General features: G+C 36.1%; 10 protein-coding genes and 1 pseudogene across 12 annotated transcripts; 8 read left to right on the top strand and 3 right to left on the bottom strand.

Moving 5' to 3' along the window:
• Nucleotides 1-1,278: 1,278 nt before the first annotated feature.
• On the top strand, nucleotides 1,279-1,987 carry LOC137745773 (small ribosomal subunit protein eS17w-like). Its single transcript, XM_068485784.1, has one exon. The coding sequence runs from the start codon at nucleotides 1,373-1,375 to the stop codon at nucleotides 1,790-1,792; it is 420 nt and encodes a 139-aa protein (XP_068341885.1). The 5' UTR covers nucleotides 1,279-1,372; the 3' UTR covers nucleotides 1,793-1,987.
• Nucleotides 1,988-6,168: 4,181 nt separating this feature from the next.
• On the top strand, nucleotides 6,169-10,522 carry LOC137744558 (uncharacterized). The gene is made up of 3 exons (XM_068484343.1): nucleotides 6,169-6,240; nucleotides 6,761-6,856; nucleotides 10,182-10,522. The coding sequence occupies exons 1-3, from the start codon at nucleotides 6,169-6,171 to the stop codon at nucleotides 10,347-10,349; spliced, it is 336 nt and encodes a 111-aa protein (XP_068340444.1). The 3' UTR covers nucleotides 10,350-10,522.
• A 20,358-nt stretch (nucleotides 10,523-30,880) lies between these two features.
• Nucleotides 30,881-32,276, top strand: LOC137746327 (protein GL2-INTERACTING REPRESSOR 1-like). The gene is made up of 2 exons (XM_068486412.1): nucleotides 30,881-31,247; nucleotides 31,442-32,276. Exon 2 carries the CDS (start codon nucleotides 31,450-31,452, stop codon nucleotides 31,783-31,785), a length of 336 nt encoding a protein of 111 aa, XP_068342513.1. The 5' UTR covers nucleotides 30,881-31,247; nucleotides 31,442-31,449; the 3' UTR covers nucleotides 31,786-32,276.
• An 11,003-nt stretch (nucleotides 32,277-43,279) lies between these two features.
• Nucleotides 43,280-51,092, bottom strand: LOC137745048 (DNA mismatch repair protein MLH1). Of its 2 annotated transcripts, none has more exons than XM_068484904.1 (16): nucleotides 50,804-51,092; nucleotides 50,543-50,715; nucleotides 50,313-50,385; nucleotides 49,933-50,067; nucleotides 49,610-49,820; nucleotides 49,217-49,365; nucleotides 49,004-49,102; nucleotides 48,798-48,867; nucleotides 48,530-48,668; nucleotides 47,825-47,919; nucleotides 47,626-47,734; nucleotides 46,140-46,302; nucleotides 45,483-45,644; nucleotides 44,940-45,108; nucleotides 43,988-44,154; nucleotides 43,280-43,869 (listed from the first exon to the last, which is right to left on the bottom strand). In XM_068484904.1, the coding sequence occupies exons 1-16, from the start codon at nucleotides 51,038-51,040 to the stop codon at nucleotides 43,825-43,827; spliced, it is 2,196 nt and encodes a 731-aa protein (XP_068341005.1). In that variant the 5' UTR covers nucleotides 51,041-51,092; the 3' UTR covers nucleotides 43,280-43,824. The 2 variants fall into 2 exon arrangements, with proteins under 2 accessions (XP_068341005.1, XP_068341006.1); XM_068484905.1 differs by having other exon boundaries at nucleotides 48,530-48,665.
• Nucleotides 51,093-54,716: 3,624 nt separating this feature from the next.
• Nucleotides 54,717-57,242, top strand: LOC137744557 (putative pentatricopeptide repeat-containing protein At1g31840). Its single transcript, XM_068484342.1, has one exon. The coding sequence runs from the start codon at nucleotides 54,717-54,719 to the stop codon at nucleotides 57,240-57,242; it is 2,526 nt and encodes an 841-aa protein (XP_068340443.1).
• A 136-nt stretch (nucleotides 57,243-57,378) lies between these two features.
• On the bottom strand, nucleotides 57,379-61,593 carry LOC137744556 (G-type lectin S-receptor-like serine/threonine-protein kinase At2g19130; annotated as a pseudogene).
• A 12,521-nt stretch (nucleotides 61,594-74,114) lies between these two features.
• LOC137744986 (uncharacterized) lies at nucleotides 74,115-83,332 on the bottom strand. Of its 2 annotated transcripts, XM_068484824.1 has the most exons (12): nucleotides 78,312-78,633; nucleotides 78,111-78,213; nucleotides 77,922-77,997; nucleotides 77,608-77,704; nucleotides 77,365-77,467; nucleotides 77,115-77,248; nucleotides 76,509-76,686; nucleotides 75,910-76,064; nucleotides 75,497-75,706; nucleotides 74,823-75,170; nucleotides 74,572-74,698; nucleotides 74,115-74,478 (listed from the first exon to the last, which is right to left on the bottom strand). In XM_068484824.1, exons 1-12 carry the CDS (start codon nucleotides 78,453-78,455, stop codon nucleotides 74,327-74,329), a joined length of 1,827 nt encoding a protein of 608 aa, XP_068340925.1. In that variant the 5' UTR covers nucleotides 78,456-78,633; the 3' UTR covers nucleotides 74,115-74,326. The 2 variants fall into 2 exon arrangements, with proteins under 2 accessions (XP_068340925.1, XP_068340926.1); XM_068484825.1 differs by lacking the exons at nucleotides 77,365-77,467; nucleotides 77,608-77,704; nucleotides 77,922-77,997; nucleotides 78,111-78,213; nucleotides 78,312-78,633 and adding an exon at nucleotides 83,137-83,332.
• Nucleotides 79,036-82,167, top strand: LOC137744985 (uncharacterized). Its single transcript, XM_068484823.1, has 2 exons — nucleotides 79,036-79,191; nucleotides 79,804-82,167. The coding sequence occupies exon 2, from the start codon at nucleotides 79,819-79,821 to the stop codon at nucleotides 81,841-81,843; it is 2,025 nt and encodes a 674-aa protein (XP_068340924.1). The 5' UTR covers nucleotides 79,036-79,191; nucleotides 79,804-79,818; the 3' UTR covers nucleotides 81,844-82,167.
• A 1,389-nt stretch (nucleotides 83,333-84,721) lies between the features above and the next one.
• Nucleotides 84,722-87,427, top strand: LOC137744984 (ubiquitin-conjugating enzyme E2 variant 1D). Its single transcript, XM_068484821.1, has 4 exons — nucleotides 84,722-84,969; nucleotides 85,593-85,732; nucleotides 86,333-86,458; nucleotides 87,013-87,427. Exons 1-4 carry the CDS (start codon nucleotides 84,936-84,938, stop codon nucleotides 87,151-87,153), a joined length of 441 nt encoding a protein of 146 aa, XP_068340922.1. The 5' UTR covers nucleotides 84,722-84,935; the 3' UTR covers nucleotides 87,154-87,427.
• Nucleotides 87,428-92,714: 5,287 nt separating this feature from the next.
• LOC137745084 (probable CCR4-associated factor 1 homolog 11) lies at nucleotides 92,715-93,872 on the top strand. The gene has a single exon (XM_068484958.1). The coding sequence runs from the start codon at nucleotides 92,926-92,928 to the stop codon at nucleotides 93,772-93,774; it is 849 nt and encodes a 282-aa protein (XP_068341059.1). The 5' UTR covers nucleotides 92,715-92,925; the 3' UTR covers nucleotides 93,775-93,872.
• Nucleotides 93,873-101,934: 8,062 nt separating this feature from the next.
• On the top strand, nucleotides 101,935-103,315 carry LOC137746267 (transcription repressor OFP13-like). The gene has a single exon (XM_068486341.1). It carries the CDS (start codon nucleotides 102,073-102,075, stop codon nucleotides 103,018-103,020), a length of 948 nt encoding a protein of 315 aa, XP_068342442.1. The 5' UTR covers nucleotides 101,935-102,072; the 3' UTR covers nucleotides 103,021-103,315.
• The last annotated feature ends 17,126 nt before the right edge of the window (nucleotides 103,316-120,441 follow it).

Below are 120,441 nucleotides of genomic sequence, written 5' to 3'. Positions count from 1 at the left end.
TATATGGAGTCATTTCGCTGAGTTTTTTCGACATGGTTCTCTCTAGCGCCCTAATATAGTGTACTTGTTATATGTGTCGATTACAAGTTCTTGAGCTCTACTTTTAGCTCAGTTTCAAGAACACCCAACATGGTTTTTCATTCAAGTATTCAAGAACTCAAAAACAAATTTAAGAAATGTGAATATATTGTAAATATGCACTACGTTTTCTCTTTTGGGACTGGTAAATATCTGCTTTATTTGTAATGAATTTTTACTTTTTCACTCGTGGTAATGAATTTTTTACTTTTAGTTTATTATTTTCTTGAAAATCAAGTAATGAAACAGCATTTTGACACATGCTTTATTATCTCTTTGTAGATAAGTAGCATTTGGTCTTTTATGCAATTAGTTTCGCTGCATGGATATTGAGATAAAGTTTCAGGAGGCGTACGTGGTGCAATTGAAATCGCTTCTACAACTTATTATCACAGGCATACCTGTCCCTATAAATATAACCAAACATCCATAGCTTTTAAAATTTTAATTAAACTACTTTCTACAATTTTTGTGAAACATTCTTTGAACTGTCCTCTTTCTAAATTAAAAAAATAATATCCAAAACTCCTAAATTTAGCCTTCTTTATACGAAAATTATTATTATTATTATTAATCCAAACAAAGAAAGATAATTATTAATTTATTAATCAATGATATGTACCAAAAGTTTAAATTAAGCGTACCAAAAACTGAAACCAACGTACTAAAAATTAAAACTAAACATACCAAACACTAAAATTAAACATTTCAAAAAATTATATGAGCAAAAATGAACATAAACGTACCAATCCATAAATGAATTAAACCAACACGTGAAAACCCATTATAAACATATTAGTAATATATACAAAATAACTCTCTTATTAAAATGTGTACATAATAATTTTAAAAAATATAAACATCCACCATTTTTGTTATTTTGAAGATACGATTATATTTTTTACCAAAAAAAAAAAGATATGATTATATTTTATTTTTAGAAAAAGAAAATATTTTGTAGGGTAAAATATAAAAAGTACGTAATCGGATAAATATTTTGAAAGAAAAACCATGACTATCTCTTAAAAAAAAAAAGTATACAACTTCTAAAATTCTTTAAAAAAATTAGCACAAAATTACAATAGTAATTTCGAAAATTATAATTAATTAGTTTTAATTTGCAAGGCCCAATTTCTTATTGGCCCAATCAATTCTCTGACAAGGCCACACTGATTTCCCATAAATACCTAAAACCCTACTTCTCACTTCCCTTACCCTCTTCTCGCCTCTCTCACACGCAGACGCACATACCAGCGGCCGTCGCCTCCCATCTCCTCCACGCAAATCCACCACCATGGGTCGCGTCCGCACAAAAACAGTGAAAAAATCCTCCCGCCAGGTCATCGAGCGCTACTACTCGCGCATGACCCTGGACTTCCACACCAACAAGAAGATCCTCGAGGAAGTCGCCATCATCCCCTCCAAGCGCCTCCGCAACAAGATTGCCGGATTCTCCACCCACCTGATGAAGCGGATCCAGAAGGGCCCGGTCCGCGGCATCTCCCTGAAGCTGCAGGAGGAGGAGCGCGAGCGCCGCATGGACTTCGTCCCTGAGGAGTCCGCTATCAAGATCGACGAGATCTCCGTCGACAAGGAAACCATCGACATGCTCTCTGCTCTGGGCATGGCCGACATGCCCGGCGTCAAGCGGGTCGACCCGGAAGCACAGTCTCAGAATCTGGGGTTCGTGCGTGGTGGACCCAGGAGGTACTGAAACGGGTTTAGAGAATGATCGGGTTTTGATGCTATACTACATTTGGTTTTTGGATTAGGAAGAAGTTAGCTTATTGTTAAATTTCTATGTGTTTAATTTTATTGAGGAAGCAATGCGGATGACGTCTTTTGTTATGGGATTATGTTATATTTGCATTGAGAATCGAAAGCGTTGCAGTTGATTTCGTTTGTTGAATTAATTGTTTTGGTGTTTATTGTTGTTGATTCTGATGGACACCGATAATCTGGTTTTAGTGTGCTAATTTCTCGATTTGTTCGTGTTCTTTCGGGGTTTTAGCTTTCGGAATTTATGGGCGTGTTTAGGTCTAATTGTTTTGGTCGAAATGGTTAGGTCTAATTTTCTGGTTTTGGTATTCATTTGTGATTAGTTTGATCTTTGAAACAATGCTATGGCTTTGTTTCTCATCTGTTAGAATTTGGAACCCTTGTGATGTTAAATTTTGATGCTTATTTGTCGGGGTTTCACGCGTTAGCGTTTCATCTGACTCTAATCTTATGATTAGCATGTAAGCTGTAGTGATGCCTTGAGTTTACTTTCTAAAATGGTTGGTATAATCAGTCCTCACTATCAGTACCATTGTTAGATGTGTGGTTTTGTCATGTCTATTTCCTTCCACACCGGCACTGGTTTTGCTTTCTTCTTTCCGTAAGTACTTAAGCAGTACTGTCTTTGGTTTTTACCATTTCTTACTTGGTAACTGGATCGTTATACTGTCTAAATATTGTTGAATTAAGTGTTGCGGATTGATTGCACCTCGTATGGTTTGCGTGATTGTGGACGTTTGCGTTACCCCTGCCTCTGCAACGGTTTCCATTGCTTTGCTGGCAATAAACTTAGCAGTTCTTGGAGTTTTGAGTGCCGACGATACCCCTGGTTGTCGAATCAGAGGTCAAGGTTACCTTGCCTTGTAAGCTATGTTTGATGTCATTTGCATAGTGATTATATTGGGATTACTCAATTCCATCCGTTGAACATACAGAGACTTGGCTTCAAAAGGTTATTAGGAAGACGCGGTTTTAATGAGCCGTGTTCATCGACTTGTTGGAATTTGTAATGATTTTGTTGGGAATGAGATTGAATGCTAACTGCTGCGTAATCAAAAGGAGCCGTGTTCATCGACTTGTTGGAACTTGTAAGTTGTAACTCCTCCACCGGCAAAAGGAGCCGCCAATATTACAGGGGCTAAATGAAATATACAGTGAAATTGCCTTCATGAATGCTCCCTCTTCAATCTAGAAGCGTTTTTGGACGTGTTTCGGAGATGCAAACTACAACCATATAATTCTGTATGATACAGGTGAAAGTAAAAACTTGTTTGGTAGAATTATTTTTAAAAACTGAACTCAAGACTAACTAAAAAAATATAGTATATCCTCTATAAACATAAAAAATGAGTTTTTAAACTTAAATTCATTTATTTTTTCTCTCATTCCTCCTGTCTCACTCCAAACCTTTCTCTCTCCTCTCTTTCTTTTACCTTTTTTGTTTCTCCTCCAATTCGCTTTCTTCATTCTCTCAGTTTTTTTTCTTACTCATCTTCCTTTCTATCTTGTGCGATCCTCTCTCTTCTTTCTCTTTCCTTCAATCATTTCTTATTTTCTTTCCTCCTCTCTCCTCTTTCTCCCTCTCCTGCAACCCCCCCCCTCCTTTTTTTTTAGATATCTTTGTCTAGTTTAAGTTGTGAGATTTAAAATTTTTAAATCACAAATCAATCATGTTTTTAAGTCTTAAAGAAAATTGTTTTTAAGAAATGTTTTGAGAAATGTTAAAAATTTTCAAATAGGATACCAAACAGGCCGATGAACTTGGAATATCATCCTTGCCTTTTAATGTTTTTTTATTTCATTTTATACAATTTTGAAGTTCAAAATTTGAGATGTAATCTAATTTCGTGTTCTTATTTCAAACACACATGTTTTGTGGATTTACATTAAAAAATTTCTAACATATAATTTATGAGTAAGTACTCGTGAGATTATGTTACGACAATTTCGTACTCAATTTTGAAGTGAGAAAATCACACCTTTTCAATTGATTCGGAGGAAAAAGTTAAGAGGAACTACACACAAGTATGAAAAGGTCATTCTCAATACGTAAAGACCTATGATTTGGAAGTCATATGATGAAATCATGAAAGTGAAGGTCATTACACAAAATACACCCCTTCTTTCCATATATAGTTTTTGAAAAAAAAAAAAAAAAAATTTGAATGCAAAAATCATCAAGATTTATTATTCCGTTTCCAAGTTTTTTACTCAACCTCTTTTGGTACTTGTCGTTTAAGAACTATTTTGTGTCGGTAGTGGGAATCAATCAAATCATATATCTAGTCGTTGGTGATGGTGGTGGTCGCCAACAATAGAATATTCCGTCACCATTCCATCATCAAAAGAGAAAATTCTGTCACTAAATAAAATATTACGTTGGTATCTAAGAAGATGCTATTGAAAATATTTCGATCCAGATTAAAAAATGTGTCGCTTGTTGGGTCGGTCGAGTCAGATCGGTTTGAATCGTAAGTTCCATGCTTTTCTCTTTCACTGACTTTTTTAAGTTTTATTAGTAGTTTCTTGGATTGGGTTACTGGGGTTCCCGTTTCTTGCTTCTTAGGTCGTGTTTGGTTGGTGAGAAAATGTAGGAATAGAAAATTAACCCCAAAGTTTCTTCCTTTTTCCCCTTTCATAGATTGTGTTTTAGTACTTGTTACTACAAACGAATAAAAGCTGAAATTTTTGGTATTCCCGATTCCCAAACCGAAATTCAAGATCTATCCTAAACCAAATTTTCGGAAATCCCAATTTTTAGAAATCCCGAAATATTTTTGGGCTTTTGGGCTTTTGGACAGTGCAGAATAGCAGCAAAGCGCCACCTACTAGAGGACCCAATCAAAGAAAACAGGAACTGACATAACATACAGGAGGAGCCAATCAAAGAAAATAATTGTTCTGAAATGCAATATGCCACATGAAATGCAACTTTGTAAGGATTGTGAAAGCAGCAAAACGCCACCTACTAGAGGAATGACAACTTCATTGTACTAGTGTAGTCTTCTTCCATCCCCAACATAATCGACCCATAGACTTCAAATTTTAAACGTTCGTAGACAAGCAACCACTTATAACTCAAGAGGCTTAAATAGAGAAGGTTCACAAGGACCAATAAGTACAAACCATACAGTATTTGACAACTCTGCCAACATCTTGTACAACATTCTGAAAGTTCAGGTCACTCTTTTCCAGTCTAGACCGTTGGCATCACAAATGTGGGAGACAAACAATTCTAATCCATATGCCTATGTCAATGTTTCCTGATTACTTTATCCCACGCAAACAGTTCTAATCCATAAGTTCCTGATTACTTTATCCCAAGCCATGAACAAAATATATTACGACTAGGTTAAAAGAATAGACATCTAACTTAAGTTAAAAGAACAATTGTGAACAATTTCTTCATTGCCAACTAATCATGGGGTTTCAAGCATTTGGTAAATAAAACTCATCTGAGAAATTTACCTGTTGGTAAATAAAACTCTAGCACAGAAGCTGCAGAAGCAAAGCAAAAGAAGGACCTTCACCAATCTGCTAAAACCCAAGAACAATTAGATCAATTAAATAGAATTTGTGAAACCAAACAAACCCTAATCTAGATTTCGTAAATTAAATTTCACAAACCCTAAATTAATTCCCATATTTATTTACCTGTGTCTGAATCTGAGAGAGAGAATTGCGAGAGAGTCACAATAGAGAGAATTGCGAGAGAGATACCGGTGGTGGCTATGGCTGTGTCGTGAAAGAAGGGTCCATCGTTGGAGAGAGACAGCGGTGGATGATCCGTGTGGTGGTGGGCTGGTGACTGGCTGGCCGGTGTTGGATTTGAGACAGATAGGAGGAGGAGAGGGCTCTCTCAGTGGATGAGGTGTTGAGCTGAGAGACTGAGGAAAAATGAAATCGAAAGTTGAAACGACACTCAAGTCCTCGATGGGGAGAAAGCCTAACAAGGAATGCACGACATAGATTAATTTAAAACAATCCAACAATTCATATTAACTCTAACTATAATTAAAAAAATAATATATATTATTATCTCTGTGTGTGTGTGTATATATATATATATATATATATATACAGGCCCCTTAAAGGAAGAGATCCTCATTTTTTTTTAAATGGGGACACCTTCTTGACCGTTAGATTTGGCTTTAATAAAATTATGTGGTTGAGATTAAATCACAGGCCACAGATCCTCAACCACAGAATTTCATTAAAGCTAAATCTAACGTTCAAGAGGGTGTCTCTATGTTTTTTGAAAAATGGGAATCCCTTCCCTTAAGGGCTTTCTATATATATATATCAATTAAAATGATATATTTGGTTCGGTATGGGAATACCGAAATATTGGGAAGACATCCTGATTCTCATACCGAAATTTCGGTATTTTTTCGGGATAGCATACTGAAAATTTTGGGAAAATCGATTTGGGATCGGTATTTTTTCGGTTTGGTTCGGAATTTTTTTCACCCCTAAGTATTAAGATGTTTAGGAAAATAAGGTTTTTTTTATCCTTTATAATTATTTTGCCATTTTCATGCTCCCATGGAAGATATTAGAAAAAATCCATCTTTAAATCCAGAAATACTTGTTAATATATAAATTTAAATCTTTACAAACTCATGTATGAAGCATGGTAACATGAAATAATTGTAAAAGGATAAATAAAGATAAAGTTTCTTGCTAATGGTCATTGGTGTCCAACCGAACTATAAAATGAGAACATGCTGTCAAAATTAATTACTTGTTACTCTTTTTTGTGAATTGTGAGTTGCCTCTCATTATAAAATATTTGATGTGCTAGTTTGGGAAATGTATAACAGGTATCGGTGAGCGCTGCTTGACAATGTCCAGACCATGGTTGTTGGTTTGTCTGCTCCTGTTAATTGTGTTTACGTCACAGTTCGAATGGAAGCAATATGGGAATGATGATCCAAGTCCGAGTACCTCCAAGAAACACAAGTCCATATCAGAAAGGGAAGAAACTGTGAAAGAAAAAGTTTGGCAGCCACGTTAGCAGTAAGAGGATTACGTCTGTATTATGTCCTAATTAAATTTTAGGGTAAAGTACAAAAAACTATCTTAACTATTTAGGTCACGACAGTTTCATACCTCATCTTTTAAAATTGACAATGTCATATTACATCTTACGAATTTGTGACAATGTCATACCTCCGTCAAATTTTTTGTTAGTTTTTTTGTTAAGTGCTGATGTGGCAAGAGACTGGTTTGTTCAAGTGACACAAGTTTGGCAGCCACATTAGCATTAAGAGGACCTCATATTTGTCATGTTATTACTTAACTGTTAGCTTAACAGATTTTTTAACATATATATGAAAATGAAATAAAATAATTGTAAATGTATGAGTTAAAATGTTTTTAAAATAAGGAAAAATAATGAAAATGATTTGAAAACTTTGAGTTTTAACGATAAAGACAAAATAAAGGGTAAAGTGAATAATACCATGATTGACTTTTTAGTGTAAAAATATGATTTTTTTTGTTAAAGTAAACATTATCGGAAACTTTTCGTTAAAATTCTCTTTAAAATATTATATGAAGTTGCAATGAACTGAAACTTGAAAAAATAAAATGTAATTTATTCCTTTCTTTTATATACAGTCGTTATTTCAATCAGACACCATACAATTTTTGAAGTGCAAAAATCATTAAGATTTCTTATTCCATTTCCAGTTTTTACTCAACTCATTTTGGTACGTGTCCTTTAAGAACTATTTTGTGTCGGTAGTGGGAATCAATCAAATCATATATCTAAATAACATTTAACCTTTTTTTAATATCAAAGAATAATATGGAAAACTGACAATGAGGATGAGGAATAAATAAATAAAGTTATGGGGAGTTAACTGTGAGAATTGGATCTTTGAGATGCTAAAGTGAAAGATTTTACAAACTTGAGGGACGGAATTGCAGAAAACGGAGCCTGTAAAGTTAAACACAACTGAAGTGAAAGGAAAACCAACTTAAAGAACAGAGAGAGGTTTAGTGAACGAATTAATACTCAGAACCTCAAGGACCCAACCGAATAATCCACACTTTATTAGAGCAAAAGCCGAAAGTCATAAGCCCAAAAGCAAAAGCCATCCGGGTTTTCTTCAAAACTTCAAGCAGTTCAACAGCAACTGAGATATGCCCTTCTTCTTTTGCAGCTCAGATCTGTAAGTTCCATGCTTTTCTCTTTCACTGATTTTTTTTAAGCTTTATTAGTAGTTTCTTGGATTGTGGTATGGGGTTCCCGTTTCTTGCTTCTTAGGTCATGTTTGGTTGGTGAGAAAATGTAGGAACAGAAAATTAACCCCAAAGTTTCTTCCTTTTGTTTTTTCCCTTTCATAGATTGTGTTTTAGTACTTGTTATTGCTAACCAAAAAAAAAAAACAAAAAAAAATTGCTGAAGCATTAAGATATATAGGAAAGGAAGGTTTTTTTTTTCTTTATAATTATTTTGCTATTTTCATGCTCCCATGGAAAAAAACTAGAAAAAAGCTATCTTTGAATCCAGAATTATTAGTGTAATATAGAAATTTAAACTTTACAAACTCATTCATGAAGCATGATAATAATATAGAAATTTAAATCTTTACAAACTCAGTCATGAAGCATGTTCCATGAAATAATTGTAAAAGGATAAATAAAGATAAAGTTTCTTGCTAATGGTTATCGGTGTCCAACCGAACTATAAATTGAGAACATACTGTCAAAATTAATAACTTCTCACTCTTTTTTATGAATTGTGAATTTGGTAAATGTATAACAGATTTCGGTGAGCGCTGCTTCTGAGTTTGTGACAATGTCCAGACCATGGGTGTTGGTTTGTCTGCTCCTGTTAATTGTGTTTACGTCACAGTTCGAATGGAAGCAATATGGGAATGATGATCCAAGTCCAAGTACCTCCAAGAAACAGAAGTATATATCTGAAAGGGAAGAAACTGTGAAAGAAAAAGTGAGTTCTTATATATATGACTTCTTTTCTTTGCCTTACATAACCCTTTTGTGTATTTTTGAGTTGGAAATCTACGGTTCTTTACTTTCACAAGTGTTAGTTTGATAGAAGTATACATGTCCTTTTCATTTTAACATTAGGCAATTTAAGAAATTTCAGTAACCAATAGGCTGTTATGGTCTTCGAATTCGGAAATTTATGTCATGCGTTAAATTTGAATGTAGACTTAAGTTTTCAACATACCTGAGTTTAGGATCTTTTTGGTTGCTTCAGTTGGGACTTAGGTTCTAACTTCTCATAGCAGTTAATTATAACAAACTCACATCTTCAGTGCCCAGAGTAAGTGTTTTACAACACATGAAAGATCTAGATACAAATGCTTGAATAGATGTTGCGGCCCCTAATAATTTGCTTCTTCTGTTAATGGCTTCTAAATCCGTATTGTTTGCACACTTCCCAAGGGCATCGCAATAAAGTCATCGTGCACTCTGCCATAGTGGACAAAAATAAGGGAGTGAAGCTGACCTTTTTGAGTGCTAATGACAATTTTTTTTTTTTTAAATGACTGATCTTTGATTTCCCTGGGTTGGCCTTTAAATTTTTCTGAGAGAATGAAATATGCAGGATTATGTAGCTTTCGAAATTATAAAAGTATCTTCAACTGTCCTTCCTAATTTAATTGTTTTGGCCTTCTTTCTTTTACCTAGTTTTCTGCTATGGAGAATGCTTTTCCAATTGGCACAAGTTTTTCTGTATGGTTAAACTGCATTTTCGGAATAAGAAAATCCTCTTGCTTATGCCTAGCTCACATCTTACCAATTCAGAGATAGGGAGAGAAGAGGGGAGGGAGAATTCACCCAGTCCAATGACTGGACTTTGAAAATGCAGATAATCCTCCGTGTTCGTAAATATATTCATGAAAGGGAAAATACAATAAATCCTCTTGCTGATGCTTAGCATTTTTAGTTTAATGATTTGGTTTCCCTTTCATGGAATATATAAACACAGAAAAAGGTAGGAAGAACTTTGTGAGAGAGAATTCACCTAGTGTTTGTAAACTAACGGTGCTAAAGGCCATGTAATCAAAGCATTTATGTAATCCCAATACAAGTTATTGGATAAGGGCCTCTGAATCTTGTTGCATTAAGTACTTCAAAGGAAAGTTCACCTTGGATATTCTTAAACTTGTTTTTTGGCGTACGCAGTTTACTACTTACGATTTATGTTACAATGCATTATTTAGCTACTTGCTTCTAACATACCTGTGGTCGCATAATGGCCTGATTCTATGGATTGTGGTAGACTGCAACTTCAACCTGGTAGACAAGTCCATTAACTTCATTGAATATCAACTTTACTGCAGATTATCCTTTCCCAAGAGAAAAGTATACAGAAACTTAATGAGCTTGTGCGGAGTCTTCGAGAACAATTGCTACAATGTAGAGGTGAAAATGAGATTGTCAATGGCATTTCAGCCCCTTTGACTGAACTTCTTTCTGAGCTTGAAAGGCATCCACTTTTGGAGGATTAGTCATGGATTATACATGTTAAACATCAATATGTTTGTATCTGTAGGTAGGAAAATCCAAATTCTTTTTTATTGCTTAGCTTCATGTGAAATTACATCCGTTTAGTTGCAAAGTGCAATATCAAAACTGTTATCTTCTGCCAATAGTTGTGGATATATAAGGTTCATATGCTTTACTTTTTTGCCTTACTCGTCAATGTACAAATCTGCAGTAGTTGGTGATAGTGAATTGATTTTGATTTGATGTCTTGGTAAAATGCGAGTCAATAGTATGGCCTTGTTTGTATCTCTGTGATATTCTGGGTAGATGCTTTAGTAGATTGAAATGAAACACAGGGGATTATGTAGAAAAATTGTTAGAAGCAGAATACCGGGATTGTTTATTGTTCACCCCCTTTAGTGATTCCTGGTAAACGATCAGTTCTCATTCAGCTTACCAAACTTAAACATGAACAAACATCTTGGCTGGAGTCCTGGGCTACAAATCTTGTCTTATAAACTACTAAGTTTCTGCACTGAGTCTTGGAGTCGCTAACGGGGTTGTCATTGAGGAGATCCAGATAGTATTATCGTGCTGAACCTTTTTATTAGTTGTGCTGTTGCTAAGCAGTAAGTATCAAGAACACTATTTATTAGCTTTTGTCCTTTTGTATTCCAATCAATTTTGTCCTCTCAATATTAATCTGTTAAGACAGAAAAAATGAAAAAAATTCTGTGTTCATAAGTGTACTCACTACTTAGTGGAAGAGTGTGAAGTGGGTGTAGGTTTATTCCTTGCAGCCATCATCTTATGTTTAAAGTCGAAATTATGTTGTGAAGAAACCTTTGTCGAGGTTCATTTTTGGATTTAATATTTAGATGAACTTAATTATGATGAAATGCCTGCCATTTCAATTTATTTGCAAAGAAACAGTTAAAAAAGGACTGCGTTTTAAATTTTTAGTACCATTTTCTGGAACCACCATTACTGTATTCTTAGTAGCCTTTCTTACCTACCTTTGTTTTTCCCTCTCCTTCACATTTCTATGATCATCGTCCATGATGTAGTTTGTACTGGTGAGAAGATTTAAGGCTGAAGATTTACTTCTCTCTCTGTCTCTCAAATTAATTCCTCGTCCTGTAATATGTAGTAGTTACTGTGAAAATGGTCCCAATTTGATAAAAAGTTTAACATAAGACCTTCTCCGCTGCTGATTCAAAGTTTATATTTTTGTATTTTTGAGAAGAGGGCAAGGCCTTTTACATTGTTCCAATCAGTCCACTGTTACCCCCTGTAACTTATGAGGGTGATACGGAAACAGTCTATTTTGAGCATCATATCTAGTTAAGTTGGCACATTCATCTTTAGATTTCTCGGAAAGATTAAACAGGAGTGCCATTTCACGCAAAATTCGTCTGTTGCCAGCATGTTATGGATTTATAAGGTTCATATATTCTACTTTTTGTCGTTTGCTGTTTTGTGTTTCTGGTTGTCATTCCGGGAGATCCCAATGGCAAGTGTTCATACGTGTGTGAAGTTGGTGCAGGACTATTCCTTGCAGCTCTTGTCTCAAGTGTTCATATGGAGGTACGTTTTGATTTGAACTTGATCACAATGTCTGACGCTTCAATTTATGATTTTGGTGGATAGGCTTTTAATTGTGACAATAACTGTTTAGTACTATTTCTGGAAACACCATTACTGTGTGGCGAGTTTTAACTGTTTAGTACTATTTCTGGAAACAGCATTATTGGATTTTCAGTAGCCATTCTTATCTACCTTTTTCTTTCATCTCTTTCACGTCTACGATTATACCAGATGCACTGCTGTATTCTTTTCCCTTCCTACTGTTGTAGTTTTTACGTATGAGAAGATTCATGGCTAGCGATTTAATTCTCTTTCCATCTCTCCGATTTGTTTCCTCAACCTATCTTATTTCCCAATTTCTCACAAGTTGGCATTGAAACTTTAACATGGGCCTTCTCTGCTGCTGATTCAGAGTTTGTAGTTTTTGTATTTTGGATGGGAGGGGCAACCCCTTTACATTATACCAATCCGTTTCCCGCATCATATCCATAGTTACTGCATTCATCATAGTGAGAAGTTCCACCTCCATATCAAAGTCAACTTTTGGCAGAGGTAGAGAAATCAAGTCAGGTTAAGTATTAGGGTTTAAGAAAATGAACGAACATAGCATGAATTTTAACTGTATTGAACCGATTTACAACCCTAATCCTCCACAGCAATCATGGGCAGGTGAGAACTTGGGTTCTAGTTAAGGTCAAGGGGCCTCTTGGATGTTGCTGATACGTATCAGAAGTCAGAACCTGCATTCATAGTTAGGGGCCTTGCAAATCAATATGCATCTTTAGATTGCAGGCCAAGTTGCAGTCTCCATTGTTATTACTACAGTTGTTTATTCTGCCAGAAAAATAAAACATTAATGTAGATAAATTTATGAACTCCTAATTCAAGGAAAGAGGAAGTAAATAAGATTTCCTTAATATAAAGAGGTTAGGGTGGTCATTGCCAAGGTGGTGGTGTAGGGGGAACAACGGTGATGAGGTGGTGGTGGTGGTGGTGGTTTGTTGGATAAAGAGTATAAGAGTGTAAAACACGAGATGGTAAGAAAATTCATTCTTCAAAGTAAGGATAGAACGAGAACTGAAAATGTTCATTAAATGCTCTGTTTCGTTTTTAATGAAAGCAGCTTTGAAAAGCAAATTAGAGGTTGCTTTTAAAGAGTGTTGTATTCTCACAAGGCTACTGCTTTTAAAATATACATAATGCTTTTGATTTGATTTTAAACACTTTTTACTGTTTTAACTTTGAAATAAAATATTTTTTACTGAAAAAAGAAAAGAAAAGAAAACAATACCGAACAAGGCTTATGCTTTTTGAATACCTAGATAAACTATTTTTAGTTCCTTGCATGGATCTAAATTTTGTAACTTCAGCAAAATAATAGACATTGCAAGTTTTAGGCCAATCATATCCAGGCTGATTTCCCTTTCGTGGTAGCTGAAGACACTCGAAACAGAGACCCACGACCTCCTTGATTCTGAAAATATTTGAAGCAGTCCTGACTAATGTCACACAGAAATAAGTAAATTTTCTCTCAGCTTGTCTCCATTATAATTCATAGGGAGGCTGTTTTCATATTTATGTCTTGCACATCATCCATAAATGGGAATCTCACCCACCCATTGGAGAAAATCTGCCGTTCTAGTAATGTTGTATACGATTATATGTCTATATCTCTTATCATGTAACTAGACACATAATTATGTACATCTGTACACCCAATAAGCACCAATTTTTATAGATAAAAATTGACAAATTTCATTGATAAGAACAACAACAATACAAGGAGGCAACAACAACCCACTAACTACAACATTCTTCTAAAAATAAGTCTAAGATGAAGTCCGAAGGTTCTTCAAACCAGGTACAACATACCAAAACGAAGAGCCTAGTGAGCCAGGCAATGAGCAATTTCGTTAGCCTGACAACACACATGGGTGGAAGAAGCTCCAGTGGTCCCAGATAGCAATGTTTTCAACTCCTCCACAAATTGTCTCACAAAAGCTCTACCATGAAAACACTTGGTCATATCGCCAGTTAATGTGGTATACAACTATATGTCTATTTGTCTTATCACATAACTGTACGCATAATTATAACAACTGATGACGCCCAAGAAACTTTCTCAGTTGATTGAAATTCGAAAAAACATTGTATTTATGAATCCACACAACAAAACAACTACATCAAAAGTATCTTGAGCAAAAGAAAGGAAAAAACAATGCATGTGCAGTTCTTTAACAAACCATAAGTGATAAGCCTCAATCAAACTCAAATGGAGTTCTCAAGAAAAGTTGCATATGTTGGTTGCCATGCATGCATTTGCTTGATTACATATGGTTGGAGCAGAAGTAATCATGGCCATTAATCTGTAGGGCGTAGTCTTCGATCTTTATCACGCACTAATGGAGGCACATTTAATGGCTCCTCTAATTTTTCATTCCATGTGCTGCTTAATTTAAAGAGAAACCAAATAAGGACATTTCAATTCGAGCCCTAAGTAACAAACCAGCTTGATGGCTTTATGATTAAACCACATTAGGAAGAACTGAGGCACCAAATTATTAATCCAACCCTACCCACCTGAATGTTTGGTTTACAAACTTTTTTTTAATAGTATCTACACTAAGTGGGAGTGGGTGGGCTTAGTCTCACAATGAACTAGCAATAATGTGGTTCAAATCCATCTTTGGTGAGAATCGAACCTAGCTAAGACCTCTATCTTACAAGTGAAGATGAATACCATGAGACCGCATAATACTAATTGGCACAAACTTATTTAAAAACTTGCCTAAACCCTAAGCCTAAAACATGAGAAATTTTTGTGTACTAGCAACACGGTTACGTTATGTATTGCTATTACTCCACGTGTTATGAATGGCTTTGACGACCAATTGAAGACAAAAAATTCATATGTAGTTTATAAACTAGGGATTTGGATCCTCTCCTGAGCTAATGGAGAGGATCCTCTTGACCCATCATCATGGACCGTTAGATTTTTATCCAACGGCCACAAACAGGGGATCCTTTTAAAGTTATAATAATCGTAGCCGTTGAATAAAAATCCAACAGTCTATGATGATGGGTCAGGAGGATCCTCTCCATTAGCTCAGGAGAGGATTCAAATCCATAAACTAGTATGGCCTCGAAAAACTTATCATAGTGTAATGAGTAGTAGAAATATTTTGTGCTGAACAAAAATTGGATCCAGAGGTAACTGTGCTTTTTCCTTTTCGCATAAATTACTGGGGTTGGACCTGGGAGAGCAAGAGTCCACTAATGATTTCGTGGTTTTATTTTTATCAATTTTTGTAGAAGTAATATTTTATTTTCCATATCTAAATTGTAGCAGAGAGGAGAATCGAGAGCAAAAGTATAGCAGAATGTAAGCTTTATTAAAGCTGCAAACTTGTTTTTCACGTGTTTAAAGTCTTGGGATCACAAGAGGTTAGGATCAACTATACTTGTAAGCTATTAGGGAATGTATGTAGACAGATAATGTAGCTAAAGAAGTCCTGATGTGAATAGGTTTGTGTATTATGATATGGATACTATAATTTTACAGTGATAAGGATCAGTTTGAGCACCCATCATCTCCAGTATAAATGGGGTCCCTGCTCTCACATTTTTTACGAAATACAGAAGGATCCTCGGGGCCCATCGATGGAGTAGTGCATACAGTGAGTGTTGAAAGTGGACGAATCCTATTTCCTTGCTGCAATGGCTTCTTCAGATTAGTAGTTAATTGGTATCGTGAACTATTTGGTTTCCGCATAATATACTCTTACACAGGAAACACTTCCACTCTGGCTAATGTGCATGAGGTGGCTGTTAATAATCAAGATTACCCCTCTTCATACCTTAATATCATGATCGAAATCATAAATTCTTTCATAAAAACAAGGGTTGAGTAAACAGTGAATACAAGGGTTGAGTAAACAGTGAATACAAGAAAACTCTTTTGTTCATGTCACGTGAAACAATTTATCCTTGTCCACAAAGCAAACTCTTTTGTTTATTATCAACCCGATAAAAGTTGGTCTTATATAAATCTCAATCCCATCTTTGTAACAGATATGATTGGTTGGTCTTATATAAATTCCAATCCCATCATTATGATATATGTGATTGTGGTCGTATTAGTAAATGTGGAACATGTAACATTAATTAGTTTTTTTTGTTATTTTACTCAAAACGGCCTAAAACATTTAAATTTAATCACATAAAGGGAATTGCTTCGCTCATCCTCAAATAGTTTGTGTCTTGACATTTTTAGGATGAACTTCCTCATGATTCTTTACAAACGACGCAATGTCCTGGCATAAAAGAATAGTATGAGTTGTCGCAATCCCAAAACCCTAGACTCTAAACCCTCGCACACTTGCATGCGCATGGGCAATTTTTCACCATTCTTGTATGCATGTGGAGTCCAAATGTAATAGCGGTCAAAAACACCAACGCACATGGCCATAATAAAATTCCATAACATTCAGTGAACTGTGGTTGCAATATCTGAAAGGATAAATATTGAAATGATCCTTCTTTTAAAAAAATTTTGAGCAAAACTTACTGATGGGGTTGCTTTAAAATTCACATTTAATTTATGCCTCTATATTTCGTTGTACAAGAAAATAGAAATGAATGGCTTCTTGAATGGTTCTAAGGCAAGTTTAAATCTTATGTACTCATTTTGTATGTAGCTTCTTTGTGGCCTCTACCATTGATTGACACATGTTAAGTTTATGACAATAAAATTAAGGAGGTTTAAGTTTATGACAACAAAATTAAGAAAGGTAAAGTCTATTAACATATATCAATCAATGATAAGGGCCATAAAAGATTTGATATCTTTTAAGGCAGAGGAAAATTGAATGTGATCATAAATAAGGTGCACTTGAACGGAGTTTGGTTTGCAGGGAAGCAATATAATGAATGTTCATGGAGCTTGAATATATGCTTTCTCCTCGATGTGTTGGGTCTGGAAGAAAGTAATCTGAGAGCCCTTTCTCTTTACCCAGATTTAGAGGCTAATCATCTAAACGTAGGTATGCCACTAAATGCTTTGGCATGCATTTTAATGAGGTGGGAGGTTGAGAGAATTCAATTCAAGTTTCATGAATAGAGTATCAAAATTTATAGCATGCAACTGTTAGGATTTGTATATCATTTATATATGACAATGAATTGTGTACCAAGTTGAACAGTATTTGATATGTGTACCAAGTGGAACAGTATTTGATATGTGTACCAAGTAGAACAGTGTGCTTTGATTTATATCTTTATCAGGATCGAACTTCTTCATTCGAATAGTAGAATATCGGCCACGCCACATCGTAAATTTAGGTTTTTCCCTATGTATTACTAAAAATACAGACTCGTTTTCGTTTTACAAACGATATCGATGCAGGGATGACTTTACTCTATGCAATAAGTGATGAGATGATGGAGTTTTAGAGAATTTCCAATTAGAGTAGATTCACGAGTCTATCAAGAAGGTTGTATCAGAATTTCACCATTTAATTCCAAGGCATTTGATTGTGGCGATAGGTTAAAGGACTAGCGGGCAGTGCTAGCAGATTGATCTGTTGGTCTTAGTTGTGACTTTTGAGCATCAAGATGGCATTTTCTGGAGTTGGGTACAAAGTTGTAGAGGACGTTCCAATCTTTAAAACAAGACCTTTTGGACCATATTTCGTGTTGATTTGGTCTTGAAAACGTGGAGGGTTTCTAACTGATTGCCTAGTTAGATTAGGATTGTAATTTTAAGCTATTCATTAGTTATTTTGTTTCCTAGTTTTCTAGAAGATCTTGTTTAGATAGGATTAGGAATAAGGTGCTGTTTATGAGCACCAGCCGGCCAACTATAAGTATTAGAAATAACCATAAATATAAATACAGATCGTTCTCGTATCTTTTAAAAAATTAAAACATATAACAAACAATTACCACTAAACAAAAAAATTAAAACATCTAACAAACAATTACCACTAAACAAAAAGCTAGCTTTGGTATTGTTATTGTGTCTTTTGCACAGAGTCTATAGGCATTTACATTTTGGTGTGGCTTCAAGAAGGGAGTATGGTTTTTTTCTTGGTTGAATCCATAGGGGGGGGGGGGTTATGTCAAACACTAGTTGTCTATATGTTTATGGTGACACTGTAGGTTAATAAGATTTATAGTTTTATAGATTGAAAGATCACTTTATAGTTGTATAGATACACACACACACACACACACACACACACACACACACACACACACACATAGAGACAGAGATATATCTATACATACACAAACACACACACACACACACACACACACACACACACATAGAGACAGAGATATATCTACACACACACACACACACACACACACACACACACACACACACACACATATATAGATATAGATACATGGCTTGACTGACGCAATGTTGCTTCAGGATTAATTGAATTATTACGACTTTCTTTTCACTTCTATTTGCTATAAAATTTGATAAGAGATACGCATTTATTCCTATGTTGTTTTGAAGGGCCAAGGGCCACTTTGATGATGAGTGATCCATGGAAGATGGATCCCACGTATATTTTTCAATAATAAAAAATTTATAATATTCAGAAGTTCTTTTGTTGGAACTTATAAAGTGGTTGGTTGGTTAACTTGGTTGCTTCAAAGAAGGATAAACTTGTGGATTACGGGCATGTGATTCTGTGATCTCACCTCTCTCGTCAATCTGAGCTATAAATTTGAAGTCAATGAGAATTTGCTTAGAATATGATGGGTGATCGTGAAACTATAATAGAAAAATATCCCCAGGTCCAACATTGACTTTGTAAATTAGGATTAGATTATTATTTGGCCTCAAAAAACCACACACTACATAACTTGTCTCAAACTTTCTAAAACCAGAACAGAAGCTTCTTTTGGCCCTTTATCGGGACACCATTGTAAACTACATGGTTACTATTCAATTTCTCCAGAAGTTATATGGGATGCAATGCATTTTTCACGGGAATAAAATATGGCTCCGACTTGTAAATAATAGTATCCTGCTACAGAGTTTGCAGTTAAGTTGGTTAAAAACATTTACAATACATGCATATTGCATGAAATACTATTATTTACAGTTTAAGACATCAATTTCAACATATTTTGCATGGAATACTATTCAAACATTATTATTTTTTGATATATTGGGGGTCCTCTAAGGGTTCATGTACATTTCACCGAAATAAAAACAGACGACTGAAATCCTGTAGAAAGATCCACAATCGTAGGGTCAACTCTAATTAGTTGAACTTGAAAGTTCAAATAAACGTGCATCATGCCAAAGAAAATAAAGCGTTCATCATGCATGGAAGATATTTTCTTCATTCACGTTGTTCTCCATCAGTCCAATCAATTTGGGCAAAGAAAACTATAAACTTCTTTGCATAGAGGAATATGTAAAATGAACGTAAGCAACTTATACAAATATGTTTGTGCAAGGAATCTAGGTTTAGAACCAATTATCCTATCAACATACACCAGCCAAAGCATGTGTCCATTTTTTTTTTCCCTAAAAAGCTCAGTACTTTTGCCTCCATGTTCTATAAAACTCATGAAGTATGAACCCTAGTTCGGAAAAAATGACGAGAATAATCTTGAAAAATGTATGCATTCTTCCTTCGTAGCAGTATTTATATATGTATATCCGAAACAGGTAGGTATATATATATGTCCTTTTTTTCGATACTCTACATTAAACTATACTAAGGGGAAGGAAAGTTTCATCCTCAAAACGCAATGGGTTAAAGAAGAATGTCCTAATCACCAAGCAATCTATCACTTGCAAGTATATGCCTTTTTAGATCAAGAGAATCCCAAATATTCAATTCATACCCATCATATTCTCAAGTATATAAATACGTAGTTATCCGTGAATGCCTTAGAAAACTAGACTAATGAAGAAACACAACCTAGTTGTGGCCTTTGGTGGTTCTCATTGAAGTCCCTACTTAATAACCATTAACTGAATGCAGCTTACTATTTACTCCACAACCGAATGGCCAATTCTTCAAAATAAAATATTTGGGTAAATTACAAAAAACTATCTCAACTATTAGACCAACCACAGTTTTATACCTCATCTTTAAAACATTTCAATGTCATACCTTATCTTACGAATTTCTTGCAATTATACCTCTGTTACTTTGTCTGTCAATTCCTCCATTAAATGCTGACTTGGCTTATGATGGGTCCCACTCCCTTCGTATATGGACTTCCACATTGGTTTCTGAAACGCGTGGATCATCTAAAAGGATGACATGTGTATATTACAATAAAAAATTAAAAATTGAAAAAAAAAATTGCCTTGTAAATCGTGCAATTCAAATTGAAGCCTAAAGCCCCAACCATGCAATTTCATTTCAATTTCGCTCCAATTCCCAAATCAAAGAAGAACCCTAACCCTAATTTCGTATCACCTACCCCAATCGCGATCAATAGTTCGTTCAGAGAACCCTAAGTTTGTCTCGTCATCGCCTACCTTCCCCTTGTTCATTTTGTTGAAAACCCTAAGTTTCACTGGTTTTCGAAGGATTTAATAGTATTTAAAAGGATTCGAAATGGGGTGGAATGTGAACACGGATCTTGAGGAAACGAAGCCTACCTATTGTAAGTTCAAATTTCAGTTTGTTTTGTGCTTTGTTGCTTCCCTTTTTTATTCCTGTTCTTTTGGGTTTGTTGATTCCAAAATCTTTGTTGGCGATGGGTGTGTTTTGTTAATTGTTTATTCGAAATGCTTACTAATATGTTGGAGAATGAGGGTCCTTTGGGTGTTTTGTTTATTGATGTCGAGAAAAAGGTAGTTTGTTTACTGTGCTTTGGATAATTGTTTAATAAAAAATTTGGTGCTTGTTCTAATTTGGGTTCAGCTTTTTCCTTGTGGTGCGCTTTTTCTTTTGCTTTGTTTGCATTTGGGGTGGGTTGTGGTCCTAGGGTTTGTTGGTTGCACTAACTAGGGTTTTAACTACGTTTTTTTTTGTTTTTTTTTTCTTTTCAGGTTATCCAAACCTATTGTCCATTCGTTTACATCATGGTGGGGAGCTTGGTAATGAATACTACTATTGGGGGGGGGGGGAAGTTGCATATATAGATGATTGTGACAAAGACTTAATGTCACTCCATGTGATAGATGATATGGTGGAAGCTCTAGGATATAGTGAGATGTTCATGAACTGCTATTACAAGATTCCTAACATGGACATTTGTAATGGTTTGAAACACATTCAGAGTGATGCCAATGTACAGAAGATGTGCAACTTTGTTCCAAAGGCTGGAGTGTTAGACATGTACATTGAAGAATTGTCTGCAGAAGAAGCCGTCGCCAAGGAACAATAGTTTATAGAGTTTATGGAGTGCACCGGTCCAAGCATATTGGTTATTAAGGAATTAAGTGATGAAGAAGGAGATTTTAGGGTAATAACTTGTAAACCAAGAAAGAGAAAGGGGTTGATAGCTATCGAAGGACCCCAGGATAATAATAGGGTATTTGTTGAAGAAGAGGTGGTTGTTATGTGCTTGAATGATGGTTTACACCAAGAAGAGGTGGCTAGTACAAGTGTGGCTGAGGTGGCTAGTACAAGTGTGACTGAGGTGGGTGCTACATGTGTGAATTAGGTTGAAGATGTACAAGTTACTCGAGAATGAGGTTTAGAAGATGTACAAGTTGCTGAACAAGGTGGTCTAGAAGATGTACAAGTTCTTCAAGAAGGTGTACAAGTTGGTGAAGAAGATGTAGGAAATGTACATGTTGAAGATTACAATGAAGAAGGTGATGGGAAAGACGGTGATACCTTTTTTGATGTACCCGTCGATTTTGAAGGAGACAATGAAGAAAGTGATGAAGAAGATGCTGAAGAAGGCAATGACTTTGTAGATAGTGAATATGGTAGTAATGAAGATAACCCAAAATTTTTCCAAGTTTGATGGGATTCAGCAAGCAGATGAGGTGCAATATAAGCAAAGAAAATGAAGGAAATCTAAGAAAAGAAAAAACAAGGCAAACTAAGGAGAGCATTGAAGGAGAAGAACAACAACTAAATGAAAGAGAAGGTGGGCAAAGTAATAGAAGACAAGAAGAGGTTGAAGAAGCTGGAAATGAGGTGAATCTGGTTCATGAACCAGATTTCAATTCTGATGATCTGGAAAGTGTACACTCTGAAGATAAGGAAGGAGGCAAAAAATAGAGCATTATCCAGAGTTTAATGAGAAAACGGACATGAAGAATCCACAACTTACTCTAGGGCTTATTTTCAGAGACAGTGTGCAATTCAAGAGAGTTGTCATCATGTACTCCTTAGTGAAATGATATATGGAAATTCATTTTCCTAGGAATGAGAAGTTGAAGAATACTGCAAAGTGTACAAAGGCTGCCTTTGGATGTGTGATGCTGGCAAGATGCATGGATCAAACATCCAAATCAAGACAATCTTTGATCACCATACCTGTGGAATGACTTGGAAAAATAAGAACATGACTTCTCCTTTACTTATAGATTTGTACTTGGATCGGATAAAGCTCAATCCCACATGGCCTATGAATTCTTTTTTAGCCACTATGGAATCTGAGTGGAATCATGGGTGTACAAGGATGAAGGCTTATAGGGCATTAGATAGGGTTTTGAAGATTATTGAAGGGAAACATGCAGAGCAATATACAAAACTGTGGGATTTTGCTAAGGAATTAAGGAGGACTAACCTTGGAATAACTTTGAAGTTGAAATTGGATCGGCAAAGGTTTCAAAGGATATATGTTTGCTTGGGGGCATGCAAAAAAGGTTTTAAGGCATGATGTAGACCTTTGATAGGTTTAGATTGGTGCCACTTAAAGGTTTTACATAGAGGGCAGTTGCTATGTGTTGGGGGCATTGATCCAAATGATGAGACATGGGTTATTGCTTATGCAGTGGTGGAAATGGAAAATAAGGCAGCTTGGATTTGGTTTTTAGAACTCTTAGTTGATGATGTGAGTATTGCAAACCAAAATGGGTGGACATTTATCAGTGACAAGAAAAATGGGCTAATTCCAGCATTTCAAAAGGTTCTCCCCAAATGCCACCACAAATTCTGTGTAAGGCATTTGTACACAAACTATAGGAATTTGTTCAAGGGGAAAACTTTGAAGGATGCTCTATGGGTAGTTGCCAAAACAACAACAGTTCCACACTTCAAAAAGGCAATGAAGGATGTGAAGAAGCTAGATGAGAAAGCCTATAATTGGCTAGTGAAGAAGCCTACAACTCAATGGAGTAAGTCACACTTTGAAACCTATCAAAAGTGTGACATGTTTGCTAAATAATTTGTGTGAATCCTTCAATGCAGTCATACTAGTGTCAAGGCAAAAGCCTATTGTGACTATGCTGCAAATGATTCACACTATGTTGATGAAGAGAATTCAAATGAGGTGAGGTATAATGATGAAGCAAGTAGGAGAATCCTGCCCTAAGATTAAGAAGAAGTTGGAGGAAGCAAACTCTTAAGTGGCAGGTGCATTGCACAATGGTCAGGATGAACCAAATTTCAAGTGGATGCTGGAGGTGGGAACAATATATTGTGGACTTGGTTAAGAAGACATGCTCTTGTAGGAAGTATGGCTTGATGAAAATGACGCACCTGACCCTGATATACTCCAAATACCAGGGTATGCACATGCTAACCGACACCCGAAGGTGATGAAGCCATATTAGGATGCATGAGAATTAAAACAAATAATCAACATAAATAAAACTTGTAAATTTAATTATAATGAATGTGCAATTGTTGAATGTGTTCAGAGCATACAACTAATCTAAGACACTAAAAAGGAATATTATAAAATTGAATGAACAAAGGGATGGGTCCTATACCGAGAGGACTCGAAAATGCCAATGTGGAAGTGCCTTGACGCGGAGATTGTACACCTTGATTCTATGTCCTGAGGGGGCACAAAACAAAACATGAGTGGACCAAGTGTGTGTGTGTATATATATATATATATAATACTAAAACAGTTATTCATCAACTTACTAACCCTCAAAGTTTATGAAAACTCAATAGCATAATATGTAATAGGTTTTCCGAAAACCCTAGCATGCCATAAAACTTCATAAAACATATATCATATATAGTGTGCTTAGTGGTGGTACCATAATCGCCCAAAGGTAGTATCATTCACCCGTAGGCCCTACATCACATGACCGAAGCCATATAATGATTTCATTCTCCCGTAGGCAGGACTAAATCTTTAATTCGCCCAAAGGCAGCATCACTCGCCTGTAGGAAAATCGTATGAATAACCATTAAATAAGCACATAAAAACATGAACATAATATTTCCATAATATATGTATATATCTCAATGGAGCTCAATAGCTCAAACATCATATCATAAATCATATTCATAATGTATAATCATAAATCCTTCAAAGAATGTAACTCTGATAAAGCATGATATTTCATAAATCATGAATCCAATTTTCTCATAAATGTTTCATAAAACGTATCCATAAAATCATGTTTTTCATGTATGCATTTCTAATAGTAAAATCATGCAATTTGGAAGGGGTCCACTCACCTTACATTGTTGGTGAAGAGCCGTGCAAACAAGTGTGGACAGAAACGCCACTAACAAACGCACCTAAGCACATAAAGGGTCCAATTAATAAAACTCTACCATAATGATTGAATTTCAGAAAATGGACGTCATAAATGAATTCAGGACTAAACTATGGCGCGATTTCAATTTGGTCCTCAAACTAAATTATCAGATTGTGTCGGCACTTAAAGAGGAGGAGAAGAAAACCAGTGAATTTCAAATGACTTCTTGCCTACAGTTATTTCCAAATCTATTTCAAATTCCTCCAATCTAATGTTTTTAGTTTGTGTAACAAAAGTCAAATTCAATTCATTTCTTTCAATTCCTCCATTCGAATGTGATTCGTTCTTATCATTAGTTCTGCCACTTTTGTAACAATATAGACCGTAGTTTAAGTGGCACCACCTACTCTATCTCAATTTCTTAATGTTTGATCGATTATATTTGGATTGCTACTTTGAGTCTTATTTGAAAGTAGTGGATTTCCTATGTGGTAGGATATTTTCTCTTCAATTCACTATATTTTGGATTCAAACGCGCCTGATCCTTTTGTTCTTATGTAAATTAAAATAGTAATACTGACCATATTACAAAAAAAAAACTTTAATCTTATTTATTTAATTTTAAGGACTAACTGCATTTGCCCCTTAAGTATGGTGTGACATTTGAAATGGATCATAAAATTTCAATTTTCTCATATTATACCATTAAAATTGTTTAAGTATATGCATTTGAGCTATAATGTTTTGTTCTTCATTAAATTGATGATTTGGAGAGTTTGGGACCCATTTACGATCTTATTGCCAAGCACTTGGAAATAAAAAACTCATAATGGAGCTTCTGCTTCTACTAATTTGATGTTTTGTTTCTCAACGCGACAAACCAATTTCACAATTTGGTCCAACTAATTAGTGTGAATGGGTCCACACATTACATGTCATCAATTTAATGGTAGATTAGATGTTCAAACGGAAAAAAGCACAAGTTGATACAAGTTCAAAACGTTATGTTACAATGTAAGAAAATTAAAACGTCATAACTCAATATTAGAGGGTGTAAAATGTAATTAAATCCTATTTGTGACTTATGAGCACTCAAAAAGTTATATTGTGCTCCAATTTTACGAAAATACAAGTGAAAACTTGTACAGAGAGGAGGGCATGATGATAATTTTAGGATATCAATAACCATACTTGATTAATAATTAAGAAACTTTTTCATGCTACGTCCCACGTTAGAACGATGGTTAGTTTTTGGAGTAATGATGCCAAGTAATGTATGAAAAAAGTACATAAATGAAGTAAAAAAAAAGATCTTTTTTATCGAGCTTTCCAAAGATACAACAAGCTGGATCATGCCCTTCAATAGGAGAAATTTTTAGTTGTGAGTGGTGAGAACTTTTAGGGTGGTACATCATGTGTTTTTATGTAAGTGGTGAGAACTTTTATTTTTTAAGTTATTGATTTTTTAACACACATATTCCATCATTTATATAACGACACGTGATCTACCACCCCTTGTGACAGTCACACTTAAATCTCTCCCTCAATAGTCTTCAAATTCGTGGCAGTTGACTCAGGCAAGAAGCAACATTAATTTTCTCCGTCCAAAGATCAAAAAAAAAAAAAAAAAAAAACGTGCGTTTTACACAAAGAAAAATGCTAAAGAGACGTGAATTTTTTGTCATCTCATCTTTTTTTAATAATATTTTATAATATTAATACGAGAATTAACATTAAATTGTGAGGTGACAATGAGTTCTTAAAGAGTTGCATTTAAAAAAAAAAAATCTCTTTAATATTTCCCTTACACGAATATACTTTAACTTCAGAAGAAAAAAAAAAAAAAAATTCGCATAGTCATGCTTATCAACAAATTAATTATTTCATGCTCATCTATTCAACTTTGAGAGAAAAGCTCATCAAGAATATGACGTAGAAGCCAGTTATGTTTCACTTTCACCAAACCATTTCTCACGGTTCACTTTTTTTCTTTTTTTTCGTCAAACCATTTCTTTTCTTACAAATTACAACACCGTATTGGATTTCATAATATCATGAATGCTCAATAAGAATTCATAAGAGAAACTTAATGTTTGTTTCAAATCATTATGACTAATTGCTCTATACCACATAATACTCGACTTTTTTTTATAAAAAAAAAAATTATAAATTGAAGATAGAAGATTACAAAACTGAAGATGACATGCACGGAATATAAGTAAAGAATTCAGTGACCAATTTCAACATAAAATATTTGGAGAGAATAAAACACAACCTACGATAAATAAAATCATATAAAATATAAATCAACCATTAATAAGAAAAATTGCTACCGATACAGATCAACTACAAATTGACATAACATGACATATATATCTATAAGCGAGAACACTTGAGAACTCACATTCACCTATAGTGAGAACATGAAACTCACCTATGGCGAGAAAATTACATAACTCATTTAACGACAAACTACAAAATACAGACAACTCATACTTATGTGTACTTACACTTGAATTTGAGAACTTGAAGTTTCATAATGAGAAAAATTAAACTTTCACAAATATGATTTTTTTTTTTTTTTTTTAAATCTCCCTTCCAACCTTTTTTTTTTTTTTCAGTAAAATGAATTTTTCATATTCATAAATACTGGCCCTTTTTTGCTTTATCCTTCTATGCAAGCAATTTACAATCAAAACGAAAAATTAGTATGTAAAGTTAAGAGAATGATGTAATTTGATTTAAGATGGGACACCATAATGCACCCCACGTATTAAATATTGCATCCAAAATGAGTCATTGACCATGCTAAACCCAATTAATATATGAACTGGAAAATTACATACTATCCCTCTCGGCATAATCATTGAAGAAAGAGAAACTTTATTTGGACTCAACTATCCTATCTCTACACCCAACTAAAAAATTTTCTCTACTAAACTTTCAAGTTTGCCCTTAAGAATAAGAAAATAAACATTGGTGTTTTTATCTCTACACCCAATAACTCAAAAAAAATGACACACGTCTCCACTCCTTCATTATTTCCTGCGAAACAAGCCCAAATGACAACAAAATATTCTCGTGAGTTCATCAACAACTAAGCTTGCTAAAAACCCTTGTTGCATGAAACCCTTAGCACCCTCATTTATAATTTTAGTAGAGAAAACTTCTTACCAATTCGTTGGACATGAAACAAATTCCTACAATATGAGAAAAAAGCTTCCATGTCAGTGTCTATTAGAAGAGATAGGAACAAGGGTTTCTAGCAAGCTAACTTGTTAGTTTTAATAATTTATGCAAGTAGCCAACTCCCAAATAATGGTTCAAACAAGCAAACATATCAGCCGAAAACCTACGCTAAAATTATAAATGAGGGCTGATAAGGGTTTCCAGTAAGTTGACTCGTTGATGAACTCGAGAGAAAATTTTGCTGTTATTTGGGTGGGTTTTGCCGGAAATAAATGAAAGAGTGTACTAGTGTGCCAGTTTTGGAGTTATGTGGTGCATAGATAAAAACACCGATGTTTATTTTCTTTTCTTTTCTTATTCTTATTTATTTAAGGGTAAATTTGGAAGTTTGGTAGATAAAACTTGTTAGTTGGGTGTAGAGATAAGATAACTGGGTCCAAATAAAAATTCCCTTGAAGAAATAACAAAAAAAAAAAAAATCAAAAAGTAATATACATATATATTTGTTTTTGCATTTTTGGACATAAAAATCATAAAGTAATATACATATGTATTTGTTTTTGTATTTTTGGACATATGATAATATAATTATATATATATATATATATATTAAATTCATCTAAATACGGAAAGAAAATTCAAACTTTGGATGCAGAAAATGAAGCACACTGGTTTATTAAACTTAGCTAAACTTATGACTACAATATACATATTTGTTTGAGCAGGATATATGATTGTGTATATATGTGTATTTATATTTAGATACACACATACTATAATGTAAGCAATAGTTTAACAAGTTTTCCTTATCTTATTTAAATTGAAATTCAAAGTTTTTTTTATTTTTTTATTTTTTTTTCAGGTCATGGACAATGAATTAGATTCCCTATTTTGTAGGGAGCACCTAACTTTAGAAAGTCAAATTATGTCCATTGCTAAGCTTCAACACTCAGTTAAAACTTAAAAAAGAAACCCCAACAGTTTCCTTTCTCTTTCGAAAATCAATAAAAGATGGTGTATAGACACGAGAAACACTGTGTCAAATTTATTAGTATTAGATTTGATAACAACATAATTTTCTCTGAAAGGTATTGTTAGCCAACCAAAGGGACACGCCTGACAATGTATTATGTAAATCACTAGCTAAGCTAATTGGGATCTTTCAATTTAGACATGTACTGTAATGTAGTTTCAATTTATTTTATTTCTCTAAAAAGAAGAAGAAAAAGATAAACCTAGCTCATTGTTCCAACTAACTTTACTAAGCGTAGATAAATTGAGCTATTGCAGTGGACTTTTAAGTTTGTTATTTGTTTCAAGGGTCAATGGTATTTACTGATCTACCAAATCAAGGGAATACAGGGCTTGTCAATTAATTTTCTGTATCATGAAATGTAATTTCCGGGTGTGAAGAATTAAAGGGCCCCGGGTGCTTGTTACTGTTTACTTAAATTTCATGATATGCCGTTGAGATATATTTTGACATGGGTAATAGTTAGGGAGATCATCTATTTAACCCAAATTTTATAAATCATATCACGTGGTTGTTGATTGATTAGATTATTACTTAAACGTTGATTCACGTACTTATTTTGTATAGGTGACACATCACATGATTTACAGATGTCGTCTAAAAAATTAGTCTACTTAACATTACTCTTTTTAAATTAGGATTTATTGCTGTTACACTTCAATTTTCCAAAAATCCATTTAATTCTCTTTGGTGTGGTGTGTGTTGCTTGTTTTTAATTATTGTATGTTTGAAAGTTTTTATTTAAATATTTGGGATGGAGAGAGGATGAGGGTTTAACCTTAAAGCCTTTGGGTTTTTTCTGTGCTGTATATATTTTTAGGAAAATTAATGAAAATAATTTAAAAATTTTGCATTTTAACCTAAAACCATCTAATAACTTTATCTAATAATAAGGACAAAAAGAAAAATAAAATAAAATATAAAAATGTGTGCCCAATGCACGTTAAGTTTCATAAACAGTGTAGTATCGTTAAATTTCATAAACAATGTAATAAGTTTTATAAACAGTGTAGTAAATTTCATAAATAATATAGGATCGTTAAGTTTTATAAACAGTGCAGTCAATTTCATAAACAGTATGTGCGACGACGCATGGGTCTCATGTGACAAATTTTTTTTTAATATTAAAATTATGTCTTTTTCATTAAAATTTAAGTTCTTTAGTCCTTTTTATTAAGAGTAATGATATTCTTACCATAATTTTATACCATATTTCTTTACCATCTTAGGTGGCAGATGAGTTGGACAAGCCACATCATTTAATTTCAATTTCAATTTTCTTATTAATTAAAACACTTCAATAAGAAAAATTGCAGAGTCTCTCTCTTGCGCTAATAACTTAACTGGGTATGAACCCTAATCCGACAGAAAAAATTGATTTTGACCCCTAATTCTCATGAAAGCTAATAGACATTATTTAATTAAATAATCAGATGAAATCCTTCTACTAAACCACAAAATAAAATTTGATAAGAAAACAAAAAAAATCACGAGCGAAGAAGCCATGGAGTAGCAGTGAGGATTGGAGAATGAGAGGGGAGATTGGGGCTACGGGGATCAACAAGAGTATGGAGATCAAGCTTGATCATAATCATGGAAATCAATGAAAAAATAGGTGTGAAGAAAAAAAGGGAAGGAAGAAGCATAATTGAAATGAAAGGAAGAAGGAGGCCCCTCGTATGCCAGAATCATCATTTAATTAACCATTTTATTAATTAATTATTAATTTTTTAAATAATTTTTAATTGAAATTAAATGCTGATTAATTTAAATGATATGACTGTACATATCAGATGACACCTAAGGTGGTATAAAAATATAGTAAGAATAGCATTACTCTTTTATTAAAGTTTAAAAAAATTTCATTAAAATTTAAGTCTTCTCATTAAAATAAACTTAATCCAAGTCTTTTTTCATGAAAGTTACCTTTTTTTTTTTTTTTTGGCCATATCTCCTCTCGTCTTCTCTCACTCGATATTAAACACCGACTAGCCTAAGCAATGACTGAATTGGCAATGCCTTCCTTTCCTTCTACTGCTGTGCTGCACTATTTGTAATTGCAATATTTACAGCAAATTTCCATTTCACGCATTCTTATTGGGATATTTTCCAACAATTAATACATTTCCTGTCCTCAATTTACACTCTTCTTCCACCCCAATACTTCAATGCAATTCGATTCGATTCAATTCAATTCAATTGCTCTCACTCTATCCCTCTCTAAACAATTTTCTCTCTCATCCTATACCCTCCACCTCTCCCCCATAATTTAATTAAGCATTAAAGCAAATCCATCTTCCTCTCCCTCCCCTTCTCTTTGTGCGTGTATATATAATGGTGTTTTGAGGTCCATACACCACCTCCCCAACGACCATGTTTTTGTTCCCTCATCTTTTCATGGTTTTTGCCTAACCCAAATTTCTCCCAACCCAAGACCAAGTTACCCAATATTCCCATCCTCCTCCTCCCTTTTCACAAGCCCTCTCGACAATCCCCAAGGTACAACGATCCTACATACTTTAATTTTCTGCCGTAATATTATATCACGCACCCCCCTTTTATCTTCACTTTTGTGTTCATATAGTTCATAGTTTCTTCAATTTCAATGTTTCCATGTTTTAATTTTGGCGGTGCTTAATTTTAGAGCTGAATTTCCTTTGTTTTTTCATTTTTTTTTTTTACGTTTTTTAAAGCCCAAGCCATGAGTAGACGGAACGGAGGCGGTCCGAAGCTTGACCTGAAGCTGAACCTGTCACCACCGAGGGCTAATCATCAGCCGGCGGAGTCACCACGAAGATCAGCGACTGTTTCACCTACGTCACCGCCGAGCTCATGCGTGTCATCGGAGCTGAATCAAGACGACAATTTTAGCCCGGAGACCACTTCCATGGTGCTAGTCGGGTGCCCTAGGTGCCTCATGTATGTGATGCTCTCGGAGGACGACCCCAAATGCCCTAAATGCAAGAGCACTGTTTTGCTAGACTTTCTTCATGACAACACCACCACCACACCAACCTCAAAGACAAGGAAGAGCTAAAAAAAAGCTAAAAGAGCTAAGAGCTAGAGTAGTCTATCCGTTTTTTTTTGGGTTTTTTTTTTCTTTCCAATTTTACTAGGACTTCATGTTAGGCTCTGTCTATTTCCAACCCTTTTTTTATCCTTCCTGGAGGCAGCGCTATTGGCGCTCCATTTAGCTACATTTTTCGTTATTTAAAAATAGCGGAAAATATTTGACCTAGACAAGGATCAATTCATCCTTAATTGGTTGGTTGAGCCTTGTTAACTAGGTATCTAAAAATGAGTGGAGCGCGAATATCACTACCTATGTTGTTTTATCTTTTTTATTGACCTTGCTAATCTTAGAAATTAGGTTATGGATGATGGGCAATTGGGCTTGCACTATGGGGTTTGGTAGGTGGGATGAAAGGTGTTTGTTTCTGCCTTTGCTAACCCTTTAGCAGAAAGTCAATGATGTAAAACGGTTAACTGTAACTGCCCAACATTTTCATCTGAGAAAAAAAAAAAGTTGGATCATATTTTGTTATTTTGCCATTGCCTCTACCTTATTTCTGTTTTCGCTTTTTGTTTAATGGCTTATAGTGTTATTACTATATCCAACCACAGATTGGCAGGACGTTGCATTGAGTTTTATCTGACGAATAAAAGATGCATGTGTAAAAGTAAAACCATAGCTCTCTGCAGTCACATGAAGTAAATTTTTCTGCTTGTTTTTTCTTTTTTTCCTGCTGAAGTGCTTGTACTACTTCCGAGCTTGAAGGCAACAAATTCTGGTTAAAACCTAAGGGAAGCAGATAAGGTACGACTTTTGGGCCCCATTGGGTCCATATATATACTTGCTGAAATTCTGTTCAAATTGCAACCTGGGACCTTAACCCAAATGTATGACTCATGATGTCATGTCCAAAACCGAAAACATAAAGTTTCCACGATAGCGGTAGATGACTTGTTTTGTTTCTGCATCCACAGTTAAAGTTCGACTCTCGTTTAAACCAATGATAAACTATCATAATTTTAGTGGCATAGAACTTGTTTTTACATCCATAATCGTTCAACTCTTGCTTTTCTGTTTCAAAACAACAATAAAATATAAGTATTTTAGTGGTAGAAGACTTGTTTCCGTATGTATTACCAATGTTTGACCCTCGCTCTTCTTCGAAACAATGTTAAGTTAATCAACTATAAGAACTACAGTGTTAAAGGCATTGTTTCCACACCCATAACTGAAGTTTGACTCTTACTCTCCTCTTTCAAAACAATGATAAAATATAAGAATTTTAGTGGCAGAAGACTTGTTTTTGGATCTATAACCAATATTTCACTCTCGCTCTTCTTCGAAACAACGTCATCAATTAACTTAATCAACTACAAGAACTATAGTGGTAAAGGCATTGTTTCTGCATACATAACCAATTTTCGACTCTCGCTCTTCTTCAAACAATAATGAACTATCAAAACTAGTATGAAGTAACATTGTATACCTTAAAATCCTAACAATCAAAATTTGGATAATATCCATAACTTGTTAGTTGGTTAACTTCTAATTATTACAAAATTTGAATAATATGATTAATATCCATGTTTAAAAAAATAATTATTATTCTAGTTATTAAAGTATATTTTTGAAAATAATAAACTTACTAACCACTCAATGTGGCCTTTTTATAATTTTTTTTTTTTTTTTTTGAATCCTATTGGAAGAAGCGCAATTTGGATGTTATGAAAATTTCACTGTTTTTATATAGATAAATAATACGGAAAAAATATTTAAATTGCCATTAAATTCTAAGAAAACTGACTTGGGTGATGACAAGAACGGGAGTATGGGTCATTTTTCGATATTAGGTGCAATTTAGAGCATCCATAACACACTTGACAATTTTACCAAATCATTCATATCTGTTTTCTAACAGATTTGTTATATATAGGTCCAAAGGATTTTAATTTAGGGATAATTATGTAAAGGCTTATTATATTAGCACCTCACAAATTGTTGAATAAACCCCACATATTTAATACACCCCATATTTGCTTTTTCAATTAAAAATTATCTTAATACATCCCACTTACTTCCCCATAATACCCTCAAACCCAACATTCTTAATATACACCTTACATTTTCTATATGCACCCCATATTTTCTATACACCCCACATTTCTCAAATCTTATCAAGCTTTTAATTTGAACAAATAATGCCGACTAAAATTTTGAAAAAAGATGCCGCCTGGGATTTAAAGAATATGTGGATTGTTTTCAATTCCACCATTAAAACCCATATCGTCTATTTTTAATATTTGGTGGTAATTTTAGGTGTTTAATTCTTCATGTAATCCATGTGATCCCTAAAAGATGAATACGAACATAGAAGCTTGAATATCACATCAAAAGCAAGATTAAATAATTATCGAGATCGTCAAAATCACTAAAACAATAAATAATATGAAGTCTTATCTCATGTGAAGCTTCCGAAACATCAATTTCGTGTTTTATTCGTCAAAAATAATTTTTCTCAACATGATTGTAGTTTCATTGGTTAGGGTTTTGTTCAACGATGGAGGGTCGGATGAGTTTTGATAGTTGAAGAAGATAAATAATACTTTAAAAGTGATTTGGGGTGTATATCTTGCCATTGCATAGTATGATAAATAAGTTATTTAATATTAAATTTTAATGTGTAGTGCATTCAACATTTTGTGGGATGCTAAATTAAAATGTAGGGTGGTTTGGGTAGTTCGAGCATTGAAAAATAAATATTATTAGATTGACAGACCATTAAATAACATAAATGCAAGAGTAATTGAGACAGTTGAGCATAAAGAGGAGTATTACGTCAGATAATAAATACAAATTTAATTCCACCTTCACTCGCTTCTCTTTGTTTATTTATTTTTTCTCTCTATTTTATTTTCTACCTTCTGAAATATTAAATTTTCTGTTTTGGTAAGTTGGTATACCAATTGTCTCTATCCTTCTTATCCATGTTCTCCCAATTTAATTCTGTTTAACTCTTTCTAACTTCTTGCTTCCAAATCGAACAGCTGAAATTTCAACTTATTTGTAAGGGAAAGATCTAATATACAATTTATATGAATAATGCACGATAACGTACTTGATGTTTGAGGTTAGGATTGTAAACAAGCCGAGCCACACCGAATATCATCGTGCTCAAGTTTGACTTGTTTAATTTTTTTTCGAGCTCGCTAAAAATAGATTTGAGCCTGATATTGAACTTGAACTGCTTCGAGCTATTTCTATGTTGGTTCGATTATGTAAAAAAATTTGAATTATCGTGATAGAGTTTATGCATAAGAGAGTTGCCTAACATATCAATTTATATATAATGGTATATAGTGACCACTATTCAATAATCATGATTCTATAATGTTTTGTAAAAAAAATAAGGCTTTAATGTTAAAATGGTCCATGTGTTATAGCCATATAGCTAATTTAGTTCTCGTGTTTTCGATTTGGCTAATGTGGTCCTCGTGTTTATCTCTGTTAGCCAATTAAGGACATTTCATTGAATCTATGTTAAAAATTTCATAAGAAAAATTATAAGAGATATAATTACCATTTTTCTTTACAAAAAAATGCAAATCAATGAGAAACAACACATATAAGAGATAAAACTTTCAATCTGAAAAAAGATTAAGGTTGTGATATAGAAAAGAGAGGGGGTAACGTTAGGGAGAGGTTGGCAAGCTGAGAGGAGAATAATTTTTCTTTTAATTTTTTATTTTAATTCATATTTAAATATTTCAAATTAAATAAATATTTTTATAAATAAATATATAGTAGTTTATAATTTTTTTTACAGAAATTAGATGAAAATGTCCTTAATTGGCTAACAAAAATAAACAAAAGGACCAAATTGGCCAAATTGAAAACACAAGGACGAAATTGACCCAATGACTAGGACCATTCTAATATTTAAGCCAAAAAATAATATCAAGATATAGTATTTTTCATACATCAATACAATTTATGGCAATATCTTACCTCTAAAAGTTCTGAAGCATATTAATGCACTTGGACTAGCTAGTGAACAATTTGACAAATAGTTTTTTGTTTAACTTTTGTATTTATTTTAGCAGCAACTTTATTTCCATTGAACCCCAAAAGAAATAAGAAAACCCTATTAAGCTATCTTTTCTATAGAAAAATAAATAAATTTAGTTAATTAGTTGGACTTGGATACTAAAACGCATTATACCAGAAATACAATAAAACAATTATTATTATCTATACAAAACAATAGTGAATAATTGAAGACATGTTTATTTTATTATTATTTACTAAAATTTATTATTTCTCAAGCTTGAATATCGAGCTGAGCTCAAGCCTTCCTTGACCTATCTCATAAAAAAAATTTGAGCTACTCACGAGCTTTATTGGCCGAACACACCAATGATCAAGCTTGACTTGTCTCTTAATCGAGCCAAACTAGACTTGGCTTGATTATTTGACGAGCCAAACACGAGCCGAACTTGATGCAAGCTCGAACTGTTTCGAGCCGATTTACAACTCTATTTGAGGCGAGTTCGATACTTAATTAATTATAACTAGCACATTATGTAGCATAACCAATCTCTCTTTCAATATAATATTCCTTTCTATTACCACATAATATCGTTGTAAAAAAAAAAATATTCCTACCTCCAAAAGTTCCCTTAACTTTTGACCTTAAACTACTACTAGCACTATGGCTAGTGATTTTCTTCTCAACTTTAAGTGAGATGTCCTAAGTTTGATTAGCATGACTAGTGAGGTTGATACCAGATTGTTACAATTAGCTCATTATGTGGCCTAGCCCAAATCCCTCAGGCCTTAATGTAAATATCGTTCTATGAAAGGGAAAAAAAAAAAAACTCTTGATCTATAAACTAACTAAGGGTCTTTCGGGATTGCTTTTAGAAGATTAAAAGTGTTTTCTGACAATTAATAGCACTTTTAGCTACATTTGACAAAAGAAATTTAAAACGCTTCTAAGTCGTAGAATCATTTTCTAGAGAGCACCCGATACACACACACACACACACACACACACACACATATATATATATATATATATGTGTATGTGTGTGTGTGTGTATGTGCACACGTGTGCGCACGCTTCTTCAAGAAATACTTTCAATTGCTTTTTCATGAACCACTTAAATTTTTACAAAAGTTTCTGCATGTTTATAATAAACACTTTCAAACACTTGTAGGAAAAGTTAGCAAGTTAAAAATTTGGCTTATTTTTATGTTAGGGTTGTTTTAATATTTTTATAATTGCATTCATATTTGGTATTAGGGTTCAATATTATTTTCCTATTTGTTCCATGATGAGGTATTTTATAAATGCATATAACTATGTAGGAATGAAGTCTTGATAAGAAGTAGACTTTTCATAATGTAGTTGTTTTTGCAATATGAATACAAATCAGCGTTTGTACTTAACTTTTTTGTCATTTGATTTGTTAACACTTATGATCAGTAGAAGTGCTTCCTACATAAGCAGCTTAATGGTATAGGATTTGTTTGGAAGTATTTTTAACATGACTGAAAGGGCTTTTAGAGAAAATATTTTTGGATTCCAAAAGCTTAAAATGCGACTTGCCAAAAGCACTACTTATGTGCTTCTTGTAGGAAGCTTCAAGAGGTTTTTTTTTTTTTTTTTTTTTTTTTTTTTTTCAGAATTCATTTGCATTTTTATTAAAAATTGATTTAAAAAACATTTTCACCAAAGCGCTTTTAATCATTTTAAAAGTACTTTCAAACGAGATAACATATTACTCGTAATTTCTTTTGCATTGTGGTATATATATGGTTTACAAACCACTGATAAGATTTATTATATATTCATTGACGGTCGAACCAACAATATAATATATTAGTTGTTAAATTATCAATATGCTATTCAAATCAACAATATCAACACAAAATTTTCAAGGCAAAAGAATACCCTTTTGATCATGTATTCTGCTCGATCATGTTGCAGAACCACAACAATCCATCTAAATTTGATGCAGATCAGCAATTGGTTATGATCTTATGGATTCAAATATCTCGATTGAGAAAAAAAAAATGTGGGACACAAAAACATGAAGGAAAGGGGTTCGTAGACCATAAACATGAGGTAGAGAGCTTAATTAAAATTAATGTGGATTATTTGACATACGTAAGGATCATCAACGTATGGTCAAGTGCTATTGTAAAAGTCAAACAAAGCAAAGAATATGTCTTTTTTTTTTTTTGAAGACTTATTTGATTTCTCTTTTTCTTCCTAATTGTAAGGTCTTAACTACATTTAATCTTAATTTTAATTTCGTTCATCATTATATATTGTTATGAAAATTTAGGTAAATTATATAATATATTTTGATATAAAAAAGTCATTTATTATTTTTTTGATATATCCATTGGGTACATACATTTAGGTACATCACTTCAAAAGAATACATTTTAATACATACATTTAAGTGTATCAAGTCATTATAATATATTTTGGAACAGACATTTAGGTACATAAATTCATTTTAATATATTTTTGGTACACTAAGGCCATCTTCAACCGAAGAGTCCAGAGGGCCGAAAATAGCCTGAAAACCGTCTCCAACCGAGGGCTAGGCCAGAGGACTGTGGAATCTCAGAGGGCCCCACGAAATCAGAGAGGGCTAGAGGGCTGGAGGGCTGGTTGCAAGCAGTCAGCCAGCCAGCCCAGGGCTGGCCAGAAATACTCGGAATTCTGTATGTTATAACCGACAATAATTTTTAAAAATAATTTTGAAACCAACGGCTAACTGACGTCAGCTAGCCATTGCTAGCTGGCACTAGTTATCGTTGGATTCAAATTTTTTTTTTTTTTTAGGGTTTTTTGGGCCTTTTTTTTTATTTTTTTAAATTTCTATTTTTTTTTTCCTATAAATACCTAAACCATTCCTTACAAAATTTTCACCATTCCTACCATTTCTTTCAAAAATCTATCCTTCAATTTTTTTAATAATTTTGAAATGGCCTCTTCTGCAATGAAAGGTAGGGCTTGGACTCAAAAAGAAGATGAAGCTCTTTGCAAGGCTCATAGATGGGTGTCGGAAGATAGTGTGAGGGGGAATTGTCAAACAAATGACGGTGTTTGGACTCGTGTGTTCAAAAAATACTTAGAGTTCTATGAAGGCACCACTCCAGTGAATATTCGAAACCACGAGAGTTGTTCTTCAAGATGGAAGAAACATCTTCAGCCAAATTTGAACAAATGGCATCAAGCATTGTTAGCAGCAGCAAGTAGACATGAAAGCGGCGCTAATTACTACGACGAAGTAAGTGTTTTCACAATTTATTTTAAATATTTAATTATATTACATTTAATTTCATAAATTAATTTCCTTTAATTTTTTTCTAGGTACGCCAAGCGGAGGAATTGTATATGGAGAGCAGCTCGAAACCCTTTCAGTTTCACAGTCGTTGGGAAATTTGTAAAGGGTGGATGTTATTTGAAGATCCATCAAAGAGAGCTCCTACGCTGGTGTTCGAAACTGCATCCTCAGCTATAGATATAGATGAAGATGGATCTCCAACCATTCAACAAAAAAGGGTAGAAAATTTGTCTTCGGGTGAAGGTTCCATACTTAGGGCTATGGGACGAAACAAGGTGCGAAGGTTGAAGGAAAAGGGCAAGGCAAATAATAATTACGCCGCTCAACATGAAGTGGCGGCCTCATTGCGATTATTGGCTGAGCAAAATGCCCTTGAGGCCGAAGAAATGAAGCGTAGGCATGAAGAACGGGCAAAACAAAAACAAGAAGAGATGAATGATAAGAATATGGAAAAGAACACTTTGAATTACACTCCAATGAGTAAGGCCTATTTTGATAGGAAAAAAGAAAAAAAAATTATGAGTCGATGGCAGTTGTTTACCTCTGACTATACTCCTACGATGGCGGATGATGAAGATGATGTTGATTATGGATATTAAATTTAAGTTGTTTTAGTTTTTAAATTTAAGTTAATGTTGTTTTCGAATTTAATTTGTAGTTTTTAAATTTAATTTGTCGTTTTTAAATTTTAGTTGTAATTTTTAAATTTAAGTTGTTGTTTTTAAATTTAAGTTGTTATAGTTTTTAAATTTAAATAATAAATTATGTTTGGCCATTTGGCCCTTGGTTGGAGACGGTTTTTTGTGGTAGGAATAAAACGAGCCCTCTGGCCCTCTGGTCCTCGGTTGGAGACGGAGGCAAATGTGGCCTTGTACTGTTCATTAAAATATTAATATCTTGGAGAATCTTAGAGGGTCAGAGGGATAAAACGAGCCATCTGGCCAGCCATCGGTTGGAGATGGCCTAATGAATTCAAATATGCTTCTTATGTGTCACTATTTTCTTTATTGAAGGTTTTCTCATTTTAGCTATATTTATAAGGATATAACTGAAGGAAGTTAAATAAAAGTAATACATCAAAATGTGTATATTAATAAATTCAAATATTTAAAGAGATTAATATTATACAGATTAAATATTAAAACAAACACAGAATATGGATTTGAATTGAAGCACACATCAAATGACTAAAATCAATATTATCTAACACCAGATTTTAATAAAATTTCAATGTTTTCAAGGAAAAATTATATATAGAGTATACTTTTAATACTTAATTTTATATTGAGACAACATTTTTTAAACATTTGAAGGAGAGATAAAAATTAATACATATAAAAGATGACATCATTTGTTTTTTTTTTCCTTCTAAAATTTAAGTTACAAAAATACCCTCTTATTGCAGCAACGGTGGAACTCCAGGGATGATTATATCCTACTACTTTTCCTTTTCACAATGAGGCAATTAAAAGAAATTGTAAGCAAAAGCAAAATTATCCCAAGGAACACACATGAGGACTGCTTTGTGATTGGTGGTCCTCATGGTGATGCAGGGCTTACGCAAGATGATGGGGAGCCCGCGATTTTAGACCTGGTGGTGCAAATATTTATATATAATTATAGTAACCTTAGTGGTTTAGTTAGTAAGAGAAAAGCATGGAGATTTAATGACAAAACCAGTCGCAAATCTTATTTTCTACTGAATCATTGAATATTATTATTATTTCTCAATGTCATACATAATACTATTCAACTGCATTCAGTGTTATGGAGGGGAAGAAAGCTAAAAGTCTAATGACACAATATGGTGGTGGTAGAAGTATTTTTGCTTGAAATAGAAATTAGATTTTCATCATCGGCTCGGCAAGTGGTGCCACCGCACAAGGTCCCCAAATCGGAAGGGCCCTTGAATTTTCAATTTTGCATGCATATACGTATATATAGTAGTATGTGTAGAATATTATAAACTTGAGTCTTAATGCAAGTGGTATTATCGCTTCTTTACATCGGCTTAGGCAATGGGTTTGGAACTCGTCTCCATCATTTTTTAAAGTTTATTTTTATTAAATGCATAAGCTTCCACAAAACGATATAAAAATTTCACACAATAACATGAAAATTTGAACCATGACCCTCTAAATAGTTAAGGAAAAACAATACGACACCTTTCCAGCTGTTGATTTGGTAAATTTGCTCTGGTGCGGGACTGTCCATACAGAATTGTACGATTAACAATGTATTCCTTGAACCTAAAACACACAGTGCATAAGGGTAAGTATGAGGTAAGAATTTTATTGCAATGGTGCAACAAAATAGTTCCCAAAAATTGGTTATCTTACTACCATTTGTAATTTTCCCTGAAAAAAAAAATCTTAGTTTTCTCAGTTTTAGTTTGCTCAATATAAATTAAAGTAAACCAATCATAATTTAATATTTTAGGGCTCCCAAATATGCATTTGACACATAAAAAAGGCACTTGAGATACATATTTATTTAGAAATATCTTTAAAATGATTGAGAATATTTTTGATCAAAGTGTTTTGCGTTCCAATAGCACTTGAAGCACATTTTGAAAGATGTCTCTTACAAGAAACAACTTCAAGTGCATTTTCAAAATTCACTTGCATTTAGCTACAAAGTCAAACTCCAGCAACCAATTCCTGTACTTTTCTTAATTTTTATTTTGTCGCCGAACAATACAAAATAGTTGTACAAAGTACGAAGATCAACGTTTACCTCCTCAACTAAAGTATTCAAAAGTCGATCGTGGCAGTATGATCTTAAAACAATAAAGGCAACAAGCTGTGCCGCGCTTTTTGGCAACGATGCGGAGTATAAGAAAACACTGAAGTCCTCAAATGCACTAGGATTTTCATTCCATCTTGCCCACTTCATCTTTTAAGAAAATATATATGTCCTCAAAATTTCTATTTTTCATCAAAATAAGCAGAGTTAGAAAGACTTGGAAATAGACTCTAAAAAAAAAGACATGGAGCACTTCGAGCTACTAGAAGACTTGGCGCAAAACCGAGCACAATTGCATTCAAGGATTCATACAGCCAACCTCACTTAATGGGATAAGGCTTTGTTGTTTCTTTGTATCAAAAAAAGCAAGCCAACCTTTCAAAATAATTTGACCAAAAAAAAAAAAAAAGACCTTTCAAAATAAGATTGGAAGAACTTGTTTACAATGAAATAAATTAAAGAATTGATTTCTGTAGGACAGCAATAGCTTCAAAGGCAGGGCTAGGCAACTGCAGGAGGACAGAGTTTTGTATGGTAAGCATCAAATCATCAATGCAATTTAATTTTTGGGCCAAATATTGAAGCACTTGCTGCGATCTCAACGAATGAAATAGAAATGTAAACCTAAAATTAGAAGGAGCAGTGCAACTGTGTGGACAAGAACTTGAACACACATAACTAATATGTATGCGAAGCAACAACGAAATTAGATCACAATTCTTCTGAATTTTCTGATGCTTATCCGATGGCCGAACTTGCTGCAGAAAGTCGCACGAAGAAAAAAGCAATAGACAGAGAGAAATGCAAATAGTTCGTTGTAGCATTCCTTGTTGGACTCTTTTGTTTTCGGTGGAGAAGGTAGGAAAAAATAATGTAGCTTTTTTGTTCATAAACCCTAACAAGAGTCTCGTATATGCATACAAAAAAATAAAAAAAATAAAAAATAAAAAAACTTGGTGTTTTTGTGTGTGTGTGTGGGGGGTTAGGATCGAGGACCACTCATTTTTTAACATATTTTAGTAGTGCTTAGTTTGTAACGTATTTTAACAATCCAAAATGTTTATTTTTCAAGTTTTCCTTCAAAGATCATTTCTACCATAAATCACCTAAATCCAAAATTATATAACCGTTGAATTAAATGATAGTTGTTTTAAGTGTGTTTTTTTTTGGGAGATAGGTATTCGTTAATTTTCTTCACTACAATAAATGTTTTAATGGTTATGAATTTGTCTAATTTTGTGCGAAGATGATCTATCAATGATTAATTGAAATATAAATGGTTCGAATCCTTGAAAAGAGTTATAAATGAGAACCACAAGTAAGAGTTTCAAAATGGGCATCCCCCGATCCTAAAGGCTAGTTAGTGTCAAATATGACACTGATCATGCGTTTGAGCTCGCTCCAAAATATTTCTCATAATCCAAACTGTTCATTTTTTAGATTTTCATTCAAAGATCATTCTTACAAAAAAAATGACTCCCGGTAATGCCTTCTGTTACACTTTCTAATTCCGAGATTTGCTCACCCGAGCAATTGGGTTGTGCGCATGAACCGCGTAGATCCCGTATTAACAACGTATCCCCGCCATACTGATAGTATATAGATAATGATCCTCATTACAATGTCAATATGATGAAGATACGTCGTCAATACACTATCTACTCGGGTCATGCGCAAACTATGCACACAACCCAGGGTCACGGATAAGCATTTTCATTCTAATTTCTGTAAGGCACTGGCGGAACTCCGGGACTGGCGGAATACCGACGTCAGATTGAACTCGGGCATTTTAGCATTTAGAAAAACGAAGGCCACTTTCAAAACCCAAATAATTGTAAGAGACCCCCTTAACTAGTATGTTATCCCAAAATTATACCGAAGAATGGCATCAACATCTTTACAGAGCCAAGAGCCTTCTGCGTACTGCCGTCTGCCATTACACTGATGAATGGAGTCAGCATCTTTCGAAAATCCGGTATAGTTTCTCCAGTGAAGCTACCTGTGCAGGATTAAGCGTAAGGTGAGTGACCAAGCTAGCCCAGCGTACTGAAATAATCTGAAGAATCCTGGAGTAATTAATTAAGATATGTCTTTGGCCGTAAAGAAATGTAGCATACCCGTACAAATGTTCCGTTTGTAGCCATAGAATTTGGTGGCTTGAAAAAGAGCCTCATTGATGGAAACAAAACATGCTGGATTGACCATTCGCGCTGAGCCCATGCATTTTCTGCCTCTGCAACTAGTTCGTGCTCAATTTCATTTTCTGTCATGACGTCGTCATTTCCTGCAAACACCAAAAATCACTTCAAGGTACTTCAGAGAAATAACCGGTGATGTGCTGTATGTGGGGGAAAGGGCACAAGAAATGACATCCTTGTTCCCAGCAGCAATGACAGTGGAACATAAGCCCGGATCTCGCTCAAACACGATGTTTTCAAACTTATTCCAACTGAGTTGATTCATTCAGTTCCAATTCCCAGGCCAAACAAGTTTGGAATAGTCTTCTTTGATCGAGTTTTTCTCTTTTAGTAAATTAATAAAATTAATCCCAAAACTGAATACAATCAATCGAATACCTGGATATCCCTATGGAATTGAAGCATAAATAAAAGGAATAGGTTATGACGTTTTGGAAGATAAAAAGGCAACCATTGAGATGCCTGGAGATCTCCATCGATACACTGAATGCAGTTTTGCAAATTGACAACAAGGGTACCTCTATTGTTACTGTATTTCTCTATCTCCTAGAAATGTGTCATGATTGCTGACTTGAGAAGCAGTAAAAGACACCTCCCAATCCAAGCACAAAGCAAAGGTAAAATTCTAGAAAGTAAATCTTCAACCTATTCATGTCATTGTTTTTAATCACACTAACTCAAGATTCCCATCAGCCTCAATTATACATGATTTCTCCTTCTAATGATGTACACTGGTTCAGATTTAATGGAAGGTTAAAAATAGTCTCTTTTTCCACGCGAAAACTAACTTTTAAACATTTAAAATCACTTTATAGGACCGAACAGTACTTAACACATCACTATATTTGAACAGATCCAGCTGCGAACATACCAGTATTGCATGACGTACTTTCTTCAGGATTCCTAAAAGGCTTTCTCTTTTGGTAAAATTGTAAGCCATCACCAGATGGGTTGGGCAACATAGGAGGATGCATGGCATAGAAGTTTCCAAGTGCAGCTGAAATTACTTGAAGGCATTTTTTTTCCTCCTCCCAATCAACCTAGAACAACAAACAGAAAATTAAAGTTTACAAAACAAGATATTTCTTAATAAAGAGCTGCCCAATATCTAACTAGGTCCCAGCTTTCATCTACTCCCGCAACCTGATAAACCTCAAAAGTTTCTATTACGCTCCATCCAAATATTCCAAAAAACTGCCACCAAACAACCCCACTAACTTTAGGTTTCTTCCCCCTTCCTAAAGCCTCAAACTTGTTACTTAGAAGCTCAAAACAACCCTTTTGAATAACCCAACTGGCTTTAATTTCCAACGTACAAGGAATTGTACAATTAGCATTGAGCATCACCACAAAAACCAGTAAAATTATCATTTCTGCAAAATCATGATAAGGAAGAAAATACAAAAGAACTTACATCGTTGCCCAAACAAAGCACAAGTTCAGGGACACGATCCATGTCAGGTGTGTATTGATCAAGTATGACTGGAAGCCTAGACAAATTTCCATCATTATCTATATGAATGGAAAAATACTCCCCCAACATAGCAGCCTTTTGCTTGAGTAGTTCTGTATTCATCTGCAGAAGCATCATGCCTCACTATGTTATAGTGAAATCAAAACTCAGCTAATTAAGACTAATCGGCTTTAAAGTACTGGATGTTAGAAAAGATGTTCAACCCAGAATTAGGGACCGTGAAGTACGCTTGCAGGAGGAACTAAAATTGGACAGTTTTTATCATTGAACCGAAGGCAGAAGGTCACGTCCACATTCTCTTAAAATCTTGACATCAAGAGTTGCCTGTTTGTTCTAGTGATGGTTGGGGTGGATTCTTTTCTTTGTTTCTGTTTTTTGTATTATTTTCAACATTTAATGGATTTGTTTGCTTATTAATATTTTGGCCGTGAAATCATACGCAACCATAATGCAAGTCAGATCTGCTAGCAATTTTTGGATTATTAACTAAGGGTTTATTAAGAAATTTCTCTATGATTATGAGGGAAGGTTCCAATATTTCATCATAAGAGACATACATAATGATAAACCAAAAACTGAAGAAAGTGCATGCATTACCTCTGCAATCTTCTCGTTAAGTTCATGATTCACACTGCATTCTGGATCCTCCTCCTCTTTTAGTGCCAACACAATCAACTCCTTCAGTGGGGCTGGCTCACTTATTTGTATAGCATTAAAATGGGCAAACCGACGCAGAACTTGCTGATACATGAGCTCTTTGCTGTAATTTCATTGAGAAATAATTCATGTATTAGTAAACTTGTCTTCAGAAACAATTTATTCAATAGGAAACAAAAATTTATAGAAGACGGAAGTACAAAGTACAACAGGGGAAGGACAAGAAATCCATTAAAAACAAACCTACAACGAAACAAAACAAGGAAAGCTTGGACCAAATCAAACAAAAAGATGCAAGAACAGGCCGCCACACTCGTTACAAAGCTACAGACGAATCAAGATGAATCGCACCAAAAGAAACATCTCTTAAGTGTTTTAACAAAGACGGCCACAAGGAAGCAAGAAATCTATTCATAGAAGATCTATAAAGTAAACAACAATTGAAGGGTTGACTCCCTGCCATTTAAATTAGGTTTGTTTGGGACTGCTTCAGTACTCATAAGTGCTTTTGCTAGAAGTGCTTTTATTGGAGGCATGTTGCAATTTTTGTTAAAAATCCAAGTGCTTCCGAGGAAGCATCTGCCAGGAGCTTTTCCAGACAGCGGTTTTATGATCTGGCAGCAATTTTAACTTTTTTCTGCATTTTCTTCTGCTTGATGACGGATTCTTTGGTGGATTTGCTTTTTGGATTTTCCCCAGCTCTTCTAGTTTCTACCTTGTATGTTTTTTGGCTCTGGGTTTTTTGCGTCCGTTTTCTACTGTTCAAGATCAATTACAGCCCTTTCCTCAGACTTTTTCTTGTCTTTTCAAGTTCAGGACCTTTTTTCTAGTACCTTGCTCACTAAAGTTGAGTTCTACAATGGGAAACAATGATAAGTCTGCACTGACTTGAATTATTCACAGCACACAACTGCTCAGCATATTACTAGTGTAATGATAAATGGACGAAACTTTTCATCATGGTCTGTTGAGTTCATTGGGAGAGAAAACCAGGTTGGTTATTTGCTACTGTCAAGAAGCCAAACCAAACAGATAACCATTTTGCATGGTGGCATATGTGCAGGAATGGAATTTAATCAATATAATTCTAACAGAGATATATTGTTTTGAGTAAGCTATCCAAACAGTCTTAACACTCCACAAATTAGAACTCATTTTGTTATAATTTGATGTCATCAGAATCTAGTGACAAATGTCTAATCTTCTATCAGTCTTTACTTAAGCAACAACATCAATTCTGGGACTTTTACTATGTCATGCTTTGATTTTACCCTTGCCAATGTTCAGAAGGGAGGCTCCTGACGGTCACAACTGAAAATTTTCAGCAACTTGATGCTTTTAACATTTGAAGAGCAGAAACTATTGAATGTAGTCCGCATTACAAGATATTGCAAATTGCTATATATTTAAGCGACTGGATCATTACCTCAAGTTCACTACATTTGCAAGATAAAGATGGGTATCATGCTGAAGCAGTGCAAAAACATCATCTGCCATTCCAATGTATGTGCAGTGTCTCACAATGTCCAGTAGACCTACAATACCAAAAGGTATCAACTGGATCTAGCTAACATAAAGCAAGTCTCCGCCATTTAACAGACAAATAAACTTGGTCAAAAACTAACCAGAATGACAACTGCCATCAATTTCATCAATAAGCTCCTGAAGGCTGGTCAGATCAGCGGTTTCCTTTGGGTTTCGTCTTAGTCTAACAGAAGATCTGTAATTCAACATTTTCATACAAATTGAAGTGCTTACATTGAGACTTTGAAATTACATATTTAATGGAATGAATATCAAACAAAAGAGTTAAAAATATTTTAGATGATACAACAAACCAAGATTAACCTTACACTAAAGCACAGTGAGGTGCCCAGGAAAGGATAAAAAATACAACTGGATGAGAAAGAACAAGAAAAAGACAAGGATAATGAGGAATTATGTTACTATGGGGGATATGGACAAGATGATTTGGAAGAGGAAGTGACCACTTCATTTGTCTCAATTGTGAGGTTCTTTTGAAAAAGAAAAAAATTATAAGGATGAAAGTTTGAGTGGACCAATGACAGTTTTGGAGAATAACGAGGTTTCAGCACATAGTCCTGATACGAGGAAATGGAAACTAGACTCATCAGGGGTTTTTTCTTGTAAGACAATTTTTTATTTATTTTCTGTGTGATAAGCAGTCCCCTAATGTGTTCCAGCCTACTAAACTGATGACGGAAATCTAGTCCTCCTCCAACCCAGTAAATCAATGTGTTTCTTGCTTCTCTTTCTTGCAGAGTTTACAAGTATTAAAATTATTGTTCAAGGACGACATAAGGTCTCACCTAACAGCTGTCAAGCTAGCACTCCTTTCAAGATGGCCACGAGGATCTGGTTGCAAATACACATGCAACCTACCAGCAGGATTTGATGAATCCGTTCTAACCATTTTATTCACTGGAACCTTGTGTAATTTTGATGCTGCTAATAATACAACCATATAAAACACTTCAGAACTGAGAACAATACCAGAGTTGTAGTTAAGTGAATATGCCAACATTCGAAGCCTACATAAGGTATGAACACAATCTAAAGGAAGGAATTTAAACTTACCAGATGGTGAGGGGTTCTGATTTGAATCCTTTCTTGAAACCATTTGGCTGGATGAAGAAGGTTCGACTGCCTGTAATGTGAATTGGACAAAAGATGACAGGAAGATGCACAACTTAGATGGTAATATTCATTAGAATCAGGGCTCCAGAGATGGAGTCAAACTAAAAGGAAAGGAGATTCAGAAGATAAGTGCAGATTCCGTCTACCTGTTCCTGAAATGTTTGTGTCTCATTGGAGCTTCTCAACCTCCATTCAACCACTGACTGTATCTTCTCAATGATGATTTCCTGATTCAGAAGGCTTACCTGCATAACAAAAGAGTTTCATTTTCGATAAAAAAAAAGTAAATATTTGGTGTTTTAAAGGTTGACTGAATTTTCTAAATAATCTCACACAACCCTAACACTAGAAACACATACCTCTCTCTTTGTTGGGTGAACATTCACATCAACATGTTCAGGTGGTAACATAATTGACATGTATATGAAGGGTTTTGATGCTTTTGGCAATGTGGCAGCATAAACAACTTCTAGGGCTCTCTTCAGAGCGGTGCAATCAACCAATCTATCTGTGGTTTTAAGAAAAGAAAAACAAACAGTATAAGTCAAAAAAAAAGAAAAAACGAAAAAGAAAACATATCAACAATTAGGGACTCTACTAATATAAATATGAAATTAGAGAACTGTTACCTACGATTTACAATATTTCCAAAATTCAACTTAGTGTGCTAAAATACACACTAAATATGAAATAATAATCTTTAATACTATAATTTTCTTGTGTTGATATGGCATTCCATGGATAGTTCATACCATTTATATAAAGCACCATGGTTATCTTCTTGGCAACATAGTTTGAATCGGAGATAAAGCCATCCATCTGAAAAACGGAGCTAGAAGGATCTTTATCTGAAGCTTCTATTTTCATCAGACTGCGAGCAACAGACACCCCATACACCGATCGAATTGCATCAATCCTTGATGCTGTGGAAACAGAATTAACATCTGCTCTAGCAGCTCCATGCTGATAGTTATACCATACAAAAAGATTTTAATCGGGATTTTGAATTTCTAGCCATGAAAAAGATCGGTGAAGTAGAAAGATAAGTTCCTTATTGAGTGAAACAGCAACCTACCTTTCTGCAGGAGAAACTAACATTCATATGATGAATTGCAAACCGGCTTAGCAAATCTACAATCTTTGAATAATCATCAGCAGAATTTTGTAGTGTCTTCCTCCGGGCGGTCATGTTATAGAATAAGTTCTCAATCTGATAACAAGTACCACCACTTAATTCACCAGTAAAGATAATTTCATCCCATTAAACCAAAACATAGAAAGTAATTCATCACATTTGGCAGGCATTCAACGTCCAGCAAAATGGTCATTTGCCTTCTTTCCTTTAAACCATTTGGTTTTTTTTTTCAGTTTATTGGGCAAATTTTAAAGTTAAACTGCTCTAATTGTTAACAATTTAAGACTAAAGCAAACCAAGAGCAAAATTGTTGTTCACACCGTTATTTGAGTTCCTTTTACAGCAGCGCACGCCTTCGGTTCGTGCTCCATTACACCATCTTTATAAGATACCCTGAACCCACAAAATTATAATTATTTCAAAACTAAATCATAAATTACAAGTATAACACAATAATTATCACTAAGATTAAAATGAAAAGGCCATTTCTTTCTATGAACAAATCATATAATTTTCTGGGAATTTCATCAAACAGGTAATGGGCACGCACCTATAACCATGCAACTGGCCTTTGGTAATGGTGGTGACGGTGACGTGAGCTACGTACGTCATGCTGGCAAGTGCTTCTCCTCTGAACCCCATCGACTTTATCAACTGCAAGTCCTCAAACGCCGACAGTTTCGACGTCGTGTGCCGCTCACACAGAATCGGCAGGTCCTCATACTGCAATGAATCGTAAATTCGCAAATAAATTTAGAAATAATTCAAAATTTAATAAAATGGAAAAAAGATGAGTGAAGAAAGGACTGACGCGGATGCCGTGGCCGTCATCGGAGACTTGGATAAGTTTGAGGCCGCCGTCCTTGACGACGACGTTGATGGAGGAGGAGCGGGCATCGAGGCTGTTCTCGACGAGCTCTTTAACGGCGGAGACAGGGCGTTGGATGACCTCGCCGGCAGCGATTCGGTTCACCACAGACTCTTCTAGGCGGTGAATTTTGGGTGGCTCCGTCGCGACTTGCTCTTCTTCTTCTGCCTCAATTTCCATTTCCCTTGCACTGCACTCGTTTGGAAGCGCCAAATTTTCCCGACACCGCCAAAACGAAGAAGAAGCGAGTATAATTATATTTTACTTTTTATTATTATTTTTTATATATTTTTTTTTTGTTCAATTGTCGGGAGTTTGCTACTTAGTACTATGGTGTAACGATATATCTTTTCATTTGTACCTGATATCTTAGAATCGATTTTTGCCAAGTAAATTTGAACCATATTATTATTGCTAGATCAATGTGAAGTTTAACTCACTCCACACTCATTCAAAAATAATATAAAATTGTGTTACGAAAATATACATAAGTGTAATTACAATGAAAGAGGTAAATTTGAGATATAAAACTTATATTTACATTTCATAAGTTTTTGGTAATAAGGTTTAAAGCTCCTATAGCGTCTATTAATTAGCCATAAAATTTCATCTTAAAATAAACGTGATGTGACGAAGTTCATAAGTTTAAAACCATATGTAAAATTCACCAAAAGTATGTACTAATTCACCAAGAGCATAGTTGTTGCTTGCATCTACAATTCTAAGAGATCAAATGTGAATTTCTCATTTATAGGCCAGAATTATACAATTCGAAGCTCGCCTTCCGTAAATAAATAAATAAACAAGTAATTCTCTTTTTATAATTCTCAAAATTTTCCAAAATTTGACCATTTTTCATACAAGTATGATTTTTTTGCCACTTTTGTACTTTCGTTAATTTGTTTTGTCAGATGCTCCGTTTATTAATGAAATGACATGGCTTTAGTCGACTCTTTGTCACGTTATGAATTAATGATCGGGTGAACAAAAGTATAGGTTTTTACCTAAAACTTGTAACCTCGCACAAAAATTTCATTACATCTTACACTAAATGAGATTCTGTTAATGTACGTGTTAAATTATGAACATGGGTTGTGAGATTTTATTTCAAGGGCATTGGTTCAAGTAATAGTAAACCACTTTATTCTTTTTGCAAGTAAAATTGGATCGCTCAGTCATTGTCGAAGTCAATTTTTTGGGAGTGCGTCGAGCTGATCTACGCTAACAATGGGATAATTTTTTTAGTACGTATTACAATTCATGTATGTATGTGTTAAATTATGAATCGGGGACAGATTATATATTTTAGAATTATTATTTGTGAATGGGACAAGGTAATAATTAAAATGAAATTATACTTGTTTATACGTGCATGTTTTCATGTATACTGTAATGTTGTCAAAACACAACAAAATATGCATGAAATCAAAGGAACCTGTAGTGTGTGTGCAAATATCAGTCAAACATGCTAATGCCATGAACATATACATTTTAAACAAGCTTGTCATTCAACCATTTTTATTACTCGTCTGAAAATATACATCTTCCTCAAGAACACCAATGGATCCTGATGGTATGAATCCGGTTCCGGTAAGAAAATTTCATAAGCGTCATCTGCTAAATACGAATTTATTACTTCTTAATATATTTTTTTTCTTCTAAATTTATACGCCTGCATGCATGTCCATAACGAAAATAATTACTGGTTGATGTACTGCAGACAGTGGAGATCAAAGTCAATTGGCAAGGAGCAATAGGCACACTGGTGGTTCCCTACTCTGCAAGAATTATCGAAGTAAAACTACTGATTTCGCAAACGCTTACCTTCCCAGTCACCGCTGATGGGCCAGATCTCTCATGGCCAGGTACAGTTGTCCCAGTCGCAGCAGATAGGCAAGAGCTCTCATGGGAAGGCCTCGTTTTGGAAGATCAACTTACTGTCCAAAGCTATAACATTCCTGCTAATGCCACCATCCTTGTCTTTGACAAGATTAAAGTTGGGATTTCTATAGTGGCTAACAACTTATATTGTGAAGTCTTTGTGTACCATGGTACTACTGTCGGTGAGTTGAAGGCGAAAATTCATGCAGACTATGGCGTGGATGTCGCACATAAGGTAGTGCGTAAGGAGAACCGTAATCTTGATGATCGTGCTACTCTGTGGTCTGCTAGAGTCGTCGAAGGAACTGTGTTACTTCTCCTGGGATAGAAATGATCATATGGAACGATTAATACTTCACGGTTTCGAGCGGATCTTGGTAACTTTGGCTTGCTGCAAATTAAGTTTTATGAGTAGACTAATACTATATTATATAATAAAGCTTGTGAAGCATATATATTTACTATTAATTTTAGTTTGAAGAATGAAAAGAAATATGTATCTAATATCTATCATAGATGATGCATATGTGAAATAAATAAAGATCTGTTTATGTGAAAAATCTCAGTTTTCAACCAGTTTGACACGTATTTTCAACGAGTGTTTTATATGTCAGCGTGAAAATATGATACGCAAATAGGGAGGAAGCAAAGTGTTCTAATAAAATCTGAATCAGAAGCCTTCATAGGCACATCAAGATCTTACAAACGTGAAAATCTGAGGATAAGTTCCCTGCAACAATCTGCATTTGGTTTTACTGTTCTAAGTAACCTGACACGGCTTCTTTTGCCGGCAAGTTGTGATAGTGCTCCATTCGCTCTCTTTCTGTTGCATCGACGGTAGCTGCTGATTCCATTAGAACAACCCCATTGCCTTTGACTGCATCCAATTAATGCATCTGTAAATTCCTTGAAGTCCTTTAAGCTGCGGGACAAAAGAATTGGCACTTAAAAACATTGAACGAGTAAAATCTTCACGAGCGTGCTAGGAACCACATTGTTTGGTACTAGCACGATCGGATTCCTAATCTGAAAGTAACATGTGAGCCATGTACAGTCAGAAAATGGAAAATGGAACAGTATAGATTAGTTTATATCATATCGTGTAGACACGAAATTAGTGTACAAGTGTAACAATAATAAAAAGGAAAATTTGAGATACAGAAATTATACTTGCATTCATAAGTTTTTGGTTAACAAAGGCTTAAAAGTTCTTCTTAGCGTCTACACTAAAAGATGCTGACAAGAGGCATAAGCTTGATCGAGATAATCTAAAAAATACTATAAACTCGAGTTAGTCTTAGTCTATTCATTAGCCATATAATTTCATCTTAAAGTAAACATGACAAAGTTCACAAGTTTCAACTGTGTGTAAAAGTTCACCGTCGTTGTTGCTCAAATCTACATGTCTAAATGATCTAAACATGAATTTTCCCGTTTATAAGCTGCAAATATATTATTCGAAGCTCACTTTACAATAAATAAACTAGTAAATTCTCCTTTTATTATTCTCAAAATTTTTAAAATTTTGACTTCATTTTTTCATACTAGTTTGATTTCTTCAGCACTTTTGTACTTCCGTTAATTTTTTTAATGAAGTGACATAACTTTGGTTTACGTTAGTATTTTTTTTCATTTAGAAGTGAGAGATTTTAAGTTTGAATTTCGTGGATGGCGAATTCGATACCAAATTAGGCTGCTCATTGTATAATTTTGTCAAACTTCTCCTCCTTTTAGTGTAAAAATATCGATGTAACGAACGAAACAAAAAACAAAAAAAATAAACCCTTCCTTAAACCCCGACCACAACCCTGCACCTTTCCAATCCTCCTCAGCCCCAATCCTGATAATCATCTCTTCCCTCCGCCTCCCCTAACCACCCCAAACCTGAAATCCCAACAGCTTTGGGTCGTCGGAGAATACATAGGAGGTGCTCTGGGTTCGTCCATGGATGAAGGATGCCGAATCTTGAACCAGCATGATATCTGCCTCCTCTTCCTCTCCAGTCTCAAAACTACTCCTCCTCACGCGGCGGTGCCGCTCTCTCTCTCCCTATTCTACTTTACCCCCGTTCTCTTCCAAAACCCTGATCCACCACATCTCCAACGCCTTCCTCCAAAACAACCCCAAACTCTTACACCCTCATTTTCTCTCCAAATTACAACCCCACCACCTCCACCCCATCCTCCTCTCCCTTCAATCCAACCCCGTTTCGGCCCTCCGCTTCTTCGACTGGTCCCAGGGCTCCCTCGGCCTCCACCACTCCCCGCAGTCCTTCTGTGACCTCATTCACCTGCTGCTCCGCCACCGGATGCTCGCTCCGGCTTCCCGCCTTTTCGACACAATGGTAGGTCAGTTCGGGTCTCAGTTTAACTATTTTGCTGCATTTTCTGATTGTTTTCGGAGTCACAGTTCCGATGTTAATCTTGTTTGTAGCTTTCTGATTGAGAATTTTTGTCGAAATGGGATGTTGGATTCGTCTGTTGATACCTTCATTCGTATGTATAAATTGGGTGTTCCGGTGTCTCCTTATGCGTTGTCTAGAATGCTGAATTGCTTGGTTGATGCGAATCACGTCAACATGATTCTCGATGCATATGGAGAAATCTGTAGTGCATTGAGAGGACAACAATTTTGTGTGTATGAGTTTGTTATGGTTGGTCTTCTGAACAAGGGTAGATTCGAAACGGGTTTGGAATTTCATTGTGCATTGATTGACAGAGGCTTTTCGCTTGACATTGTTGCTTGTAACAAGTTTTTAAGACGTCTTTGTAAAGAAAATCAGGTTGGAGATGGTGAAGATTTCTTTACGGTATTGCTAACAGTTGGTCCGAAGCCAAATGTGGTGACGTTTAGCACGATGATTAACAGGTATTGTAAAGATGGGAAATTGGAAGAGGCAAAGAAGCTTTACAAGATTATGATAGAGAAGGGTATCAGTCCTGACTTGGTTGTATATAGTATCCTAGTTGATGGTTTTTTTAAGGCAGGGAAATTCGAGGAAGGGTGTTGGCTTTTTTCAGCGGCGTTGGATTGTGGGATTAAGTTGGATGTAGTCATTTTCAGTTCTGTTATGGATGCTTACGTGAGAATTGGAGATCTGGTGAAGTCAGTGGAGGTCTACCGAAGAATGCTGAAAGAAGGGATCTCACCAAACTCTGTTAGTTACACCATTCTTATTAACAGCATGTGTCAGGATGGTAAGGTTGCGGAGGCTTGTGGAATATTTGGTCGAATTTTGAAACGTGGTTTTGTGCCATCGATTCTGACTTATAGTAGTCTGATTGAAGGAATGTGCAAAATAGGGAATTTAAAAGATGCATTTCAGCTGTACGAGAGTATGATCAAGATGGGCTATGAACCTGATATTATTCTTTACGGTGTGTTATTAAATGGCCTTTGCAAAAATGGGCTGATGGGTGATGCTCTTAGGTTCTTCTTTCAAGCTGTTCATAGGGGCGTTAAGCCAAATGTCTATACTTTCAACATGTTAATAGATGGTTGCTGCAGATTGAAACGACTGAGGGATGCTGTGAAGGTGTACATCCAAATGGGAATTTATAACATAAAACCAGATGTGGTGACGAATACCGTGCTTATTAAGGGTATTTCTGAAGTAGGGAGATTAAACGATGCGTTGGTGTTTTTCTTCCAATCAGTAAAGAAGGGTTTCTTACCTGATGTTGTAACATATTGCACACTGATTGATGGTTGCTGCAAGCAGAAACATTTACATGCCGGACTCTGGCTATTTGAGATGATGCAAAGAAATGGAGTAAATCCCGATATTGCCATTTATAATGTCCTCATCAATATGCTGTTCAAAGAAAATTGCATAGATGCTGCGCAGGAAGTCTTTGAGCGGTTTGCTGAAAGTGGTCCTGAACCTGATATCATTACGTACAACACAATGATTTGTGGTTATTGCTTTCAGAGAAGGTTAGAGGTGGCTGTTCAACTTTTTGAAGAGATGATGCAGGGGCAGTGCAAACCCAATGCCATTACTTGGACTATATTGATTGATGCATTTTGTAAAGAAGGTAAAATGGACGATGCGATGTTGATGTTCGATAAAATGCATGAAAGGGATCCTGAACCGAACGTGGTCACATATAGTTGTCTGATTGACGGGTTTTTCAAGTCTGAAAACACAAAAAGTGCCTTTGAACTACACGAAGAGATGCTTAAAAGCGTCTCTCCAAATATAGTCAGTTATAGCATCCTCATTGATGGTCTTTGTAAAAGAGGACTTGTGGAGAAAGCATCCCTTGCATTTCATTGTGCTATAAACAGGGGCTTGGTGCCCGATGTAATAGCATACGGGATTCTGATTCGCGGTTACTGCAAGGTAGGAAGAACCGCAGAAGGCCTCGTGTTGTATGGGCGTATGTTAACAAGCGGGATCATGCCGGATGCTGTCATACAAAGGACGATTGCGGAGCATATCCTCGAAACTGATCGGCGAAAATATGAGAGTACTCCCAACCACATGATTTGCAGATAAGATCTGTTGTTTAATACAGTGACACAATTAACTGAAGCAAAGCTAGTGTAAAAATACAGTGACTCAATTACAGTTTAATAGTTAATTTACTTTGTATTTGAAAGGTAACTTTTAGAATTTTCGTCACATATCATCCTTACAAAAAATCACTGAACTTGGAAACCATAAGACGAGGTGCAGGATATTGCAGGTTTCTCCGGGATGTAAGAACTCGTTTTCCCTTGATACGCATATTGTATCCAAGCTCAGCACCCGGCAGCCAAGTATCCGTCAGGTGATCAAAACTCTGCCCTATAACAACGGATGAATCAGATGCATCAGTTATGACAAAGTTCCCATTGTCGAGAAGCTTTGCTGCACCAGAACTAGAAACATTTGATCTTGAACTACCATGCTGTAACTTTGGAGGGCTACTCAAGGTCAAGTTTCCATTTTCGAGTTCTAATACGCAAAAATTTTGGTTTAGAAACGGGTTGTTTTCGGTTTGTGAACCAAACTATAGGTAGATTCTTGTACCAGATGTCTATGTAATAGTTTTGAGATTCACGTGGTGTGAAGGAACCGAACTCAAATGTTCCACCAGGAGAGGTGATTGTTTGGCTCCCAGAAAGATACTGGCCTGAAGAGATGGCGTGAAACGCAGTGGACATACAAGCAATAAAGGTAGAACATAATCAAAATCCTAATGAGTATGATACACTGGAGCATGGTAGAATCTTCGTATCCGTCCCTTTGATAAAATTGCAACAAAGGGTTAGATTTGCTGCAAACAGAACCCAAAAATTGTCCTTCCTTTCATTGGATCATAACCAGATATGAACAAATATTGGTCTTGCAGACCATTGGACTTTAAGGGCTGTAATATTTTTGCTACCCTTCCTTCCCTGTTTGGGGTAATCAGACTATGAATGCGACCAGGTCCCTACAAATATCTCCTAAAACTAATCCGCAAAGATCGTCCGAGACTCAAGCATGTGGCATCCCAAAAGTCTTAGAAAGCCATGGAATTACGAGAAAATCTTGTGTCCACTTAGAAAATCATGTCATCCGTATGCCCACTCACACAACTAGGCAGAACCACCTTTGTAATGGGGACCACCATTGGCCCGATTCCACCAGTTCCAAAATAGGTGGTTCGCTTGGTTGTGTGGGCCTACAAATGACGTTACCCTCTGGGTAGACATGAGAACAAATTACATTCATGCAACTACACGTCAAGATCAATATATAACAAGCATGGACATATTTAAATCTATGGTAGCTCAAATCCGCATTCAAATTACATAAACATAATGTTATGCCTCGATATCGAACAAGCATGTCTGCAGGATTCCCCAAGAGCGAAAACCTGTACCTTACGAATACAACATATTCGTTATCAATGCCTGAAGTGCCTAACGTTTGTGAAAAAAGCGAAACTCCATACTTGTTACAGCAGTCCATGGCATCCCCATCTCTAATGCTCCCACCGGGTTTAGCAATTACACTAACTCCGCTTTCGCAGGCTTCTTCCACTGCATCTTTCCATGCTCCGCTCCCCTTCTCTTCGTGCTGCAAGTCTGCAACTCCTCTTTTTTTCAGCGGTTAAATTGAATACATTTAAGGAGAATTAAGGGGGAAAAACTAAGAAATGACTTGGAAGAAAGAAAAAAACAAGAAAGATGGGTGGATGGAGAGTGCGAAAATCATTTCTCTTTTTAATATATCATTACATAACCAATATTTATTGAACTGGAAATATTCAAAAACCTACTGCCTTCAAGATAAGGTTATACGTACAATCACACTGCAAGAACCCTCACGTTCTTCATCTGATCCTCATGAATTCTTGTTGCACAGTTGCTGACTTCGGCTTGAAATGCACTTTGGACATCGATGACCATCAACCTGAATCGGATGTAGTTTCCAGGTAGTTAATGCCTTCTGCCGGACTTCTGATAAGGCGCTGGAGGAACTGCGGGACTGGCGGAACACCGATGTCCAAAACTCCCTCAAGAATTTGAACAACCTGCCTCATTGTTGGCCTATCCTTCTCATCTTCTTGAATGCACCAACAAGCCACTTTGCACGCTCTACTTAGGTCATCTCTGTCAGCTTTGCCTTCCAACCTGCAATCCAACAAGGTGAAAAGATCTTCCCCTTTATTAACTGCATTCGCGAGCCGGATAGGACGGAAGTTTTCTACCCCGTCAGCTAATCCTTCTCTGTTTCTCCTCCCTGATATGACCTCAATCAGCAACATGCCATAGCTAAACACATCGGCTTTTGGGGTGATGGCTTCACCCGAAAACCATTCTGGTGCAAGATAGCCCACAGTTCCTCTCATGGTTGTCAAAACCCGGCTGTGGTCTCTCCCCAAGAGTTTCGCAAGACCAAAATCCGCCAATTTCGGACTGTATTCTGAATCCAACAAGATGTTCTCTGGCTTAACGTCGCAGTGTATTATGCAGTCTCTGCACTCTTCATGGAGGTAAGACAATCCTCTGGCAGTCCCTACTGCAATGTGATATCTAGCATTCCAATCTAACATTCTCGGGTTCTTTCCAAGTATAAGAGATTGCAGAGAACCATTTGGCATGTAGTCATAAACTAAAAACCTCTTTGAAGCGTTGGAGCAGAATCCCCGCATGCGAATAAGATTAATGTGTTGGATTACACCGATAGTTCCCACTTCAGCACGAAATTGTTTCTCTCCCTGGTTCATACTTCTCAGCTCTTTCACTGCTATGGCCGTTGAGTTAGGCAACGTCCCCTTGAATACAGAACCAAAGCCTCCTTCCCCGAGTTTTTCGGAGAAGTTGTTTGTTGCTCTTCTTAAATCTCTATGCTTGTAAAGCACCAAAGAATCGTCGGTAGTCGCCAATGCTCCTGCTGACCATCTCCTTCTAAAGAATACCATGACAATGAAAGTACTACTTAAGATGGAAAAGAACCCTGCAATTACTCCAATTACAGTCCAAGTAGTCTTTCTCTTTCTCTTCGTCTCACTTGTAGAATCCACAATCCGGAGATGCAATCCTGGGCTGTCTAGAGAATAACTTATGGAAATGGATTCGGATGGCATTGTCAGTATATTATATAGATCCCCTATCCAAATGAAACACCGACGACTATCAATAAAATTATAAACAAAGGCACTGCATGAGCAATTTATTAAGCATTCTAATCTGCATTGATCATTGCTCACATTTATAATTTGCTCATAGTTCCTAGGATATCCAATTCCAACATCAGTTATCGCCAAAAATGAGTCCCCGGGACTGTAGTGAAAAGGAAATTTCCTCACGCAGCCATCTGAGAAGTCCTCTAGCATCCAACTTTCCCTGACTCTGGGTTCAAATCCTTCGAGGCAACCACAACGAGGAGAACTCCGCTGGTTGCAAATACTAAAAGCACCGCATGAAGAATCAACCGCACACTGGTCCGATGGTTCAGCCGAAATCAAAGTCCACTCCCTAAAGCCTTGGTCCCAGGCATAGAACTTTAGCTGACCATTGATTTCAAGTCTGCCTCTAGTAAAGGTATCAGGATATGAAGATAAATTAAAAGGTAGTTCATCTAGCTCAGAAGAAAAAGGACCAGGTGCAGGAGTTTTCGGATTTCTCCAGGATGTAAGAACTAGTTTTCTCCTCGTACGATTATTGTATCCAAGCTTAGCACCCGGGAGCCAAGTATCCGTCGGGTGATCGAAACTCTGCCATTTGACAACAGATGAATTAAATGCATCCGTTATGACGAAGTTCCCATTGTCAAGAAGCTTTGCTACACTAGAATTCAAGACCCTTGATCTTGAATTAGTCGACCATATTGCAACTTTGGAGGGGCCACTTAAGGTCAAGTTTCCATTTTCGACAAGTCGAAATACTGACAAATACGGTTCACAAACAGGATGTTTTCTGTTTGCGACCCAAACTAGAGTCCGATTGGGTAGATTTTTGTACCAAATGCCTACGTAATAGTTTTGAGGTATACCTGGTGCGAAGAAACCGAGCTCAAATTTTCCGCTTGGAGAGGTGATTGCTGGTGTGAAGAAACCGAGCTCAAATTTTCCACTTGGAGAGGTGATTGTTTGTTCCCCGGAGAGAGAATGGCCTGGAGAGATGGTGTGAGACGCCGTGGAAATACAAGCAATGAAGGTGCAACATAGCAAAAATCTCAACGCATAGCAGAGTAGAATTTTCGTATCCATCTCTTGATAAAAATTGCAACAAAAGAGTTAGATTGCTGCAAGCAGAAGCCGAAACTTATCCTTCCTTTGATTGATTGATCTTAACCAGATAAGCTGTATCAAAATATATTGGACGTTGACTTCCACTCCAGTTACAATCCAACAAGTCCTTCTCGCACTCTTTCTAGTCGTCTCATTTATCAAAACATATTAGACTTGACTTGCTAGGCAACAAAGAACCCTGCCACTACACTTACAATCCAACAAGTCAACCCAAGCTAAGCAGGGATAAAAACACCTGCAAAAGTATATGGGAATGATAATTATTATCGACATTACTAGATCTGGCAATTTCTTTCATGTCCTGTTAACACGACACGAAAATAACGAGTTTCGGATCAATACGATAACTAATCGGATCATTATCGGGTCACATGATAATAACCTGTTAATAACGGATCCTTAACAGGTTTACACGAGAGTGACATGCAGTAACTTATTTTAACACGATAAGAAAAAAAGTTATTTTGATGATTTTAATTTTTTAAACTACTAAAAAGGAACCCTGCCACCACTACAATTACAATCTAAGAAGTCTTTCTCGCACGTTTCCTAGTCGTCTCATTTGTCAAAATATATTAGACTTGACTTGCCAGTCAACAAAGAACCCTGCCACTACACTTACAATCCAACAAGTCAACCCAAGCTAAGCAGGGATAAAAACACCTGCAAAAGTATATGGGAATGATAATTATTATCGACATTACTAGATCTGACAATTTCTTTCACGATCTGTTAACACGATACGAAAATAACGGATTTCGGATCAATACGATAACTAATCGAATCATTATCGGGTCACATAATAATAACCCGTTAATAACGGATCCTTAACAGGTTTACACGAGAGTGACGCGCGGGTAATTTATTTTAACACAATAAGAAAAAAAGTTATTTTGATGATTTTAATTTTTTAAACTACTAAAAAGGAACCCTGCCACCACTACAATTACAATCTAAGAAGTCTTTCTCGCACGTTTCCTAGTCGTCTCGTTTGTCAAAATATATTAGACTTGACTTGCCAGTCAACAAAGAACCCTGCCACTACAATTACAATCCAAGAAGTCAACCTAAGCTAAGCAGGTATAAAAACACCTGCATAAGTATGTGGGAATGATAATTATTATCGACATCATTTCCAACTCGTAGGAACGTGACTTTCACTTTGCAATGGCCCTTTTTCTTTCTTTTTCCTTTGTGAGTAGGAATGAATTATATTAGAATTCTTATCTTCATCAAAATTTATAAGCGTTTATTCAAGAAAACATATATTTCTGTGAACCAATTTCAAGCGTTAAACAACAATAAATAGTTGAATTGCTATTTTTATAAAACCATTGTACAGATAAGTATAGTGAAATAAAGAAACATCATTAAAATACTTCCAACGTTTTCCTAAAACAAAACTCAATTTCCAAAAGATATGGATCATCATACATACATAAATATGCAGACACACCCACACATATGTAACTTTACTCTCTACGATTTGTAGCTCTTCCAGTGACGTGGAATTCTTATAATTTATAGTACAAGTCTACACGCATTCTAGTTCACCAAGAAATTACCAGCAATCAAGATAATCAAATCTCAACATTATATAAGAACGTAATATCTGAAATTCAATGGAATTCTAATTTCAAGTCTACTCCACAAATCTGGTAACCACCACGGGTGCTATCCTAGGGTATCTAATCCCTAAGCTTTGATACCATTTTGTCACGCCCCGACCCATGAATAAATACTATTCACGAGCTATGATATGAGTCATATTTTAGCTATAGAAATAAATTCTACAACCAAGATATGGTGGAAGATAAAATTAAATTATAACAATTACACCATACATCAACAAAATCTTACATACAAATTTTTAAAATACGCAACGGAATAACGATAGTGCACAAACTAATTCACAACAAAAACTACTAACAAAATAATAATTAAATTGTAACAATTCTTTCAAATGCATGAAATATATGCACATGAGATGAATGAGTGTACTCACTCCCTTTTAATCCCGTCAACACATACGTAAGGCACCCAAGCCTACATGTCCCATACCATGCTTATACCACTTGACTCCGGATACGTTAGAGTATGAGTTAACTCCCGTTCATCCCTTAAACCCAATTTTTGTAATAAACTCTCAGTTTCCACTTTATTATACAGTCACTTTCCCCGACACCTGACGTATACAAGATTTCATTATTTTAATAATCAACCAATTTGTATACTCAAGCCCTACACCCTACGCCTGACATATATAAGGTTCATTATTTTATATTCAAGGCAAACTTCAGTCCTTGAATATCCTCACAACTCAAACACTTTACACAAAGGAGCACTAGACACAACACAACTCTTTATCTTGCTTTGCAATGCATATGTACATGTCATGTTCACATAGATATCAATACTCACATTTTCTTTAACAAGCCTGTAAGCTTTAACATAAATCAAATTGATTAGTGACAAGAGTAGTATAATGATAATATTAATAACAAAATAATAATCTTTAATATAAATGATAAGCAATATGTTATCATTTCCTCATTTATTTTATTGTCTCAATTTCATTTCCTCCCTCTTGTTCTCTTTCTTCCTTCACCACTTCCCCTTCCTCTTCTTTAATATAGCTGAAATTCTACATATGTAATAGGAGTTGGATTGCTGAAAAACTTCCATGAAAGGGAGAGAAAGAAACTAGAGATGCTGGCCATGCAAAGAGGTTGGCAGAGAAGGCTACCTCAACCGAACATCAGCTGTTAGAACTGGTGTACAAGTCAGCACATAGATTTAATTGTCGTGGTTTTTGGATATGTTACAGAGGAGATGATAAGAAACAACTTTTGTGAAGGAAGTGCTGTGATCGGAACTCTAAAAAATGGGGTTTTGGTGCTCATAACATGGCTGTCCAGTTTTCTGCGGGATTAGATACATGAGTTGGTATTTCAAATATATTGGACGATCGCACCGTTGGATTTTTCTGAAATTTTGATATATTATGGTAGAGAGACAGACGAACAACTCTCATGAAGAAAGTACTATGATATAATCTATGAATGATGGTGTTTTGGTCTGATAAATAGGCTGGACGAATTTCTAGTTTTTGGATATCTTTCTTTTGATAGATGAAAATGATAGTGAGTTTGATGGAGATTTTTGTTGGGTAAGGTTTCATGTATATTTCTGGGATTTGTCTCACCCTTTTTGTACATCATTCTCAAGGGAAAATAAATGGAGATTTTTGATAGTTTGGTGGAAGTGCTTCTCATGGAAATGATCTCAAAATGTAAAAGTATAAACAACATAAGATTTAAGTGGTTCGCCAAATCGACTACATCCACCGGGGTTTGATTTCATTGTCTTTCACTATATATGAGGGATTTACAAATACAATGAAAGATGGCTTAAAGCCTTAACAATATGTAAAAGAAGGGTAATTGGATAATATGAAAGGGAGGATGGCTTTTTATTGGAGTTGTTCTTTTTCTTCTTCTTTTTTTTTTTTTTTTTTTTTTATTCTTCTTCCTCTCTCTTCTCTCCATGTCTTCCGTTGGTTCTTTGCTCTTTCCTTTATAAAGATTGCATGACATCTTCCTCTCCAAAGAATCTCCACAAGTGTGCCAATAGAAACAAAGCAAGTGTTGTGCCAATCATTAGACATTAAATGTGTTCCAATAGAAACACACCAATTGTTAACCTAATCATCACCATAAAATGTGTTCCAATAATAAGGCAACAAATGTTGTCCTAATCCTTAGCAATGAAATGTGGTCCCATAGAAAAACAACAAATGTGAAGCTAATTATGAACTAATGAATAATATGCAAGATGTTCCTTGCATCAAAGGCCACGTGAAATGTTCTAACCACAATAAGTTGTCATCTTCCTTTATTTAGAGTGGTGAATATCATGCAAAGTGGACAAAAGCTCAAAAGCCACGTTCAAAGTCTAAGGAATATGAATCCCACCTCTCCAATTTTGGAGGGATGAATCATCACCAAACATTTAACTCTTAGATTCCTAATGAATACAAACTTGCCAACTCACCCTTAAGTAGACTTCCACCTTCACATTTAGAGTGGTGAGTAATCACCAAATCATTAACTCCTAATGTTACAAACTTTCCATCTCATCCTTATGTAGACTTCCACCTCTTATTTGGTAAAAATATCAAGCCAAACTCATCATAATCTCCTCCTCCAATTCAAACTAAAAATATCTCTAATTACTTATGAACATGAAATAATACTAGCCAATTTTTTGAAATAATTTGTAGCAAAAAGGATTTTACATTGAGACTATTTTACATATTGAAAGTAGGTTCTTGCATAAAATAAATCTAATAAAATCATTAAGTAAAAATAATTACCCACACACACACACACACACACACACACACATATATAACCCTTTTTTTTTTAATACGGGGTATTACAAGATCTTATCTCGTTCAAGTAACCTTTGCTCCACAGTCTCAACTCTTGCAGTACCCATTTGATAAGGGATTGCATGGGGTGTGGGGTTTCCATAAACTAGCACAAATTGAGTGTATTTGGAGGAGGTGTGATAAGAAGTATTGAAGTACCATGCAGCCCAAGAGAGCCATTGAACCCACTTCTTTGGTTGACCTCCCACAAAGCATCTGAGATAGGTTTCCAGGCATCTATTCATCACCTCAGCCTAGCCATTACTTTATGGGCGATACCCTGAGCTCATGCATAGCTTGGAGTTTTACAATTTAAACAGCTCCTTCCAAAATGCACTAATGAAAATGGGGTCTTTATCACTGAAAATAAAGTTAGGCATCCCATGCAACTTGAATATATGATCCACAAATAGTTGTGCTACTTTAGTGGCAGTGTATGGGGTGTGACAAGGGTACAAAATGGGCATATTTTGATAGCATGTCAACCACCACTAAGATCACAGTTTTCCCCTTACAATTAGGCAAGCCTACTATAAAGTCCATGCTAATGTCAGCCCATAACCTATGAGGAATAGGTAATGGCTGCAGCAATCCAGGGGGTGAGATAGTTTCAAATTTGTTTTGTTGAAAACATTGACACTTAACAACAAACTTCTTGATGTCATTTTGCATTCCCTGCCAATAGAAACTCTTCTTAATCCTCTGGTAAGTTTTTAAGACCCCTTGGTGCCCAGATACTGGAGTTGAATAATGCTCCTCAATGATCTTAGTTCTCCAATCAAAGGAAGGATTTAAAACCACTCCTTGTTTGTTGCATAAGGACCAATTGTCCATAAAATACTTGCTCAATGTTGAACCCCCAGAACCATTTTGGATAGCTTGAGTCATTTCCTTCTTTTTCTTAGCAATCCACTCATCTTGCTCATTACTCTTTTTGAGCTCATCCATCCATCCAAAATATGAATATGAGATGGCAATGCATTCCATGTTCATGTCATCAACAGGAATAGGGAATTCATGTAGTTGAGTTGTCCCTTGAACTCTAGAGAATGCATCAGCAACCATATTTTGAGGACCTTGTTTGTATTGGATTTCATAGTCATACCCAACAATTTTGACACCTATTTCTGTTAATAGGGTATTTTCCCTCTGGTTTAGGAAATATTTGAAACCGTTATAATCAGTCTTGATAATAAAGTGTTTTCCCTGAAGATTGTTCTACTACTTCTTCACAGCATGTACTATAACAATCAACTCTCTCTTATATGTGGAAAGAGCTTGATTTCTAGGGCCTAGGGATTGGCTGGTGAAAGCTATAGGTCTCCTTGATTGATGTAACACAGCACCAATACCATATCCAGATGCATCACATTCCAACTCAAAAGTCTTAGAAAAATCTAGGAAAGCAAGAACTTATGGTGAAACTATAATAGACTTGAGTTGTTCAAAAGCCAATGTAGCCTCTGAATCCCACTTAAACTCATCATTCCTTATGAGCTTGTACAAGGATTAACATATTTTACCATAACCTGGCACAAATTTCCTATAGTAGCCAGTGAGTCCCAAAAACACTTTTAATTCCTTCACATTCCTGGGAATATGCCATTCCTAAATGGTTTGCAACTTGGAAGGGTCAGCAGCTACACCATCATGGGATACAACATGCCCGAAATACTCCACAGAAGTTTGTCCAAATGAACATTTAGATTTCTTGAGATAAAGCTGGTTATCTCTGAGAATTCCCAATACAAGCTGCAAATGAGTCAAGTGGTCTTTCCAAGTCCTCTTATATATCAAAATATCATCAAAGAAAACCAGTATATGTTTTCTGAGATATGGCTTGAACAAATCATTCATTAGGCTTTGAAAAGTGGTTGATGCATTGATAAGACCAAAAGGCATCACAAGGAACTCATAATGCCCTTCATAAGTTCTAAAAGTTTTTTTTTTTTTCCACATCTTCTGGTTTCATCAAGATCTGGTGATATCCAAACCTTAAATCCAACTTGGAAAAGTACTGCGCCCCATGCAATTCATCTATGAGGTCATCTATCAAGGGAAGGAGATACTTGTCCTTGATAGTGAGTGAATTGAGCTCCTTATCGTCAATGCACATCATCCATGTGCCTTCCTTCTTTTTCACTAATAAGACAATGAATGAGAAGGGTCTATGGCTCTGTCTAATGAATTCTACATCAAGCAATTCCTAAACTGCCTTTTCAATTTCACTTTTCTGCAATGAACCATAATGATATAACCTAATGTTGGGTGGTTTAGCTCTATGTATTAGTGGAATGTGATGATCATGTACCTTGTGGGGAGGTAACTTAGTGGGCAAGGCAAAAACCTCATCAAATTCTCCAAGCAAACTCTAAAGTTCTTGAAGCTGTTCTCCACTTAATTCATAAGCCTTAACTTTCCTCCGTTCCATGAAGTAAAGAAACATACCTAAATTGGAGTTAAAGATCTCCTTATCTAGGCACCGCAATGTCACTTCTTGAATGGTAGGCTTAGGGGTGACCTTGTAGGATAATTTGTAAGTGTGGTGATCTTTAGTGAACTCCATCGTGAGTAGTTAGAAATCCCACTACACAGGACTCCTTTTGGATAGCCACTACACTCCTAAGACTACATTAGACCCCCTAGTGGTAGAGAATACAGATCCACATTGCAATTATACCCTCCCAATGTAAGATCAACATGTTTACAACATCCTGAACTGCTAACCTTACCCCCATATGCTATCATCACTTCAAAAGACTTAATAGGGAAAGCTTGATATCCCCATTGTTGGAAAAGCTTGGAATCAATGAAATTATGTATGCTGCCAGAATCCAAGAGGATTTTAACACATTGTCCATTGATTTGCCCTTCTACTTTTATGGTTTTGGAGGGTTGCCTTCCATTAGTGCCATAAAATGCACAAGCACTAACTTCATGTTGTGCAATTTAGAGGGCACTTCCTGATGTTCCACCTCCAATTCATCAGATTCCAACACATCTGACATAAAGAGTTGCTTCAACCCACATTTATGTCCCTTTGACCATTTGCAAAACTAGCATTTTCCCCTTTCTCGTGTCTTTCGAATTTCATCAAGAGACAATTTCTTAATAGCTAAGTTACCCTGGCGAGGTATAATGTGAGTCAGATGAGTAGTATATGTAGTGTGAGATTTCACTGTGGGAGAAGGTTTAGTATGGGTAGGTTTAAACTTAGAGATTTTTGCATTATGCACAGTTACAGGCTTTAAAAGTTTAACATCATATTTCAATTCCTTCTTTAAACCCCTTATGAAACAGCTTTTAAGAAGGATCGAACCAATGTCAAGAGAGCAATTAACCAAATGGCGAAATTCAGTGACATACTCACGGAGGGTGTCGGTTTGCCTGAGCTTGAAAAGGGCCTCAGCACTATCGTCAAATTCAGAAGGTCCAAACTCCCGATACAGAGCTTGAGAAAATTCCTGTTAGTTTGGTGTAGTATGGAGGCAGTCCATCTATCGGAACCATTGTTGCACCTCCCCCTCCAGATGGAAGGAAGTTGTCAACACTCACTGAAGATGAGAAATATTGTAGAAGTTGAAGAATTGTTCTGCTTTGTAAATCTAGGTTAATAGATCTTCCCACTCAGTGAATCTGGGAAAATCAATCCGCTGCTACCATGGATGACGAGGATTAGGGCCTCCATCAGCCCAGACCTGAGTTCAATGTGGGTTACCCGGATCAGTATCTTGGTGAAAATGAGGTTCAGTGAAAGGCGAAGCGGAAAAACCTTCATCGTCTCCCTTAAGTTGGAGCTCAAGACGAAATTGCTCTAAGTACACCAAAAGGTGTGCTTGGAGTTAGCCAGGGAGCTTAGCATCGAACGCATTGTTCACAGCTTCAACGATCAGAATAGGTAGGAAGCAAATAAAGTTTCCAGAGCAGAAACCCGAGCATCCATGGTGGTATGGTGAAGGGCATACACTGCAAGGAAAACCAAAATCGGATAGGTGATACCAATGTTAGAATCGCAATCCTTAGCTGGAATTCAACCTAAACTAAGCAGCTATGGCGGCAATGCAAATGGAGAAGAAGTTGAGACTGGAATATTCTTTCAATTTGTTCAAATCTAACCGTTACAATGACTGTGGAGAGAGAGATATACCACTAGCTAGCAATTCAGTGTGTGATTACCAGCTATTTGAATTAACTCCCTACAACACTTGGCCTATTACAATCAACCCAAAGATCCCAGATCATTACAATTCAACCCCCAAATCTCTTACAATTTAACCCTTTAACTATAGCTAATTATTATTCTTGTGATCGAAGTAATCACAGATATGCAATTCATAACAACAGTCTTTCTAGTCGTCTTTTTTTATAATCCATAATTCAGAGATGCAGTTCGTAAGTAATGAAGCATTTCCCCAGGTCTGTAGTGAAAAGGAATTTTCCTCACATAGCCATCTGAGAAATATTCTAGTCTCCATTTTTCGCTAACTTTAGGTTCAAATCCTTCAAGGCAATGACAATGAAAATACCTCCACTTGTTGCAAATACTAAAAGCACCACACAACTCATCGGCCTCACACTAGTATGATGGTCCAACAAAAATCCAAGCCATTCCCCTAAAGCCTTGGTCCCAGGCATAAAACTTGAGCTGACAATTGATTTTAAGTGTGGCTCTTGACACACCTCGACCCTGATATCCCTAAATACTAGGATAGGCACGTGCTGGCCAACACCCGAGGGTGACGAAGATACATATGCAGAAGTGCCAATGCGGAAATGTGTTCAGAGCATACAACTAATCAAGAATAATGTGAAAGAATTATTATAAAAAAAAGGTACGAACAAAGGAATGGGTCCTACACTGAGAATACTCGAAGATACCTATGCGGAAGTGCCCTAACGCCAAGTTCGTATGCCTCAATTCTAATTCCTGAAGGGGGCGCAAAACAAAGGGTGAGTGGACCATAATTTATACTAATACTAATAATAATAAAACCGATTTCTTTCTGAGCATACTAACCTCCTATTTTGAAAACGTAAATAATGCTACATAGTAGGTTTTCTGAAAACCCTAACGTGCCATGAAAACATTCGTAGGTAATAAAACCATATCTAAAAGTGGTATCAAAAATCGTCCAAAGGAAAATCCGAGAAAGCTCGTAAACCCAAAATAATAAAGTACTCAACTAGGGGTATCATAGTCGCCCGAAAGCATAACTATCACCCAAAGGTGAAGCTATACGATATTAGGGTACGCCAGTGAAGAAATATGATAAGTCCTATCACCCGAAGATGAAGCTGTACGACTCTGGGTTACGCCATATATATATATATAGACACACACACACACATACATAACACACCGATACTAGCCGTGGCTAGTGATGCTGTCCAACACTGGTTTCGCCAGTAAAGCTAGGAGTATGTCATAAATATCCTCAACTGTGTCCTATGGCCATAGACGTCTACATACTCGTGTTGTGTATTTTTCATATGATAACACACTAGATAAGTACAGAAAACGTAATTCAAAATCTCATATCAAATCACCATAGCTCATAAGCTCAAAGCATCAATTCATAAACCATAATAAATCATATTCGTAAATCCGTAATATATCATACGAGTAAATCCAATAATTCATAACGTTTGGTAAAACGTAATTCGATAAATCATAAATAATGCATAAAACTTAAAAGGGTAAATTACACTTTCATACCTCAAGTTTAGGGTCTATTTCAATTCCTTACAACATCTTTAAAACATTTCACTTCAACCTTAAGTACTATTTTATTTCAAAATAATACATCTGTTACATTTTCCATCCATTGATCTGTTAAATGCTAACGTGGCTGCCAAATGTTTGCTATGTGGCAAATAAATTTTTTTTTTTTTTAACCTGAATTTTCTCAAAAAAAAAAAAAAAAAATTGAAACCAGTGCCTACCCACCCCCCCCCCCCCCAAGCAACCCTAACCCATAACCCAAAAACATGCATGAAGAAGAAGAAGAAGAAGAAGAAGAAGAAGAAGAAGGAGGAAAAAAAAAGCCCCAGTTTGTCCCACCCGAGCCACCCCTTTCTCCCATCCCCCATCACCCACAAAAATTCCACCCGAGATTAGGTGGATCTACCACAAAACCAGTCCAAAAATAATCTCAAACTCAAAGTATTTTCAAAACCCACACATACTGAAAATCACGAGCTCCTAACACGAGGGGGCGGGGAAGGGGGGGAAGGTCGTGCGGTGCCTCCGGGTGGGGGGGGGGGGGTGGGGAAGAACTGGCTTTGGGGTTTTTTTTTTTCCTTCTTCTTCTTCCTCCTTCTTCTTCTTATTCTTCCTACTACTACTGCAGGTTTTTTTTCTTCTTCTTCTTCTTGCTGTTGTTGCAGGTTTTTTGGGTTTTGGGTTAGGATAGGGATGTGGATCGTTGGGGGGTGGGGATAGTGGGTTTCTTTTTTTTTTTCTTTTTTTTTTTTTTTGAGAAAATTCAGGTTTTTATAAAAAAAAAATAATTATTATTTTTATTTGCCACGTGGCAGACATTTGGCAGCCACGTCAGCATTTAACAGATCAATGGATGAAAAATGTAACGGAGGTATTATTTTGAAATAAAAGAGTACTTAAGGTATGAAAGTGAAATGTTTTGAAGATGTTGTAAGGAATTGAAATAGACCCCAAACCTGAGATATGAAAGTGTAATTTACCCAACTTAAAATCATGAAATCATTATTTTCGTGAATGTAAGCCTTGTATTTTATACAAACATGCAATTTAAGAAGGGGTCCACTCACATATATTCCGCTACCAGGAGCCGCTCAAACTAGGGAGGACGGGGTTAATTCCAACCGACGCACCTAACCACAAATAGAGACCATTGAATAAAACTCTACTAAAAGAATCGAATTGGGAAAACAGACAGCGGATTCAAATTTGGCACATCGAAAAACCTAAGGAGGGACCTCGGGTTCCACCGCGCGCTACCATGAGGTGGCAGCCCGGGTCATCACGCGCCACCCCACGATTTCTGGAAATTTTCCAGATTCATTGTCCTACTTCAAGAGCTCACTCCAAGCTCGATACAAGCCCAAATTGAGTGATTCAAAGGCCGAAATGTAGTTAGGAATGTGGAGAAGAGGTTCAACCCTCAGGAGGCCCAATGGAGATCGGCGTTGGCCAGAAAAATGGCTAGAAAGTGTCCAAACGATCACGGATTTGAAATTCCAGATTTTGCACAGTGACTTCCCTTGTGTTTTTTGAGTCCTACACCACCCAAAAACTAACTAATTGTGAACCTAGACATGATCTACAATGATGGGGACCAATTTCGAGGCTTACCTTGGCCAGAAATGACGAGAATTCGCCGGAGAAAAGTATTGCACAGTGACCACTACTATGCAGCCGAAAAATGAGGGAAGAAAGGGACCTCCGTGTCTGAGATTTGTGTCTAGGGGTCAGAGATGGTAGTGGTGGTGGGTGGTTTGAATGTATGTGGGTAAATGTCCCAACGTCTGCTTGTTTGGTAAAACTACAAGTTCGTTCTTTTTCCAACACAACTTTCAAAATAAGCAGAAGTTGGGACATTTACCAAACAGCTTAGCAAGCCTAAACTTCTTTAAAAAGCAGAAGCAACCCCATAAAATCAGGGCCAAACGAGTAATAAATATATTTTTTGCAGTCTCTCTAAAGTCGATGCTGTATGTTTTGCAGGAAGGTTCTTTGTCCAAAGTTCATATTCTCTTCCTCATCATAGTTCAAGTCCAACGCAAATACTCACTTGCCTTGGAGGAGATTCAGTTAATAATATGCTTTAAAAGCCAATCATAAGATAATGTTTTACCTACATTTAGTATATTTTGGAAAATCTCACATAGAGGTCCTTGTTATCTTTTTCTACTCATGTTTACACATGCACGTAAGAGAGGTGTGAAAATTTTGTGTCCACTTAGAGGACCATGTCATCCATACGCCCACTCACACAACTAAGCGAGACTGCCTTTGTATTGGGAACCACACTAGCCCGATTTCACCAATCTCAATGTAGGCTGTTTACTTGGTTGTGTGGGCCTACGAATGGCATCCCCCTCTAAGTAGACACAAGAATTTCAACGACAGTATCATCTATGAGTACATTGATTCTAGCTACCAATCCCAATGAAAAGAATATACGAGAACAAATTAAATTATTGCAACTGCACTTGAAGATCAACAGTATATAACAAGCATAGATAGATTATTGATAGATTATAAATCTTTGGTACGGTACATGAAATCCGCATTCAGATTACATAAAACATATAATTTGCCTCGTTATCAAACAAGCATGTCTACAAAAACTTCACCGCGAGAAAACCTAGTTATATGATTGAAACAACAGATTCAGACCTAAGGTCCTGAGATGTAAGCACCAAGGGAAAAAATCGTTATCAATGCCTGAAGTGCCTAACGTTTGTGAAAAGAAGTGAAACTCCATACTTGTTACAGCAGTCTATGGCATCCCCATCTCTAATGCTCCCACCAGGTTCAGCAATTACACTAACTCCGCTTTCGCAGGCTTCTTCCACTGCATCTTTCCATGCTGCATCCATAAGAAATTGGTCGCATTAAGCTTCCTCTTGCACTCCACTCTTAAATAACATAACCAAAAGTTAATGCATGAGATAGTAATTACCGAACGGGAAGAAGGCATCGCTGGCCAAAGCTGCACCCTTGACCTCTTCTCCAGCTTTCTTCAAGGCTATTCGTAAACTCTCCAGGCGGTTAGGCTGCCCACTCCCCATGCCCAGCATGCAGTTATTCTGCTAATAGTCAAGGATCACATATTTGTCAGAAGTACCATCCAATTCACACAAAGCGGCATACCAACAATATAATAAATGTGAACCAGGCGAGATTTTGAAAGGTGAAGCAGAGAAAGACGACCTTTGCTATTACAATTGCATTGCTTTTAACATGCTTGACACACAACCATGCGAACTCTGCATCAGCAAGCTCACTTTTTTGTGGAGCCTTCTCGGAAACAGCTTTAAACTGTATATCCTGGGGGGTCAAATCATCCGAGTCCTGGGCTAACCACCCACCACCAACCTGTCTAAGTGAAAGCTTTCCCTTCTCATTTTTTCTTGCCTCAAGGATCCTTAGAGTCTTTGATTTTCCGCGAAGGATTTCAAGCCCTTTCTTTGTGTACTTGGGTGCAACCACAATCTCATAAAACATCCGGGTTTCGCCATCTGTCGGGCTTCTAAACTCTCGAATTTCCTTAGCAAGAGCCTAGAAACACAGACAAAAAAGGACTTAGGAAACAGAGCAAACCACAAAACACGTAAACATATTACAAAGTTAAACTTCTCAGGGCTAGTATCAATTGGTATTCAAGTTGTCCAATGTGCACACGCAGAATTATCACTGAAAAGAAAGTGGCTCAGCTAGCCATTCAAGTCACGGCTCAACTGGTAAAAAAAATTCTTTTCAGAAAAAAAAATAGTTTCAAATAAAAGAATAGCAATTTAGTGATGGACAGTTTTAAAAGGTGCAAAGTAAACTCGATCCCATCTCATATATAAATTCGAGGTCAGACCCTTAAAACTCCAACTAACCTCATCAACCTCTATGTTGAACGCTACAATGCCACCAAATGCACTCACGGGATCTGCTTTGACAGCAAGCCTGTATGCTTCAAGAATATCATCACGTGAAGCTACACCACAGGGATTTGTATGCTTTACGACTACACAGGTAGGACTTTGAAACTCTGACACACAATTCCAAGCCGCATCTGCATCTAGATAGTTATTATATGACATTTCCTGCATGCAGAAACTAAAAGATTTAAAGAGGATGAGATCTGGTTAATTTGTAAACATTCAAAAGAGGGCCCAGTTATGATATAAAGGTTTCCACACCAACATAAAAGCCACTAACGATTCAGAAAAATAAGGATGCATGGTCATCCCTATCAATTCTTTACTTTAAGTGGAATCCAATAGCTAAAGGAAGATGTCTATCTTACCTTCCCATGGTGTTGGATAGCAGTTGCAATACCACCAGCATTCACCTCAGAAAGACTCTTGTCAACATAGAATGCAGCCTTCTGATGAGGATTTTCACCATAACGAAGGGGACTTTTGAGCAACATAGGCACCGTTAAGCTCTGAGGGAATTTATCTTCCAAAAAAAAAAAAAAAAGAGTTTGTCAATCTATGCATCCCATCACAAAAGAGACAAGAAAATTAACTTAAGTCAATTTTCCTAGAAACTAGTATCTCCCCTTCACCCCCATGGTCTTTTTCCCTCCATCCTGTGGTAATTCCTCGCGCTATATCATGAACATCAAAAACGTGATTGAAGATATTATTGCAATCTACTTGATAAATCTCTGTCTTCTCTCTTCAAGGTCATTAGCCAACTCCTAATTCATTTTTTATGAATATCAAATTGTTGATTCAATAGATTGCAACCATTTTGCATGTTTGATTCTAATATCTTCTTAGATATTAAATGCACAACATAAAAAGTCAAGCTAGAGTCTAGAATGTATAGTTCACTGTTAATCCTTGCCTTATCAAAGCAAATTTATAACTAAAAGCAACATCATGAAAGACGTAGTACCTTCAGAAGTCTGCTTCCAAAGCCATTCAGAAACTGCAGAATCATAAGAAGCAACATGTTGGAAAGCCTTCCATGCAAGCTTCCTTCGGAATTGTTGATCATCCTTGTCTCCCTTAAGAAACTCTAGAAGTGCGGGATAGTCTTCTGAATCAACCACCACCAAGACATCTTTGTGATTCTGTTTGACAAACATATTTAACTTGGAACATCAGATAAAGATATTGAAACGAAATCAGGTACGACTTGTGATGTAAGGATTGTGTTTGAGAAAGCGTATTATGAGCAATACATTGAACAATAGCTACGTTAAACAACTATATCAATGTGTATCAGGATAGCACCAAGGATGCAGTACGGAGTTCATATCTGGATATCTACCAAATGAGATTCACTGTTTTTTTTACAAGAAAATGAGATTCACTTTGATGACTAAAAGATGACAATTCGATGAAATTTTTTTTTTTTTTTTTTTTGTTGTCAGGATGAAAATATTTTATTCATGACAATGATTCTGAAAAACTCAATGCACTGGAAAACCTATCAAGAATTATGATCTATAAAATTATTGAACAACAATATGCTAGAACTTCCATTCAGATAAACAACCTTTGCAGCCGCTCTTATCATGGCAGGACCACCAATATCTATATTCTCAATTCCATCTTCAAACTCTATTCCTCTTGTTGAAGTAACTTTCTCGTAAAAGGGGTACAAATTCACCACAACTACATCAAATGTACCTGAACAAACATTGTGTAGAAAAATTATTAAAGTTCTATCTTATTCCACACATACAGAGCATGAGAGACAGAGAGAGTCGTCCAGGCATGGTAAAAGAGTTTGCAGCAGAACTCACCAATTCCGTGCATACTAAGAGCCTCCATGTGATGCTTTTGGTCTCTTCTAGCAAGGATACCCCCATGCACATTGGGGTGTAAAGTTTTTACACGACCATCAAGCTGCAACACAAAATCTCAGTCATGTTTTAATTCACATAATAGAGTTAGTATCCCCAATATCAGATATTTCACAATGCGGGTTGCCAAGCAAGCAAAGTCTCTCTCGTGTCATTTCCAAACAAGAACAATAACAGGCTTACCATCTCCGGGAAACAAGTAAGTTGTTCCACCTTAGTGACGGGCAGGCCAGCACCTTCTAAAGCAGATGCCGTTCCTCCAGTCGAAACAATTTTATATCTACAGTTTTAGAAAACAACCGTCATCAAAAACATATCACACTCACCATTTAAGCTAAAAAATAAGCGTTTAATATATCCTACTTGAATAATGCAATTGAAAATATAATTTGAAGCTGCGTAACAGGTAAAAGACAACGATCTATAAAAAGAGCTCCTTAATACAAAATGTTGGAGACATTACGAAGCAATCGTCCTTAGAAGAACTGCGAAATTACCCCAAGTTCTGAAGGCCATTCCCTAAGATAGCAAGATCCTTCTTGTCTGACAATGATATCAGAGCCTGCCTATTACCTGAAACTCACACAATGTCTCTCTCTTGAATTATATTTCTAATGGACATATTGCATAATTATTTTTTAAAAGCACAAAAATTAAATTATCAAACAAACACAAAAGGAGCATACCAGAAAGGGGTGAGGGAGGGTTACTGACTGAAAGGGTCTCCTCAGTCGCCACCATGGCTTTAATTGTTCTGCAACTTGAGTGCAAGTTCCTCGCTGAGCAACACTGTATACACCAACAAGCACACATATATGATATATAGATATATATATATATATATATATATGAATAATAATATGACAAGAAATAGAGAAAGTACATACCGTGAAAGAAGGGGAGGAATTGGTTCTTATTTGGGCGTTGGAGGATAGCAGGAGAAGACTGGTGGTGTTTGGAATAAGACAAGAATTTGTGGTGGTGGAGTTAGGTGGCGTTGCGGCGGCCGGAGAGGCAGTCAGACCGAGCATCTCTCTTACTGTAAGAGAGAGAGAGGACCGTGGCCTCGTAAAATGCTTTGCTTCTTCGTTTGCAAATTTAGGAGAGCCCAAGTGACTAATCTGATTCTTGTTGTCTTCTTCTTGCCGATATGGGTTTTAAAAGAGAAGACGATAACTATTTGGATGGAGACGAATTAGGGTTTGTTATGACGATGAATCTGGGGTGGATGAATATTGAAAGAGAGATAAATAAAAGCCCTAAAGAGAGAGATTATAAATAAAAAATTATAACTAAAATTAAAATATCATCTTTTTTAATCATTTAATATGATCACAGCAGTTTTATATAAAAGTTTACAAACATTTGAATACTATCTTTTCTTTTTTTTTTTGTTAAAAATACTTTTACAAAAAAAATTTATCAAACACTTAACTGTTTTATCTTACAGCTAATTATTCTCACAACACAATATAAATAGTTTTTTTCAAAATCAAGGAAATACCAAACTAGTCTTAGAAAGCCCAACGAGAACACCGAATCGTCTCGTCCTCCCGAATACGATAAAAATGCAAGACCGACTTACTGTTGGACTCGTCAACTCGCGAGTGACTGAGACGCGCCTTCACCTTTCCCTCTTCCTTTTTGATCCTAACTTCCTTCTAGAGTAAGAAAGAAGAGGGAGAGAGACGGAGAGAGCACTGAGCGAGCGCGCCTGTTTGGCAACGACGCGACGGCCATTCCACCTCTGTTTACCGCTCTAACACGGTAAATATTCTTCGTCGCACTATTTATCTTTCTCTTCCATTAGGGTTTCTGCCATTGATTTTGCGCGCCTACCAACTGATGAAATTCCTCAGAAATGTTTTTTTTTTTCTTTTGTTCTGGTGTGCTCAGTCGCTGAGCTTAGTTGAATTTTTACTGCTTTTTTTGTTACAGTTAATGCCTATGAGACGGTATATTTTCGATTTTCCTATTTTTTTGTAATTTTTTTTACTGTATTACAAATCATAAATGTATGAAGCTATTAGGTCTTCAGGTTTTCAAGATGTTAAAGTTAATTTTAGTTTTTGTTCTTCGTCCTCATTGGAAGTCAAATCGAGTATGAGATACAATATTGGGTTGATGAGGGTTTTTATTGAGAAAGATTTTGGTTTATTTCGTTATTGACGTATTAAACTGTTGTGAAATGGACGATTGTGTTGTATTTATGCATTAATCAGTTTAATATTTAGTCGAAATCTGTGTTTCGGACTAGCTTTTTTAATACCAAGTGCAAATATATGCATAAATTTCGTTACATGCGTGATTGTTTTCTCACGAAAATGTGACTACATTTCTCGTGTTTGTACCTTATTTATTTTGTTTTTGTTTGACAAGGGGAGGGGCGTCCAGATGTCTTTGCACATTGGCAATCTATCAGCTCACACTCGCGGAGATGATCTTAAACATGTCTTTTGGAGGTTTGGACGATGTAACTTGCGGCTGAAGGACAGATATGGGTTTGTTGAATATGATTTTGTGCAAGATGCTAAGAAAGCTTTGAGAGCATTACAGGGTAGGAAGATCTGTGGGGAGCCTTTAACACTAACATGGTCAAGAAAACAGCCTAAACCTTTTCATGGAAATCCAAGAGGTGTGAGCTCCTATGAGCTACAACATGAGAGAAGAATGAATGAAAATGATTGGCGAGATTACGAATTGGACAATGAGCAACCATATAGTGATGGTAGAAGGCTTAATTCTGTGAACATGCGTGATGATGACAGAGGTGATCATCGAGGAGATATTCAAGATTATAATGGAGATCGTCATGATTTTAGGGAAGATCTTCCAGATGATATCGGTAGAGCTGTGCCCAAGCTGGTGGACACTGGCAGGTGGGGTGAACAAGTTCATGACCAATCAAACGCCAATGGGGTGGAATTTGACCGATATGAACCTCACCAAGATCATGATAGGAAATATGAAGATGAAAACTGTCGGATGGCATATTCTGCTGGTGGTTTTGCTCCACGAAGTTCCCAAGAGAATGTGAGGATAGAGCGAATGAATTGTACTACTTTGAACCATTCCAGTGATATGCGGAGTACTTGCTTTAGTTGTGGGGCATCAGGTCACAAGATCCGAAATTGCCCCAGGAAATATTCTTCTGGAAGAAAGCTCACAAGGTTTGATAATAGGCAAGATGATGCCACATATGAAAGAAGTAGAGGTGAAGCTGAGCTAGAAAGGATGGGATCTAGGTCTGTGGGAGAAATGCAGTTGAATGAGGGTACTGCATCAAGGCACATGAATGGTGGAATGGCAAGTGGTTCAGGAAAGCATAAAATGGTGACAGACAATGTGAGCTCCCCTACAGGAAATGAGAACAACATTACAGAAATAAAGGACCATGAAGGAAAGAAGAGAAGTAGAAGGGAAGGTGAATCGCCAAAAAGGCATGGTGGTAAGAAAGCAAGGAGGTCAGTTTCATCATCACCTCATTCTCGTCATGCTGCATCCAGACTCAGATCATGCTCAACTTCTCAATCGTCAAAGTCTGTGACAAGGTCTGGTTCCCAATCTAGGTCAAACTCAGCATCTAGGGGAGAACACCACTCTGTATCTTCTGATTCAAGACTCCTTTCAACATCAAAAAGTTCTAAGTCTAGGTCAAGGTCAAGCTCCTTTATGTCCTTGTCTGTATCGCTTAGTCCGTCACCTTTCTCTTCAAATAAGGCGCATACAAATCTTAAAGCCTCTGCTGGTACTCCCAAATCCAAGGAGATTCAGGTTAAACAGAGACAGCCAGTAGAAGGCGATGCCTGCATCGAGAAGGCTGATGATGAAAATACAATGGATGCGATAAAGAGCAGTCATGCAGTATCAAGTTTTGAAGCAGAAGATGACACGAAAAATGACCATCCTTTGCAGATGAATGGTGATGGTGCAAACCATACTATGTCCAGGTCAATCCATGAAGTAACAAATCCGGGCACAACTCTGCCAGAGATAGGCTCTCATACTACTAAGAGTTTGTCCCCGGAGGGTTTGATTGATGTTCAGGATCATCAAAACTCTAATGCACTGATGATTGGACATGTACCATCTCAATCAAAGGAGCCAGCTTCAGAAACTCCCATCTACCGCACCACTGGTCGTTCAACATGCATATCCTCAGATGAGTTGTGTACGGTTTTGAAGCACTATGGCCTGGAACTTCCAGAAGAAAGTGAAAGGCATTTACCCATGGAGGGCTACTTTGGTTCTGCTCGCTTGTGGCCATGGGAGGTTATTAATTACAGGAGGCTGAGAAAAGGCCTAATTTCTGTTGAGAATTATGCCAGGCGAGTTTCTCAGAACCAAGAATTTGGCATCGTTGATAAGTACATCCGAAGCAGCAGTGGGTGGGGAGAAATTGGTGTCGACAACCCTTGAAAGGTTTTTCTACATTAACGTGCCAAGTTTTTATTCGCCTAGTTATCGAATCATATTTTGCCTTGGGTAATTTGAATCGCAAGCAGTAGCTCTAGTGGGTGTTGGAAGAAGTTTTGAACAGGTAATTCTGATGAATATGTAATAGTCCTCTATGCTGACTAGGAGAAGTCACTATCATTTACATTGTAGCTTTCTTCCTCAAACATTGTGTATAATGCTGGTTGAAAGTGAAAGTTTCACTAGCAGGGCAGATTTTGGAATGACACTAGTTTGGAATTTCGTCCTCCCTTATTTTTGTGTTTGGATGAATTCTGATTTGGTTTCCTTGCTCACTCATATGTTGCTTTTGGTTTGGGATAGTTTTCTTTTTGTTTGACACTACATTTTTGTTTTATGTGTTTCGGAGATTGGATTCTGGTGCTGTAACTCCTTTTGCATTGTTAGGATGCTTTAGGTCACTCATGAAGAACTTGAAGGATTGGTTGCATTTGCACCCTGAAACATGGGATGCCATTGTGATTCCACATGTCGTCTCTGCTGTATCTCTTTTTCGTACTCATCTCTTTTAATACACCAACAATAGTCGAACTCAGGAAATCGGTCATGACGACATCAGTACGTATATGGAACGGGAAAACAGTGGTAGGATAGTTTCCTCTATTTTCATTCCTTAACTATTGCCTCCATACTTCTGTTGTTAACAGCAAATTGTTGAACGCTTTTTATAAAGCATGTTCGAAGGCGGGGTTTTCTTGGTGCAGGGATCTTGCAGAGGCATCGACCTTGGCATTCAGTCGGTGAGCTGCTTGAACAAATCCCAGTCCGGTAAATTCCATGTATGGATGAGTATAGTTGGTTTTTTCACTGCGTTTCTGAATGTATGGGATGGCTGTTTCTGGGGTTTTTTTGCTTTCAAGAGTACTAGCCTCTCCGCACGCGCTCACCGCGCATGCGAGAGACATTTTTGCATCACGGGTGCTACACGCCTCAAAGATGTGTTACTTTAGATATTCTTATATTTCTTAAGTGATTACTGAAAATAAATAGGATCTCATTGCCAAAGGAGATGGTCTCGTCCAACTATTTAGGCAAAAACTTAAACTGTAATTGAAATCGAGAGAAGATAATGAAATTTAAACATACTTTCAATTGACTCATGATTTTGCATCTTCATACAAAAACAAAAACCTAAAACTAAAATTTAAAAACCTTACAAAACAAAAACCTAAAACTCATGAAATTGAAAGTATGTTTTTGGTCTCTTCTAGCAAAAGAGCTTGCAGCAGAACTCACCAATTCCGTGCTTACTAAGAGCTTCCATGTGATTCTTTTGGTCTCTTCTAGCAAGGATACCCCCATGCACATTGGGGTATTGTATCCATGGTGGTTTTGTTGTCTGGTTTTTCAATGTGGTTGAAGATTCAAAATGTCCTATTTCCGACACTTGGTGGCAAACTGAAACTGGTGGCTTCATGGTATGGTCTCAACAGATTGTGCATCTCTGATATTTTAACATTCATTTTTATTTCTCAGCTTTTAGAAAGGAAATTCTTTTAATGTTTTAGTGCCAATGCTGTTTATTGACCAAAAGATTTTGTACTAACTTGTCAAAGTGAATTTGTGTCGTCTATTGTATTGCTAGAAAGAAATTGAAACAGTGGGAAAGCATCTTTGTTCAGTTGTTTATGGTTGGTTGTGGTTTTGGCAAAAACCTGAACCGTTTCGAACTGAACCCAGCCCTATATTGCTGTGCATTTTTTAAAAAGTTAGTACAATAAACGACACAAATTTGAACTGAACATTTATGGTTTGGTTGTTTGAAACGGTTGTTTATGTTGAACAATTTCAACTGTGCATTTATGGTTGGTTACGGTTCGGTTGTTTCAATTTGAAATTTGAAATTTCGGTTTGGTTGTGCTTTTGGCAAAAAACCGAACCGTTTCGAACCTAACCCAACCCTATATTGTTGTGCATTTTTTAAAAAAGTTGTTTTTGTTATACTATGAGAATAAACGGTCGTAAAATAAAGTTGTCAGGTATTTGATATTTGTAAAAGTGATTTTACAACAAAAAAATTGTGTCTAATTATTGGTAACTTTTATATAAAACTGTTGCGAATATGTTAAATTACTAAAAAGAATATAGTATTTAATGTGATATCATAATTATCAAAAAGAACAATACAAGGGCAAAGATCGTAGTTTTAAAATACGGGCAGTTATGCTTGCCATTTGGAGGTACTGCTTTGAAAATAAACACTTTTCTAGAAGCACTTTTCTAGAATAAACACTTTTCTAGAAGTAGGATACCTCACTGCTTATGTTTTTCTATACTTTTCTACTACCAGTAACATCAGTTTTTTAAATAAACTTTTTTTTTTTTTTTGTTTTACCAAATACATTTGGCGTTCCATATTTTTTAATCACTAGTTTTTTTTTTTTTTTTTTTTTCAAGCACCACAACCTCAAACCAACCCAAAATGCGTATAACCCTACTTAACATAAAGAACAACTAACATAGACTGCGATCAGTATGACCATGACGTTCAAATCTAATAATGCATTATCATCTTGAGAAAAACTTAAACATAACAATACATATTGCACCATAAAACTTTGTTACTGTGAATCCGGTCGATGTAAATCCTTCTCCCGAACACGAAGGATTGTCATTGGGTCGCCACCATACCTCCTTGATCCAATAGCAATTTTGGGCCAATAAAAGTGATCACAACCCAATAGGCTCAAACATGAAAACCCACAAAGACAAAATAACAGTGTCTGTCATTTTTTGAAGACAAAGTGAAAGTTAAAATTGCAAACAAACAGTCGCCTAATTCCCAAAATTCCAATATATCCCAACCCATCATCTTTCGTCATAACCTATCAAAATCCCTCTTGCCCCTCAAGTCTTCTCCTTTAATCCCACTTTGCCTTCAACGCCTTGTTCTCTCTCTCTCACCAGATTCTCTCATATTCCTCACTCTTCGACCGCCTCCGCCCACCTCCGATACCTCTCGCTTTCGTTAGATCTCGGCACACCCACCTGAGAATCCAACCACCCACCCACCCAACTGATCATCGTCATCATCTATGACGCTGGGCTCAGGAGGATCGAGTGTCGTGGGTGAGTTTATCATTACCCATGTCATCGTTTGATCGAATTTTGCCTTGATCTTTTTGTTCCTGTGTAATTTTGATCGATTGTGCAAATGGTTTTTTGTTGACTTTGTGGTTTATGAGTTTTTTGATATGATTTCGCATGTGGGTAGGTGAGTTTGGCCTTTAGTTGATTTAATTATTGCATTTTCCAGCTGGGTTTTTTTGTTGCATCGAATTGAATTGTGTTTTTTTTTCCCTAATGTTTTTTAATTCGTTTAATTGCAATCAAAATATTGAGCTCATTTCTGAATAATTTTGCGCATGCAGTATTTGAACTTTGAAAGGTAAGATTGAACTTTGTGTTTGTCTTTGAAATATAGAGAGTATTTATGAGGAAAAGATCAATTTTTTTTTTTGTATATTCAAATTTGTATTTTTCTTCTAATTATTGTCCATTGAAATTTGAAGCTGCCAACTAATGTTCCGTTCAATCCAAGCATGGTTTGGTTTCTCTGCATATAAATTTTTGGTTGTGTTTGTGTTTATCATTCCTAAAACTGTAAATAAAAGGAATTTATTAAGAATGTAAGATTCTGGTTATGTTCCCTTACTCTTTCAACCACGTATAACCCTTGAGTTTTCTTGCAGTCCCACGAAACTTCAGATTGCTGGAGGAACTTGAACGAGGAGAAAAAGGTATTGGGGATGGCACTGTCAGCTATGGGATGGATGACGGAGATGACATCTACATGCGTTCTTGGACTGGCACCATTATTGGTCCCCACAATGTAAATTTCGCTTCGCGTTTAGATTATATCATGTTTTTGTTTAACGTTTGTTTTGTCAGATTTCGTGTGCTTATCAGAAAAGATTGTGTTGGATTTGTAGTCTCTCCCGAATTTCAAGAAATTCTATTTAAATTTATTGCAAATAGTCCCTGATTTAGACCTTAAAAGGAGAAAGGGTTGATTGTGCAAAGCATACTAGATCCTAAAAGGATGTGTGTTTAGTGTCAAGCATCGGCTGAACTAACTAAAATATAATTACGATGTAGTGGGTTTTCACAGGTGATGCAAGTTACGTGTGCCTGCTTAAAAACTGACTTTAATTGTTCAATCTCTTTCTTTAAATGACCTATTTTGGAAAAGGAAGGTGCATTGCAGGGATTGGGGCTTGGTTTTATGCTCTTCAAATCTCGTGAATAAAGGGAAGAAGCTTCCCTTTCCCAACCTTCAAATATAGCATAAAATCCTTCGGGGCTAATTCTTTCTATATTCCCCTTCATTGAATTAGTTTGCAGTTAAATAATTCTTTTCTACTGCTTCATAATATATTTTTCCATGTATTTTTTGTTTAATGTAATATTTCCATTTTTTACTTTTTTCCAGACTGTACATGAAGGTCGGATCTATCAGTTGAAATTGTTCTGTGATAAAGATTACCCTGAGAAGCCACCAAGTGTTCGTTTTCATTCTCGGGTTAACATGACTTGTGTTAACCATGAAACTGGAGTGGTATGGTCACAATTTCATTACATGATTTTTAGTTCAGTTGTTTTGCGTTTTGCTTTGCATATTCTTTTCTCACTGCAGCTAGTGGTTTACACTTACGATACATAATGTATTTGTCTTTTGTTTTGGGGAGAAGAAAATAAGGTACTTTAGTCATTTACAACCACAGGATTGTCTCCCCCAGACCAGACGGGTTTTGGACCGGATGTAATGACTATTAAAAATTCAGTCCAACCGATATTCAGTTTGACAATATCTGAGTGCATTTGACAATATGTAATGTATTTGTCTTTTGTTTTGGCGAGAAGAAAAATAATGTACCTTAGTCTTTTACAACCGCTACAACAAACAACCACATTATTCCCCCCCAACCCAACACACACGCATGTCCGTGCACACACACTCTATTCTTCAATGATATTGAATATGATTATAAGAACAGTAAAGCCAGACCAGACGAATTTTTGACCAGGTGTATGACTATTGAAAATTCAGTCCAAGTGGTTGTGCCTAACGATATTTGGTTTTACAATATCTGAGTGCATTTGATTCGATAGGTGGAACCAAAGAAGTTTGGACTTCTTGCAAACTGGCAGCGGGAGTACACCATGGAAGATATTCTTACACAGCTGAAAAAGGAGATGGGAGCCCCGCATAACCGGAAGTTGGTCCAGCCTCCAGAAGGTACCTACTTCTAGCTTTCAAGACCGTATAGTTATCATCATGGATCCAATTGCATATGCTATATGCAATATATAGTTTGTAATGCCCTCGTAGATCCTATGTTAAGAACATGCAGGGTAGTGCCCCCAAAAAGTTTCTCCTGTTACCTCTCCATGGCTTCGTCTTTGTTTTGCTTTCGTATTTTGTCGAACTGTATTGAAGGGATGCTGTTTCATTAATGGGATTTTATGTGTGTCAAATATTTAACATACCCCTTAAGTGGAATCTTCTACCCTTTATCTGTATATATACTCATTCGCCATCGTATTTGTTCTTGATTTGTTGTTTTCTTTTTTGTTAATTTGAGGGTAAACTGTATCAAATTGCAAGCATTATATTTTGAAAAGGGGGCCGGTAAATCAAACACCAGGTAAATTGTGGTTGTAAGCGAAACTCGAACGACAGTAGGAAGCATGTTTCTCTCTGAATCGGGCACTAATTGTGTTGTTAAGAGATTAACTGTAAATTGTGTTGTGTCCATTATCTGTGCATCGGTTCAAAGTAAATTGTTTGAGATGTACTGTAATGGGATCTCAAGACGATCGAGGTCCGGTAGCCGTCTACCGCAATCTTTTTGATGCAGAAGCACGAAATCTAATCACTAAAGAATCAGTTTGGTTAGCATTTGCCAATTGTAACTTGTAGATGATGCGTTCAACAATTTTCTGAATTGGTTGGTCACTACCTTGCAGCTGCTTTAGGGATGTTTTGAGTGAAGGTACGACGCGGACTAGTGTTGGATATTCAACTTTTTTCAGTAGGGAAAATTGACAATTTCTAATTGTTCAAATCTCAATTTTATTTAAAAAATTCAAGGAGCAAATTGAAAGTGATTTTGCGGATACTTCGATAAGGATTTAAAATAATGGATTTGAGTTTTGACACGAACTTCATCTAAAGCATGCCACGATTGGTGATTAATTATAGACTAAACTGGATAACTCCTTAGATTTAACGTATTGGGAATGAAAGGTATATTATTCCAAATCTCTCAAATTGGTAAGACAACACCGCCATATTAGTAAGGGTGTTTTTGGAAGTGTGTTTTAAAGGACTGAAAGTATTTTTGATGAATCGTACTTTTGAAATCAATCGTCTATGAAAATGCAAATAGATTTTGAAAAAAAAAAAATTAAAAACATGAAAATGTGCTTCTTTCCAATTGCATTACAAATGTTTTTGGAATCTAAAAATATTTTCTCCATAAGTGTTTTCATTTATTTTAGAAGCACTTTCAAACACACCCTAGTTCATTTGTCATCTTCAACTTAGACATAATTTAGAACTTTGTCTTCATTTTTAACTTAATGAATCAATATAACTTGAATATAGTGAATAATTAAATCATTCTTAACACAAAACGTGTATATACAATATCATCAGGGTGGTATTGTCCACACATATATTCTTCAATTAATTCGATTAGACAGTCGAAAATTAAGAGAGTTGTGTGAATAACACCGCTCTTATTATTATTTCTATTTTGAAGATCAAGTACACTGTATTTGAAACGGTTATATGAGTATATATTTTATTTCATTTTACACATTTATGACTATTTTAGCATTGTTGCTTATACATTACACAAGAGCTTAGCTGTAAATTATTATTCAAATATTGGGTCAGCATTGATCTAATTTTGATTTTTGTAACCAAGTGGGAATACGCAAAAACAAGTAAAATTAGGTGACCCAACTATCACAACTTGTTTTCTGGTAAATATTTAGTATTTGTTGCTTGGACTTATGCCCTCCACTTCATCAGGTATATACTTTTATGGCACTGATATACCATTATTGTAGTGTTTTATACCAAATACAATAGTAATATGTGTAAATTTTTTACCATTTAATGTTAAAAAATTAGCACGGGATATTACGATTGTTGAAATATCTCATCGATCGTGTCTTTGAGAAAATAAGAGTTTAAATATCATAATCTTGCTCCAACTAATACCGATAACTTTTGTGATAAAATCTCATATCTAATGAATTGTGCAGATGATAATTATTAAGTTGACGAAAATATATTTTTAACCTGTCTCTATGATAATTCGACAACAAATACGGCAAACCCATGTCGTGTAAGTTGCTGTTCCTCCCTTGCAGACAAGCGGCTGGTGTACAAAGGAAGAGGATCCTCTCATGAGCATAGGATGTGGGATCCTCCTGATCACGAAATCCAGATCGTTCAATTTTAATTCAACAGTTGCAATTATTATAACTTTTTAAAGGATTTCCTGTTTAGAGTAGTTAGATTAAAATTGAACGACCTGAATTTCGTGGTCAGAAGAATCCTTATCCTGAGCTCAGGAGGAGAGGATCCTCTTTCGGTGTACAAATGCATGAACCATGAAGAATGAGTCAGCAACAGCCCAAACGCTAGGTAACAGACGCACGCAAGCGACAACTTGGCGCACGGCTTTCACATTCAGTGCCACTTTACTGAGCACATTTTTGGCATTCTACAACGCAATGCTGACTTGTCAAAGTCAATCACTTCTTCTATGTATATGGTTTTCTTTCTTTCTTCTGTTTTTGTTGAGCAAACTGTGGCCGTGTTTGGTACATCGGATAAGATTAATAATACAGAGCACAATATTTGATGTTCGTTCGTATTAGATAACCACCGGATTAAATAATCCAGACCCACTTATTTTATACTGTAAGCATCCGTTTCCTTATCCCCTCTAAAACCACGTTACAATTTAGTTGGCTTCTTAAGAACGCACCTCGCTCTCTTCTTCCTCCTGAAAACGCACTCTCGCTCTCTCTTCCTCTCCAGACTGTACAAGAAAATCTCTCGCTCTCTCCTTCCTCTCCAGCCACTCCGGTCCTCTCCAGACACATCGCTCTCTCCCAGGTTTGTCTTCTCATTCTTCTTCTTCTTCTTCCCAGGTTCCTCCCCTCCCTCTGTTCTTCCCCCTCCTTCTATTTTTCTTGCAATTTTCTTTCAATTGTTTGAATCTAGTTATTCTTTTCTCTGTAATTATGCAATTGATTATGTAATTTTGTGTTTTAATTATAATTTTTGAATTTAGGGTTTGTTGTTGGGGTCAAATACCTGAGACTTGAAGCTCTCAAAGGCCATTCCTTTTTTTTTTTGAATTCCTGCGATTCTCTGATCCAAAACCTTCGAACCCTTTTCTGGAATTTCGATCGCAACCCACCAAGTGGAAGAGAAAGATGACAGACTCTGCATGTTTGGGTGATGAGATTGGCTTCCATTGGGAAGAAAACCCTGCAATGGAGCAACATTGGAAGATGGGCAACTTGAATGAGAAGTATGATTAGTGTTTGAGATGCGTAACTCGTCATCTTCACAAGCAGGAAAAAGAGTTTGTGAGAATTCGGGCAGATGTTTTTGATAGAGATTAATGCGTTCTACAACTTGAATGAGAAGTATGATCAGTTTTTTAGATGTGAAACTTGTCAAATTTTATTTTTTGCTTCCCCTTTCTTATACGGTCATTAGTCTGATACTGCACCAAATGCCCTACTAATTTAATCAATGTTATCCAGTGACTATTTATCCTATTCGATATAAATAATCAGTACAGTCCGAGTTTCCAAACGAGGCCTCTAGATTCGGCTTTTCACTCTCATTTCCAATTAATTGTAGAAGTTGAATTAAAATTATGATTCTTATTAATTATGAGATGAAAATTTTCAACTTTAGAATACTTAAATACGAGAAATACTAAGAGGATTCTCTTAAAAGTGAATTTTTTTATGGATTCTCTGTCACCTAATAGTTTAACGTCAATTCCGTACCAACATTATGAATATTGAACCAAAAACATAAAAGTGATAGAAAATCTACGAAGAGTGTCATTGTTTTAGAGAGTCTCATTAACATTTCTAAAATGTACACATCTTAAAATTAAAATTAGGAGATAAAAAAAAGTTGAATTTTGAAAATAAATTGGGTTTCCAAATAAGAGTACATTGTATTGAAAGTAATAGGATCACAAAATTAAGGAGACAAAGTTTTTGCTTGAACTTGCTCAATCCATTAACTCCTTTCTTAAATTGCCTACTTTCTTGCACTGTATTTGGATGAGGAAAATAAATTTGGAATGTGGACAAAATTTAGAATTTATAAATTTTCACGTACCAAATTTCTTGTTTGGATTTATAAACATAGAAATTTAGAATTTTCGCATGGAAAAAAAAACTTGGAATTTGAGACCTCCAATTCCCAAGTTTAAATTCCATGTAAGTATATGTCATTTCCCAATTGCTATGATTAAGAGTTTAACAATAACAAATTCCGTATTCAAATTATATTGTTCTTTTAATTTATACAAATAAGAAAATTCACAAATTTTAGAAAATAAAATTTTATTATTTCAATATCCGTCGTTTTAAAATTAAGTAATCTTAAATTTTCTCATTCAAACAGAGTGTTAGTGTATGATGTTTCTTTAGGTTTTTAGTATGGTGGGAGTTTCAATTTTGACCTTTCAAACTATGTCTTTGTTCAAGATTTTACGTTTTAACAATTAAAACATCACCAAGAAGATCTTCATTGGACCGTAAAAACTCAAAAGCACAAATTTGAGGGCCTACACACGAGTTCTGGCACCCAAGGCCCCTCGATCATACACACAGCATGTGTTTCAACTCGTTGTTTCTTAACAACCATATATAATTCAAGTCATTTAAGCAAACAAGCTAAACTTTGAACGGAAAGTTCGGCTTTTGTTTCTTCCATGGGATTAAAGGTGGGCAGTGCATTGCGTGGCTTGGTCGAGTGAGTCAATTTTAATCGAGTTAACAATACTTTAAACAACCCAATCCATTTATTGACCGAGTGGTCGTGTTTTTACATAAAAATAAATTTTTGAAGTTTACAACCCAACCCAATCCAACCCAGCATATTTAAGTTGGGTTAGTCAGATTGGTTGGGTTGAGGTAGTCAGATTAGTTGATAAACCCACTAAAGTAGCATGTCATCAATTACTGTTACGTCAATCCTATCATTAGTTTCACTGCGACACCATCTACGTCATCAGTATGCCTAAATGATGCTTTTCAATCAATAAACGCTCTCTATAATTTTCGTCAAAATTTAAGATTATCCTTAGAAGAACGTTTGATATAGATGTATTTTTCGTGTAGGACAACACCTACATTTTTATTTTATGGATCTCACAAACATAAATGAACGACTAACGCTATCGTTCTTCGAATTTTCATTATCTTGTGGATAAGTTGCACTCAATAATTAACTACATGCCCATTTTCTATATCCACATCACCCGATTCACCCCACTAATCAACTACACGACAAACCCAAGTCGGCCCATAGTTTTCCCATGGACCCCACCACTTTCCTACTTTAGCTAATTTTCAGTTGTACAATATTCACAAAATTCCAAATCAATAAACTAGCCAATCACCGACAACCACCTTTATTTAATTCCAATAAAAAACCCCACAAAAATAAATAAAAATAGTATTCCGCAACAAATCGGGGAATAAAAGTAAATAAATTATAAAAAAACTGCCCCACGTCCCTCTATCTCTCTCTCTCTCTCTCTCTCTCTCATCCCTTTCTCTCTCTAAACTATCGATTGATTTGTATAAAACTGCTCCCTTCTTTCTTGTTCCTCCTTCAAAATCATCCGTCAAACCCTAACCAAATTCCACCCTCGTTTTTATTTATTTATTTTTTTAATTTCAGTGACAAACAATCGTCGATTCGGATCCGATTTCGCAATCCGATCTGGACGACCTTCTGCGATGTCATCATCCGGCCCCCCTCCACCCAAGCCTCCGCCGCCGCGAGACATCCTGATCCGCTCGGTGTGGTCCGATAACCTCGAGTCCGAGTTCGAACTGATCCGATCCGTCATCGACGATTACCCTTTGATTTCCATGGATACCGAATTCCCGGGCGTCGTGGTCCGACCCGACTCCAACGATCCCAATTTCTACCACCGCGAGCCCGCCGCGCACTACCTCATGCTCAAGGCCAACGTCGATCGCCTCAATCTGATCCAGGTCGGCCTCACCCTCTCGGACGACAGCGGAAATCTACCGGATTTGGGGACCAAGAATCTGTATATATGGGAATTCAATTTCCGGGACTTCGACGTCGCGCGGGACGCCCACGCGCACGACTCGGTCGAGTTGCTTCGCCGCCAGGGGATCGATTTCGAGCGGAACCGGGATTTCGGGGTGGACTCGGTCCGGTTCGCGGAGCTGATGATGTCGTCGGGGCTCGTCTGCAACGACGCCGTTAACTGGGTCACGTTCCACAGCGCCTACGATTTCGGGTACCTGGTCAAGTTGTTGACTCAGCAAGTCTTGCCGGACGAGTTGTCGGTGTTCTTGAATTACGTGAGGGTTTTCTTTGGGTCTGGAGTGTACGACGTGAAGCACCTGACGAGGTTCTGCGCCGCCCTCTATGGTGGGCTGGACCGGGTCTGCCAGACACTGAATGTGGGCCGGATTGCCGGTAAGAGCCACCAGGCAGGGTCGGATAGCCTGCTAACCCTGCACGCGTTCCAGAGGATCAGAGAGGTCTATTTTCCGAAGGACGGGATCGTGAAGTACGCCGGCGTTTTGTATGGTCTAGAGGTTTCTTGATTTTTTCATTGGAATCCATTGCTCATAGATTTCTCTCTCTTTTAAGTAAATTTTGTATACATGACTTGGTTTCATCAATATTATTAGGCTTTTATTAATTCTTTGCGGTTCTTGGTTTCGCTTTCGATGCGAGCTTTTTTCGGATTTCTGATCCTTCATTTACTTATGTGCATATCTGTTTGTGATAATTGATGGGTTTGGAAGCTTATAGAATTAGGAACTTTGGAGATGTTTGGGAAGAGAGGATTGGTGGGGTTGCGGGTTTAGAGAATTCGGAGTTTTTCCATTGGATTGTAGACTGTTGAGTTGGGGATTATAAAGAGAGGGAAGGTTAACAGGTCTTTTGTAGGGTTCTCTATGAATTGTCCTAGAGTGATATAAGCGATCAGAAGAGAATTCTGATGGATTGAAGGGATTCCTGAAGTTGGATTCTCTTGGTAGTTGGTATATAAAAACAACATAAACAGTGCATACTTTGCATAATTCTTCTGCTGGTCATTGTCATAGGAATCGTAGGCCCCCATTGTTGTCACTTAGCAAGATGATTGAATTATTTAAGAAAGCTTGGACTTATGGTAAGAGTGTCGAGAAGGGAATATGGCGATGGCGGTCAATAAACGTGGTGTGAGATTATATGCATGGCTCGGTCAATGATTAAACTTAATTAATATTGTGGTTCCTATCAAGGCTAGAAGACTAGCAAGCAGCCTTTCAGCCTCTGCTCGAGAACTTGTCCCATGCCAGTTAGTTTTCAATTGTTACTTAGTGCTTGGGTTCAACTTACATGACATATGCTTTCTGACATTTCTGGTCATCGGCATGAGAAGTTAAAAGGCCATGGGTTTTGTAGTGGTGCTCCCAATCCTTCTTACTTGATGCCTTTTTAGAATGGTAGGTTTAGGATTCTGCCAGTTCTCTTTGAATTTCTTATCACGTTTAGCTCCATAAACGTGGTCATTTTAGATTGATTCTCCATGCAGACGGTTGTTTATTTACTGTTAATTACTTTTTACAGTCGCATTTAGCTCTGTAAATATTCGTTCATATTTCTTTGGTCAAGTGATAGTGATACTTGATAAAAGCCACAAAGGAAGAGGAACAAACAAAAAAACAGGTAGAAGAAAAACAGTGCAGCAAAACAGTGGGTACAGAAAAAAACAAGTATACAAAAGCAGCAGCAAGGGAAGCATTAAGTAGGCCGAGCAGGGAGGTCGTCATGAGAGAGAACGGACACCAGGGAGGGTGGAGGGGTGTTAACCCAGTTGCGAACGCACAACCTCCTTTTCACAAGCTTGGCGGTGGCATCAGCAGCACTGTTGGCTTCTCGGCGGATCCAAGTCCACCAAGACCCTCCGTGGCAGCAGAGGCCTCCACCTCCACAGAAGAGGTGTGAGAACAATGATGGGAAGCTGCTGCAGTAAAAGAGCCATTATGGTCACAAATTATAACACCAGTTCCAGCAGATGTAGGGGAAGAAGACCGAGAACCATCGAGCCTGAAGATTAGTCGCCGTGTCATGTATTAAAATGGACGCTGTCTTTTACCTATTGTTCCGTAAGGCAAAATGAGCCTTCACTTTTACCATTTAGGATAAAGAATTCCTCATCTCTGCATGTTCATCAAGAATCTTCTCCACCTCCCGTGCCGTTTTTATCCTCTCACTCTTTTGAATAAGTTTCCTTAGTTGAGCTTGGATCTCAACTAACCGAAAGAACTGATACGATTGGAATATGAAAATATCAAATGGCCTTCACATATTTGCAATAAGGCCATCTCCAATCGGGCCTCTTAGGGCTATAGGCCGAAGGATACTTTTTTTGACACAAAAGTCCATCTATAATGGAGGTTTGGACCAAAAATCATTGAGACCCACCGGGTCAAAATCCAACCATATGGCTACTGGGTTGGCTATCCTTAGCTAGCTAGCCAGCTCGTTCAATTGAGCCCAGTTGGATATTTTTTTTATAGACGAAATTAAATTAAAAAAAAAATCTCATTTTTTTTTCCTATAAATACATAAGACATTTCTACACATTTTATTCACACTTTCATACTATCTTACCTCATTGTATTTCAATTCTTCACATTCTATTCACATCAAACACTCTTTTTATACACACCCCTCTCTTACCTCTTCCAATAATCTTTCCTTTATTTTTTTCAATAATTTTCAAATGGCCACATCTTCAAGTGATAGTCAAAATATGTTCGGAAACCTTATTTTAATATGGTAGTTTAATTTAATTAACCAATAAAATTAAAGAACAAACTTCAAATAATAAATTATTTAGGGGCCTAAAAAATAGCACCCTTCGGTTGGAGATGGTATATAAATATGGTTTGGACTGTTCATTAAAAAATAATTTCGTGCAAGGCTATACTCTGGATGAGGGCTAGCTTCGGTTGGAGATGGCCTAAGTGTCCCATTGGGCATGCTAAAATGTTAAACCTAAAAATTACACAGCCTATGTGGCGCAAGTCGAAGTAACTAAGAGCTAACTACGTCCTTTAATGGCTTGAATGCTAATGCGGTCGTGCCAACTCGCCATTGAACTCGCCCGGGTGAATGTCTTGAATGTGGTGAATATGGTGAAATGCGTTGCTGACTCCTGAATTGAGCGAGTTTAGTCGAGAAAGGAACACTCTCGGCCTTAGGTTCTAAAATGTGAAGACAAAGTTATACAAATTGTTGTGAAGTTCAAAAGTAATCGACTGTTTGAGTGTTGAACTCTTAAAATAACCTAAAAGTAACACCTCACTTCTTTGAGAAGGTTGATAAAGTAATATTTCTGTGAAATAATCAAAGACTCTTCGCTAGTAAGACTTGCATAAATAGTCAGTCGCAAACTTGGGAGAATCCCTGTCTATACAGGCGGTTGAGACCCTAAGGCAAACTGACTCTATAACTTTGGCCCAATCTATCTAGTCGGTCACCTTCATTATTTGCTTTTGGAAAACTCAGTTTATCTAGTCGGTTGTCATCCGTCAATTACCAACCCAAACCCGTATATCCGTTCAAAATTTGTGCTAACCGTTAGTGAAGTAGTTAGTTTTCACAATAGTGCGTGAAAAGTTTTCACGTTGATTTGTGTTTTGAGTTAAAGGTCCCTTTCTTGTTACACGATCTCTTGTATTTATAGGAACAAATTTCTTGATGCCCATATATGCCGAGCTATAGGAACAAATTATCTTCACGAATACTTTTACTAAAACTATCTCTCCACCGAGTCTCACCCTCTTGGACTTGACCTAAGATTCTGAACCAAATCATTTTATGTGATTAATTCATTCTCTATTGAGACACGAGGATTTGATCCATAAGCAATTTAATTCAATTCTTATCAAAACCCATCTTGATCCTCCAACAGTCCCACTTTGTTTAGGACTTGACCGAGCCATAATCCAATGTTCATCTTTTAAGCAATCCCAATTCACCTAGGACTCCACCGTTGGGCCGAGCACTTCACCGTTGGGCCGAAACTTGCAACCTCCTTTTCAGGCTATTAATCAACTCGGCCCTATCCCAGAATTTCAGGCCGATAGAGGGTCGTCCATCTTTTCAAATGTGGGTCAACAATTTCTCAATCAAGTGACCTTGCACTCTTCTAATTTGAGGTGGGGCTGCAGTTGATATTCTTGAATAATGTTTCGATCAACTTACGTAGCAGCCGTGGCACTTGTCTGTTTGTCTTTGATATGAACGCCATGGGCGGTCAAATGAAAAAGGTAACAAACTCCACCTGGACAGAGTAAATAAACTTAGCCTAGCTTTTGTTAATTTTCTAGAAGCAATATATAGTACTGTATCTTTGAAATCCCTCTTGATTTATTAAGTTAAATGATTGCCGGGAGGACAAGAAATTGCACCCTTAGCATAAGACCTACCTCCGGCGCGGTCCTAGTGAATTATTGTTTCCCATGGAAGGACAGACAGAGAAAATATTATGAATGTTTACGATAAAGAAATTGTTGATGTCCTCCTACCATGCATAGAACCGATGGTATCCCCTCGTATTCCCGTGTCGTGTTGAATCGTATCGTATTTTCGTGTCGTCACGCAATAATTCTTTTTGTTAATTTGATATATCTCTGTAACGTGTCGTATCGTATCTCTGTATCCATGCATGGTAGATGTCCTCGTGTTCTCCTTAGCTATAAAACTCGAGTTGTTTATGACCGGTCTGTTTCTTTCGTCGAGTACTTAAGAATTATGGCTAAGCCACCCACATGCGCATGATGCATCTGTCTGCCGTGAATTATAAATCAAGAAAATCAAGGCAGCCAAAGTGCAGCTATGAGTTTCCTAATCAAACCCCACAGCAACTACATGTGATCTTGCATTTCTAGTGCACATAGAGACACACCACAAGCTGTAAATTTTGGTCCACATAAGACAAGGATTGATTGAGAGGGATAAGGTGGTCCTTCTCCCAAACCCTACCTCCACAGATTTTTTTTTTTTTTTTTTTTCCAGAAAACAATTATAGTTCGATACGAAAAAGTGTTTTAAGTAAAGTAGAAAAAAAATACCTCAGCAACTATAAGTTCTATTCAACAACGCTTCGAGAGCTGCATTGAAGAAAAACCTCTTGTATCTGTCCTCTTGTCATGCTTTTTTATTGATTCTTAGTTAAGAAATCGCTTTAGTGATATTCTCTCACTACAAAGTAAGCTGTGTTTTTTAATGATCTGGTTTTCACACCCTTTTTAGTTTTTCATGCACCTCTTTTTATTTTCGAACATCGTAGTTAATAAAATCAACGAAAACAAAAGTTGAGCTTAAAAAGTAGTGTGTAAGGAGAGAAAAATGGTGTGTATTTTACAATTTGAAGATGTAAAAGCAGCAGTACTTTTTGTCTTGGACTTGCCCAGCCTCCTTTCAACGTTGTTGAGTCTGTCAATGTCACACTTGATTAGATTAGAATCCAAAAGCGGGGCCATGGCCGGTAATGGTTGAAGTGATAAATGGGTCTCCTTCGTTCTCTCTCTCTCTCGAGGCTGTTCTCTATGTAACTCTTGGGGGAAGGTAGGTGCGTGATAGAGAGTTACTTTGTGGATACTTCCATATGATATTCATCCCCACTTGCCCCCATCTTTTAATTTTGTAACTTTTGAATTTCTTCTCTTTCCCTCCACCTTCAAGTAATTGTATGTATCCCTTCTTTCTTTTCGAGTTGAAATTCTTTTTTACGTTAGCTTAACCAAAACAAAAGAGACAATGTCATGGATAGATATGGATTCCACTTGGTTTTTGTGGCAAAATGTGTTTTCTTTGAGGAAAAAAAGGAGATCAAGTGTGTTGAGCTGAAAGCACTCTCGCAACACATGCAATAAATGACTTGTCATAAGGATATGCAAAGAACTTGTAGCTGAAGTTATTATAAATATATACTTTTGCATCCAAATTTCTAGATTTGATTCCTCCCTTATTCAATATCGATTTGTCTAACAAAAATAACGAAGAAGAAGAATTCACGTGTTTTGCAAGAACATTTTGGCAGCTATCAAGTCAATCATAAAGCATGAGAGAGAATGTCAAAAGAGCAGAAGGTATTTCAATGTGCATACGTTAATCTACATGTAGCAAACAATATAAATATATATTTCATATGTATTTATAATTAAACCAAAAGAAGACATAACGTATCTTCAACAGTGTTATGTATTAGTTAAAAGAATGAGAGACCAACCATATGGAAGAGGATCTTCTCTGGATCTACTTTGTGGGGATCTTAGGAATCCCCATATCCTAGTCGTTCATCATACATTGTGCAGCCAGTTTTTGTCAGGTACTATTTGTGTTTAATTTTAAATAAAAAATGTCAAATGATTTCTAACCTCATGATGCACGATGAATGCCTAAAATGTGAGGATCCCTAGAATCCCCACAATTTGGATCCGGATGGGATCCAAATCCCAACTATCTTGAAGGTCATTTGGCTGACATTTCATACCCCCACGACTATTTTGACTAGGCGACTTTTTCAAGACAAAATTCTCACTTTGAGGTCGTACTTCAACAACGAGGTTTTCCTTTAGCACCATTTGTCATTTATGTCGTGCCTCTAAAGAATCTGCTGCTCATTTTTGCTTCAAATATTCAGCATCTAAGCAAATTTGGATGTGGTTGGCCTGTCAATTTGGTACTTATTGGCCCTTATTATTCCTTACCAATGTTTTGGGACGCTTTTGGGAGTAACCCTTTTTCTCGTTAGTTGCATAATCTTTGAATTTTTGCAGGTCTAGTTACATGTTATACTATTCAAAAGGCATGCAATAAGTCTACCTTTGAAGATCAGCCAATCTCTTTTCATCATCTTTACATGTCTATTGCTTTTGGGATTGTTTATACTGGCAAGGTTATCCCTGGATACTCCAACGGTTTGGATCTTCGTATTATCTCATCTTTGGGTATTCAACCTATCCCTCGAAAGGCCTTAATTATTCATTGTGTGCTTTGGTCTCCTCCAAAGTTTTCTTGGATTAAACTTAACACTGATAGTTTGACTAAAGGAAATCTTGGTCCCGCTGCTTATGGAGGAGTTTTTCAAAGTGGTCATTTTCTTGGTGGTTGTTGTCAAGGTATTGCATCATCACAATGATTTTTGGCAAAATTATTAGCGTAAAATTTTCTTATCCATGAGATTGGCACTGTTTTTGGTTGAAAAGTGATATTACGAGTGCTCTTGTTGTCTTCATTCAAAGAATTGGTTCCTCCTTGGCCTCTTCGCATTCATTGGTTTACTTGCTTGGATCGAATTCGGAAGATGACTTTTTATTGCTCACACATTTATCAAGAAGGAAATGTCGTTGCCAACAAATTTGCTAATATGAGTTTGTCTTCTTCAACCTTGGTTTGGCATGACTCCCCTCCATTGGCGGTCCGTGCTTCTTTACATTTGGATTTTCTTGGCTTGCTTGGTTTCCGATTATCATATTAATGTGCATCTCGGTTTACAAGTTTGTCCTCCTTCATGATGTGTGTTTTTCCTTTTTTTCCTAACCCATTGCTTTTGGTGCTTTGCAACTTGTTTTGCAAGTCTAAATCAGTAGACCTTCTAGGTTTTTCTTTAGAGGGGTTTAGGCTTTAGTCCTCCCTATTTTCTTGTATTTTTATTTATTTTCTGAAGACAAGTTCGGTTTATGTCATCCCTTATTTTCTTGTATTTTTCATTTTCTTTCTTCTTGTATCATGAGGGGTAAAATTTATGTCTCCCGGAATAAGTTTAACTACTTTTTTTCTTCAATAAATTTTTCCTCATATTGTCGAGCTTTCCCAAAAGAAAAAAAAAAAACCATATATAGAGTTGTGATCCCTTAATTAGTTAAAAGGATTTGTCTCGATCTTTAGAATATGACGTAAACTGCTATTCTGAATAGAATTTTGTGAATAATACAAAATTTTCTCTTAAAATTAAGAGTGGCAAATGTTTGTTGTTGATAAATATATGCTCCACTAAGATGGTACAATTTTTATAAATTTCTTGAAAATAAGTTATTAGAGCTAAGAAGTACTTGAAAATATAAAGAAGTACGGGTGAAATTCTTGAAATAGTTACACATTCAATTTGTGTAAGGATATGCAATAACATGCTAGGTTGTGGAATGTAGCTACATCAAACGTACCTCAAAACGAGGGAAAACACTTCAGCTCTTTTCACACAAATAATATTTTGATACGTGTGTATAAACTTTTAATTTTGTAATTTTTATGAGTTACATCTACACACGTATCCGACAGTAATAAATCCGAACATGTGAATAGCTAAATAATGTCCTAAAAAGAGACTGTTTCTTTTTCTTTTAAGTCAATTAATAAACGACTGTTAGGAAATAAAAGCTCTCCACTTAACCAGTACTATACTATTCAATGCGCTCAACTGAAACACATTAAATTATTACCCAAAAAATGGATAACCATTTAATTTAAAAGTTGTTTATATATAGACAAATATAACATAAACCAGAAATTTATTATTGTGCTCGAAACACAGGATGATATGTTATATGATAAGAATTATTTTTTTTCAAAGATTTCTCTATTTATATATGACATATGACAATGTAGCCGTGTTCCGATTAGCCTAAAAAATCTCTCAACGTAAATGAGTAAAAAGACCCCACCAGTTACCTTCCCTTATACCACAACTTTAAATAATCTTCCTTCCCCTAAAACCCTCCCCTCTGACTACCCATCAATGCCACATTTCACAACTCCAAAAATTCATATTTCAAAGTTTTGAAAAACCTCATTTCTTCTCCCAATCCCTCCAAGAAAACCAGAAAAATATATTTCAGATGGGGAAGAAAATGAAGCTCCCTTTTCTCTCCAAGAACACATCAGAACTATCAAGATCTTCATCTTCTTCTTCCTCCCCATGGCCTTGGCCTTCTTGTGCTCAAACCAGAACCCTTTCTTTCAGAACAGGCAATGATATCTTCAAGACCATAAACTCAGCCTACTTTGACACCACAAACCCTACAACAGATTTGGTGCTGGTGGATAGCACACCGGACTCGTTCTTCACCAACTCATCATTTGACGAGTGTCCCAGCTTCTCCACCGTCTCTGAAGATTCAAAAGGCGGTGGAGGAGCTGGAGGAGGAGACGCAATAGAGAGTGTGATTAAAGGGTTGAGGTCAGAGAGGCTCTTCTTTGAGCCAGCTGGTCAGACAAGCTCTGTGTTAGTTGAGACCAAGGAGGCTGAGGCGGGGGCCGCGGCAGCAGCAACAGCTGATGAAGGTGGTGATGGGGCTAATAATGTTATGCCATTCAAGGAGAGTGTGGCTTTGTCAATTGACTCACCAGACCCGATTGTGGATTTCAGAAAATCTATGGAGGAAATGGTGGAAGCTCATGGCTTGAAGGATTGGGAGAATCTTGAGGAGCTTTTGTGTTGGTACTTGAGGGTAAATGGTAAAAGCAACCATGGTTATATTGTTGGAGCTTTTGTCGATCTCTTGGTAGGTCTAGCATTTACTACTACCAGTAGCAATTCTTGTTCTTGTATTATTAACTCTCCTTCTTCTCCTTTCTCTAATTTTTACAATAGTATTACTACTTCTTCTTCTTCGTCGTTGTCGTCATCGTCTTCTTCTGCGACTACTCCTTGTGTTTCCTCCGTAGAAGAAGAGTCTGAAAGTACTGCTACTACTCCATGTTTATCTTCATTGTTAGAAGGTGAAGAAGACCAGATTAAGGAAGAAGAAAATGACGACGGCGGTGGCGACGGTGTTTCATCTTAGCTAGTTAATTAATTATTTGTTTTCTAATTCGATGGAAAATCAAAACATGTATACTAGTAGTAGTACTAGAAATGATAGTGAAACTTCAACTTTTGATATTTCTCTCTTCACCAAATTCGTGTGGAGATTACAAGCGTGTGCGCGAGTTTTACAGTTTCCCATTTCCCAACGCATATCAATTAGAGTAAGATTAGTGAAACATAGGTTAATTTCAATTAGAGTAAGATTAGTGAACATAGGTTAATTTTCATTTCAATATTCGTAACGTTACATGTAACACATTTATTGGTTATACTTTTTACAGATTTAAGATGTAGTTGATCACGTTACACTTCTCGAAAAATCTACCTACTTTTCACCTACTTAGCCCGAGTAAATTTTACATGATGAATAATGTGATTCTTTTTATTAAAAAGTCATGTATGCTATTTTTGGAAACTTTATAGTCACACTTGATGGCAGATTGAATGTGTTAATATTACGTAAGACAAATTAAAAATTTTATGTGGACCGTCAAGACATCATCAAATTGTTGATAAAAATAAAAAAATGCAGCGGGAAAAAAGGTACACTGAAAATTAGGCATCTTGCTTCAACGGCATTTTGTTAATTATATATGACATATTGACATATACTAAGCTCCATGTGGGCAACAACTTGTGGCCTCTTCTCCTATTTTTTAGTGAATATATTATTTTGTTGGATTTGTTTTCTTTAAAAAGGGTTCATCTGTGATTTTGTCATGGCAATTTAGCTTTCAGGAGATTAGAAAAACTCAAAGAAGTCTTTCAACATTTTTTTAGTTATCATTGTTTGATTCACACAATGTTTGAAATTCGTTTCTAATTATGTGTTACTCTATAATGATTATATTATTGTTGGATTGTTTAATATGTTCCGGTGTATTCTATGTATTGCGGTTACTAAGTTAAGAATTCAGTGATTTAAAATATTTTAAGTCTAACAAAATGAACAGAAATTTGCAGAGATGATCTTGTGCAGCTGATCACATTGACACAAGTGTAGCCACTGTGATTTAGTAATATCTGCCACTGTGCAATCCAATTTCTGAAATTTTGAAGCAATCAGGGCCGTTGATTTTGAAAATGGACCGTCGTTATCAATGATTGGTGCCATTCCAGCTCTGAAATTTGGCGTGGTCCTAACACTCATTTCCTTGCACCTGCACAACCCCGATAAAAACTGTGAAATTTTGCGTCGAAAATATTATCCTTGAGTGAGCGGGGGAAATTTTTGTGTACGACAAGCATAGTTACGGAGTGTTATTATTTTTCGTGATATGAATAAAAAGAAAATACATATGTTATAATTTGAATAAAATAATAACATTACGTAATAGTGTTTTGAGTATGCTAAAAAACTTACTTAGTGATGAGATTGGCATGAACATAATGAATTATTATGAATATCCATGGTTACTTCAATAGTAAGGCTGCGTACGAAAGACTGTCCTCCCCCTCCCCCGACCTTTGCAAAGCAAAAAACCTTGTTGACTTGGAGTCGCCATTTTTATTCATAGTTTTAAGAGTCAAACAAGTACTAAGTTTAAGAAAAGAAAACAAACACACCTGCAATTGCCTTGTTCAGCTTTATATAATTTCAGATGGAAAATATTTGTATGCTTGTTTTTATTTTTATTTTGTCTTCTTATTTTGGGTAACCTTATCATCATATACCTGCATATATAATAATTTGAATTTTTCACCGTTATGCAAATAGCTAGGTGTTGCAGGAAAAAACAAGAAGGTGGGATATCTGTTCTTTGGAGGTGTTATGTATGAATGTCAGTTTTTGAGTGGTGCAAAGAAGCAGCTCACACCAAGGTAAATCCAATGCAGGATAGGAACAACTCAAGCTAAATCCGATGCTACATCTCCATACTCCATACCTGTATTTGGTTGTGATCTGCATAGATGTCTTGTTAGGCAAGGAGTTATATATATGGAAGTTACAATTTCCCATGTCGCGGTACCTAATCAATCGTGAAAAAGATTGTTATTCTAAGTTTAAGTAACTATATATACTTTCGTTTAACTATGTACATAACTCAAAGTGATCATATTCTGATAACATAATATGTTTGATTGTCTTGAAACAAAAAATTATTCCCATCAATTATCAAGTAATACTATAGCTACTAAATCTTGTGCTGTTTATGTAGCACGAATAAGCAGATGAGGGAGTTACAAATTCCCATGTTGTGGTATACCTAATTAGCCATGAAAAAGATTGTTAATCTGAACAGTCGATTTGGTTGTGCTTTCGTTTAAATTGCGCATGCTGATTTATTTTGATAACGTAATATGTTTAATTGTCTGATTTAAAAATAATTGATTCCTAAAAATTATCATGTTGATTTATGTTATCATCTTGTTCTCATCATTGGGAAGAATAATTAAAGAACAAATATATAGGAGCTGTGCTATATTATGTAAATATGGATTTGTACAAACAATAATATATACCCCACTAGACTCACAAGAAACTAATAAAAAAGAATGGTTTTTTTTTTTTAATTACAAATGATTCTTGAAATTGACTAAATCTTTATTTTAATTTTTTTATTTCAAAATCAATCAACGTGGTCTTTAAAATTAATTATCGTAAATCAATTTGATCATTCTGTTAAGATTCTGTTAATTATGATATGATCAGAATAGTGTGTTCACTTCCTTAAACGAAGAAAACTTCGCTTATTAGGCTCTAGCTTTAGATTACCTCCTACTCATAATGTTTGCTCAGCAATCAGCATAGATGCCTCAGCAATCAAATAGGTAAAAAAATTAGTCAATGCTCCATGGTTCGAGAGTCTTTTGGCTCAGCAATCAGCATAGATGCCTCTTCAATCTCTGAGCCAAGATTCTTGCCCTAACGGCGAAGCTTCTAAACCCCGTGCCATTCATATTTTAATACCTCAATCTCGATATGCTAAGGTGGATATAATGTTTAATTTTGTTTTGTTTAAACAAACAATATAATGTTCAAGTTGTAATGACTGCTGATTATATATTATTAGCAAATTAAGTTTGAGATTAATGATGTTTGAAGTCTACTCATTGCTGAAGTCTGATTATAAATTGGATTTCAAGCACTACGAGTGCTTGAAGACTTTAAGCACCTTCCCTAGGCGATAGGCCTCTGCTCCTCGTCCAACTAGCATCTATTGCCTTTTAGAACCTTGTATACAGTGTTTACAAAATCAATTGAGGTTAGTAGAAGTTTTTTTTGCTTCTCGTATTTGTAATGGTCAACACATTTATTGCCTACTTTTGTTTTAAGGGAAAGTGCCTTCATAGGTTGAATAGTTTTGAGCCGAAATAATTGTTTAATATTTTAATTTTCGATGTAAACGCTTATATTCGAATTTAATAAAAATTTCTATCGTTTGAACCAGAAAACTAATTAAGGGGTTGGCAACGGTGTAGGTCAAAATAAACTAGCTAGGTGCCACATGACAACATCAACAAATAGGTCTCACTGGGTTAGAATGCACGCATTGGAACACAATTGAACTGTTCCAGACAAAGAAACAGACACCCTGCAGGCTTTTACTTGTCCAATTTGGAGAAAATCAATATCAACACATGTTTTCCCAAACTAATTAATGCTGCTTAGTCTGCTAATTAGTGAGATAATGACCCAAACAACACCCAAGAGAAAAACAAAACAACTAACAGAAATCCCTCATTTTCCAAGAAAATTTAATTTTACACGAAAATTGGGACCAAAAAAATAATATAGAAGTTGGCATCTGTCTTATTTCAACTTGAGCTGTGTGTGGTTCTTGCATTCAATGCCTTTCATAGATCCATACGCCCGTCCCACATTTCACTCCAAGGCTTCTTCTTTTTTTTTCGCCCTAGGGATGGAAGTAAAGTAAATTTATTACTTGGTAATTTTTTAAATGATGAGAGTGGTTTAGATGCAGACTACTAAAAGATCTAAATAATGAATTATTTTTTCCCTTTGTTACTAGAGTGAGAATCCCCATAATAAAACAAAGATGATAATATGGTTTTTAATGTGTTTATTTGAATCGAACAGTTTAACATGACATATTGCGATTCTATTTTAAATTATTTATTAAGTTATTCTTGCTTTAATGCGTGATTCAAATTGGAGTATTTATAATAACAAGAAAAATGTTATTGTCACTTCAAAAATCTCGTCTTTGTGTGAGCCTCCCTAACTATCGTTAGCTAATTGCAATCCCTAACTGTCGTTAGCTAATTGCAATCGATAGCTTTGTATTAGCTAGGACTATATGTCACTCCTCTCTTGTCTTCCTCAAAACCGTCTCAAGCAGCCTTCTCCAATGACAGCAGCCTCACCACACCCTAAAATCTTAGAATTTGATTATCACCCAGAACCCCTCGACCCACCACCACAGGCTTGGGATCGCAAGGGAGTGCACAAGCGAAAGAGGAGGATCGTGAGGAAGGAGGGACGACACAATCCCACCTCTTGAGGTGGGTTTGAGTCTTTGAGATACAGTTTAATTAGTTGAGAGGGAAAAGAGAGAGGGATTTGGATGGAAAAAAAAAAGGAAGAGAGAGGGAGCTGGACGGGAAAAATAATAGGAAGAGATAGAGAATTAATTCTAGAAAATGAAAAAGAAAAAAAAACTGAGAATTAATTTTTATTATCCTACTTCTTAGTTTGATACTGCACCAAACGTTTCACTAAGTCAATTAAGCTTAGTCAATTTTAAGTTAGTCCAGTTTATCACTGAAACTAGCCTAATCCAAAATAATATAGTGCAACAAACGATCCGTACGACATATATACGACAAAATGAACTGACACGGGTGTGAGCGATTTTTATTTAACTTTTATTCTCAAACTGATAAGCAAGCAACATTGCATTTTCATGGGATCATTGACGAAACCTTGACAACTTTATCGTAGTTTATAAGGAAAAAGATAACTACACCCCCTTTTATTACTCTATACAATCTTGTTTACTTTTGTTCGTTGGTTGTTTATGTTGGTTTGTTCAATATGGTGAAAAAAAATAAAGAAGAATATGTAAAAGGAAAAAAAATGATGTGTGATTATTATTTTCTATTATATTACAATAAGAGTGATGTATTCATTTGATACCAAAGTTATACATCATTTACAAGTGTTGGATTGTCTCAGCGTATATGTCATTTCTCGTCAAATTACTGCATCCATTGTTAACACCTTCTCATTACAGAGTCTCTTTTCTTAGACCTTATGATCTAAGAATATTGTAGTCACTCACCGATCTTAGTCCAACAGTGGATAAGAAAGTACAACAACAAAAGTCGAATGATCACTTACAATTAAATTAAAATTGAAGGGTAAGTGATAACAATTTCCTTAAATGATACGGTCTAGAAGAACGAGCCTACTTTTTAGGATAGTAATATCGTTTATAAATAATAATAAAAATAAAAAAAAACAGTGAGTCACCGACACTTTTGAAAGAAGAAATTTTTTAATGTATCGAGAACACGGCTTAGTACACCAAAAGTCATAATATTAAGTGGTTGGATACTTGAAATTAAAATTTTCTACCATCTGTGCTATAACACTTGGTAAATTGAGTCATATTTCTGACACACTGAAAAATTTATCAAGATGTCATGGTTGCTTTACGTGTTAGAAGGACCTAGTCATTCAAGTCAATTTAAGGCACCTTAAATGGAGCATGATGTAATTGAGGGCAGGCTTTATTAACACCAACTGCCAACTACGGCCCATATCACTCCAATCGGTACCACCATTTGCATTCAATTGGGCTTTTACCTTTGGTTTTTTAAAAGCTTTTGTCACATAAACACCCCCTGACACCAACCAAAGGTCCAATCAAGGATTCAATACTATTGCTACCACCATTACTCACCTGCATCATGGCTTTTCATTACGTTTATGCAGAAGAACATTCAAACCCTAATTGTTCCGTGTTTGGTAAAGGAGGAAACAATAACCATGAACAAAGATAGAAGGGAGGACATAATAAGTTACCCTCACTTGGTAAAAATATGGATGTGAGAGAACAATAGAAAAAGAATGATAAACAGATTCAAGTATTTTCGTCCATTTTTTATACAACAATATCGAGGGAAGGAATGTAGGATAAGTCACATAACAAGTCAGTCATAATTAGGTATTTAACTCACCATATATGAGAATCAAATCTAAAATCTTTCACTTGTAAATTAGAGAAATACGTACCCTTAAACCGTAATGCTAGTGACAATTTTTTCTTCCCACTTTTAAAAGGAGTCCTTAGAACTTGGGAAGAGAGGAGAGAAAAAGGAAAATATGTTGTATTGTTCTTTTGTGTGTGTGGACTAGCATAGTTGCTGTAATGTGCCAATATTAACTTGAATTAGATGCATAATTTCAATAGACATTGGCAAGTGATTACCATTTTATTAATGAGTTCATTTGTGCATTTTTATATTTTGAACCTGAGCAATGCACATATGTTGGGCTAGAACACTAGCTACGGCCTCTTGAGGTTGCTGCAACAGAAATTGAAACCCTAATATCCTAGATTACAAATCAGCCACTTCACTTGTGTATAGTTTTGCAGACGGTATTTCGATAACCTTATGACTTTATTCGCTTATCCAATTTGTGTTCTACTCCAACTTTCTTGGCTAACTACTAAGCTTTCGAGGTTCGTTAGACATTAATCACTAATTAAAGTCAAGAAAATGACAGTGAAATAAAATGCTACCTTAGAAAAGAAGAAAACCACATTACCGTGAATTAAGATATTTTGCAGTATCATTCTATGTTTGTTTGGGCCCAAGCTTCGGTGGCACCAAATTTAATACGTTTTCAGTTCTATAGGGTTAGAGAAACGTCCACTATAATTAAGGTTAGAGAAGTGTCAAGATGAGTGTTTTGTATTCCATTAAAATTTGTTCGGTAGGGGTCTTTTTCGGCCAACAAGAAATGTAAATTGTTCATTTTAACAATCTCTTATTTTGAAGATTATCTTATTTTGAAGTCTAAACCATGAGAAGTGAAAACCGAACTTGGACGTAGATGCAAAAGTATAATGCTTTGATTAATTTGACTAAATTCAAGTCTAGACAAAGGCACATCTTCTATTGAACTAAGATCGGAATTTAAAAGTGTAGCTAATAACATCCTAAACCGATTGGATAAATCATAACGTAAACATAGATTAGCAATTGATAATCTTCCAGCTTCTACTAAAGTAAGGCAAACTTCTATGCCCACACTTGTATGACTGTGTCCTGGATATTGTACCGAAGGACAACCTTGTAGGGTTAGGTTACAAAAAGTCACTAATAATTGGAATTTCAGCATTCCTAAAGTTACTTAAACCCCCTAAAATGTCTTAAAAAGAAAGATTAAAGATTAAACTTTTCAACAGAGGTCAACTTAAAGGCATGTCTTTAAGGGACAAGATTGGAGCAGTAGGGTTCCAACTGCCTTTTTAAGTGTCATGTCTTTTCCTTATATTATATTTTCCCATGCTCATTGTTCCCACTATGTACCTCTTTACATGTCAGTCTCACATTTTGATGCTCCAAATCAAAATGATTAAGGCTATCTCCAACCAAGGGCAGGCCAGAGAACTCGTTTTAGTCTTCTGATATTCCAAGATATTAATATTTTAATGAACAATACATGACCATGTTTGCCTCCGTCTCCAACCGAAGGTCAAATGGTCATAGGGCTTGTTTTAGTTCTGTCACCAAAAACCGTCTTCAACCAAGGACCAAAGGGCCAAACATAATTTATTATTTAAATTTAAAAACTACAACAACTTAAATTCAAATCTGACAACAACTTAAATTTAAAAACTACAACTTATATTTAAAAATTACAACGGTAACTGGCCCAAAAAACCAAAAAAATTAGAACTTAAATTTAATGAATGGTTTAGGTATTTATAGGGAAAAGAAATTAGAATTTTTAAGAATTAAAAAAAAAAAAAGGCCCAAAAGAAAAAAAAAATTGAATACAACGGCTAGTAAGCTAGCCGTTGGATTCAAATTTTTGTTTAAGCATTCTTATCGGTTATAATCAACAAGAATACTCAGCCCTCTAGCCCAGCCCGGGCTCGCTAGCTGGCTACTTGTGGCCAGCCTTTTGGCCCTTTCAGATTTTGTGGGGCCCATGAGCCCTCTAGCCTAGCCCTCGGTTAGAGACTGTTTTCAGGCTATTTTCAGCCCTCTGGACCTTTCGGTTGGAGATGGCCTAAATCTATTGGCTTATAAAGGTATCCAAATGAATGGCATAGCCATAATTTTCAAATAATGGGATCAGAATATCAATAAAATAAAATAAAAATTTTGGGCAATTTCGTCAAGCACTTAGCAAACACCTGCTAATTCCTGTTAACATATGACGAAAAGTTTATGCCAACATGTCGACAACTACTATTATTTGTAGAGACTTGTCGAGGGTAGACGCATGATTCTGTAGAGTAATGTTAAAGACTGCCAATACTTAGAAAGACAAATATGATAGAATAAAATAGAAGAAGTAGGAGAATACTGTTGTAATTTAATTTACTTTAGATGTTTATAAGAGTCAAATACAATATACAAACGAACATACATGAAGTTTTTTACGTTGTTGAAATCAAAGATAACCAATGATCCAAGGGCGAATCCACATAGGGACCTGGGAGGTCCCAGGATCCGTTGGCGATCCTAAATCCCTGCTATAAATTTTCCGGGGACCCCTCGTACTAGAGCATGAGGTCTATGCAGGTTGTAGGTTGCAAGTTGCAGTGGCTGTCTTCTTCTCGGAGAAGATGACGCGCACGAAGAAGAAAGAAAATAGGAACCATTCCTGCCTGTCTGCTCCTTGCTTCTGCTGTGGTCTCATCCGTCAGTGCCACCCACTTCTCTTCCAACCTTTCTTTGTCGTTTGGCGGGGGCAGTACATAAGCCCAAATTTCCCCAAATTATTTCAATCATCTTAGTAATTTTTCTTATGGGTGAAATTTCCTTCATAATGTTAGTAAGATGGATATGATCTGTCATGGGTTGGTGAAATTTGGGGGTATAGCTGCCATGACTTCGGGAAAATGGGGAGGGAGGCGGTTGGTGGAGGTATGGCAGCTTTGTTCTTAGTGAGAGAGAAAGTGAATGTTTGGAAACTAATAAAAGAAAAAAATGGTGTGTTTGGTTAGAAAGATAGTGGGAGCTTGAGGAGAGTTTTAATTGACCGGTGTCTTAAATTTAGTGGTTCATATTAGATAATCAATAACTTAGGTACTCCCTAATAACTTATGAAACCTCGTAATGGACACTGGAATTATGATTTTATAATTTGTAATATTGTTTTGCATATGATTTTTGAATGAAATGTATTATATTTAAATTTTCAATGTTATTTTTGTCTATAAATTTTTTGACCTCTATAATTGGGACTCCCTGAGTTTAAAATCCTGAATCCACCACTACAATGATCCTATATTAGCTTTGCCGTCGACCCAAATGGACTCGTATAATTGTCATATCCAGTTACAAACTCAGGTTCTTTGGTTCAACAAAAAGTTGAAGGCATATTGTATGTCTGTGTTACAGGATACTAAAAATTAAAGTCGGCTATGCTTTCTTTCCGGTTGGTGATTTAGCTCATGCTTGATTATGTAATATGCTCATAAAACAGTGTTCAGTTCTTTGGCTTGATTTGTTTCAATTATTATCTTTAATTGGGAAATTATTGTGTGTAATCGGTGGTATATATCTCTCTCTCTCTTTTTTTTATTTATTTATTTATTTTAATCAAGTCAAGTGACGGGAAAGACAAAAAAATATAGAATTGGTAATTACATGAAAGGATCTCATGTTTACTAATGAGTCAGTCAACTTTTTTATTTATTTTATTTTATTAAACGTGTATTGTTTATGAAAATTAAACTTAATGCTTTCTCCGATAAGGTAGAATTCATATTAGGTGTTACAAGACCAAATGTTCATACGTCAGTAAGAGGGTTTAGATGTTACAAGACCAAATGTTACTAGATCCTTAGTAAGAGCTGCATTACTGATTTAATAGAGAGTTTAATAATTAGAACTCATTTTACTCATTTCTTTCAAGTATTTTTGCATACATTTTCTCATCACCCTCCTCTTTATTTCTTGCTTTTCATTTAGTGTTTTCTTTCTGAGTGAATGATATTATCTTATCGTAATTTCTCTTCTCTTACGTTAGTTTCCGGCACACATTTTATGCTCATTTTTATACGAAGTCTACTCCTCTTCAGTATTCTCTGTTGCGATTCTAAACTCTTCTCTTTCATTTAATTAGACTAATGTAATATATTGCTTATACTTAATATCTTTTCTTATAAAAATAAATAATAAAAACAATTAACCATCATCTCTCTCACACAGCAACTTTTTCAAATTTCATTAATGTAGATGTATCATCATCATCAATGTAAGAATTGAATGTGGTCTACTATAAGAAGGGTTTAGTCAAAATCTAAGTGATTGAGGGAATCTTCTTGGTCGTGGAAAAACTTAAGTGCCTTCTCCTTCATTTAAAATTTGAAGCAGGTTCATGCATATGCATCATGACTCTGTCCAACGTCTCTCTCCCCCTTAAATCCTCACTTTACGAACAAGAAAAATTGAATTTTTACAAACAAAAGATAATGAGTGCCTCCCTTCTCCTCCTGCCTAGTAAATTAATTGTAACACATATCAAATCTCTGTTTCAACAAGTACACATTCACATCAAGTCAATATCTTTGTTTAGATCTTTTATAAGATGGTGGGGAACATTTTCCATCATCTAAAACTTTCTTTGGGCCAGAAATGGAAAAAAGAAAGAACTAACTTGGTAATGTGGAGAATGGCTACAGAGAGAGAGAGGCACGAATGCAAACTGTAATTGTCCGTCACTGCAAAGCAAAACCAAAGAAAGATCCTCTCCGGATCCTATTTTAGGGAATCTTATCTTTTTGTGGGGATCTTAAGAATCCTTACGTCGTAATCGTTTATCGTACATTGTATGGTTAGTTTTTGTCAGGTATTATTTGAGTTTAATTTTAAATAAAAAAAATCAAATAATTTCTTATCGCACGATATACAATGTATGGCTAAAATGTAAATATCCTTAGAATTTTCACAATTTAAATCCGGAAGAAATCCATGTCCTTTGGTTTATATGGCTTGTTACAGATAGAGTCAAGTGGGTCTTCATTATCGTGGCTTGTGCCCAGCTGATGGCTGCATAAAGATCACTTTGGTATTGAGGACTTGTTAAGGCCTTAATTTCCATTTCAAGCACATGGTGACATTTGATAAAGTGATATATTTAGAAGTGTGAAAAATAAATTAAATTGAACTTATTATTTAAGTTTAAAATCTTTTAATTACAAATGAAAAAAAAATCATTAGACCATAAGTGACAAGTTCATGGTGATATTTAAAATTGTTAATTTAATCAGTAATACCTATTTTTCACGTATATTTTTTAAGCTCTCATACATCTTGTTTAATTTTATCTGTTATTTTCGTTCAATTTTTTTAATTTGATGGTTAAACATCAAGAAAGTTTAGTGTGCAACGTTTTTTTTTTCATTTTTAATCGTGAAGGCTTATCACAACACCTTGCAATTCATTGATTTCATCCACACTTCGAATATTGGACATCGATCCCCTCCTTTTTATAACCTTTACATTAGTGAGTTTTCTATCAAGTTGCTTATGAAACTATATATATATGACTCAGATTTAAAAAAAAATTATAATATATGTATTTTTTGTGTGTGTGTTCTTCATAAATAAGTTTTGCATGCATGTAAGGAACTATTTAGTGTTTAAAAGGTTAAAGTTTATAAATGAATTTTTATATTTTACTATGCTATGGGTACTTATCATAAGTGTTTGATGATTAAATTGAAGTGTTGAAGCATATGTCTCGCATAAGAAATCTTATGCAATTAAATTAATTCTTTTTATAATTATGGTTCAACTACTTGCAATGAGATATTTTTTTTAAGAAACTACACACTTATTAGATAAAACATGTGGTTCTACCACTTGCAATGAGATATTTTTCAAGAAACTGCACACCTTAAACTTGGTGTTGATTAGTAATCGGTCGCAAAATCGTCTCTCAAACTTTGACATGAAGTCACATTGCTTGAAAGCTATATATTATTATTATTATTATTATTATTTTATTTTTATTTTTTGAGGTGGAGGGAGAGCGATGTTCGTTTATGCAAATAGATAATCAGTTAATGTTAGAGGAGAAACATACGGCAGAGAAGACGAGCCGGAGAGAGATCGAAAGCCAAGTTGCAAGTGTGTGATTAATAACCTAGAAGGAGCCAAAAATATAATGGGGTGTTGGAAAATGTATAAAGATATGTCAGTCATAGACATTTCTATTCTCTCCTCACAAATAAAATTGCAAAAAACAACTGGCTTTCACCACTTCCAACTCTCTGTAATAATTATAATCCAAATCCCAATGCCTATCTTTCTCCCCCAACAAAGCCCTAACTTCTTGAAACTTGCCCTATTTGACCAACCCAACTTACACTCCTAGAGATAATACATCAACTGGATCGTTTGATTTATTTTTTGGATTGTATAACACTTGTTTAAACTCTAATAACTTGTGTTTATTTAGTGACAGTGTGCCATAAGTATGATACATGTTATTAAAATTGTCGATTTATTGGAATAACAGCCTTCGGATTTTGCCTGCCTTTTTCTTGAGATTCATAGTTGCATTACTAATAACTTCCTTGCTCGTAGACAATGCAGATTATGTGTGACGATCCGTCCCAAATTATTATATATTTTTCTGCCCGAGTGTGTAAAGTGACGAATATGCCCTCATTGACTTGGTGACGTGGATGCACATATGTAGTTTTAAATTATTTCCTCGCTGTATGTAATTAAATTGTACTTGACGTCATGAGCGCGTCGACGCGAGTTAGGGTCGAATCGGATTTCTAATGAAAATGTTATGGTGATTAAAGATTGAGATTGGGTAGAAATATAATTTTGGGTTGCCTATCACTTATTCACCAATCATTTTAGTCCCTATATTCTTGAGCCAATCAGATTTGGATTGTTTTGTTTTCCTTGGGCCAACTAGAAACTAACTCTCTCTCTCTCTTCTTCACGGCATCCCAATCAGGGCTTGTGAACATTTTCTTCTGACCAATCTCGGGCACACACACACATACACCCACACACGTACACATCCTTCTTCTTTCCCTCACCTTCTCGACCTTTCCTCGTCCGTACACTGTAGCACCCATACACCCAACCATCATCAACTTGCACAGATTGAGCTTTTGAAGACCACCTTCGTGTTCCTTGCAAGCTTAGGAACTAACCGTACCCTTAGTTCGAAAAACAGATCACGGGAACTCGAGAAACCATAACCTCCGGCGAGGTGAAGTTTGCTCCGTCACGATCCTAACATGGTTTCAAGGTTTTATGGCTTAGTAAGGTACCCACTCAACTTCTCTAACATCTTGGAGCAATTTTGGAGTGGTTTAGACGTTAAAATTGTCGAGTTCTTGAAGTTCCAATTTTGGTCGGTTTTTCCAAGGACAATTCTAACCGTTTCTGTTAGATTTTGGACTTCTAATAGGTATGGTTGTGTTGTACTCTTTAAGACCTTTAAATCCATATAAGTTTCATGGATTTTGGTTGAGAATTGAAGAGGATATTAAACTTTGAAATTTTTCCATAAACCGGCGAGTACATACGGCGGCCAACGGCAGATTCCGGCGAGTCACCGGAGAAGAAAAGGAATATTCCGTCAACTTTGACGAAATATACTGGCGGCGTCAGGTAACTCAGTTAGGATTTAACGGAATATTCTACTATTTTAACGTAATATTCCATAACGCCGTTAGGGATTCCGTAAGTGTGCCAGGCACGTGCCTGCACGTGTGACTTCCAAAAATTATTCTAAAAATATAGGGGTGTTCGTGTTGTCGAGTAGATCATTTTGGTATATTCAAACACCCCATTTAAGCAACGTATGAGAAGTTATTCCTCGGGTTTATGTATGTGCTTTAAAATTAACGAAAAATTGGTTATTTTGCATATAGGTGAAACGTACCCCGAGGACGAGCGTGGACAAGCGAGATTAGGGGGCTACGACCCTGCTACTTATCAGTGAGTGGGTATTTTCTTCATATATATATATCATGGTTTCCAGAACATTTTTTTTTAATGATTTATGCTTTAAATGCCATGTCGAAAATTTGTTACATTTTAAGTATTTCATTATTATCAATCGTGAATTATATTGTTTGATGCTGCGGAGGCTCAGGTAAGCTTTAGGTGAGTATATTGTGATGGTATTGGTTGAAGGATTATTTGTGAAAAACAAGTTCATTTGAGCAACATCAACAACATGCAATTAACAATTAAAAGGCGGAATCATGTTTATATGCACTCAAAAACAAAACTTAACCCATGAACTTCAAATCCTAGTAGATAGGTGAACCAAGACTCAACTCAAAACAAAGTGAGTTGAGAAATCAATACCTTTGTAGATTCCTCTTTGCATAAGCAAAGGCTAATCACCCAAAGAGAGGGCCTTCATTCCTTGCATCTTAGATCCATGGATTTGGATGGATGAAAAGGTTTCTCCAAGTTCCCAAAATTGAGAACCTCTAAGTCTCCACACCAAGGTAAGATTGGAGAAGAAATGAGTGACCTTGAGGAAGTAAGATTGCTAGATGTTTTCCTCAAGGGTGGCCGGCCATTTCTAGAGAGAAAGGAGAGTTTGTGTTTCTCCAATTTCCCCAAAAAAAAACCCCTAAATGAATTTTGGCTATTAAGTCACACTTATACCTTAATTCATTTGAGTGGCAAACTTGTAAATAAGTCCAAAACCCACTCTTTCTCTAAATGGCCGGCCTTAGGGTATTCATTGGGCAATTTGGGCCTTTGTGAATCATTATTCATTAAGTTGTCACACAACTTAAGTCAATGGACTTGACGTTCGAAACCCATTGGGCCTTAAGGTCCAAAACTATCCCGAGGTCTTTTAACGAACTTATTCGTTTGATTAATAATCATATTAATTAATCATTGCCATAAATAATTAAACCATTTAATTATTCTTACTCATCTCCGTTGAATCTTCAATCTCTACCTTACACGGTGTACGATCCATTAGGTTCCTTTTAGCGAGGCAGTGGGCGATTCAAACTCTTTCAAATCGATTGTGAATTGAAACTTACTTTCAATTCTCCCGTTAGTGATAATACACTTTTAGGGCTTCCACAAACCATGGTTGACGCCTAGCAGCATGTCATGGTTACCCAAGCTAATCAGAAGAGGTGGAGAACCTATTCAGTTTTAGGATTACAAATGCAATACGGTCTTTCTCTAATACAATACTCTTGACCACATTGTTTGGTTTGATAGTTTATTCATGTCTACTATCCAATGTGAGTCTTGTGCTTATATGATTACCTTGAATGTGATTTGGAACACATTCCTAAATCTCATTCATACTTTGGCCAAAGATTCTTAATCATATCATAGAGTATTCTCCCTCAAACAGTTTGAAGGTTAGAGATCCCTTGTTGCGCATTCACTTGCCTCCATGGCTAAGTGGCTTAACCCCAACGATGCCGTGGACACCCTCCTGATGGAGTGACTTTGACATAATCAAAGATTAAGGACCTAACCACAAGACAACTGTGATGCCTCAGGTCAAAAGACTAATTTGCATTATCCCAACCATGAGTTCTCATGTGACATGAATATGAGAACTCTTCGTTGATCGTGTTCAGTGAACTCATTCTCTATTGAGCACCTACGTACTTGTCTTGATGTCACACACACCAATGACTCGAGACTAGTCACTCTCCCTGAGAGAAGACATAGCACGTACTGATCTTAACGGACTGTCAATGCCCAATTGACAATCCTATGATCAGGAACGTTTAGGATGTGTCAACGAAAGAATGGTCTCATGAATCTAACTTCTTTAGATCGCATTCTTCCAATCACATATTCCTTGGACTTATCGTTTAAGCATATAACATTTATATGAGACGGCTCAAACAATAATCTTTGCCCTTTATATTTAAACTACATTAGTTTAACTTTGTGAAATGTCCATAAAGTATCATCATATGATTGGTTTTAGGGCACATTTCCAACATTGGTTGCATTACACATCGTTATGCATAGATGCATTTAGAGCTCATCATTGCTGCAGCCCGGTGTTAGTGCTCCTGCCCGAGCTTAGGGCACAGTCCTTCACATGATGTTCACATCCCGCACCGCACTTTCACCTTGGATCCAAGTTTGGTGCTAGCCCTGTCGTACAGACCACAATAGGTGGTTCTGACTCGTAGGTGACCCGCGATTATTCGCACAACCTTTACGTGATCGTAGCACTTGAGCGTACATATTTACACCTAACCCTGTCGTACATACCACAATAGGTGGTTCTGATTCGTGTGCTAACATATACTGATGAGCTATGGGTCCAGTCATACAGGTGACTCCGACTGACATATTACTTTATATTGATTTCACCTGGCTTACATCTTTTAGTGTGGAAACGTTAGGACATGGTATATTACAGTTTTTACTGGCCTTGCGCATTGGTATTCGTATGTGTATATGTAGTATTATTTTTTGAAAACTATACGAGTTTTACAGTGAGGGTTATTATGTTCAGAAAAGATAAATGTGTTTTCAAACGTTTTGTTTTTGCCCACTCACCCTTTTGTTTTGCTCCTCTCCAGGTCTTAGGTAATTGTACATCTTGGTGGCTCACAAGGACTTCTCAACGGTTCTGATGATCTACTAAATAAGTGTAGGGATCTTCTCCCTGTTTTGTATAATTAGCACTTAGTTGGTTTGACTGCACTATTGGATTGCCTATGCTCTGAATACTTGTATTTGGTACTTGATCATTTTCACGCCCTTATTTTTATCACTAGTTAAATAAGCTTAGGTTAGTTTTTATTTATTCGCATTTACTTTTTACTATCATCACTTCTGTTGCGCACTTGGCTACGTCACCCTCACGTGACAGCCAGCACGTCTCGACTTCGGTCGAGGTGTGTCATTCTGAATTGTCTTTCATTCCAAGACATAATTTATATCCATGCGAAATTATTTTATAAAAATAATTGCTTAAGGACAAGAGAAATGAGCCATTTTAATCATAATATTTGTACAATGCATGCATAATATAAGTATGAAGTATTGTTCTTTATTTTATAGAAGGTTAGGCCATCTCCAACTGAAGGGTCCAGAAGGCCAAAGGATCGAAAATAGCTCGAAAACCGTCTCCAACCAAGGGTCAGGCCAAAGGGTTCGTGGGCCCCACTGGACAAAAAAAGGCCAAAGGGTCAACCGACAGGCCCAAAGTAGCCAGTCAGCCTGCCCCAGGCGAGGCCACATGCTG

This window comes from Pyrus communis, chromosome 9 (assembly GCF_963583255.1).
Source record: "Pyrus communis chromosome 9, drPyrComm1.1, whole genome shotgun sequence".
In the NCBI taxonomy this organism is placed as follows: Eukaryota; Viridiplantae; Streptophyta; class Magnoliopsida; order Rosales; family Rosaceae; genus Pyrus; species Pyrus communis.
This window is presented reverse-complemented; position numbering and strand designations above follow the sequence as displayed.

Bases quoted from the DNA above. Each gene is read 5' to 3' on its own strand.
- LOC137744984 (XM_068484821.1), top strand. From the start codon at position 84,936: ATGACGCTGGGCTCAGGAGGATCGAGTGTCGTGG. The intron at 84,970-85,592 runs GTGAGTTTATCA...GTTTTCTTGCAG, and splicing joins AGGAGGATCGAGTGTCGTGG to TCCCACGAAACTTCAGATTG. The intron at 85,733-86,332 runs GTAAATTTCGCT...ACTTTTTTCCAG, and splicing joins CCATTATTGGTCCCCACAAT to ACTGTACATGAAGGTCGGAT.
- LOC137744557 (XM_068484342.1), top strand. From the start codon at position 54,717: ATGATATCTGCCTCCTCTTCCTCTCCAGTCTCAAAACTACTCCTCCTC.
- LOC137746327 (XM_068486412.1), top strand. From the start codon at position 31,450: ATGAGTAGACGGAACGGAGGCGGTCCGAAGCTTGACCTGAAGCTGAAC.
- LOC137746267 (XM_068486341.1), top strand. From the start codon at position 102,073: ATGGGGAAGAAAATGAAGCTCCCTTTTCTCTCCAAGAACACATCAGAA.
- LOC137744985 (XM_068484823.1), top strand. From the start codon at position 79,819: ATGTCTTTGCACATTGGCAATCTATCAGCTCACACTCGCGGAGATGAT.
- LOC137744986 (XM_068484824.1), bottom strand. From the start codon at position 78,455: ATGCTCGGTCTGACTGCCTCTCCGGCCGCCGCAACGCCACCTAACTCC. The intron at 77,468-77,607 runs GTAAGCCTGTTA...TTTGTGTTGCAG, and splicing joins TTACTTGTTTCCCGGAGATG to CTTGATGGTCGTGTAAAAAC. The intron at 76,065-76,508 runs GTACTACGTCTT...TTTTTTTGGAAG, and splicing joins TTGGAAGCAGACTTCTGAAG to ATAAATTCCCTCAGAGCTTA.
- LOC137745773 (XM_068485784.1), top strand. From the start codon at position 1,373: ATGGGTCGCGTCCGCACAAAAACAGTGAAAAAATCCTCCCGCCAGGTC.
- LOC137745084 (XM_068484958.1), top strand. From the start codon at position 92,926: ATGTCATCATCCGGCCCCCCTCCACCCAAGCCTCCGCCGCCGCGAGAC.
- LOC137744558 (XM_068484343.1), top strand. From the start codon at position 6,169: ATGATATATTTGGTTCGGTATGGGAATACCGAAATATTGGGAAGACAT. The intron at 6,241-6,760 runs GTATTTTTTCGG...TTTACGTCACAG, and splicing joins ATTCTCATACCGAAATTTCG to TTCGAATGGAAGCAATATGG. The intron at 6,857-10,181 runs GTTTGGCAGCCA...ACTTTACTGCAG, and splicing joins AAGAAACTGTGAAAGAAAAA to ATTATCCTTTCCCAAGAGAA.
- LOC137745048 (XM_068484904.1), bottom strand. From the start codon at position 51,040: ATGGAAATTGAGGCAGAAGAAGAAGAGCAAGTCGCGACGGAGCCACCC. The intron at 50,386-50,542 runs GTGCGTGCCCAT...TTGTGGGTTCAG, and splicing joins GGCCAGTTGCATGGTTATAG to GGTATCTTATAAAGATGGTG. The intron at 47,735-47,824 runs GTTAGTTTTTGA...TTGGTATTGTAG, and splicing joins TGATGGCAGTTGTCATTCTG to GTCTACTGGACATTGTGAGA.